Below are 144,179 nucleotides of genomic sequence, written 5' to 3'. Positions count from 1 at the left end.
AGTTCCTCCAGCAGACGTCAGGGTGGTTGAAGCCTCCCATGAGAACCAGGGCCTGTGATCATGAGGCTATCTCCAGCTGTCTATAGAAGGCCTCATCAACCTTCTCTTCCTGGTCAGGTGACCTGTAGTAGACACCCACAACAGCGTCCCCCATGTTAGCCTGCCTTTTGATCTTTACCCATAAGCTCTCAACTGTCTCCTCCTCCTCCTCCTCACCTAGGCAGAGTTCAATGCATTCCAGTTGCTCTCTCACATAAAGAACAACTCCACCACCTCGCCCTCCTGGCCTGTCTCTCCTAAAAAGCACATATTCGTCCATGACAGCATTCCAGTCATGTGAGCTATCCCACCATGTCTCTGTGATTGCAATGAGATCATGGCCCTGCGACCGCATACAGATCTCCAGCTCCTCCTGTTTGTTCCCCATGCTGCATGTGTTGGTGTACAGGCATTTCAAAGAGGTAGTCATGCCTGCAGGTTTCCTCCTACAGGGGTCCCCCATAGCCATGCCCCAAAAGCACGTCCCCAACTGCATGCACCCGTTGGAGCCCCCCCAACCCAACCTGTGTTTCGTTTTCTACCCTGTCTCTATGACACCCCCCTCCTACCTAGTTTAAAGCCCTCTTTACTAGGCTGGCCAACCTGTTTGCAAAGGCAAATGTGCCCCGCTTGGTGAGGTGAATCCTGTCTCTCCCCACCAGTTGTTGATTTTCAAACCATGTTCCATGGCCATAGAATCCAAAACCCTGTTGCCAACACCAGCAGCGTAGCCAGTTGTTGATTTGGAAAATCTTCCTACTCCTCCTCCCATGCCTCCCCCTAATTGGCAGGACCGATGAGAAGACTACCTGGGCTCCCAGACCCTTGACCACCATGCCCAAGGCCTTGAAGTCTTCTTTGATTGTCTCTAGTTTGTTCCCTGTATCGTTAGCACCCACATTTAAAGAGCAGCAGAGGGTAGTAGTCTGATGAGCAGACAAGCCTTGGCAGCCATACAGACACATCTCGTATCCTTGCCCTTGGCAGGCAGCAAACCTCTCTAAAGGAGGGGTCAGGTCGGCAGATAGGCACCTCTGCCCCTCTCAGCATGGAATCACCCACTGCAACCACTCGTCGCCTCTTCCGAGTGGTCATGCAAGGCACAGGGTCAGAGAGCCCAGTTGCTTCCTTTGAGGCCAAGTCCAGGTTCTTCTCATCCTGGAGTGCACTAAACCTGTTCTTCAACTGTAACTCCAGGTCTACAGGAGGATTAGGGGCCTTTCTTCTTTTTGTTCGAGAAGCAACTAGCTTCCAGTCTTAATTATGAATTATGATTATGAAGCCACACAAAGTTTCACAGTGCAATGCAATTGGCTTAAAAACAGGAAGGTCATCCTGAGGTAGAAAGCAACACAATCAAGCCTGAGTACATTTCAAAAGGCAGTTCAGATGCAGACAAACACTTAAAGAATATTTTTGTCCTCACAAAGAACAACGTTAATAAAAGTCATCATATAATAAATCTCAATTAGTGTTGAGGAAGGAGAACTTGAGAGTTTCCAGAAACCACTTTGAACAATCATCTGCTTTCCGTGGCATCTTATAACATCCACCTGGGCAGGTGGAAAAGAGAGTCCAAGCAGGTTCCAAAGACTCCTGGAGCTGTTGTCCAGCAAGTCTGAGCCTGTACCTGAGTGAAGACTAACAAAACCCACAAGTGTCACCTAGGACAACAAATCAGCAACAGGTGTTTCTGTAGCTGATGCCTTCTTATTTCTAAGGTTTTCTTTTGTAGCTATGTTTTCAGTTTTAACACCAAGAAGAGAACCTCCTGCTCTACTACAAATCAAACATATTGTTTGCATTTTGAGTTTATTGAAAACAAAATCATGTGAACTTGACCAGCGAATTTGACCAGTAAAGAGTCTTTCTTCTTTGAGAGGCAACCAAATCCAGTAAAGGAGTGCTGTAGATGTATGCTCCTCCTACTTCATATAAACCTTAGTGTTAACCACATCTTTACTGTAGTGACAGGAAATGGTCAATGTGCATGTGGCAGGAATAGAACTAGGCATGGCAGAAGGCATGTGACACCTTTCCTAAAACCAATGCAGTAAGGCAGACCAAGGAGGGAGAAGAGAGCATGTGGTTACCTTTTTCACGCCCCATGAAAGAGTCAGCATTTACAGTGTTCATAGTGCTGACCTGAAGATGTTCTAAAGCACATGCTTAAAATAGCTTTGCAAACAATGATATTGGTTAGGTATCATTACCCTCAGAGTCAAGAGGCACTTTTACAAATCATCAAGCACCAGTTTTTCATCCAACAATATGCTTCTGAGCAACCAGCTCTTCAGTCATTATTTATATTTTCCCATTCTTCAAAGAGATAGGTTTCAATGGTCTATTCTGACTATTTCCAGAGCTACCTCCATTTTTTTAGGACTTGCTATGAAGTTAATCTTTTCTTTTGATTGAAAGGAGAGCAGGCTTAACTCACAGTTTCCAAAGGAAGATATCATTGGTTGGCCAATCTTGATTTACCAACATCCCAACTGAGAAACTCTGTAAAATCTGGTATGTAATAAATTGGAAGTTTCAGTAGCAACTAGCAACAAGCATGGTCAATATTTTAAAGGCAATACACAATAAAGATCATCCTGCCTTACTTTCAAAATCTCACAGGTTAAAGGACTTTATCCAGCAATTCCAAAAGCAATCATATGGAAGAATCATTTTCTTTCTGATGCCAAGCTATTTTTAAGAAAGATGCCTGGCCTCATTTAAAAATGCAAGTGATTAAATATTTTCCATTGCTACTGGTAATAGTTTCAATGCTTTATTAATAGCACTGATGAAATGTTTTGCTCCATTCTTAATCTGAATTGATGTATCATCCATTTCCAGACACTGGCTCTCAGGCATTTTCTTTTCTTATAAATCAAAGAGCATATGCTGTCAGAATTCTTTTCTTTTGTTGGTATACCTAAAAGGTACCTTCATCAGCTTTGTAATATTCTTACTAATAAATTAAATAGGTTATCACACTTGACATCAAACTACAAATCTCTCATTTTTTTTTTGCAATCATAGGAATTGTTAAATTATAGAATCAAAGAATTGGTAAGGTTGGAAGGGACCTCTGGAGATCATCTAGTCCAACCCCCCCCTGCTCAAACAGGGTCACCTAGAGCATGTTAGACAGGGTTGCATCCAGGCAGGCTTTGAATCTCTCCAGAGAAGGAGACTCCACAACCTCTCTGGGCAACCTGAGGCAAATGCCTGTCTTCAAAGAGAGTAAACCAAAGAATACTTCCCTATACTGTACATAATTATAACAACACCTCCTTATTCTAGTTAAAGGTCCTCTAAAGGTAGATCTAACTATTCTGATTTCATCTACAACACCAAACCTGAGGTTTGCACTTGATTTGCTCTGGGTAATGTCTCAGCTCCTTTCAGAATCACTCTTTTCCAGAATACAGTTCCCAGTTCCTCATCATATATGTACACCCTTTTTTCCATTGGCATTCTATTTGCCTTTAAGACGCAAATTATTTAGACATATGCTCCCTATCAATCTTTAAAGACATATTAGTATAACTGACCTATCCTCCAACTTGCATGTTATTGGAAAATTGCATGTGTGTTCATTTTAAGTTTTCTTTCAGATTATTAATAAGCAGCTCAGAAGTACAGGGCCAGGAACATCAAAAGGAAAAATCAGATGCTTGCTGTTTTCTTTTAGCAAAATAGCAATGGTATTGTTACACTTAGGCTCATATCAACATAGTTTCTCAGTCCTCAAGCAATGAAAATTTATCAATACATTAAATATAACAGGTATCATTGCCTTACTAAAGATAGTCCTAGTAAAAGTTGCACACCAAGAAATTCTGAAGACTAGAAGTATATTAAGTAGTGGCACTTCAAGATTTAGGATGTTTAGATATTACTATTACTTGAAGTTTAAATATTTTTATGAAGTTTTAAAACTCTAGTTGGAGAAGAGGAAATAGCCAAAGAGCAGAAGAAAAACAGTCATCAGTCATTCCAACTGAGATAAACAGAGACTGAATAACCAAGTCTTAGTATCTTTTTTCCTGGCAAGAATTTCTGTTTTTATTTTTCTAGACTAAGCTGTTGAATTAAAAAAAAAAAAAAAAAGTCTGTCTGGAGAGGGATGTGCATGTACCTAAGGGAAAAGAAGATGTGCTTAAAACAGTACCACAGCATAAAATGTTCCAACACTGGAAAGGGATGACCTTATCCTATTTTTCATGAGTTGTCTGGTTCTAAGAAGCAAGCTGGTCACAAACCTGCTCCAGCAATTTTTTTTGGATAATACAAGTTCACTGTTAACAGGGGCAGTGCAGTTCTTCCTCCTCCTACTTAATACTGTGGAAATTCTGGAAGTTTAAAATGAGCTAAATGAGAGGAAAATAGAAGGTTAGCTGTCCCATAGGAACACTAACTACATCACAAATGTGGTTTGTATACTCTGTAAATAGTAAGAGAAATTATCTAGGATATTTTTTGCATGAGGAACAATTTGAACAAATTAGAACAAATTAATTCACTCCTGATGGCTTTACTCTTCTTAATATATCAATTAACAAAGATGCTGCTTTTAATTTTCTTGAAGAAAAATGAAGGAAAAATCCCTTTAATTTAATATGGAATAGAACACCAAAATGAAAAGGAACCAAAACTGAAAGTTATTTTCTAACAAGGATATATCTGCAAGTTCATCTTAGGCTGTTCATACTCTTGTTTTCTGTCCTCCAGCACCCTCACATAAGCATCCCAAACCCACAAAACTCAGTGCAGCATTCAAACTCTTCATCAATTACCTCTCTTTACAGTCTTGTCACCTTGATCCAAGCCCTAACTTATGCCTCATTCAATTTTCCTCAGAGCTTTTATTTCAGATTCAGTAAATGTACTGTTCCCTCTCCTGCTTCCTAATCACAAACTTGTCAGACTAACCAAGACTAATCTATTAGCAAACTGAAAGAAGAACATATGATATACTAGCTAAAATATGATACACTAGCTAAAATAGCCTTCTGAGCTGCAGTTATGCAAATCTAGAAATGCCTTTGTCATGTGCCTTTTATCCATCCAGTGAGTACGTTTATTCCAGCACAAAGCTATTTCTCCCTCTTGCTGGGACATATGATCTCTCTGTCTTCTTTCCCTCTTGGGAAGGAACAAAGACCACACTGGTTTCAGACTGCAATGGGGCTGCAAGTTTCTCTGTTTGTTATGCTGTGGTATAGGTATACACACACATATAGATAATGTAACTCCAATATTTTGTCAGAAGACACTAACAAAACATATTTCCCCCAAATATTTCAATTTTGCAATTCACTTTTTTTTGGAAACTTTTAAAAAGTGAAATATATTTTAGAATTTGAGGAAAAAGATTAATAAACTTGGAGCTAAATTCTTTTGCCATTTCTTCAAGTCAGTTTGAAACAATTTCACTGAACTCAGTCACATATCTCTGCATTATCACAGTGCAAAGAAAATTCTGTTAGACTTCAAATGCTTAAGATATGTTTACAGAATGAATCTGTACACACACACTTGTGCAACCAAATACCATTGGCTCTTGCAAAAAGGGGTTATGTTCACAGCAAGCTAGGAGCTTAGATGAAGCCAAAAGGACTGCATATCCTTATGCATTTTTTGTGCACAAGATTCTCAGGGCCGTTGCATAACTAGCTGACAAAATCTGAGCAGGTGTACCTGAAAATACTTCATTCAGTACATTCTCATTCCTAATAGTGAAAACTGGTTTTCAGCCAATCAATCAGATGCTGCATTTAATGGAAAAGGTTTACATACGCACAAGCTTTCTATGTTATATTAGCTCAATAACATCACTGAATCACCTCCTGGATCATAAAACAGAAAGCATAATGGTTTGTGCCAGGGAAACCAGACAACATTTTATACATAATATGTAGCCTTGTTAAAATGTTTTTCTCAATAGGGCAATAAAATAGTTCTGAGCAGTCACAGAAAGAAGGAAAACATTGCACTGCCTTTGTGCTTTAGCTTCAGAAACAGCAACTGTGCCAAATACATGAAGGGATGAAAAGTGTTCAGAAGAGGAAAAATGAGCAGATTAGGGCTGCTATAATTCAAACTGTGATAGATGAAAATCACAACTACCATATAGAGGCACAAAGATTATGAACATGAATCAATGCAATTTTATATATAATTATTTCCAATTAGAGTCACAATTAGTTAATTGTATAATGGAATGAGGATGTTTGCTTCCTATTCATTCCTGAGCAGCAGGCTGATAGATACCTTGACAAACCACTACCGGAACTTCTGCACTAGAAGCAATGCTACTGCTTCACAGAGATGCTACGCTGCCACCCTAACCTTGCAAAGCTGCAAGAAGAGTGGACCATAATTTCCACTTCTCTCTCTCTCTCACAAGGAGGTATCATACCTTAAATTTACAGCTGGAAGTCATACCTCTTTTTATGACAAAGTGACATTGATTTTTGGTGTGACTATGAAAAAATTGTAATTTTCTGGACGTTAATTGGTCCATTTCATGAAAATAAAACAAACTATTTTTGCCCTTTCTTTTAAAGAAATGTCAGGTCCTTAAACATAAAGAACTCCATCGCTTAGCAGATTATTTGTAATGTGAAAAAAAAATTACCTCCCCCATCACAGTTTGTTTCTTCATTATAACAATAATTGAAGAGATGCTTTCCTTTTTAGCAGAAAATTCTAACTTCAATTTTTCCTGCACCTATATATTAAAAGAACACATCTGGGTCAGTTAATATTTTATATTAGTAAATCGTATTTGTTGTGTATTACTGCTCTAATTCTGTAAATGTTGTAAGGAAACACTGGAAATTGTAACCAGAAGGGTTACAACTAAGGGACTGGCAGACAAGGAAAAATTAATATAAATGTATCTGTGAAAATAGATACAATCATCTATTGGAGCAGAAAATACCCTTTTGATTTGTGTTGATTTACTGTAGAGCACAGTGGACATAGTCTTACTGCCACCTAACAAAGGAAAAAGACTTCTGTCTCTGCAAGCCATATGGTAATCAGTAACACAGAACCAGCTAATTCAACATAACATAAATATTTCTCATTATTTAAGGGAAGATTAAATAGTCTAAAATGACCTTTGAAAAACTGAAGAATATGATAGCAAGCAATTGACCACATTCAAGCCTAAAATGGAGGAGACAATTGTCAGAGTTGCTGATTAATCTTGTTTTGTGTCAAAATCAATCAATTCTCAGTGCACTAAAAAAAATCATAATATGAATAGAAGGAACTTCTTGGATCAGTGAAATCAGACTTTGGAAGAACCACTCAATGAGCCTTCTTTCATAATTCTCTTTTCAATCCTGCTCCTCTTGTTATTATTTCATGATAATCATACTTCATTCTCCAGATAGCTAGATACTTCTGTTATCCAACTGTTATCTATAAATAAGTATATTTATGCTCTCTGAAATCCACTTTAAACTTGTTCTAATACTGTCTGTTAGCTTAAATTGTTCTTTTCTTCTCCTTGTTGTGTCTTCCCAATGCATTTACAAACAGTAATCACTTGTCCACTCAGCCTCTGCTTTGTGAAGCCAAATATACTGTCTTCTAAACGTCTTCATTCAGTATCCATTCCAATCCCTGAATAAACAAGTTGTTTCTGCACTACGGAACAGGGATATTCTGCTAGCTACTTTGCCATCTTGAATGCACAGCAAGACAGTGTTCTGACTCCTTGGTGATACAAGACTTGTATGAGCACTATCACCCACATACTCCATTTTCAGGGTGGATAGATAGCAGTCTAGGTGATCAGGAGACCAGGATTGTAGGCACCCATGAGATATCTTTTCCTTGCACTACAGACACAGCCAATCAAGCCCTTTTCCTGTACATCAAATCATAGGTTTCCAAGGACTTGCACAATGGCACTAATACTGCCTTCTCTCTAGTGGAAATGGTTTCCCCAATATCTCATAGCAATGTATTTGCTGCTTTCAAATTCTTCACTGAGGTCAAGCACTGGAACAGGTTGCCCAGAGAGATTGTGAAGTCTCCTTCTCTGGAGAGATTCAAGGCCCACCTGGATGCAACCCTGTCTAACATTTTCTAGGTGACCCTGCTGAGCAGGGAGGTTGGACTAGATATCTCCAGAGATCTTACCGATTTTGTGATTCTGTCAAGGTAACTGAAATTTATTGCATTTACTTTACTAGGGGGAAGGAATGAAATCTTACCAAAGAAAACTAATGGATTACTGAATATTGTTTGTTCTTGGGAAGTCCACGTTATCTCTACTTCCCATATACCATGATACTGGTAAGGGGTTTTGTTCAAATCATATTGCAATATCTTGCATATAACCAAGGTGCCCAACATGTCCAAAAGTTGTTTTATCCTCTCTAAAAACTATATATGGTATCTCTTCTTCATGTCTCCCCTTCTTTTCCCAACATTTGACAGCAACTCTCAGTAACACTCATATGTAATGCTATTAGAATATCAGAATTCTGGAATGAAATATATCTCATTCTCTACATACATACATTTTTTTCCTGTTGCTGCTAAGCATCTTGAGAGTAGGTGCCACTTCAGTTGTTGTAATTTTCATTTCTTTTCATTATCCAGTTGAATCAAGATATTGATTGAATGGAATCTAACACCTTGAGCTCTGGCTGTTTAGAATATGTTATACTCCTACACAGAATTTCTGAAAAAAAGAAAGCTGAGCATTTCATGCAGCAGGGAGCAGCAAAAGCAGGACTACTGCACAGGGGAGAGTGAGCTGGGAGCCCCAGGTGGCCACAGCATGGGCACTGCCCTCACTGATTGGGGTGTATTCCCATGGTATCCGAGCAGTACAGATAATAGTTTCCATCAGCAGTCCCAGACAAAGGAGATGTTGAATCAGATCCAGCATCCTTCCAAGTGGTCCAGCAAGGGCAGCAGAAGACCAGCCAGAGACAGAGAAAGCTAAAATATAGATCCAAGAAATCCGATATTGGTATGAATAACTCCTCATCTCTGTCCCTCTCATAGCCACCCACTTCTGTAAGCATCCAGCAGACAAAAGAACCCTTTACTATTTCCTTATCTGCCTCTGAGATCTTTTTCACGGTTGGCAAGACCCCGAGTTTCCAAAACTTAAAATGTCATAATGAAATAGATATTTCATTAAAATAATAACGGTCCAGGTCACTCTAATACTCCTGTTAATTCTGCAGTTTCAAAGGAAGCCAGAGTAAGCAAACAAACCATAGTGAACACGGCATCAGCGCTTCAGTCACCGTTTATGAGACTCCTGCTACTTTAACAGCCATTTGATGCTTAGTAGAGTTTAACACGCAGGGTTTAGAATTCCTTAAAATGTTTGAGACCACATTTCTGGATAGAGCTGCCTCTTTGTACTATTCATACTATCTATTTGTACTATCATACCTGAAGTCATCAAATGTTCCCACTTCCTAGTAGTATTGTCTCTGAGAGGCTGCCAGGAAAATGAAACTTTTCTTTTTCTTTATTGGAAATAATCCCCATTTGATGATATTCTAGGATCACAGGGGTTTAATGGACTCTCTGGAGAAAGGTAGGGGTATGTTTCTTAAAGCAGAAGCTACAGAATTGCTGAAACAAATTATATTCTTTTAATCAATAATGTACAGAATTATGATTACAAGCCTGCAGCCTTGGACAAGAGTTTACTGTTTGAATTAAAGTAGACTATGACTCCCCTCCACAAAATAAAACAAAGGTGTGATTCACGACAGCTTTACTTCATTTTTTGCACTAACTTGACTATTCCCTATGCTTACATACAACTGGTAAAGAAATCTACCAGTCCTCCTACACTAACAGTGGCCTCCTGTTAGGTATGTGCTGTATATCAGTGCATGCAGATAAAATGAAATAATTCTAAAACATCAAAATTCATAACCATTTCAACAGTCACCTCAATCTTTGGCCACTTTTTCTTTTTAAAGGTGCAAGCACATCTGACATCATTTCTAAATTCTCATTAAATGTAGAGGCTGGCTTAAGCTCTTACTGTCAAGAGAATCTCACCAAAGGTAGTCCAAGGTGAAAACACTGTGACAATGTTTTCCAGTTCATTGATAACATAGCAGAGGATAGACAGAAATTGTAATGATAGGGGATACATATTTGGGTTTTGAAGGATTCTGGGATTTACAAATGGAAGAACACGGCCAGAGTAAACAGCTAGATGTTCTGTCCCCAGCCAGAGAATGCCATTGGCAACTATTCCATGCATGTTTGAAAGGAGGTGGCGGGGGGGGGGGGGGAGGCAGAGGAGTAGAAAGCGAATGAAATCCTATCAAGTAATTACGTCCCCAAAGAATATCCTTCTTTCCCTTATTAACTTATATTGTATCACTGACATTTTTGATTTGTGCCTCCACATCTCTAAATGCCTTTTTCTCTCTAATTCCTGTTTCCCACTTTCTGCTGACTGCCTTGGCATGAATCATTGACAGGTGTTACTATAACTTTCACCACTAGAATATTTTAAATGAGGAAGTACCAAATCTGGTGATGTGAATTTAAAATATTACTGCAGTCACAGTGCTTAACAATTAAGACAAGTTTGATGAGAAGCAGTTTTCTCTCAGCTGAGTCTAGATTCTGTAACTGGCTATAGCTTCTGTCTAGAAAAAGCAGATGGGGATGTCATGATATTTTCATAGTGAGAGTCCTAAAACACTCTAAGACTAATAAAAACAAAAAGCCTAATGATAAACAGACTGCTACTACTTTCCCTGCTGCAAGACACAGCTTTAATTAAATATATTTACAGTTAACTAACTGCAGATTGGAGGGAGCCCTGGCGACTGAAAGGTCACCAGTGAAAGATCAACAATGACAGCCAATAGTCATACCTAAAAAAAAGAAAAAAAGACAAACAAAACAACAGATCTGCTTCTTGGACAGTGCCAGGAAAAAAAAAAAAAAAAAAAGAAAATTTATTATGGCTAATCTGCAAAGTGCTCCCCATTTCTGCAACTTAAAGCATAAAGTAGCAATCAGAAGCAAATAAAGAAAAAACATCAGCAGCACAGGTGGATGCCAAATTTCAGATGATGGAGGCTTTGACTGCAGGGTAGAAAAGGTTCCCAAGACAGTTTGGTTGCCCTTGAAACTTTAGCTATATTTATCTCTCTTTAGCTTCTTCTCAAAATTCACCAAGTGCAGTAGCTTTTCCTCCAAAAGAATTTTTGATCTGTCAAGGAATTACTCTCGAATGAAACAAGCCTTCATTAGGGACCAAAGAGGGCACCTGGTTCAAATCAAATCCTGGCTCAGACAGCATGAATATTTTTCCTTTACCGATACTGGAGTTCTGCAATTTACAGGGAACAGACCAGGGCACAGGATGCCAATTCAATTAAGTAACACTATTGTTTCCTCTGACACCAGCAGTGAAGTTAGCTGTTGGAAGGCAGAGACTCCTGGAAGCCACCAGTTACTTGCTGTGTAACCTAGGGCAAGTTCTTCATACTCTCATACCTCAGATATCTGGCAAGAGTGTTGAAGTCTTAATTAACATTTGAGAAATGTGGAGATGAGTGCAGAAAAAATGAAGAGTTTTGTCATTGTTACTTTTGCATTCTGACATGCTGTACACAGCTCTGTTCCTACTGTTCACCTCCCAAGCCCATTTCATTTTTTTTAAAGAAAAGACAACTGGCTGTTTGAACGTGCAGATTCGTAAGGTATGGGTTTTGCTACAGCCTGCTGGTTCTGAAAGAGGCAGCCCCGACTCCCATTTCCCCTAAGCACGAGTGCTTCCTTGAGCACAAGCGTTTTGCTGACTGATCTGTGAGCTGGTTGTGCTCACTACAACATGCAAAAAATATCTAACCCCATGAACTGATTAATTCTTTTGGAATAAGAGAGCAGGACTGGCTCACTCGGGCGATCAGGTAAGCTCTGGAGACAGCGGACAGGGAACAGCAGAAGTACATTTCCAGGGAACTGGTGTGGCAATGGAGTAGAAAACAGGACTTTGGGTGGCTGCGAGCACACATTGTAGGTCTCAGCCTTACACACGCAGCCTCACTGTAAGTGTTCAGGTTGACACCTCTGGGATTGACTCAGTTTACAGACAGAAAGGAGCATGGGGTCAGTAAACATGACCCTTTTCCAGGAAAAAAAAAAGGGGGAGGACATTCAAAAGTTATGAGGTCTTACAATTCAAGAATGGTTTTAAAAACCAATCTCAAGTATGTCCTTGACGTGCTATGGTTCCAGAAACTGTATCTCCTGTTTTCCTTCACATACTGTATTCAAGTCTCTTCAGAGAGACAGGACCTGATAAGTGAGGCTGGAGGAGTTGGACAGGAAAATATAAGAAGAAATCTAAAGTCTCTAATAAATATTTAGATCATTCCCTCATGATCATGCTACAGGAAGCATCAAGAAAGTTTGCACATTAACTAAATTTTTCGAGGGAGAAGGAGAAAGGAGGAATTCAGTGGCATGTCTCAGAGAAACAAAGTTCACATTTTGCTCAGTTTTCAACTCTCCATATTATTCTAATGAGAATTCTTATGGAAAAATAAATAAAATGTGGAGCAAAAACTGCTTTCTCTTTCAAATTAAAATTTCAGCTGGTGGTTTTCTCCCCTGATCATTGTCCTATTTTTCCTATGTGACCCCTCCTTTTCCAGCGAAGGGGAGGAGAGAAAGTAAAGAGAAGAATTGCTAGTTTATTATAAAAATTAAAAATGATCTTCCATCTCCTCCTTGTTAAGCCTTCATACCCCTTTCTGCCTAGTGGGAAAAGGAGAATATACGTTCAAAAGTTGGAACTTGTGTATTTAGTTAAAGATATTTCACTAAAAAAATGGATGTTGTTAACATTTCAGACTGTCCCAATAAAAGGGAGTAGAAAGAAAAATTGCTTCAGCAGTTGTTTTGGTTAAAAGCATCCTCATGTTCTGCTATAATATAGACAAAGCAAAGTTTCTCATCAAAGGGGGAAAAAGAAAAAACATCTCATCCAAATTTCCTCTAATCTTACTTGTTCTTTGAAATTCAAACTAGCTCCTACTAATGAATCAGATTAATAAATCTACAACGCACACAAATATCAACATTTGGATTCTTTTCTCGGGCTCTAGATTAAGTGTTATGATTGGCTATTCTGTAATATATATAAATTAAAAATTGTTCCTTCCCATTGTCTCCCTTTTTAAAGAAAACTGGTAAGAACCAAAACATATCTCCTTTAAATTATTTATTTTTCTCTGCTTGTTCCACCTTTTTTTGGAATCCTCTGAAGTTGGAACTTCTCATATTTGTTAAATAATAATTGAGTAATGTTCTATTTTTACCAACCTTCTCCTTATTTTTAAGGTTCAGTCACTAAGTACTATAAAGGAAAAAACAAAGCTCTCACTCTGGAGCAGACACACTGAGCTTGGTAAGTTGAAAGGGCCTGTCAGACAACATTGCAAAGAGAATTCTATGCTTCACCTTAAAATAGGAAACCTAGAAGGTATTACCAAAATGTCAGCTAGTGTGCATTCACACTAATTGAGGGAACAGAAGGCTTATGTCCTTCAGAGATCTGACCTGCCATCTTCAGGTTTTTGTTTGAAATTAAGTTTAATTAACCGCAAAAGATAAATCAAGAAATTTGGCATCCCACTAAATCCATCATGAATTCTTTGAAAGAGAAAAGCTAAGAAACATATTCCAGGATTAAGTGCTTTTTTATTTTAGCAGGGAGAGAGAGAGATGAGACATTTCCTGACCCATGTTAACAGTACTATAACTTCATCTTCGGCAACAAATACCTGTATTTTATTCAATTGTGCATCCAACTGTTGAGGTCCATTGGAAGCTGACCAGTTGTCTTCCAGTGAACAGAAGGATATATCTACTTTGTTTCTTGTGCAGCAAAAGCATATTAGCTGTCCATGCTGTGCATCTACTCCAATCCAGATGGTGCTTCAACACTTGCTGGCTACTATAAAGTCCTGGCTCTGAACAAGGGAAAACCAGAAGCAGAGCTAATCAGTGTAGTCCTTACACAGCTACAACACCGTAAAAGACTACAGTCAGCATAGCTACTAGCAGAGTCCTTTCTCACAGAAAAATGGGGTAGGTTTTTGATCTGTTTGTGAGCTAGATTCTCAGCAGGGATATATCAGTATGGTTTCAACTAGCAAACTCATGATCTGTCCTGCCTTGTCATGCTCTTCTTAAGTGCTAATTGCACAGATTTTGTAAGTCCAGTGGAACCAGAGACCTGTTCTGAAACAGAATTTGTTTCAGATAGAATGGAAGAAAAGGATACTAGCCTTGTTGAACAAACTATGCAGCCATGATGACTGACAGCTTGAATGCCAGTTCATTTATGTGTAAATTATAGATTTTGGGAGGAATATTTGTATTTTTATCTTTTTTTTTCTTTATGTATTATTAAAACTCCCAGTGGTAAATCAAAGATAAAAAATCACTGAGCTATTAGTATTCACTTTGTGGTGAGTCACATTTTTAAAAGTTTGGAGAAATGTCTGAATTTGAATCACAGTTTCAGACTAGTTAGATTAGGCATCAATATCTACAACAGCTACGAGATCAGCAAAGTTACAGTCATAAGCACGAAGCAGGATAAATGCTGAGGCCGTTTGCTTGCAATGATGAGCCCCGTGCTGCTCTGGTTAAATTGTTCTTTGTACTCCCAACTTATTAGATGAAAGCAATAACAGCACTGGAGAGGGCTGACCAAGTTAGTACTTCCAGGTTCTTTGCCCCCTCCAGCGGTAAGGTGGCCAAATGGCTCATTAGCCTCATGTGTTATGGAAGCCAACTGACCTTCAATGTACTCAGTGATGGAGTTAATCCACAACAGCCTCATCCTCTGTGCAGCAGAGGACTAGCAGACACATGGAGGCAGTTACTTGGTCAGTTGTCCAAAGCTTTGTCATACTCACCCACTCCCTTCAGGATCTATGTGATTTTCAGTAGCTCCACCAACAGCCAAGGGAGCCCACATATAAAAATGTTTGAGACACTTGCATTTTATTAATATATTTCCTGTGCGTAAAACAGTTCATTCTCAGGGTTTCACAGCTAAGTTCATCTAGCTAACTTATGGCTTCATATAAAACATGTGAAGCTTTAGAGCTTTTTAATGCAATTTTGAATTGAGATTTTAATTTTGTTTTAAGAGTGATCAGAACATTGTGATTGCAACTAGAGTAGTTTCTTCCTTTTAAACAGAAACATTTTGTAACCACATTCCTTCATTCATTAATTCATATCCTCAGTTGCTACTTTGATCCAGGATGACTCATGTTTACAGGCTCTGTATGATTCTCCAGGCCACTGACTGGCTTTTATACAGCTTTTAAAAGGTGCATTATTTTGCAAATTTTACACCAGTATGAAATATGTAACCTACCCCAAACTACAGATACTAATGCTTTATATTAAGGCAGTGACATTAACATTGCAATAATGGTTTCTTGGATTCACACTATAATCAAGCGTTGGTTAGGGCTTTACTGTCTTTGCTCATCCAGGATGGGTCGACACTTCCTTTTTATTTTTAAAAATATAATAATAATTCATATTAATGTACTTAGCATTCATTTGTAACATCAAATGTCAAACTTAGGGATCTTAGTCAAGTTTAGCAGATGCTTAGATAGACATCTCTAGCCCTTGTTAAAATAATAAAAACAAACTTTTTCTTGTAAGGTCAGTCTAAATGTCATCTTCCGGCTGCCTGATTCTCAGAGGGGGGATTTGTGGAGAGAAATAAATGATGTGAAACAGTTTAGTGTTGTAAACTTCCAGTCCCAAAGCTACCAGGAGTGTCTCCTAGCTAAATATCATACCAGGCACTATTACAGATTTTCTGATTTGTCCCACGCTGTATAAAGAGCTCCATCATTGTATTTTTTTCATATTTAATATTGAAAAAGTATCAATTCTTTTAAATAAAAAAAATTAGATCAGGAGCTACTTTGAAAAAAAGCACGTATATATTAAAAAAATACAATGTGCGAAAAGAACAGCCTATATAAAGCTCTACCTACAAAAGTGATTTTATTACTACAGGATAACATTTTACTGCTTGTTAGTCATAGAACTGAGGCACTCACAGCTGTAGATGGTTAGCAATGATTACCAAGTCAGTTACTACTTTCAGCAGAAAGGTAGTAACCACAACACCAATAATTTTTAATTGTAAACCAGACTTTCAAGAATCTTGGCTTGAATTTGGAGGCCTTTGGTCTCCATATCACAGGCCCAGGATACATCCACATTGCACAATGTCACAGAGTGTACAGAAAACAAATTAACATGGCTACAAGAAGCAGTATAGCCACAGAAAGTCAGAGCTTCACATGTGCTAATTTATCCTGCCATGAATCTGAACACAGCCTTAGAAACAGGACAAACTATGTTACTAGAGATCTCTACCCAAATTACATTGGATGTTTTGTGTGTCCAAGTACCTACAGTAGATATAGACATGTGAATCTTTACATTGGATAGTCACAAATCTAGGGATGCTGGGAGGTCTTTTTGACTTTCATTTTTGTTTTCACTGTTTTAATTTTCCCACCAGACTCTAATATTAATTCTGGTTTAATTCAATGGTCTTCTTTAAGGTTTGAATTTAATACATTAAAATATATTTCAGACTTTACCAACAAAAGAGCAGGACAGACCAGTATTTTTCTACTTTTTATATTTAGGCTGTTAGCTCATCAGGGAAAAAGATAGTACTGGACCAAACCCATAGAGATTGTGATCTAATCAGAGATTTGTAAGCAATACAAAGGTAAAGATGTTTGCAATACAAATAGTAGAGTAACTTCTGAATCCCTTTTAAGTGTTAGAACTATTACTTATTTTGCATAAGAATAAAAGTCTTAGAAGGTCAAACTGACCAGACTCAGGTATTTTAGTTTCATAGATTAAAGAAAGGATACATGGATTCATCACCAATCCTGATGTAGTTCAGTAATGCAGCATTCCTACTGCAGTTCACCACTCCTATTCAAGCACTCCAAGTATACATCACATTTATGACATAGCATATAAAACAAAAGATTTCTACCAACTTCCTATCTCCTTTTGAAGTGAGCTTACCAAAAGGAAATGCAGGTTTAAAGACATCTTTTGTCTCCAGTACATAGTACATAGTTGTGGGAAAACATCAGAAGAATTCATTCTGACCAATTCTTTTAAGTACCTAGTGCCAACAGCTAACACCACAAAGGCAAAGCACTCTGGGATGATGACTTACATGGATACTTCAGTTTCAACACAGAAAAGGCCTTTATAACTATTCAGATTAAATGGTAATGCACAAATGAACATATTCAGTGCAAAAGTCTTATAAGCATTACAAATGCAAAGCATAAAATATCATCTCATACATTTGTCACTGGGACAACACAAAAGAAGCAGAGAAAGCAGAAATAAGGTTATTTACAAATAAAATGTAAGTGACCAAAAGAAAAGTTTTTTATTGACTCCATTACTTAGTTAATTGCAGCCTACTTACCATCCTCTCATGAATTATATATTGAGAACACAGATTAAAGTAATAAGCTGGAGTAAGAACTGGAGCTGGATTTCAAGGCTAGACAGTGGTACGCTGCCTTGGTTTGTGCCTTTTGTGTTTAAAAGGCAGTGTTTTATTTGTCTCTAGCACCAAATAACTTAAAATTAGCCACCTGGACTGGAATGTAAGCGTATTCAGCTTTAATGTTTAGCTTGCAGAAAAATAAATATAAGTCAATGTAAAAAGTAATAGGAAGTACAAATCAGACTTCATAGTGGTGTAGTGCACTTACTGTATGTCCTTCATAATTCTTTTTATGGGAAAGAGCCAACACAAAGCATCCTCAGAGCATAATTCAGCAGTGGCTTGTATGCAGCTGCCTTTTTCTGGCACGGTGGGTTTAGCTAGTATATCCAGTTAGCTAGCCACAATTCAGTTCTCAGTGCTCTGTGTGATAAATTATTGGCCACCATATTAATCCAACTCAAAGGGAGCAGCCTTGGCCAGAACTTTTGCTCCCTTCTGCCCACAAATGCATCCTAAATCATTAACATTATCTATTCTTAATGGGCAATCTGCTGACCTGAGCAGGCAGCTCAGTATAATTTGTCTGCGTAATACCCTGAGCCCATCTGTGCAACTGATAACATAAACTCTTCAGATTTTGCCAGTCTTCTCCTGGGTGGTTCCATGAAAAAGTTTAATGATTTTAGAGAAGCAGAGAGTTAGGATATATAGATCTGTGAGGCACAGTTAATTTAACTAAATTAAAATTTAGATTTACCTGTCAAGTATAATTAAACTTTGTAAATAGAATAAAAATATTTATATTAATAGATGATGATGATATCTGGCTGCCAGGCTGTCATTTATCCTTTTGAAGTTCTTATTCCAAAAGCATCTGTTAATGGCTAGCTTCCCAAGGTTATCAGAAAGAGTAAATACAGCATAAAAATTGTATCAGTAACTTGAGCCTCCTTGGAGGCATGGGACTGGCACCAAGTCTTGAATCAAAGAAAAAGTTAGTCCCTGTTGCAACTTGCAACACCATTGATTTTGACAGATTCACAAGAGAACATTTGATCCATAAGGTTTTCATAAACTTTGTTGAATATGAGCTGGGGAAACAATAATCTTTAAGTGTGGTACAACTAGTCAAATTTGGAAATAAAGACTGATGTTGATACTGTTGTATTTTAAATAATCTGAATCCAAACCAAATATCTGAGATCTAAAACAGAACAGGAACTAAACAATCCAGCTGAACCCATGGAAGTACTTAGACTGCTAAGAACCACGCTCTCCCCTATACTCTGACAAAATTCTAAATCCAATTCCTGTGCATGTTACAGATCTCTTTCCGTGGGGCCAGAATAATTAAAGATAGAGATCAGTTGTAGCACCAAATAGGAAACACTAGTTTTCTAATTCTAGCTGTAATTATTTAATGCTTTTTGCTTAAGATATTCTTGGTTCAGTTTCTACTATGTCGGTGTATATCATGGAGGTCACACATTCATTCTGTGTCATTACTAATGAAATTTAAGCCAAGTAGCATAGCTCTGTGGCAGCTGTTCTAAATAATCCAAAGAGTGTAAGTTTAAAAAGGGTCACAGTGTTAAACAACTCACGTCCCAAGGCATATCTGTTCACCTGTCTTTCTTCTGATGCTGACTTACGGCTATGATTCTTGCACAATGGAGTAAGAGGATTTTGACAAAGCAATATGGCCCCAGGCCATATCCTATGCATCTTAAAAAAACAGAAGTTGTCCATGAGTTGTCTTCCACTAAGCTACACCACAGATGTTACTTCTATGACAAGACCATATACATACATTTAACTATCTCACCTCCTCTCTGCCTTCTACTCTGTTTCTTACGTGTTTCCATTGTGACACTTTTTTTTAACATCTTATAATGTGGAAAATGTTCAGCATTCAAAATAGGCCAGGATCAATTCCAGTATAAATTGAATCTCATTCACCTATGATGGCTTTTCTTTGAAATATAATTTCCCATACACTCGCAACATAAGAAACTAGACTGACATAGCATGAGAAAAAGGAAAACACCCAGCTTGCATTAAATAGAGGAGGCCAACTCCTCAGTCTAGAAGATCCTGGAATTGACACAGAAGTTGAAAATTTAAATTTATTGCAGAAGTGCTAAGGGACATCAATCAGATTAGGCCTCTGACTGTGGTAGGTGTTATATGGATGGTAAATAATAATCTCTGCTTCAGAGAGCCAACAGTATAAAAATCATCATCTGTGTCTGCCTCCCCTCTTCTCTAACCGTAAGAGGGTGGAATCACACGAACAGGAATTTCAGAGGCAGACATAAACATTTTTGTGAACAGTTCTATACTTTTTTCTCTAATATTTGCATTAAAAATGTACAGTTTAAATTGGCTACTGTATGGGATGTGCACGGTACATCCCTTCTCATAGCGTACAAATGCAAATCTCAAAGAGACACCCTTTCAGATTTTACATTTTAAGTCAGTAAAAAATGCGCTTGGCTGATCTCAAACCGTCTCCTACATAACATGAAACACAGAGCCTTAGTCAAACATTCTTGTATGTAGGCAAAAGTGATAGCAGAAATATTTAAAGGCATAAAATTTGTGAACTGACATATTTACTCACCCTATATGTCTACTGTGGATCAGCTTGCAGTTGCCTTTGCCAGCTTTTTGTTTTTTTAGTTAAACGGGGAAGAAAATGCAGTAACATCACAGTCCATCATCATCTTGTTAAAAAATGACTTAATGATTGAAGATAAATACTAGACTATTCAGCAGAAAAACAACATAGGATACATTTCTATTTAAATGGATTTCTGTCATATGATGCAAGTTTTTCTGAAAGCCTTATCTGGTCTCTCTATGTACAATTAATACAGAGGCAAATGATTTTTACAACGTTCATCTATACACATACAGGTCTATAATCACTAGAACAACTGCAAGGGTTGTTTGCTTGCACTCTACATATGGTACAAACATGATAAGCAACGTGGTAGCGTTGGGATGTGTTAGACATCTGCAGAGGACTCCACGAGCTTTTTCCAAAGAACCATTAAAATCCTGGCTACATTATGAAACTCTCACTGCTGCGAATGGATCAAGAACTTATGGAGCTACTGGAGAGAGTCCAGCATAGGACTACAAAGATGATCAGAGGACTAGAACATCTGCTCTATGAGAAATAGCTGCGAAAGCTGGGCCTGTTTAGCTTGAAGACTAAAGAGGGATCTTGTCAATGTCTGTAAGTATCTGAAGGGAGGGTGTCAAGGGGATGGGGAAAAACTCTGTTCAGTAGTGCCATGCAACAGGACAAGAGACAGTGGGCACAAACTGAAGCACAGCAAGTTCCACCTGAATGTGAAGAGGTATTTCTTCACTGTGAGAGTGGCAGAGCACTGGACCAGGTTGCCCAGAGAGGTTGGTGGAGTCTCCTTCTCTGGAGCTCTTCAAGACCCGCCTGGCTGCAACTCTGTCTCACATGCTCTAGGTGACCCTGCTGAGCAGGGAGGTTGGACTAGATGATCTCCAGAGGTCTCTTCCAACCTTACCCATTCTGCGATTCTATAACTTACCCAATGACATTAAACAAGGTATCCTGAGTAGATATCCTAAGTGGGTAATGCTTGGATTGAACATTCAAAAAATTATAAATTTATCCCTTAGTAAGATTTGGTCTCAATTGCACTTTTCTACATTTGCCAGTTATAAAATATAATAATGAATGGAAAGTTATCCACTTCCCTGTCCTTTATAGGAGGATCACTGGGTTACACTACTGTAAATCAAGGGGCACTATAGAAATTTTAGAGTGGCAAGTGGAAAGAGAAAGCAGCAGGTGCAGAAAAGAATAAGAGGTCTAGGACTAAAGAAAGCTGTCCTTGTCCAGAGAAAGGAAGCAATTATGTTCAGCACTCTGCACACAGATAGAGAGGACTGTTATCCAAACTTTGTCAGTGTTAGTAATGCTTGGTTTTGATTCCCTAGTGATCAAGAGTCACTGCTCAGTAGAGAGATGCCTTTTGAAATTGTCTTATTTGTAAAAGTAACACTTTTACTTTTGAAAACTGTAGAATGAGTTCAGTAGCTAGAATACACTCAATACAATAGAAAACAGATATTGTACAAAGTGGGAGTTTTACAAGATCCAGCTGTAACATTAGAGGACATCATCTAGACTCAGAGCATTGCCAAGTTCATATTATTTCATTTATTATCTTTAATGTGAGCAATCATACAGCTATATCTATTGTGCTTAACAATAAAAAAATATTAATGAGTAGCTAATATTAATCACAACAATAATTCCCCTTGGAATCACGGAATCACAAATTATGGAATTTGTGTGTTTATAACACGGGGCTGAAATAGCAGCAACAAAGGAAAACATCAAAAGGCTGTTCAGTGTTCTTAATCTAATTCCTGGACAGATTCCCTATCTGCAATGGAGAAGTCAGTGAATGCATTCCAGGTGTCCAAGAGGAAGAATCTCAGTCATTCATGATACACATTTGTTAGTTTGTTCCTTCTCCAGTACATTGCCCTAAATATGATTATGTGCATGCATTACAGGGAATTTCCCTTTTTCTTAGGTAAAATGGTCAGTTCTGTGTTCAGTTACCATGACATAAATCAGTTAAGTAACTCTATATTGATACAGTGTAAACAAAGATTGTTGCATTTGTGCTGTGCTACTGGACTTAATTAGGATTTAGGTAGTACATGGTTTTCATTCTTGCTTTCACCTCAGAAATAATTTTCACCTCATGAACTTTTTATGTTTACCTTAGCACTTAGTTCCAATAGATCTTCTAAATGTGTCAGTATAAACCCAAATGCATATATGCACTTTTTAACTATTAAAAAAAGGAAAAAAGGTAGGAAATATGTTTATGTTATTCTGAAAAACTAAACATTATTTAATAGAGCCATAAGCCATCCAGTTTCAATGCACTGTTGGTTTTGCAATACAAATATGTATTTCCTTTACATTTAATGGGTTCCAGATAGCTAGGAATTATCCCTGCACTGTGAATCTGTGGACGTGGGTTTACATCAGTTCAGGTAATAATTTCCTCTCAGACTAAGGGGAATACCAATGTTCTGCCTTAAAGGAAGAGAGCGTCAGCTTTGAAAAGCTTGATCAACAACACAGACAGAGATACATTCAGATTGCATGTGTAGAAAGTAAAAACAGGCCCCAAACAGCCTTTTCCCAGTAAAGCAAGTATGTTTTGGAAAGTGGGCAATCCTTCTGATTTACAAGTTTTTCATTTCATCTCACTCTTCTGAACAATAATCCCACTACTTGTTCTGGGTGTGAGAGGTATCCTTTGGAGCAACATACTATATGCAGCCCAAGGTTTTTTCTTAAGCACGTGATCCAAATGATGAGTTCCATTTTAATAGATTCCAGCCTTTCGAAATTTCACTCTGATACATAGGAGTTAAGAACATAAACCCAACTTCTCTTTTATTGTTATGAACTATAACAACATTAAGAGATTGAGAAACAGCAAATTGAAATCAAATTCTACTTAGTACACAAATCGTATTTACAAATGTATATACGTACTCACATTGCAACATTTTATGGCATACGGAACCCATAGTTGTTTTCACAAACGAGAAACTTGGAATAAAGCTTTGAGTCCCATTTCTTTTCATCACCCTTTATCTCAAGCCAGGAATCCCTCAGAGACCACAGTTTAGCTTCCTTGGAGAAAGTTTGCCCTTCCCATTTGTCCCTTTTGATCCATCTTCGTCTTCTACTCGTACTAAGTACAATGTGTTAATCCTCTGAAGAAAGGTCACAACACTAAGACTGCTGAGTAACTTCATATAGAAATTCAACTGCAGAAACACATCTACTAACTGGAAGTGAGGATGCTGGAGAAGAACACTGGAAACTCTGTCATGTCTTTTGTCATATACAGATAGTTTGTTAGATCGCGTCCACAAGCACATGCCTCCACCAAAGAGAATTAGAGTTAATATATCCCAAAGGTTAAAATCCGTCCCCAAAAGAGGAACACTGACTTTCAGGAGAACACATTCTAATCTGAACTTCAGAGCTCAAGCTAGCATTCATTCTATTGTATCCAGAAATTCAGTAGCTACTCAATTTTTCTTGTTAATTCAAACATATTAATAAATAAATATTTTAAATCAAAGAGCCCTTCTCACAATGCATTAAAATGCTGAGATAAATGAGGTTAAGAAAACTAATTCTCTGGCTTTTTACCACATATTGAAATAGTCTAGCTTTGCATCAAGAACTAATTCCACAGTAGTTAACTTATGACCACATCAAAAAGTAGTTTCAAACTCTGCCAAGACACTTGAGAAATGAGAGAAATCCAACTCTCTTTTTATCACATGTAGCAAGAGTTCAATTTTAACCTTGCTTTGCTGTATAAAATGTTCTTTTCCCATTTTACAACTTATAATATTCTTTTGATTTTACCTTTGTGTGACAATTCATTTAGTAAAAGACTGCAGTTCTTGATACGACAACACTTTCTGAGAACTCATAAGGATGAAACTTTATCACTTTGCTTCAAAAATAAAGGCATCCCAAACTAGAGTTTTATTTTAATCATTTACTTTTCAAGAACAAACTGTTAAATCTGTCAATAAGGGAACTCCAAAATCACAGCTTCACATTCTGAAAGCTTTTCACTTCCACTTTAATACTCAAACACAGACAAGGTCCAAAGTAGAGACAGCCCCAAACTGCCACCCACGTTTTAAAGCACACACACATTCGGAACACAAATGCAGGGAATGTCCCCCAACTTCTGCTGAACCACAGAAGTCCATGCATTATCTGTGTGCTCTCATCTCAGACACACATCAAAACAAGACAAAAAGGCAGGGAACTACTGATTCACATCATCCCCTGCTAATACACAGTCTAGCACACACCCACACTATTAATACATCTGTTTTCCTCAACTCAGAGAGACTGCAGCATCATAAACCACCTGCTAGCATTGCTCTTTGAAGACAGTTAGGGCTGAAGAAGCAGCATGCTTGCATTAAGAATTTCAGGCTGGTGTGATGCTTGCTTCAAACTTGGACTCACCTTACTCAAAATCATCAAGTTCACCATTAAGCCAGGAAGAAAAGTAAAACAATAAAGTAGGACTGAATTCCCAACTGTAGCAATATTTTATGGCCAAGAAAACCAAATCTCAGCAGAACATGAGAGATTCAGGAAGCAGGGAGCTGCAGAGAATCCTAAAATATTCTCTTCCACTGTACAACTTACACAGTGTAATTAAAAACATATACAGGAAGAAGCTATGTTTTGGGACAATACAGAGGAAGGTGATTTAGTTGCTGTAAAGAAATACAAAGAAATTATGAATACTTACATAGGAATCAGGAGAAATTAAAAGTAAATTCCTTTCTTTACAAAACAGACAAGCCAGTTACAGGGGAAAACATGTAGATTCTTCTTGATTCATGAGCCAACATAGAAATTAAAGGAAGAATGCAATAGCATTGAGATTCTGAAGTAAAAGGAATGTGGCACTTGCTCACATTCATAAGAGCTAATGAAAAAGCATGGGTTCCAGTATCATGAAATCCTCTGGAAAACAAAGAAGAAAATAATGTAATCCAATGAACCATAAAGTCTAATTTTAGAAAAAAGTAGGGTAATCTCAGCAAATTCACAAAAGCTGTACCTAAAAGAAAGCTAGCTATGATCATTAACAGTGAACTGAGAGGAAAGAGATCAAAACAGTCTCATTAAGAATGTTTTTACATATGCACACACTGCTCTCAGCAAAGCAAAGTTCACAGGCCAATTCTCCTCTTAATATTCTGTCATGAAAGGGGAAACACAGTATTCAGTCAACTATTCCAATTTAGACCTACAATTCAATAAAGAAATTTCTTTTTGGCAATCAAAGTACACAGGAACCATTACTAAAAAGCCCTACAAAAACAAAAACAAAAACAAAAAAAAAGGCGTTCCCATCCACAGTTGATCTCACCCAATGAGAAAGAAAAAACTCCATCAATTATAGCAAAATTTCCGCAGTAGTACAACTCACTCATTCCAAAAATCAATGGCACTCCGAGTCATCTTCTTGCATTTAATTCACTCAAACTTCTACTGCTATACAGGGAAGTGTATGGGGTGGAATGTAGCAAAACTAGAAATATTGTCCAGTTTAACCAAAGCAGTATATCTGGATGAACATTTAACAACATACAACACTAACATATCTTTAGGGCTTCTAGGAAGCTACCTTTTGGGGAGAATGATACAGGCAAAAAATCCCCCACTGCATTCCTGCTTAAGAGTTCAGAAGCTGGTTTTGACTGACTGGCAGCCCTGGTCCAGGTTGTATGACAAAGACTGGCAGACTGCTTCCTCACAGAAATTCAGCCTGGAATCAATGTATAGGAGTCAGTAACACCATCATAGAAAATCCTGTGTACAACCCTAACCATGCCATGACAAATTGGACTAATAGAAAAAAATGTCTATATAGACATACAAATCACATCCAGTGGGGAATATACTACTAACCACAGAAATGGCTCTTGACTCCAAACAAATCCTTTGTCTGAAAGAAACAGCTTAAGGACTTTTCTTTCACAGTATTTCAGTGTGGCTTTTGTCTATTATTTCTAAGAACAGAAGCATACTTTTCTTCTAAGTCAATACTGGCAAATAAGACACATAGCTAGATACCTCAGCTCCCTATAAAGCTGTTAACAGCAGGCATTCAACACCTCAAACACCTTAATTCCTCTCTCTCACTTCTTATAAAAAGTACTTGTGATCTAATTGATACCATTTCTAAGAAACAGAAGAGAAAACCTTATGTTTTCATTGTGGTATCTGGGAATTCATTTACAGAAAGTGCATCATGTTACCCTGAACATGTCTGTAGGGCTTTAAGAGCAAGACAGAGCAGTGCAGTTTAAATTGATTGCCTGGGAGAAATATCTTCAACTCTGCCCTGAGAATGCCTTAAAAAAGGCAGAGAGCTGAATGTCAGGTAAGGTTCCATATCTGAAAAATCAATGTCAAGTACTGTTCTACAGTCTGGAGATTCACTGCAAAGTGAAAGAGTTAATTAAATACTTAATTAAGTAGCCTCTTATATTTGGGTATTTTAGCTGAAGAACACCCATCAGCCAAAGTTGCCCTAACCACACCAGGGCAGACTGGGCTAATAGAAAGAGAGCAACAACAAAACTTATTTAAACAGATACATAACGAGGAACAGGACAAGACAGAGAATTTGTTCTGCTGTTACCAGATGATCAGCAAGGAGACGTCTGAGTGAAAAGCAATTAACTTGCTGGCTAAGTGTAGCCCATATATACACTAGATTTATGACAAACAAACAGGATGACATGGATCATATTTTGAAGCAATATTTACAGACTCCAAAATGGAACTGGTTCAGATCCAGTCTCACAGATGCAGCTCCCATTGCAGTAGATGGATATTGTATCTAGCTAATTATCTCTATGTAACCAATTATAAAATTCCAATCCAAGATTTCATTGAATTATTTTGGCATTGTTTAGTTGACAAAGTGTGGCACCTATTACTAGCAGTTCTATGTATTTGAACAGTCCCATTCAAAGAAATAAAAAGGGTATTGCAGTAAGCCCCGTAAGAAACAGACTACAAAAATCTTATTTCAGCAGCAAGAAGAAACATGTCCCTTCATACTGGTACCCTGTATTCTACTCACCTAGAAAATGAGCTGGCAAATCAAACTAAAGCAAAGAAAGTTTTCAGACAAGTAAGAATGGAATTTCATTGTGTTCTCATCAAATATTGGTCTTTACATCATGATAGACATGAAAAGAGGCATAAGAGAGAGAAGAATTTGGCTCTGCATGACTCACGTGTTTGATGAAACATTTAATCTAGTCTCTTGCATGTAGAAGCAAAATTCATGTTATAAGATCTCTTTCAGGTATACTCAGAGAAAGGACAATTAGGGCCATAAAATTTTTGTAGATGATATACAATAGGGATGTTTTAATTGTGGCCATTTTCAGTAGAAACAGCTGATCGTTGAGGTTATATCTTCTCCAACTGCATTAAGACTGGCTGGGTCAAAACAGTGCACATCCTGTAAGAGACAGAGAACTGCATACATGCAATTCCAGAGTCCTCTGCTCTTCCCACTGATTTGCAGGGCCAAGAAGACGTTGCCCTGCATAGTCCCAAGGTGTCTCTCTGAGGATAATAGAAGAGGTAACACCAGCCCCAGCATTACGGAGCTAAGAAGAAATAAACTGGTTAACAAAACTCATGTTTGAGAAGGTACCATGTTGAGATCATGCGAGTTCACTCAGTCCTCCATTCTGCAGCACTAGGTTTGGAATCTAGGTTGCCTCAAATTGTCAGCCACAGAAACTATTTGTACACACCCCAATGAAGCAGGAATTTAACAAAAATTCTGTTAAATTTTCCATTTTGTAATTTTGTATAGGATAAGACAATATCATATCACTCTACCAAGGTACTGCACTGAAAATAAATTTTGTAACAGTTTTTTTTTTTTTTTTTTTTTTTTTTTTTTTTTTTTAAACATGTGCAGGAGATGTTCAGGAAAAAAAAATTAGTTAGCCAGAAAACAGCCATTGACATTTCTAGTTTAGCTGGAAATTGAGAATTTAAACAGCAGCAATTCAGTTATTTTCTTTCAATAGTTAGTAATGGTCTGATTTACTGACAGAAGCACCTATTATCTCCCATGGCCTGATAGAAAATACATTAGTTTCCTTTATCATACAGTGCACGGAATTTAATATAATGTTACTGTGGCAGAGGGCACCTGCAAATGAACCAGATGTTGTTAGTTCATGATGATGACTGAGCAATACACTTTTGCATGGTCCTCATTTATGCTTTAGCAGTTGGTCAGAACATCTGGTGCTGGGAATTCATCAGCCATTCTTCATCAACATACTAACATACTGATCTTAGGAGTGATTGTGAATGTTGATTGGTTTTCCCTAAAATCCAGGGAAATCACAACAGGTACGTGCAATATAAAGGAGAAAGAGAATCAATGCACAACTATGAACAAAATGAAAAGAAAACAACAAGAATAAAAAACAAATTTTAGGGAGGAAGGGACTAGGTAAAAACATAAATTGATTTAATACTTTTCTATGTCAGAAGCTCAGAATTGATGCAAGAATATGTTAAATCACTGTGTTAGTTGTTTTTGGCAAATTAAAACTTCACATACAGCAGTAGAGAAGCATCTATATTACAGCAGACTTGGGTTACCCTGGTATTTTTACCTCTGTAAAACTTCTATTATTGCAGTCTACTCTGGCAACCTTGCAATCATTGTCTTAGAAAACAGGCCAGCACTACTTGCACCTCTGCAAAATATAGACAATAAGCAAGAGGCAACTCTCATGCTGAGCACCCTCATGTCCTTGAGCAATGAATTACTTTCCTTTCTACTTAAGCATTTAAAGAAAGCCTTAGAGTTACCACACTTGTGTCTATACTCGCTTTTGACTGGAAGAGCAGCTCTACAACCATTTGGCAAGCTGCCCTGCAAAATTCTAAGGATGTGCTACAGAGATCCCTAATCTGCTCCACTCACAAGACTCTTCCCAGACAACTAATGACTGAAGAACTCATTTCTAATTATTAATCATTTTAATAATCAAAATATTAATCATATTAATCATCAAGTCTGGTTCAATGTCCGCTCTCAGGAGAATTTAGACTTTCAATTTTGCAAGTCATTTCTTTGTTTAGTAGTTTATATTCTTGCATCAATATTTCCATGCAAATTGATAGTGTTTGAACTGCCTAGCACAAAAAGGTTTTTGAAGCACAGCTAGGCCAGAACTGAAACAATGAACAAAGATTTCAGCTCCACACACTGAGAATTTAAAATTATATCAGCTTTTTTTCAGAAGTTTTGTATTGACCTGGAATAAATATCATGATGTATGGGCTAACCCACTTTTTCATAAAGTACTATTTAATGTTCTATGCTGTGCTGAGTCAAAGGGCATTCTATTGATTTCTGAAGGGCCTGCAATAACTGCATGTTCAGAGCAGCTGTGCATATGCAGTAGATTTGATACTTCAGGCCTACCACTTTCAGAGCTATCCATGCCAGCAGCTCTAGAACAGGCCAACAGCCCACTATGGAATACTCTTATGCAGCCTCAGATCAGACAGGTGCGTAGCCCCAAATTCATCTCTAAGTTATTTGCTATGAAAACTCCCATCCTCCAACATCTTTAAAGTCTTCTTACACTTCCAAGCACTCAATTTCAACATTGTGTGCCAGGATTCAGAATGATCTGCTACATCCTCAGGGATCCTCCACCTATTTTGCAGACAGGAAGTATTTAAAAATACTTTGTCTAATTCTGTGCAGTCTGGTGCTCCTGTCCTTTTTCTTAATCAGAGCTATGGACTTAAATCTTCCTGAGATTATCACGTTCCTACCAATAAAATTGTAGATTTGTTTAATGTATTGGAATCTTCAAGTACCAGCCTTATGTTGGATCAGAAACACTGACATAGACCCTTGAATCTAAAGTTTAGATTTTTCTATATCTATATTCTATAAACAGATTTTTCTTATCTGCTGCTACTCAAACATTCAGCCAAAAAACTGAGATTGCTCACTCCTTCATCACTTTACCTCTCTATTCCTTTTTTCTTTTACTGCAGAAAGACTACAGAACTCAGAGGTTTTAACTATGTCTTTCCCCTGAAGTAATTCCTGAAAGCCAATCACCTAGAAAACAATTTGATCTATGCCAGATTTTCAAAAGTAACTTCAGCAGATGAAATCTGCAGGTACTTGCCACAGGAAGGACCCCCAAGTTTTCAGCCATGCTAAAACGCAGATCAGTTTTTACATGTCCCAAACTTCTTATTTGGATTCTAGGGTTTTCATACCCCATTTTTGTGTAACTGCATGTTCCAATCATTGTCCTAATCGCTGCCTTTATTTAGAGCAGTTCTGCTCTGACCCCACCACCCCAAAAATTTTGTAGAATGCCTCTTTCAAAAGTGGTTACTTATTATGTCAGAATATCAATTACCCTATAAGTTTTCCACTTCCTTTCAGCATTTCAAGAGCCAAGCACCATTCTTCAGCTGCAGAGCTAATAAATTCTGATTGTGCACCAAATCTGTCCATTAACCTGTGTGGTTTTTCAACACAAGAATATTTTCCCTAGACATATGTGATGCTTTATTAACCAGTCTTGTATTTATAATCATCCCTTTTATGAGCGGACTTTTTTATACTGCCAGCACTTAATAGAAATGTTCCCCTTTATTTCTGCATTATTGCCAATATACTTTGCTTTCTAACAGTTCAATAATGTCACGACCCAGGACAGATTTTTATTTTTCCTAGACAGAGCTACACTTCTACACTTAGAACCAGCTTTCGCCTTCTTATTTTTTACTAGTATCATTTCCTCTTCTTGTGCAAGGAACGTTTAGTACAACAAATTTTTTACTTTCTTAGAGTGCCCTTAGCCTTCTTTAGATTATTGTAATTTAAGTTCAAGTCCAGCTGAACATTTATAAATCAGTTTACTATCTGTTTACCTTTACAGTTCTTTGGTATACCTGTAGCACAGATCTCCACAGGTCGTCCATTTAGGGCATGTCTCTAGAAGTAGAGAATTCATAATGTAATTAATAAATCATCTGGGAATGACAGCCTTATGTGGGGCAGTTCAGTGACAGTCAGTTTGACTGATTAAGCACAGCCTCACCTATGCCTGAATTTCAGCTTTCTATATGTACCTGCAAGCATTCCATTCTGTCAGACAGAAGACTATAGGTCACCACCTGTATCTATTCCAGGACACCTCTTTACAAGTCCTGTATATAAAGTCATTTAACTTTCCACATGGTAAACAAGAAGGATGCAGATCAACTGAAGAAAGTTCAGGGAATAAGGCTAGAAAAAAAGATGACTAACATTTCCTAAAAGGAAAAAAAAAAAAAAAAAAAAAAAAAAAAAAAAAAAAAGAGCCGAGGGGACTGTTTTCTTTGGAGAGGGAAGAATGATGAAGTGTATATTGATCTTCAAACAGGTAAATGACAGCTATAACAAGATAAAGGCTATAAACTCCTATTCATTCCCATTGCAAGTAAAATCAGCAGTAATGCGTTAAATTACAGCAATAGAGATTTTGTTCAACATCAGAAAAGAAAAGCTTCCTAACAATAAGGAAAACAAGGCACAGGATAAGTTGCCAGTCAAAACTGGTGAAACCTCTCTCACAGAAGATTTTTAAAAATTGTTGGATAGGCATGTCAGAAATGGAATACACCTCATAAATACATACATTCTTTTCTGCTTTCTGTGGTCCTTTCCAACCTTATTTTCTATGATCAGATTTTCTATGATCTTTAAGTCAGGTTCAGAGAGACTTTTCAAGGCAGTGCTATCCACTTCAGAGAGCAGTTAGACATCTGTCTGTGACTTCTGATGTACTTCCAACTTTAATATTTTCAGATAATATAAAAAAAATTTCAGTTGAAGATTCTTTGTTTGATGTTTAAGTCATAGATTTTTCTATGGCTCTGAAATGCAATTGCAGTTTCTCCAATATATGTCATTTTTTCTCTTTAGACATCTCCATTGATTGAGTAGAAAAAGATAACTATTAAGTAATATCTGATGTCTCTATTTTGCTACACATCTAAGATCATCAAATCTAAGAAGGGTTGTGTGACAAGTGGATTTTAGCATTCTGTAGTAGTGCCAGTCTATAGAATTTTGATTATGCCCATTTTACCTTATATACTTATCTTGCTTGCCAGAATTTGTGATGTACAATATTGAAGTATATCTCAACAGAAAGTTGTGTAAGGGAGAAAATTAAATAACTGTCTATGGACCTCTCTGATATCAAAATCCCAAGCTTCCAAGAATTCCACCTGAATCAGTTCTGGGAAAAGAGCTCCAATAACTTATATATTCTCAGCTAATTTGATTACTTGTTTCATTAACATAACAATTTGTTCTAGACCCTTGAATGATGACTGTAAAGTATAGTCAGTTGTTAACTCCATCAATGTAAGTCAAATCAACCATTGGTAAAGGGTAGAAGAAGGCTTTATTATACAAGAAAAAGTATTCTGCAGTTACCTTACGGAGCTTATTACAGTGCTTCACTCCTTGTACAGTTAAAAAGTTGTCCTAATACTCATCCTAGTTTCTCACCACTGAAAAACATCTGCAATATCCTGCTCTTCACAATATTGTGAAAGTATAACGAAATTCTATTTTCTTTCCAGTTCTGAGGCAGCTGAAGATCTAAGAATCTTAGAAAAACATGAGGCCATTAAAGATCTAAGAAAAGGGCATTAGTATGATTTTTTGATACTAAACTGTGAACTAAGAACATATTTTTAATCAGTCAAGTAATAAACACTAGATGATATGCAAACAAAAGTACTGAAAGAGAAATGGAAGTCATTTATGAATTACTGTAGGTTCTGCTTCTACAAAATGCACCAGTTAGCTGAGTATTGATTTTCTAGAGCAAGGAGCTCTACAGGAGCTGTTTGCTAAATGATCAGTGTACTATTGCTTGTTCAGTGAGTGATGAAGCTTGCCTGCCTGACAGATCATTATCAGCCCTACTGATCACATATCTTCCACATTCTCTGACTAATACAGAGAAGGGTCATGAGGAGTGGACAGATATGACAGAAATGCAATCCACAATGGCACTGCCATTATCACACAGAGATCTATAGTTGCAGGATTCTTCATGCCTGCTGCTGATACAAGTGACTGAAAAAAAAAAATACTCCAAATTAACCTATATGTTCTTTTTAATACCATACTCATTTTTTTCCTGGCACATTTCCCTGACTTTTGACATTGTAATCATGAAGTGCAATTGAAGGATAGAGCCCATCTCCCTGCTCAATCGCTCCTCCCCTCTCCCCCAAACCACATTGGTTTATCTCACCTGCTTTTAAATGTCTCCAACAAAGGAGATCATGCTCTCACCATACGCTAGCATAGACAGTCCGCTTCTGTTTTTCATTTACTAGTTAATTAACTAATATCTAAGAGCAGCCATACTAGCTCAGCTCAAGGGGCTGTGAGCCCAGAATTTTATCTCCAAAGCTATAAACAGAAGAGTGCAATAACACGGCAAACACATAGTAATACTTCTACAGACTGTGCTCATTGCCTTTAATGAATTCTGGCTTGGTAAATCATTGAGCCAGAGCTGTTTAATTTTAACCTTAATACACTGCTTAAAATAAACCTATAAAGTGTAAATTATAGGCAGAATGAGTGAAGTCTATATACTGAAGAATTTTTCATACTCAGAGTTAATTCAACATTCAGTGTGTTGGGGTGAATATCAACTGAAATTCTTCAAAGGAGTTCCATTAACTTTCAGATCTTATATCCTACTTCACCTATCTTCACTACTATCACTTATGCCAATGGCTCTTGCTAGACTTCAGTATGTTCTGAATTTGGCTCAGGAAAACATTCAAGTCTAAACTTTTCAAAATTCATATTTAGAAAAAAAAAAACAAGAGCCAATTAAAAGATTTTCACAGAATCACAGAATGGTTGAGGTTGAAAAGGACCTCTGCAGATCATCTAGTTCAACCTCTGCTGGACTAGATCCAATAGGATTTCCTTCCCTCCTCCACTTGAAAGAGCTTCTATTCCTCTCCTCCTCTCCAACCCTCTCTCCCAACCTTGAGAGTTATCACTAGTGACTTTATCCCAGGAACTTTTTCATTTTCAAAGGAACAAAAAGAATTTTGTTAAAAAAGGTTTGGAAAAATGACGATTTCAACAGAGGAAGTCTTACAAAAATCGTAATTGTATTTGTTTCTAATTTTTTGAAATATAAACATTTTAAAACAGTATTTTTTTTACATAATTTTATTTTTCCTGTCCAGCTTGCTTTCATATATTCATTTCTGCTTCAAACAACACAGAAAGAAAAGAAGCCAAGAGAGTCTGCCAAATGAAAAATGACAAATTGTTAGTGAAAGAAATATATCCAAATATAACAGGTGTTAAAAGCAAGAAAAAACACTTCGCATTTATAAGAAGTATTGCTTGCATGCCCTTGAAAAATTATGATTGAATTAACATTGATCTAACATCCTCATTTTGTAGATGCACCTCATTGTAGTTGTGATTTTCTCCTTTATTTTGATTTGCCTCATTAATTTCTGCCTCTTATAAAGATAACCCACTTTAGGTGGCTATATTCTGCAGCAAACAAGAAGCTGGGAATCTTTCAGATAGGTAATGACACAGCATTTTAATATTTTCTCTAAGTTCAGTATAAAGATATCTGCATGCTAAGAATAATTTTTTGATTTTGGAACATCTCTGTAGTATACTCATGAAGGATTAAAACGGTATTACACAGTTTTGCTTGTTATATAGTAGATACATGGCTGAGGCAATTGAAAAGATTGCAATCCGAATACTTAGAAAAATTAGCCTGTTACTAATTTACTAGGCAGACTACCTTGACATGATAATAGATATATAGAATGGAGACAATACAGAAATTCTTTTCATTTTTAGATATGGGCTTATGATGAGCAGTGGCATACTTAAGATACCCACCTAGTAAAATTACTAGATTACTTCGACTGCCAAGGAACAAATTTAAAAATATGCAAAATACTCTTTGCAAAATACTCGAATGAATGAAGTATCTATACATATTTTTTGGAATACTCTGAGCCAAGAGCTGGTATCCAAGTCAAGTTATGAGGGGATTCAGTAAAGTTATTTTAACCTTCTTTGGATGTTTTCTCTTTCTTCCTCTTTCAGCCTGGCTCCCCTTGGATGGCTTCAAACTAAGATTTTAGACTTTGAGCAGAAAAAGGAGAAAAGGAGGGGAAAAAAAGGACATTTTATTTCTGTTGTGTAGGAAAGTCCTGGTAAATATTTGAAGAATACTGATAGGTTACTCAAATCATAAAAGCTCTTAGTTTAGATGACTAATATAGCCGCAAGCGTGTAGCTCTGAACAACCAACTTGAGGAAATTTTCTTTTTATTGATCTTTCATTGATTAAAAATGGGGAAAAATAACAGGTGATCATTTGACACTGGATGCAGAAGACTAGCACATGCATACAATCTGCAATTCCTATATTGCTTTATTATTTCTAAAAAAATAAACTGAAACCGTGAAAAGGCCTGAGTTACACACTAACATATGCCCATTTACAAACTGACCAAAATTCTTCACAGAAATTAGTGCCCTTAAAGTGTAAGGGCATAAATACTATATTGATATAGAGCTGTATTTGGGATATGAACCTGTTTACCTTTTCCTTCCTGAAATTCCCAAGGGCTTTATTAGCTATAAGGCAGTATATTAGCTGTAAGGCAGGAAAAAACTTACTTTTTTAGGGCTCTAGAGAGGAAAAAAAGGGCACATGCCTTTGCAAAGCTCCAGTAATGTTATTTTGATTACAGGGAAAATTCTTTCTTAGGGAAGCTATTAACTAGAAGAATTTAAAAATGCTATTTTAAGATATAGGAGTAAAGCAGTTGCACTTCAGCAAACATTAGCAGAATGATTTCTGGCTGCTTTTAAAGAGATACAGAGGGGTTAATTGGCTTGCCTCAGAAACACAGAAGGATATGCTGACAGGCACAAGTAGTATTCTGCACACCAGACAAAGAAATACAGATATATGCTGTTTATGGAAGTACTGTCAGCAAAACAGACAAGCACTGCAAGTTGTCCATTCACACAGTGGTGAAAATCATGTAAAGTCACAATATAAACCTCAGAGGAGAGAAAGACAGCCTAGTGGCAATGGCTTGCTCATTTTATGGGTACGCTGAAGGAAGATTTCGAATACTCCTCCAAAGAAAACTTGGATGACTGTGAAAGGCCCCTTCCGACCTGGTCTAAGAACACTGTAAAAAGGAAAAACAACTGTTCCAAGCTTTTTTACAGGTATGAGAGTCTGTAGCAGATACTTAGCACTGGGATTGCTGGGTGGGGACTACTGAGGTACAGTGACTATCAAGCTCTTTCAGTCAGTCTGGATGCTTTTGGATAGGAGAGTTATCAAGTTGTTGGTGCTGTTTTCAGTCACGGATCATGTCAGTCCCATCTTGCTCATGTGAAAGGGGCCCAGCACAAAGCAGCCTTGGAAACAGACATGCAAGACTAAGGAGGCAGAGAGTGACTCCACAGTGAAAACACAGCAAGCCTGGTGACTTCCTGTGCATGTAAGATTTATACAGCAAACCCCCAAAGCCTTGTAAGCCTCATTGGCAGTGTTCCCACACCACCAGTTTGTTCCTGCAGAATGAGATTAACCCAGCGTTGCTCATACATGCACTAAGGCTAGGATGCATCTCCCTTTTGCCACATTGGGGCGGGGGGAATGGCAATTCCAGTGATGGATTATGTCTCTCACAAGAACAGGCAGACCAAGATAGCATCCTTGGCATCCCAGTAGCAGAAAGAACACACATCATGCCACTCACTAATACTCAAGTTAGACAACCATCTCTTTCCTGAGTTTACCAAAGTTCTTCATCAGTTCTGCTCCCTGCATTTCTGTAATATGAGCAGCTTTCATACTGGCACTATTTTTCTACCCACTTCATCTGATATTGTCAGTCACAAATAGAGTAAAGGGCCTTCTGGTTTTGGAGTCCTTCTCTTACACACATTTTAAGTCCAAGAAGGGTGGTTAGGCCTCAGGATTCTTGCTTGGTATTATATAGGTTACTTTAAATAAACTGGTAGTAAAGCCCTGGATATGCCTTTCAGCAACTGTGCCTATTTCAAACCGTGAGTGAAAACAGATCTTTGATCCTCAGTCTCTTCTGAACAAAATCAAGGTCATTTATTGTATCCCGGCACTCTTGAGACAAGGTGCACAACTGAACTCTAGAGATGAAGGACAGACCATAGCACTTGATTAGGGCTACAAAAATGTAATAGCTAGATAGATCTATATTCAGAAATTCAACCATCTGATAGCAAGGCAGACTTGAAAAATCCATAGACATAAGTAAAAAACAATATAGTAAGACTACTGAGAGAAAAATTATACAGAATGAAGAAGCTTCTTGAAATGCTCTTTCAAGCCATGACTCAACTCTTAATTTCTATTTGATTTTTGCAGAAATTGTGCTGAATAGTGAACAGAACCTGCTTGAAAGGGGACATAAAAAGCCAGCTGTTTAGTGTGACTCCTAGGAGCTGGAGTCTGGCCCTCTCAGGAGAGATGATTCATATATTTTAGACCCTATCTGGGGATCGAAAAAGTATTTTCTTTATACATGGAAACACTTGCTGTCCCTAAATTCTTTATGGTCACTAAATTCTTACTAGCCAGTACCACCCTACCTCCAAAAGAAGAAAAAAATACTAATTAAAAATGTAAAAAAATCTAGTTGGAACTTTTTTCTGCTCCTGTTACCCCTCCTCCTAAAAAGAGGAGGACAGATATCAGTGCCTGTTATTCATTTCAGATGGCTACTATAATGACAAATATAAATGTACTGCAAGAAAAGGATGTTGGAAGCATGATATATTACATCCAAAAATCTTTTTGAGGTTGACCTGGCTTTCAGATAGTGACAGCTTTAGTCATAACGCAGATTTGTGACAGAGTCTTTGAACTTAAACTACTCTTGAGACATAGACATTAATCCTGGAGAGTAAAGGCCATTAGCTGTATTCTTTAAAAGAGTTATCAAATCTGATCCAACTCTCACCTAATTTAGAAAATACATCTAGTCCAACCCTAAAAAATGGTAAGCATAATCCCATCCAGACTATGCCTTGAAGACAAACATAACAATTTCCTAACACAGACTTCTAATCCCACAAAAAAATCAACTTCTTAATTTGTCAAGAGTTAATTGATTTCACTCCAATTATGCTATTCTGTGTTTGATCCAGTATTGCTGTTATGAATGAATTGCTCACTTGTTCCTTTTGCATTTTACTTTTTGTCTCTCTCATCCTAATGCACAACTGCAATTCTCAGGCTACAAACACTGCACAGGAAAGCTGCGTTCTAAATGAAATATATTGTTTCACCATTATTGTTTTAAAAGCATTCAAGAAAATGTATGTATGTGATATGTATAATAAAATTAAAATTTATACTGCGCATCAGACCACACAGTTTTCAGATTTATTCACACAGTCTGTGGGGTAGAGTAGGTATTGTAAAATATATCAAAGAAAGAGATGTAATTTTATCTTCATTATACTTAGAGTTTTGTCACTGACTTTAACAAATACAGGACTCAAGTCTATCAGCATTATTCAAACAGTATGCAAGAGGGCAGACATCTAAACATATACCTGACTCATTTCAAATAAATGGTACATGATTCAGAAACTAAGCAGCATCCATTTTCACACCCTTACTTGTAATTCAAAGAGGTTTATCTAAACATCACTGCTCTAGAAATCATCACAATAAAGTACTCTGAAAGCATAACATCAGAATACTTGCACAAAGGTCCATGAAAATTCACTGTGGAACCTATAGTAAGAAGCAGTTTGAGAACGGATGCCTATTAAATTTAAAGGGCCAGATCCAGGCAAGCGTGTAAGAAAAAAAAATGTAAAAAAGGTTTTAATTTGGCAATGCTACAATACTACTAGAAATGACCAAAGCAGTCATGAATAAAACACATTTGTTAGCTCAGATTAAATTTAAGATCGTATTGGAGTATTGGGAGGATGGCCCAATGGAGACGATATGCAACTGTAAATTCCCCTAAGGAGAGAAAAAGGGAGGCTCGTGTATCAAGCTTTAGTTGTATTTTTTACTAAAAGGAGTTCAGACACTGTAGGGACAAGGACAGAACAAGACTATATATAGAATTAAAAGTCAAATATTGTTTTTTTCCCGAATAATTTGAAAAATGAATAAAACTGCTAAAAGCTCTCTTAAATACTAAGGCACAAATTTTGCCAAGAAGGGAGCAAGTCCTTATCTTCCTCATATAAAGTTTTGTAACAGAATTCTACAGGAGCATAGAGCAACTAGAAAGCAATTGCTTCAGCATAAGCAAATCTGCTGACATAAAATAGGATAGAGTCTTATTTATAAAATAGCCTGATGTCTGAGTACCTGACAACATGCAGAGACATCTAAGTCACACTGACACCTATTGCTGAATGATGCAGAGAGGGAGAAGTTAGGAGAATTTTGGTTGTCTGAGTGAGGTAGTGGCAGAGATGGGATAGGGTAGACTGCATAGCACAAGAAAAAGGATGCAATTTCACAATCTAAATGGGCAATATGGCAGTCTAAAATTCCTTCACTTTCTACTGGCTTCTATTTCATACCCAGAAGAATCCACAGGTCATGATCTAGGGCATATCACAGATTAGTAAGAAAACAGGCATAAGCAACAGCACTACAGTCCTTGACTTAATTTGTCTGATTACAGTGAACATCTCTAACATCACAATCATTTATATCCTCCAGACCATCAGCTTGGAACTCCACGATGGTTTCTTTATTACCATCATATTCACAAGACATCACAGTCCTTTAACAAAAAAAAAAAACAAAACAAAACAAAAACTTCCAAATGACTTGGGGTGAAATTAACAGCCAGGAATCCTACTAGCAAATCTCTTGTTGGTCTAGGCTATTCAGCAGCTGCTTTTATCTATCTCCGTCTCATTTTCTCCCTCCTTCCTCTGTTTCAATGAATAATTCAGTCATTCTGTAAGAATTTTGTGGGTACAATGCTATTCTATTGGTGTGATGGCAGTGGCAGGCTTTCTTTTCTAGTTTGATTATTTTCTTCTCCCTTTGCTCTACTGCACTCAACATAGTTCTAATAACACAAATGGAGTAAAAATAAAGACCGACTTTACTGTAACATTTTTCATTCAAGGATGGCTTTATAAGTTTAAGTGATGGCTTTATAAGTTTAAATGAACCTCAAACCCCAAGTGATTTTTTTTTTTTTAATTCTAGAATCGTGAGTCCGAAGAATAACACAAGGGATGTGTTATCCACATCCAGTTCACACAGCAAGTCAGAGCCAGGGTTAAGACAAGATCCTAGATGCAAAACTTCATACAATTCAGAAAGACTGATTTTCCAGAAAGTGAATTCTCATGCTTGTCTGTAAAATTAAATGAAAAACAACAGCAAAAAGATAAGGTCTTTTGCTTTCTCTCATATAGAACATTTACAACAACTATTTCTGAAAGTCTTAAAACAAGTTTCTATTGCGATTTTTAGATAACACTCTCTCCCCTCTAACAAGCACTCCACTGTGGCATATAAGAAGCAGGCATAAGAAGTAAGAGTATACTGTATAGTGTATAGTTGATGGGGATGTAAAGGCTGAGACATTCTCTTGTGCTATCTCAGCTGTAGCACCAACATTGCTCATTGGAATATAAACAGTTATCTTCTACAATAATAATAAAAGATCAAGATGTTTCTATTAAAAAAAATATGCAAGATGGAATTCCTCATGTATAACATCTGGAAAAAATCTCTTCCATTGCCATGTAGCACACATCAAAAAGTCCCAAGCTTACAATTCTTACTTACACAAACAGTACCTTAAGCAGCAGGACCAGGCCCTGAAATGGGCAAGGACCAAGTGTCAAACTGAGCTTCAGAAACATTTATCCTGTTAAAATAAACTGGCTAGCTAAGCACTGTAGCATCATCCTTACTAGTGACTCCACTCACAAAAAGATAAAGTATCCCAACAGCCCAGCAAAATACCAGATAAAGGGAGTTTGCAAGAGTACTTTAACTAACACACAAAATTCCCATCTGCAATGAAAGCACTTAGCAACCTCAAGGATATTTCACAATATAAATATGACATAGACAGTACCATTACAAGACATTTTTTTAAGAATAATATAATTCTGGTGTTGCAGCAGAGGGCTCTAGCAAGTGATTTACAGTTCCTATAGCACTCTGTACACTGTGTCCCTCTTCAGTAACAGAAATATAACGTGCTCTGTTCTTTCCTGCACATCTGACTACCGAATGTGAAGAGGTCTGTAACAAAAAAGCCATTAGAGATCTATAAATCGTATAATATATATTCTAGGTGGTGTTTACCACTTCTCTAATCACTAACTTGAATAAAATCTTTTTTTTTTTTTTTTTTTTTTTTTTTTTTTTTTTCTTTAATCATGAATCATGTTATTGTTTCACAGCAGTTAGGGTCAGTTTTATATTCTCAGCTGTCTGAAATTGGATTTTGTTTTTAAAAAAATTAGGAAGTGCCACAAGCTCTAACAGAAATGGACATTAGCTTAGCTATTCAAGACTGCAGACCAGATCTCCAAGAGTAGGAAGGAAACAAAAAGGCACCAACAGCTCTGGGGACTCATTTTAGAGTAAGAACACCCTGAAGATAATAGGATGTCTTTTATCTTAGCATAGGAATGGGAGCTAATTATCAATGCAAAAGCTCTAATAGGCATGTCCTCTCCCATTAGTTAAACGAAAGGAAAATGATGACCTTATCTTAGGACGTAACATTCTTTTTTTCTAAGATGAAAATAAAAATACTATTGCCAGCTTTTTCTTCTGGAACGAATGAACAGTAACTGATTAAATCCTTCTTGGTCTACACATGTGAAATAAAGTAGGTCAGGAAGCAATCAATGGTAAAGCCTTTTAGAAAAGCTACCAGCATATGAAATGTGTGGGAGGGAAACAAGTGGGTCTGTGATTCCTCTTCCTTGCAGCATTTCAAACACGTAGGCTGCTGTTTAAGGTAGAACTGAGAGAAAGGGCTACTTAGCAATTAACTTCACAGCTATGTCCTTTTTGAAGCACAGCCCCCAAATGAAAAACAAGGATAAGATAACTGAAAAGTTGCTCATAATTCCAAGATAACCACTCTGCTTCAGCCAGTGCGCAAGAGAAAGGCCACAGTCTTGTTAAATCCTCTCCTTGTCCTACATTTTGTCCATATTGTCAAGTGTTTTCAATCTCACACTGAGTACGAGCCACTCATGCAAGTGGCTTTCATTCTGTTCTCCCTCCTAGCAAGATACATAAAGGAATCATCACAACTTCCTTCTCACTAAATAATTTAATCTGTCACTTGCAACTAGCTGGCCTGAGCTGTGTCCCACCGACAGGCTGCACCTTCCCATCAGGCAAACAGAGCAAGAGAAGTACCTGCAGTGTACAGGTTCCTGTTACAGGGCACACTCCCCTACTAAAATACATGGTGATCCCAGTACTCTAATGCAATTTTCCTTTTAAGTTGGTATGCCTTGTTTTCCAAAAGGCAAGAGTAGAGTCACATGGCAGTAGAGCCTGCAGAGGCAGGAGAGCATTGATGGCCAGGATGTCCTGTTGGAGAGTGATCAGACTTATCCTTAAAAAAGTTGTTCTGCATCAAAGGGGAGAGAACCTCCCTCTGTTCATCAGCATCGGATGATTACTAAAGAAAAAAAAGTGATGATACTTAGCTTGTCACTTCCTTAGCCTACACACGTGCAGGATTCACCAGTCATTACCAAGCCTTGCAAAAAGCTTCAAAATGTTTTCCATAAAGGACACACACACACCGCATCCTAAACCACTGTACTGTACAAACCAGTTCTGAGGAAACTCTAGCATCCTTTCTTGTAATCCACTCATCTATGACATTTTTTCTTTTGGACTTAAAATTTAATACCTTAAAAAAGGTATTTAAAGAACCAAATAAAAAAAATAACACAACCTTTTTAGATCAATACTCTCAAGGCTGGACAAAGTCCAATTAGATTTAGAGAACCATTTGCTCCCATTCTTTGCATCCAGTAAATCCAGAGAAACTCCATTAAAATCTCTCCGGAAAGAAACAATTCATTTAGTCGCTAGGCCTTGTTTCATTTGGTGCATGTCTCTGTTATGCACAGTCTCTCCCAGTCTGCCTATTCAATTATCCTCTGGCGCAGGATAGGTATTAAAATATTGTCCTTCTACATGTTCCCCAAATCCAGCCAGCTCAGAAAAACTTCCATAAGATAGGGAAAGCAAAAGGCAAACACAAAGCACACATCTGCCAGCTCATGGGAAAATTCAGTTTCTTGCATTGCTATTCTTTGGTCCTCCTTAGACAGGAATATGTAGCCTGCTACACTGAAGTTAAACTCAATTCTAAGAGCTCAGGAGAACAAAAAGCTTAAATAATAATGTTTATTCAATGAATGCTAGAGACTCAGAGACCACCAGTCACTCTGGAATACCTGGGATTTCTTCTTGGTTCTGTCTTGATAAGCTCTGTGATCTTGGATATGTCCTACTCCTCCCCCACGCTAACAGCCTAATAGTCCTCTATATTATTTAGATTGTAAGCTCTTTTTTAAGCAGGCCCCAACCCATGACAAATTTGCACAGGGTCGAGCCCAGCATAAATTCATCTCTGCAAAATACTAGCAGTCATCTCTAGAAAAATGAAGAATTTAGGAATCTATTATCAATGTATCTAAGTCAAACCTCAACTTTCTTGTTATTGATGACTTCAGAGTGAAAGTGTTTTTGACATTAGTATACAAGAGTGAAAGGCGAAGCTGTAACAAGGTATCCTAGCAGGCTCCCAATGGAGTCATACTCCTAGTAACCTACAATACTGCAGTATTTCCTGCTCAATAGGAGTGATGGGGGATGCAAGAAGGAATAAGAAGAGAAGAAATTAGGAATGGAGGGGGGAGAAATTGTACAGTCTCTCATATTGAATACACAATATTTAACAAGTTTCTATATAGTTTGTAGGCTACATTATACCACATGCTGTAAAACTAGGACTACTCTTTTTACAGGCTTACGTCAATATAACTCAGTTGAATGTACAGCATTTTCTCTTCTCACAAGCTGAGGACTTCACCTGACCTTGTCCAACCAGACCACAAGAAGAGTTGTGAGAATAATGTAACTACAGCTTAAACTGAATAAATTTACTGTGCTGGATTAAAATGCATTACATAGACGCATCTTTGCAAACATACACATTCAGCAGGCCTGATTCCTTACTTTTCGCAAGTTATAAATGCTGTAGCTGCGCTGATATCAGTACAACAAGTATAAGTGGAAATCAGAGGGACTAACTCATCACGTTAATTTTACTGTTGTATTTTCCTTCGCTTACTTCCTTGAAAGCAAAGCAGCTCTGTCATGCTATTGTCTCAGGTCATAGAAGTTAAAAAATAGGTGGCAAATATGGTCAGATGGGTGGACAGTCTGTGGATGCCATCTGGTGGCTAAGCATGAATTTTACAGGAAAATAAGAGAAATACTTCTCTTTCTTGATCACATCTTCCTTAACAGCTTTTTTTTTTTTAAAAAAAAAAAAAAAAAAAAGAGCATGTATTATCACTATTTTCTTTTCTTTCAGGGTTAGTAACATCAGATATCCCAACATTCATAACTGACGAACCACAAGGCAAAATGGCTATTCTATCACATGTTTACCTCTGGGTATGGTTTACCATTAGTTGTCCCAAGGTAAAATACTTATGTATTTTCTGAGATATGTAAGATCTCAGAAATGTAACTTCTCTTTCATACTAATTTGCTTCCAGAAATTTTCAAATATTTCATTTTCCCCTTCCTCACTGTCCTCCTCCAGGGACATGTAACTTACTCCTTGAATATCAGCTCTAAAAAGACTTTAAAATACTTGTGCATAGCAGAACAATAAATGTTCAGATGTTCCTTATTCTTTGTCTGTTAGGACACCAATCATACAGATATTGACACTCACATTTCCACTGTACCACCACATCACTGGATTCTGTACTAGCTTTGTAATGATAACAGATGGTGTTTACTGACGGTGATGTCCAGTAAATTTGTATTTGAGTGGCCAAGAGTAGCAGAAGAAAGACTGATGATGTAGACATTGTGATGGAGGCTAGTGACCAAGGTGTGATGCTGGTCAAGACGTAATTGTACAAAATTTTCTGTATGAAGGTTTGTTCACTTTCATTTTCCTATAGAGTACTGTGCAATTTAGGGCTGTTTCTTTAAATTTTCAAAACACATAAGACAAGAAGGGGACCTGATGTCTTCTGCCTGCCATTCACATATAAAGAAAAAATAAAAGCAGATGTGGCTAGCCTCCTCAGAGTCCCTAATTTCATTAGCCTCACATTTGGAGGTTGAGAGGCAGACAGTAGTTTTAACTGAACCACAGAAAAGTTGGAATTATTAAGATATCTATTAACAAGAGAAGGAGCAAAGTCATTTACCATTTACAACTGAAGTAATTAATCTTGTAGTGACTGAGGGAAGAAGTGGACTCAACATATCCAATTTCCAGTTGTTCTGCAATCTGCCAGACCCTCATTTCAATCAATTTAGTTTAGTGCTTGTTTCAAGCTCTGCTGGAGTGATGCATTTTCAGCAGAAAAAGGTTCAGCAGAAGAGGGCTTTTCTTTTACTGTTGAGTGCAACAGCCAACGTGACTGAATTCTTGAAGAGAATTTACTTTCTTCAACTAATATCAAATTCATGGATTGGAACACGGAGAAACAGATGTTAGCACTTCCTTTTCCCATAGTCTCAAAGAACAAATGACTTCTGTACAGAAGCCAGGGCAGGAGAAACCATTTTTTTCCCTTACACTGCAGGACTTTTACAACAGTTATTTTAAAAGAGTTGTTTACTTCTTGCCTTGCCTTTCTTCAGCTTCTCTCTTTAATCTGAACTCTGTCCTTGCCTCATATTTTTTCTACAGCTGCATTTCCTTTTATTGCTCTCTCAATTGCTTTTTTTATCAGTCAGTTGCGTGTACTTCAATTTGTCCCTCGCATAGTGATCATACAAAGTTCAGGAGCCCAATTTACTTGTGTATCGTTCCAATTTCACATCACTGCAGTTCCTTTTTAAAGAGACTAGAGAGTAAAACTGTTGCGATTCAGGTCTAAACTATGAATTTGTATGCAGTAGTGAACATCAGTGAAGTATTTAAACTCTTGAAGGACAGCTAATTTGAACCACTGGGATATTTTTCAAAGAAAAACAAAGTTTGAAATATCCACAGCAACAGGAAAAAAAATCTTTTACCTACTACATAAATTATGACACTTTAAATGGAACTTTCACATGTATTATTTTTCTCAACGTGCAAAGAAGGCATAATTATCTTGGTCAGAATAACTTTTCTTCACAGTAATAGCAGTTGCAAAGACCAAGAACTAGTTAAAAGTCAAGGAATACCAACAGACTTTGGTTCAGGGAAGTTACTGTAGTCTTGTGGTCAGGATACAAGGCTGGGAAATTGGAGACCTTCCTGTTTCTAACAGTGACCCCAGACAAGTCAAAAAAACCTCTATACTTCAGACTCACTGAGGACAAAAATAAACACTCTGGAAAAAGTGCTTCAAGCTCCCCAGGAGAAATGGCACTGTCTAAAGCTAGGTATTCAGAATTCCTTGAACATAATGGTCTTAAAAAGAAACAAAGTAAAATCTCCAACTACAGGATCATCCTGAATAGGAACAAAAGTTTAAACAGACATTGCAAACTTGTAGAGCAAATATTTATTTCCAATGTCTGACCACAAAAAATACCACTGAGCATCTAATTTCTGAGAAGAAATTCAGAATAGGAAACATTGAAAAAAAAATAAACCTCATACTTTGCATTACAATGCAATCACGCAACAAATAAATGTCCATTACAGTGGTACCTATTTTTAACTTGTTTTCAAAATTCAAAGCTGGTATATCTTGTTCACCAACAGAATTGAAATGGATCCCTGTATATACCAAACCTCTTCCAGATACAATGGAAAATTAGAAAGAATAAGCAGCTGGGAGTAGACAAAATTGTCAAAATACATATAAGGATGATAATCACAGCAACACTACTATTGCATAAAATTGAAAGAATACCTGTTGGCTAACATGACTCACCATCTGTAAAGAGGTGTATTTTAAGAGTAGCACAGTTTAAGTCTGTATAGGCAGCACAGAAAATACAATTTTAGCTTTTACTCCTGTAGCATGCAAAACCTAGGATATCAACGGGTTTTAGAGCACTCCCATGCTGCTATGAGGAAAGCTAATGCTGTCAGGATGCCCTTCTCAAGGCAGTTGTGACATAACTAAATTGCAGTTTATTGATTTCTTAGAACAGAAAGGCACGTTTTGACATCAACCATGCTCTAAAGCCAGAAAGGATTTCCAAGTGTATATCTTTAGCAGAGGTCTATTCTCCCTTTGTTTTTCACATTACTTTGTCATTCCAGTCTTTGTCACCCATGCCAGAAGAACTGCCAGAACAATCTTTTCTTTCTATATGTGAAAAATCAGCACCTTGGGAAGACAAAAACTGAAGATAGCCACAGAAGAAATTGCCTTTCCACAAGAATTCATTCTGAAACCGTGGCAACGTTCCACATAGTTCAGTCAAAGGAGAGTTTAATTCTATGTTAGTTAACAGGCCCTTCACAATTTCCCAGTGACATCAACTCTGAGTAGCTTGAGCTGATTTAACATTTTGCTGCCACTAAAGGGGCAGGTATCCCCCAGATCACCTTGTGGCCAGGTCTGCAGCTTGTCTGACCCCTCCACAAGCAGTCTAATGGATTAATCCAGCAGTAAAGTAAAGTTGCAAAGCCAATACTTTTCAGTGTCACACTCAAAGGCTAATAAATCGTCTTACAAGCAGTACAATGAACACCACAACTGGGAGAGAAATGAACTGTTAACAGGATCAAGCAGCAAAAGTTCTCTCACTCAGTATGGCAAGTTATTAAGTCAATATAGCATTCTTACATAACTCTACCCTTCTCCCGCATCTTCCAGCACTGGTGCTGAATCAGTCTCTGTTACAATTTAGAATTACGTCAGGACTTTCTATATGTAGCAGAGATCCTCCAAAGGCCATTCCACAGGTTCACAGTACCTTCCTCCTTCTTCTTTTGCAATATACTATCCAGAAACATGCTCTCTACTATATGAATAACCAGACATCCTCCTGCAAATAGGTGGATATTCACCTCAATGACTTCTGTAGAAGCTAAAGTATTCCAGCATTTCATTAGCAAGCCCCAAAAGCAGAGAGTATAATTATTTCTGACAGAGTAAATAATGTAACAATTTAAGACAGAAAGGAGTTAATAGAAAAGGGTACCTGAACAATAGGTAGGCCAATTCATTCCCCTTTTCACTGAGACATAAGAGTTGTTCATTTAGCAAGTTTTAAAAACTGGAGAATAAAGGAGAGGAAATAACTAGAAAGGAGAGTAGAGACAAAAGGACCTCTAAAGAAAGAGGAAGTACAAAACGAGTGAGCTTTTAGAGCACGAAAGCAAACTCCCAGCGCTATTGCTGTTTCTTTTTTCTGATAGTCACTAAAGCTTCACCAAAGGGAATATTATAATAGCAATTCAAATATTCCACAGACCTCTAAGCACGCCACATAAAGGCATGGCACAAACCTGAATAAGGAAAGCTAATAAATTTGACTACCAAAATTAAAACTAACAGGATACCATTTACATTGACTTCTATCTTTGCTCAATGTTTCATGCAGGCATAGTAGCAGTATACTGGCTTCTGATATTTATACAGAGCTCTATAGGGCAAAAGATACTAAGATAGCTCCAGCTTTATTTCTAATGCATAGATATATGTGGCACCTCGCAGAATAGGTGTAGTTTCAAAAATACTGTAGTGACTTGTGAAAATTGAGAGTAATACGGTTTCTAGCCACTTAATAGAATTTTTTCTATATAATTTCAGTTATGGATATCTCCAAAAGACTATATAGGAGGGAAAAGGAAAATAAGTGTTATAAACCTACTCATTTTATTTCTGTGCTGTATATATGTAAAAAGGGGATAGGTGGCATGTTGAATTGAAGATACGAAGCTAGACAAAAGTATAAGAAAAGTCTTCTAGGTGAAAAATTTAGGTTTCGTTTCCTGCACTCCTATTGACACATTATAACAATACATTTCATTTAATTTATATAATAATATCCTGTATCAGAAACACTTCAAATTTAATTAATGAATGGTTCTATAGCATAATAGAGACTTGGAACACATTTTGCTCCCTCCTCCTCCCCCAAAAAATGATTTAATCCTACAAAACCCTTGGAAGATAGGCAAGTCTCATTTCACTATCTGCATGGCAAACGTAACACAGAAACAGAGTGCAATATTTACAAAGCAGACAGCATATTAATCCACAAGCAGCTCTCCATTAAAATCACAGAATCATAGAAAAAAATAGGTTAGAAGGGATCCCAGGAGATCAATCTGGACTAACTTTCTGCTCAGAGCAGGGCTAACTTCAAAGTTACATTAGTTTGCACACAGCTCTGCACAGCTGAGTTTTGAAATGCCCCAAGCATTTATATCCCACATCTTTGCGCAGTCTATTCCAGCACTTAACAACTCTTACATTAGCGGGCCTGCAATCATGAGACTTCCTCTGGTTGTTTAAACAGGACTTCATCTACTTTCTCTTCTTGATAGAGTAATCTGTAGCAGATGGCCAGCACGACATCCCCCTTCCTGGCCTCCCCTCTGATCCTGACACATAAGCCCTCAGCCAGCCTGACACCAATTCCATAGCAGAACTCGAAGTATTCAAGCCTTTCATCTGCATCTTCTCCCTTACTGTTTCAATTGTAACAGAGTGGCAGTCACAAGCAAATTCACCTTCATTTGATAAGCTACGAAAGCTGACCTTAGACGCTCTAGAATAACTTGCTCCTCCACTCTCAGTTGACTATTCCTTAACTGGGCTGTAAATGGAATAACTAGTTTTACCTTTCCAACTTTGTGCTCTTAGGCAATAGTTTGGTAGTTTCTGTACTAATCATCTACCTAACTAGCTTTATGACTCAGAGGAATGAAAGGCTATTGTAAAATTGCCATTCAGAGACCTTTCTCCCATTCTCCCCACAATCCCAGTCCTGAGTAAATTCACAGCATGTCCACCCCATTTGATAGGCACATCAAGAACCCTGTCCAGAAATATTTGTAGGTTTTATTTGTAGCAAATCCATGTGACATTTCCATATCTAGAAGGCTAGCAAAGTATAATATAAGATGTATCAGAAGAAAGTAGCATAAAACTCAAATATATTGTACACATTTGTGCAACACCTTGCAAACATAGATCCAATACAAAACAATCACATGAAAGTGGAAAAAAATTATACCACGGAAAATTATATCAAGTCAAATGATATGTAAATGAATAATCTTAACCAAAGTGTTGTCCAAGATCTGCATCTCAAAACCCAGTGATTTTGTTGTCCAGAAATGGATGAATTGAAAAAAAATATTTTTTCTATAGATTCTTCACAGCTCAGAGATAAGAAAAATATCTGATAGCATCCTCCTTTGAAACAGATTTTCTACTAGAGCACAGAGAGAAGAGAAGCATTTACATTTTCCATTTTTAGTTTAGTGAAACTTTTTGTCAGCAAGTGACCTACACGGTACTATATAGGAAAAAGCCTAACATCTTATGCATTTATCGCAACTGTAATTTGCTCTTGAATAAAGCCTTTTTTATGTCCACTGGCTGCTGCTATTGTGCACGTAAGGGTCATAATGTCCTGACCACGCTCCAGGTACACTAAAAAACCACATCTAATGGCTCAAATCAGTAATCCAGAGCTTTTAAGTGTGGCAGGCCTGCAGATTAGTTTAAGAGTACAGAACAGCATCACAACTGTTGACAATATTCCCATCTCAGTTTCCTCATTGTTCCTTTTTATCTTATTTTATATGAATTAGTATGGTAATAACCTATTGGAAATAGATTTAATCCCTCTTGAATATTAATCTAGAGATACTTTTCCTCAGTGCTTTGTCTCACAGTGCTTCATTAGCTTAATTTCCAAACGTTTCAGACAAAAATTAGCTGAGCTAGGAGCACTTTGAAGTTTGTAGGCCCAGAGGTGCTCTAGCTGTATCCATCTACCTTTAAAGGCGAAATTCAAGAGCATTGGTTAGAAAATAGCTGAAGAATAAGAGTCGTGCAGGACTCTTAAGTGCCCTGTAATGGAAAAATACAAGATCGGCTCAGTATAGCCACAACCATAGTGCATCTCAACTGATGCCCTCAGGCTATGGACCATGGTACCATTCGGAATATAGCATGTATTCTGACGGCTTAACCTATGAAGTCTTAAATAAGCCATGTACTAATTACCTCAGACTCCTGATCTCCAGTAGAGAGCTGGTGACTGAGCAGATTACCACTTCTACCTATCCGGTGTATCTTCTCTCAGAGTTACTTAGGAATACTGGAACAGAAGATATGTCCATTCGTCTGCCCACTTAACCTAAAACCACTACTTGTAGCTTACATCAGCACATACAGGTGCAGTAGTGAACATGGGCACATTGTATCAGTCCTGATGTAGAATAGTGGAAGAAAGTAGACTGCTGAGTGGAGGTACAACCTTCATCTGCCACAACTAAATTCAGCAGGGATTTATTCTCAGCTGTCAGGGAGCTACATGGAAAAGAACTCTGAAATTTGTCCTTCTTGAAACTAACAGTCATTGCCTGGAAATTCCCCCTTAACAGAGATACCTGAATCCCAAAAGTACTTAAGACTTTACACACTGGATTTTAGTGCACCTAACATTTAGGGCTTTGAGAAGATCCACTATGTTCATTTCCTAACCTATGTTCCATATATATCATACAAGAGAGCTAGGCATTATAAAATGGTATTTACAAAAGCCAGCACAATGAAAGTAACTGGGCAGGCATCTGGGTTTAACTTGGCAATGCAGCAGAGTACCCCACTCAGAGTAAAAGCTAGATCATTAAAAGCAGGACAGGGTATCACACAATAGTGCCAGACTTCATAAAACAGTATAAAGAAGGAGACAGGACTAATAAAATAGATATTGGATTTTTTTTTAGTAGCTGCACATGGTCATTTGGAGTTTTATTGTTTCTTATAAATTTGGAATCTTACTTCTATGTTATTATTGTATTGCTCTTTGCTAATAAAAGGGCACCATCAACACTTCTGTTTTGCACAAGGCTTACCTCATCATCTTGTGCTAAGAGCTCCTAATGAAGTGGACTCTGCAGATGAGATCAGTTAAGTCCAGTGTATGGAATACATCCCAGACTTAGGTTATGTTTACATCAGCAAGTAGTGTAGTACAATAGGCACACACTTGCACAATGATTCACTTTGTGTTGAGAACAGGCTATGCAAACAATACATGGATATGAGTTGTCTCCCTAGTTGGCATCTGAGCAATGATTCTGAGCAGGAATATTTGCAAAGAGCCACAGAGGCTAGCCTTAGATTCCAAATTACTGCCTGTTCATGGACCTAATGGTACAGCCTCACCCCAAATATGATGACCAAACTGAATGGAGAGACCTTTCCCAAACTATACAGTTGAGATTTAAAGAGAAGGAAAAAGATTCCAGCAATGTCAATTGGGTTCAAAGTTTGAAGCTTGTCCTCAAACAAATAGCTGACAGAGGTTCCATATTACACAGTCTTAGGGGTTGTACAGCTATAAAGAAATGATATTTCTAAAAATGGATGGAGGTGGAGTGTTAATTTTGGTGGGATCACAGCCCTCAAGCCTTCCCACCCTGACTCTTCCTCCTGCACCGATGGGAACCTGCAAGGTGGGAGAAAAAGTAAAGGCATTTCTAGTGCTCAAGTCCCTGTTTGTCCACCAGGAATTACACCACATTACCAATTCTACACAGAAGAGCTTTTCCAAACTCATATATTCCACTTACCTCCAGGAGCTCTGCAGATGCTTTCCAAACTGCTGAAACATTCCAAACTGTTTCTTGTGGACATGCTGCAGTCCTCCCTCTTCTTTCTGTGGTCACAGGTCTCACTACTGCCTACAGCACTATACTGCAGAGAAAATTAGGGCGTCCTCATTACAGACAGCTCAGCGACATTTAGCAATCAGTCTACCTCTGGTAAATGAATCCAGAGAACAACATTATCTCTCTGGAAAGTCTTTATAAAGTGTTGGGTAGTGCAGCACAATATATATTTTAAAATATGTCTTAAAATAGTAACTTTCACCTTAATTTTTAATTATTTGCCTTCTAGGTGTTACAGCTAACTCTGCTTGTTGGCAGCACAGCCCTGCGTGAAATGACCAAGGCGAACCAGGTCTTGAAATCAGCCCTTTAGCCCCTAACTACCTTCTGTTGCAAGTTAGAATAACCGGAGTGCGAGATACAAGGGTGATCCTCCATGGGGAAGCAGGACATGGTGGGCAAGCACAGATAGCGGGAGAAGGAAACCGCCCATGTCTGGCCCGACAGATGGGAGAGCGGGAAGTGCCTGGACAGCAGCTTCTGCACCCGGCTGGGCTCCGCCATCTCCTTCCTCGCCACCGGCGTGATGCGGGCAGGGCCCGATGCCGGCGATGGGGAGAGCGGAGCCCTCACAGCACCGCCGCGAGGCGGCCGCCCTGAGGCGGGAACCGCCCGCCCGCGGCGCGCGCTGGGCGCGGGCCAACGGCCGGCGCGCGGCCAACGGCCGGCGCGCGTCTGCCCCCTGCCGCGGCGGGGCGGGAGCAGGACTTGGGCCCGCGGGGCCGGCGCGGAGGGAAGCGCTCTGGCATAGCTCGGCTCGGCTCGGTTCGCGATGTGGACTTCGCTCCGCACCGTCGCGGAGCCCGCCGGTCCCAGAGCAGCCGGCGGCCGCTTCTGGGCTCTGATCGTGGCAGCAGCAGCCGGGCTCTTCCTCCTCGGGTTCCTCATCGGTACAGTGCGGACCAAACCCCTCTCCCCTCACATCTGGGAGCTCCTTGCCCTTCCTGGCCGGGAGAGGCGTCTCGGAGCCAGACGCGGGCCGGGGCGCATGCGGGCCGGCTTCGCCAGCGGGGCTTCCCCGCCGCCGGCTCTGCGGTGACGCCTGGGCCGGCCGGGCCGTCGCCGGCCGCCCCTCCGCTCCTTTACGGTCCGGTGCGTGGCACTCACTGCCCGGTCGGGTGCTCCCGGGCGCTTTCCCCCTCCCCTCGTCTTTGGGAGCAGCTCCTGGCACTTCCAGCTCCTCCGCAGCAAGGAGGGGGAGGTGCAGGCCTTCTGCTGAGAGCTTATTTTCGGTTTGTTTGTGGTTTTTTACGTGTAGTAGTTTCACTGTGGGCAAGAGAAGACTCAGTTTCCGAGGGAGGGGCAGAAAACAGGCCCGTCGATCGCGGTGCATTTAAACCGCACAGAGGCCATGTGCAGTAAGGAGGAGGATTTTCACACGCTGAGAAGACGGGGAGATTTGGGAGGAGAGCAGACAGGAGAGGGAAAGTAGTCTTTAATTTACCGTTGCATCTGTCACCTGGCCCAAGCGGGCCAGCCCGAAGGTGGTTCCTGCATTGCAGCTTCCCTTCCCTCACTCCTCACTTCTCTTCCTTACCTGCATAGGGATCAACATGGAGGGGGGAAGGAGAGGAAGAAAACAAAGTATGTCTTTTGAAATGTCTTTTAGTATTTTGGGGGGAATTCATGCCATTTGAAAGTGCTGACTGAATTACTCCCTCCTCATGTGGAAAAAAACCTGCCCCCATGACAGTGACGAGTCCCTCATCAGTGCCAGTGTGTTGCCTGCTCTTGGCTCCCTATCGTTTCTTCTATTTTCACTAGCCATGTAACTTCTGCTGCATTTGCACAGAACATGTCCAGTCGCTGAGTTGAAAATAAAAACAGATGTCAGAAACTTTCTTTCTAGCCAGGTGTGCCTCTCATCGCTTATTCTGATAATCCCTATAAAGTAAGGGAATGATTCCAGAGTAAGAGCCAGATGGACCAGAGAGTGAGAAAATAGTTTTAAGACATCTCTTCTTACAAAGGCTGTCTGTATGTCTGTGCATTTTTGTAAAGCTGTTGCCTTACTGAGGTGACTGAAATGACTGGCAGCGTTCTGTAAGGAAAATAGATAAGACTCCTCAGCATCCACAGTACAGTAACTGTGATGAAAAGATATTTTATTCTTCAATATCTACCTAATCAGTAAGTTCTCTTACAGTATGTGGGACTGCCACAGATAATACTAGGCTCTGCCTTAGTTGTGCTGCTTGACTATACCTTAATAAAAGCAATTGTAACACACACTGTGAAAATCTTGCAGTCATCCCAAAGAGAATTGATTTGTATCATAGAAATATTGTTCTGATGTTTTCATGATTATATTTTGGTGTGTTGTGTAGGCTGGTTTGCAAAACCTGTGGAAGAGAAGACACCTGTGAGTCCTCATGAAGAGATGAAGAAGGCATTTATGGCTGAAATGAAAGCTGAAAACATCAAGCAGTTTCTTTAGTAAGCAGTGTGTAGGCTTATTAATCACAAATAATTAAAAAAAAGATTCAAACCAGAACTAGCCCACTGACTGAGGATGATGCACAGATTCTGGTTTACAGGTTTTATGCAGTGTCTCCCTTCAGATTGGACCTTATGACCACTTAAGTCAGGAGAGATACAGTGGAAAATAATGGAGTACATCAACATGAAAAAGAAGAAAATCATACCAGTGGTCCTAACTTTCAGTTTTCCCTACAGCTTAGACCATCATACTTTACTACTCTTCTCACTTCACACTTCATTATGCAGTGACCAAATTGCATACATTATCTGCCACCATTCTGACTCACTTTCATGCAGAAAGATATGTTCCCAGGCTCTCTCCCTTTGCCCAGTGAATAGCTAGAACAGACATGGTAGATATCAGCTAGTCAGCTGATGGTACATTAAACTGCTCACAAATGTAATAATGTTGCAGGGTCTTTTCTAAGATCTTGATATTTTTTTCCAAATAATTTATTCATCTTAGTTACTGTTTAATACTTAAATTAGATAGATGTTTTTAAAAATCCTGTGGTTCTTTTATTAAAGCCTAAAAGCAAAGCTGCTAACATTTGTTCCTGAAGATTCCATTGGTGGAAGAGAACCATATAGATTTTTTTAAAATATAGCCCGTAATTTCTGTAACTTAATTAAAAACTTTAATTTCAAGGAAGCTCTTGTACTACTAGTAATTTATTTTAGGGACCTTGTAGACAGTTTATTTGTCTATTAGGGGAAAGTAGCGTTTGTTAAAAGCCTTTATTAATTCTAGCCAGGAGTGAATCAAAGGTCATAGTTTATTGGAAGCAGTTGAATGTAAAAACGTGTTAGAGGGTCAATGATTTCAGGAGTAATCAGTGTATTCTGGCTTGCCTTTAATTCCTAGCCTGATTAGGTAGCTTGAAGTTGTATCTTGTTATAAAGCCTTACCAAAAAAAAAAAAAGTTTAAAAATAATCTTACTAAAAAACATGTTCAGTTGCTGAGATTGTGGCTATCCCACTCATTCCACTTTAAGTGCACTTACCATGAACTATTGCAGATAAATTAACTGGAAAGCACATTCTTTTTACTACAAAGAGTGATGTTGAAAACTGAAGCCTTAGGATTTTTTACAGGCTTAACTTACGTTTCGGTTCCTACCAAGTCAATTGTTGCTAAACAACTTTGTAAAAGGTTTGTTTTCTGCCATTCAAACTCCCTGGTTATCTGTAGTGCAGCCAATTCTGTGGTGAAATCCAGCAAATACGTAATCATGACTCAGAACAACCGGTACAGGCAGTCAACAGCTTAGAACAGGAAGAAAAACACAATATTCAATTAATGGAAACAAATGCAGGAGAATATTACTGCTTAAGTCAAATTTTTATCGAAACATGAAAGTTATACTTTCCCAAATCTTACAGAAAACAAGCATTGGCTCGTTAACACATAACCATGCACTTGGCTCAGTATATCATCCAGAAAATGATACCTTTACTCTAACAAGGACTTGAAATACAGTGTTGATAAAGATGTTGACTTTATCAGAGGACCATTGTTTTACCTAGCAGCATTCTGTACAAAAGCAGGACTGTATAGTGCTTACAAAGAATATATAGTGCTTACAAAGTATTTTGTTTGCTGACTTTGTTCTTCTTGGAAGTCCAGAATTAAAACTTTTACCACACTTACACTCCTTCCGCATCCAAGATCCAGTTTTCCTCATTAACACTAGCTTGTGTGGCACATGTTTCTATGACATGTTGATGATACAGTCTTGTGGCAGAATGAGGACATGATGATGACAAGCTATTTGGAGCTTCTTCGGCTCATTTTATCACGACACCTACTCAGTGGTCTGGCAAGTTTTTTTCAGGCAATAGGTGGCTCACTGTTCGAGATACCTTGCACTGTTACTTGCTATGTATGACAGAATGATTTTTAATTTACAAGCAATTGAGGTTTTTCTGTTCCTTGTTTGCATGCCACTGTGAACTCACTCTCTCTTATTTGCATATAAGATGCAGAGATACATACACAAGACACATGTCTAGATTAATAAATATTTGTGCTAAATTAATTAAAATATTAAACTGAGAAGAATATACAGTTCACTGCATGTAGGAATCAGGTGGATTATGCACATTTTTAAACAGACTACATAGAGATAATCATATTCAATTATTTCATCATTTAACGAGGGAGACTGGTCTCATTAGATGTAGTAGTGATTGGCCATCCAGGTCATCCAGCAGATGAAGAGGAAAACAAGGACAAGACCGCTCAGCTAATGTTGTCATGTCATTTCTGCTAAACCACACCACTACAAAGATCACACTTGTGGTAGCTCAGGACAGACTGAAACCTTTTACCTCAACTTACGTGTAAGGCAGACAAAACCAGATGCAGAGAGGACTGGATCCCTGATTTAATTTGGGTACATCTGCTCACCTATAGGGGGTTTTCCAATGGGTTTGTTTCTAAGTAGGCAAGAGGAGTTCTGATTATAACCTGCAATGCCTGACCTGACTGATTTTTTTGTCTCTAGCAATTTTACACGCCTTCCACACCTAGCAGGAACAGAGGAGAATTTGCACCTGGCAAAGCAAATCCAAGCAGAGTGGAAGGAGTTTGGACTGGATTCTGTTCAGCTGGCTCATTATGATGTCTTGCTTTCCTACCCAGATGAAACTAAGCCCAACTACATCTCAATAGTTGATGAGAATGGAAATGAGGTAAAGAAAAATTTTCAACCTGGGGAAAAAAAAATCTCTATATAATTCCTTGGAAGACTGCAAGGGAAAGTTATCATCTGCTCTCTTGATGGTGTTGGACCTGATTCAAAACTCAAGGAATTGATAGTTCTGGTTTGATTTTTTTGTTGTTGTTTCTTCTTTTCCTCTACCTATATGCTAGGTATACTAATAATTACCTAGACTCATATACCATATCAAGATGTATGAATTGAAAGAGAATTTTGTGAGAGAATTATTTTATGTAATTCAACCATTTATAAATTGTTACCTTATTTAGAAAGGGGAAGGCAGTTGTAGTCAGTGTCATTATTTGCACTGAATCATTTTTACAGTACTGGTGATTGTGCTAAGTTTAGTTTCTTGAAGCATAGGCCTCTGAAAGTACTGACATAAGCAAAATCAGTTCATTACAGTGCAGCTCTATTGCTTGTGGAAGCTCCAGAGATGAGCAGAACAAAGCTATTTTTTACTGTTATGGTCTAACCCTGCTTTTATCTGCTGTATAGGGACCACCAAAATGGAGCCTTTGTTATTTAGGTGGGATTTTGTGTGAAGAGTGGAGATGCAGTTTGCAGGTTAACACCTAGAATATGCATAATGAAAGTGATGCCCAGTGCTTGTAAAAGTTTTGGCCACTCCTCATTTAGAGTTACAGAACTAGAATCCTTTAAGAAACAAATGCCTTTGAAATACACCTTAGTACACAGTACTTCTTTCTCATATTGTCTGTTTTACTTTTTTGCTTCTTTAATAGCAGATTTTCAACACATCGTTATTTGAGCCTCCTCCTCCAGGATATGAGACTGTTAGAAATGTGGTGCCACCTTACAGTGCATTTTCAGCCCAAGGAATGCCTGAGGTAAAATAATAGAACTTGGATATTCTTAGCTTTTAAGTTTTATTTGTTCAAAACCTGACATTGTAAGTAGAAAAGATGTGCTAGCGCTGTGCTAGTCCTGGTATTCTAGGGATTTCTGCAGTGGAGCAACTTTGTAATTGAGCACTCATCTCTGTTTATATTTTTTCTCTGTTTTGAGTCAGAATGGGTTTTTTTGCCTTTTCTTTAAAAAATGCATAAATAAATGTTTAATATTATCAGTTGCAATAAGCTTTCCCATATAATACTGTGAATATACCCTACTGTTTCCCAACTTGATTAAGAAATAAGTTTTTTATATTGAAGTAGCTAAATGAATAACCTAATTTCAGCATACTGCTTGCTCATGAGTTGCACTGACAGCTATCAACACAGAGCGTACAATATGCCTGAAAATGGGTTTTGCTAGCATTTCCATCTGAGGGGCAAAGTCTTACTGAGATCTGAGCTTAATCCTTTCAATCTTGTTGTACAGATGGTGTCAGCTGGCAGGTTTTCTTTTATGAAGCTGGTGCATGTAACAGGAGTTTTATGGTCTCTGGTCATTAGTGATTGCAGCTAATAATTTTGAAAATCAGAAAATATTTCTTTACAATATCTCTTCTGTCTCTGTATAAAATCATAGAATCACGTAGGTTAACAGGGACCTCTGCAGGTCATCTGGTCCAATCTCTGCTTCGAAGCTGTATCCAATGTTGAATCTCAGCCTGCTGACTGTCTTGACTCTTACTTAGCCCAGTATTTAATTCCTGTATTTTCCAACGTTTGTTAGTAAGCTGTGCAAGTTCAGAAAACAAAAGATACCCTGTATTCATATGCCTCAGATATTCAAAGGAACCTGGAGAACCAGACAGGTAGAACCAGACAGAGAGACTATATATGAGAGCTTTGAGTGTTTCAAAAATTGCAGTGAGGGTTTTGGAACATAGTGTAAGGTAAAATTTGTGGATTCTGACTTCCTATCATTATATAATATTCCAAAAAAGGACAGAATAACTTCATCATTTTATTTGATATCTGGAGAGCTACATTACATGGTGGGATATGGGAAATAATAAAAATTTTAAGAACATGAAGCTTCCTTCTTTATAAAATGATTTTATTTTAATCAAATATGATAATATTATTTCTGAAAGAAAGAAAACCTAAAAGACATTGTCTTTTCAAAATATGATACTTATGTTTTCGTTATTGCATAATACTATGACAAGAAGCTGTAGGTGCTTAGCCACGGCTGTTAAGAATAGCATTCTCCAGTGAGCAACTGTCTGCATCTGTCCTGCAAATAGCACAGCAGGGAGCATGTATGTAGCTCAGCAGGGAGAAGACTGAATGGTCTCTGTACTCCTGTGAATTCTCCCAGAACTGTTTGTACTTTTTATTAAAAGCTATTCCATGAAAAAAACAGAACTAACCTATGGAAAGAGAGTTGGAACTTGGCAAGTGCCTTCATCAGTCTTATGTTCTGTCTCTGCTCATGAATTTTGCAAATCATTCCTACTTATGGCTCTAGGTTCAATGAAGGAAGAAAGCTGCAAAGTACCTGCATGCCAGCTAACTATAGCCTCATGAGAGTAGGCCATGCTCTTGGAAAGTGGGAAAAAGGGGTTCAAAGTTCTTTATATTAAGAGGCCCAAAACTCAGCTCTCACCTTTTCTGGAGGAGTACCCTAATCAGGTAGTTACGTAAGCTTGGGAACTGCTAGCATCATCACTTTTTCAAGCAGCTGCTTTTTTAAAAAAAGATTTGGAAATGACTGCATTTTGAAGGATAAATCCTGTCAGAGTGGGATGCTCACCTATCTGTTGGAATCCCTGCAGAGATTCGGAAACAGTTCCGCCTTATGTCTGTTTTCAGTGCATGGGAGATTTCAGTGCATTTCTGCTTTCAGTGCATGGGAGATTTCAGTGCACAGGATTGCAACCCTGGACTTCAGGAGAGCAGACTTTGGGCTCTTCAGAGACCTAATTGGTGGACTCTCATGGGTTAAGGCCCTAGAAGGAAGGGGGGACCAGGAGAGCTGGCTAGTATTCAAACACCACTTCCTCCAAACTCAAGAGCGGTGCATCCCTGTGAGTACAAGTGCAGCAAAAGGGGCAGGAGACCTGCATGGGTGAGCAAGGAGCTCTTGGCCAAATTCAGACAGAAGAATAAAGTACACAGAACGTGGAAGAGGGGACAGGCTACTTGGGAGAATTATAGGAATGCAGTCAGAGTAGGTAGAGAAGCGGTGAGGAAGGCTAAGGCCCAGATGGAATTAAGTCTTGCAAGGGATGTCAAGGACAACAGGAAGGGCTTCTTCAAATACATCAGCAGCAAGAGGAGGACTAGGGAAAATGTGGTCCCGCTCCTGAATGGGGTGGGGGCCCTGGTGACAAGGGATGCAGAGAAGGTGGAATTACTGAATGCCGCCTTTGCTTCGGTCTTCACTGCTAAGGGCAGCCCCCAGGAATCCCAAAGCCTGGATGTTAGGGAGAAAGTCCAGAGAAGGGAAGACTTTCCTTTGGTTGAGGAGGATAGAATTAGAGACCTTCTGGGCAGGCTAGACAGCCACAAATCCATGGGCCGGATGGGATGCACCCACGGGTTCTGAGGGAGCTGGTGGCTGTTGTTGCCAGGCCGCTCTCCATCATCTTTGAAAGGTCCTGGAGAACTGGAGAGGTGCCTGAGGACAGGAAGAAAACCAGTGTCACTCCAGTCTTCAAGAAGGGCAAGAAGAAGGACCCAGGCAACTCTAGGCCTGTCAGCCTCACCTCCATCCCTGGCAAGGTGATGGAACAGCTCATTCTGGATGTCATCTGCAAACAAATGGAGGAAAAGAAGTTGATCAGGAGTAGCCAGCAGGGATTCACCAAAGGGAAATCCTGCTTGACCAACCTGATAGCCTTCTCTGATGGCATGACTGGCTGGGTAGATGAGGGGAGAGCGTGGATGCTGTGTACCTTGACTTCAGCAAGGCTTTTGATGATGTCTTCCATAACATCCTCCTGGATAAGCTCAGGAAGTGTGGGTTAGACGAGTGGACAGTGAAGTGGATTGAGAACTGTCTGAAAGGCAGAGCTCAGAGGGTTGTCATCAGTAGTGTGGAGTCTAGTTGGAGGCCTGTGGCTAGTGGTGTCCCTCACGGCTCAGTCCTGGATCCCATCCTGTTCAACGTCATCATCAATGACATGGATGAGGGGACAGAGTGCCTCCTCAGCAAGTTTGCCGATGATCCCAAGCTGGGAGGAGTGGCTGACACACCTGAGGGCTGTGCTGCCATTCAGAGAGACCTGGACAGAACCCAGGAGAGCTGGGCGGAGAGGAACCTCGTGAGGTTCAACAAGGGCAAGTGCAGAGTGCTGCACCTAGAGAAAAATAACCCTAGGCACCAGTATTAGCTGGGGGCTGACCTTGTGGAGAGCAGCTCTGCAGAGAAGGACCTGGGAGTGCTGGTGGATGACAAGTTGACCATGAGCCAGCAATGTACCTCTGTGGCCAAGAAGGCCTATGGTCTCCTTGGGTGCATTGGGAAGAGTGTTGCCAGCGGGTGGAGGGAGGTGATCTTGCCCCTCTCCTCAGCCCTGGGGAGGCCTCATCTCGAGTCCTGTGTCCAGTTCTGGGCTGCCCAGGACAAGAGAGACATGGAGCTACTGGAGAGAGTCCAGCATAGGGCTACGAAGATGATCATAGGGCTGGAGCACCTGCCTTCTGAGGAACAGCTGCGAGAGCTGGGCCTTTTCAGCCTGGGCTAGAGAAGACTGAGGGGGGATCTTATCAATGTGTACAAGAACCTGAAGGGAGTGTGTCAGGGGGACGGGGACAAACTCTTTTCATTTTTCCCATGTGACAGGACAAGAGGCAATGGGCAGAAATTGAAGCACGGGAAGTTCGGCCTGAGCGTGAGGGGGAATTTCTTCCCTGTGAGAGTGACAGAGCACTGGACCAGGTTGCCCAGAGAGGTTGTGGAGTCTCCCTCTCTGGAGATCTTCAAGGCCCACCTGGATGCAACCCTGTGTAACATGCTCTAGGTGACCCTGCTGAGCAGGGAGGTTGGACTAGATGATCTCCAGAGGTCCCTTCCAACCTTACTGATTCTGTGATTCTATGATCTATATTCCTATACTGTTACAGAAACAGAACTGGAGATATCTAGGAAAACTGGTCACTGAGGTAGGTGACACCAGCTGAGTATAGATTCTAGCAACCTCCAAGTTAATCAGCCACTTTGGATAGGCTTCAGCTTCAGACTAAGCAGAAATTTAGATATCTTTATGTAGATACCCATACGTGCTTTGGTATCTGAACTTCCGTGGTAGTCAGTGGAGGTTTACTCAATACAATCAGTGGACGCTAGATAACAGTTCAACTCATCCTAGTGTAGAACTTGACATTTAGTTTAGTTACTTAAGCATTGATATCTAGTGCCATTTGAGATGCCCTAGGATATACTGACTGGCTGTCACTCTAGAAGAAAACAGATTTCTTGTGGATCCTGTAATATAACTGTTACCCCTGTTCTTGGATACTTTAGGCTGTCTCAAATGACACTAGACCATTATGCCTTAGAGGTTGAACCTTGAGCACTGTCTAGGTTCCACTGTTAAAAATATCTCTGTTGAAAATAATCTATATGTAGGCACCCAAATATAAATATCATAATATTTAACTAAATACTACCTTTAGTAACTTAGTTTTATCACAGTGTCCAACATGCTAGATTTTTTTTTCTAATTTCTTATCATTTAAAGCAGTAAGAACATCACCAGTGTTGCTTTACTATGGCTGTAATGATTTGATTATCCCATACTTATGGTCAGGAAGCAGTATACTTTCATTAGGTCAGATGAGACTGCTTTTTATCAGAAGGAATTATTTCATTGCTAAATGCTCCAAAGTGAGTAAACTTTCTTTCCTTTAAAAGACTTCACAACCATTCTGTGATAGGGAGGGAAGTGTCAGCTGCAGCATATGCCAGCATCCATTTGAAAGAAGCCACTGAAAAACTGAAATTATAAGGCAGTTCAGCCTGAAAAGCCCTGAAAAAGGTGGTGGGAAGGAAGGGACCAGATCATCTGATCCAATCCCCAGTTCAGATGAAAAGAAGTTAAGCTTCGTCCAATAGAAATAGTGGAAAGCATACGAAGTAACAAAATGAAATCACATTCTGTTCTTAAACAAAATAAAATCAGTTTGGAATATCAGTATCATCAATAACAGTAAAATCCTACTCCTTTCCTTTTTAAGTGACTTGACTATACAAGTACTCACATACAGTTAACGATGGTCACAACCAAGATAAATGCTTGAGCCCTCTAACAAAGCTAAAAGAGCCCACAAGACATTTTGTAAGAAGAGTCCACATTACATTCTCATAACTTTTATTATGTAATATTTTTTAAGTGGCAGTTCTATAAACAGGAAGGATTTTATTATGTTATGGTATAAATTGTCACAATGCTCTGATGATAAATTCATAGCATTGATGTAATCCTTAGTCATGTTATGAAAATTAAATATGAAACATTTTCAGAGCTGCTAAAGGAGTTGCATTAAGCAAGTGTGATTTTCTATGTAATATATCCAAGATTGCTTGAATTTTCAGATAAGTACCTTTTAATGTAGTTCCATAAATCCAAAGATTAATTACTCTGCAACACTATGAAAAATGTTGTTTTCTTTCCCATTATAAATTGGGATTATATACTTTCCATCAGATACAGTTATGAGAGCTTTTCCTAAGGAACAGAGCTGTGCTTTTCTTTCTGTGGTGGCACTAAGTTAATCAAAGACCTTATAAAAAGGCAAACTGTAAAAAATAGGAATAAGTTTTTACTAGAAAATTTTACTCTCATAACTTGTTTTATATTTCATCATAGAACAACTGCTCTGATTGTGGCAACTGGAAAATTGCCCTTAATTAAAGCTCTGCAATTATGTAAGCCAGACCATTCAAACCAGCATGTTTGTACTTACCTGAAAATATACAATAGCCTACAAATTTAAGCATTTTCTGCAAGATAATCTAAAGAATTTATGCTAAAATGAAGGCGCAAATTCTGTATCTAATGTTGATTCTCAGCCTGCTGACAGTCCTCTTATTAGCCTAATATTTAATTGCTGTACTTTCTGAAGTTCGTTAGTAAGCTGTTCAAGATCAGAAAGCAAAAGATTTTATTATGTTAAACGTTTATTACATTTAAATAATCTAATTACAGTAGAAAATCTTTCTCAACTTCAGTAGAGTTATTTTCAATTTTACTAGGAGAAAATGCTAAGTGGATAAATTCAGGAAAGTGTCTTCAGGAATGATCGTTGTGTTTGTGACAGAGTGTCACAAACTGAGTGTGTGACACATACTGTGTGTGTGTTAGCAGGTGTGAAATTGCTCCCTTTGTTTATATACAGTTCCCCTTATTTCATTAATTTACACTTATTGAGATTCTGGTTCATTTTGCTTAATTTAAGAACAAATTGCAATTTGAGCAGCATAGTGATTAAACCGGTACAGTTGAAATGACCGTACCACAGTCTTATCAGGTTATGCTGTATGCTGTAATATCAGCTGAGCTGAATGTCTTGTCTGGGGATTTCATCAGAGTAAGACCTTTGAGCTTGTACTTTTTCAAAAATAAAGTAGAAGAGCTCTTTGGATATGTCTGGTAATACAGAAAAGTCCACTAAGGAAGAGTTTCTTGTCATCTTATTTTAGTTGTTTGAAATTATAGTCATGTACCCTAAACTGCTCTTTGAGGATCTGTTTATAGTCAATGAGAGGTGTCTCCAAAGTGCAATCTATTCCTTCTTTAAAAAAGGTGTTTAAAACAAGTTTGGAGTGAAAACTCCTTATAACTTCCAAACTCTTATCACTGACTGTAGAGCACTGCCTAACCTCAGACTATGCGTACATCTTTTAGATAGCTGACGTTAAGGAAGATGAATCATGCACTAGTGTTGAATAACATAATTGAAACACAAACATGAAGGATACTTCTTTCATGTGCAAAGTGTACTTATTATGATAATCTGTAGCTTCTGCAATATCAAATAGGAATCAAGGTTCCTGAGAATTTTGTAGGGTATAAGCACCAGTCTACTGTGATGCTTAAGATACAATTACTATTTACTATGATGTCTGGGTCCAAAATACCTCCAGCTCTCTTGAGACTGACTCCAGCTTCTTACAAGGCCAACAGAAAGAAACAAGGGCTATACTCAAAGCACTTATTCTGTGTTTCAAATTTAGAGGTGGTATCTTATATTCTCCATGGAGACCAAAGTTAGGCAGCTTTTCGTGGTAGGAGCCTAATTCATTAGAGGTCACTTGCCTGTCTATTTGGGTCATGATCAAAGAAGAATTCATGCTAGAGCCAATACCGGAGCCCGTTGCTCTTAACTTATTTTCTTACTAGACCACATCCTCCTTCTCACATGCTCATTGACATTCTTGTTTCCAATTCTGCCTCCTTCTATTAGGGTGAGTTAGTGTATGTGAATTATGGCCGCACTGAGGACTTCTTTAAGCTAGAACGTGAAATGCAAATCAACTGTACAGGAAAGATTGTTATCGCTAGATACGGCAAGATCTTCAGAGGAAATAAGGTAATACATCTATATAAAAAAGTTACTTGTGCTGTCTTCTATTTGATTTCAAAAGACTGAAAATCTTACTTAGAGTCTTCTGGAGATTTTAGTGTAGTTGAACTTTTCACAGAGCTGTGTTCAAAGACAATTCTTGAGCAGGAAATTAAAATATATATTCAGTATATATATATATACATGTGTGTGTGTGTGTATATATATATGAATATAAATAACACATAATTATTCAAAGTATTTACTTTGATCTTTTAGATGTATTTTTTATATTTGTGTGTGTGTGTGTGTATATATACATATATATATATGTACATATATAATTATGTGTTATTTATATTCATCTACATACTATAAATTGTTCCAAATATTACTGATGTTTTTAGGCAACACGTTCTAACCAGCTTATTCTTCTCCAGTGGTTCAGCTGTGCTTTAAAACACCTATCCTGCATTTCTTTATAATGGTTTCTCTAAACTAGGGAGAGATTAATCTGCAGGGAGGTTATTTAAAACTCGGTATATATTTATTCATGTCTCCATCACATAAATATTTTCAAACTAAACATTTCTGCAAGCATCCATGGCCTGACAAGAAAGTACATAGTCACAAGCTTACTTCAAGCACATACTCAAGTGCTTTTCTCAATAGGGATGTCAAATGACAGACTATTATAAGTGTATTTAACTTTTGCACAAAAATCGTTCTGGCTGTGATTTGGGTAGGGCTATATTTTGTATTTCTCTGTTACTTCAGAGGGCCAAACACTGAATCTACTCTTTGGAGTACCTAATCTTATTGTATGTTTTTGACTAATATGTTCCCTTTGAATGGGTAACTCTACTTTACATATTTGCCGTTTTCTCCTGTGAAAAATGTGTGACTCATACTCTGGGCCAGCTAATATTTTCACTAAGTTGTTCATAAGTTACCATTTTTAAAGGTACTATCTGAATGGAAATGACTTAAAAAATTAAAGAAGGCAGTGTTGTCTGAGTCGTATATTAAAATAAAATACAAGCACATCAGACTACTAAAATTTAAAGGGGCAGTTGTGCTGTGGTTTGGAAGTGATCTCCTTATTGACACAAAGGGACAACATGTTCATTTTTAAGGAAGTATTTCTAACAGCTGTTTATATAGCTCAAACTAAAGAATTAGGCAGCCTACATGCAATCAGGAGAACTGTACTTTCATTTAGATTTCCTAGTAGTGTGCAAGAATAGGATAGAGCATGAAGACAAGTACTGTATTTCCTAGAAAAGCTATGTAACTCTGGATTAAAATACCCAAATTTGAAACTGTTTTGAGGATTAATTACCACTCACATACTATACAGCAGTCTTACCTAGTAGCAAAATAAATTGGGATGTCAGAATGAACTATATTCTGTCTCTCTTCATCTCCATCAACCAGGATTACACTAATATATTTTGCCATTGATATTGGTATGAGAACACTTTCCTTAATCAAAACAGCATGCAGATCACTCCTTCTGCCTTTATAAGGATATGCATTGTTTGGCATTAGGCTTATTTACAAACAAAGGGCAATTTCAAGCTCTCTAGTAATACATATTTCTGTATAGTCTGAGCCTTGAGATGCATTCAGAAGGTCATCTGGGCAAATACATGACTAGCTGAAAGATAAGGTTGCATCAATGGTTGTGATACAGTTTTTTCATCCATGATATATACATTTTAATGGTCTGGTAATAGCTTTGATCTAAGTGACAGAATACTAATTCAGTTTATGTAGTAATATCTTGGAGGATGATTTCCATGTTATTGCAGTTACCCTTCTTACTTTCAAAGCAACAGCAGATCTCTTACATTCATATTGAACTTGGTATCTGTATATGTATTTCCAGGAAATTACATGGTATGAGATAGGTATAGGCCACATTTTTAATTCCTATAAAAATTTCTTTACTTAGACCAAGCAGTATAAAAGGATTTGAGGTATAATCACTGTAGTTTGTAATACTTTTGCCCCTTGAGCACTATGTCAAGCTATAAGGGACCGAATAGGACCAGAGATTTGCTTTGCAGGTAAAGAATGCTGAATTGGCGGGTGCCAAAGGAGTCATTCTGTACTCTGACCCTGCTGACTACTGTGCCCCAGGAGTAAATCCCTACCCAACTGGCTGGAACCTGCCAGGTGAAGGAGCTCAGCGTGGAAACGTATTAAACCTGAATGGGGCAGGAGATCCTCTGACACCAGGTTATCCTGCGAAGGGTGAGTGACACTGAAGAAGACATTCTCTGAGGGCCTGGTTTCAGAAGGGGTTGGGAAGGGTGATGGGGATGTTCTCTCCCTTGGAACAAACTACAGCTTTTCTTTTCCTTTTGGGTTTTGTTTGTTTTTGCTGTTGTTGTTGCTCTGAGGGGGCAGCTTTGGCCTTCACTTCAGCACAGCACTTCTGCAGATGATACGTAAGAGAAAGAGACTATAAGTGCAGCACTAGATTGTATAGCTTCACCTACCTACAAAAGTTTACTCTCTTAAATAACCCAGAGATCATGACACAAGTGTTCGACAGTTGAAACGCTATTTTTTATTTCTCCTTCACATCAGCAAACCAGGAAAGAGTCTGCCTGCACAGCTCACAGGTTGCTTTGTTTTTGCGGTTCCCCTTTCCGCAGGTGTGGGCTGCTTGCCCTCCACAGGGGCCCCACCCCTTATGGGGGGGTCTTCCACACTGAGACTCATGCTATTACCATTCCCTACTGGTTCATCACCTTCACCTCACACTGCTCATTTGAGCTCTGCCTAAGACATTTCATTGAACAACGAATCCAGCTCATTTTGACTGAAATGTGTTAAGGACTGCTCATGCCAGTACCTGAGCCAGCATATCTGAAGGAGACAGTCACTTCAAGAAGAGTAGTGCCTAAGTGGTGGGAAAGTTGTCTCTTTGGCCAGTACAGCTTGAGCTGGATGAGACTATGTGTCCATAGTTGCAGCATAGCAGCAATAGACTGTGGGGATGATTTCTGGTTCCTCATACTAGATCCAGTGAATTCTTTTTCATCTCAAGTTAATGAATTTCTGTCTGCCTCCCACAGTAAGTGTCCTATAGTAAGGAGGAAAATCCACTCTTTTCCACGTCTGCTAGAGAAAGAGCTTTCAAGTGTTAAATTTTACTCACACTGTGAGAATTAAAAGTGTTTTGTAAAAAAAGAAAAAATCAAAATTTTATTTGAGTTCTGACAAGACAAAACAGATTTTTTTCATGAAAACAGCAAAAAAACAGAATATTCAGTAACTGAGTGTAGAAGATTTTATTTACATTCTTATTAACTGGCAAAATTTTTCAGTTCTCAGCTGAATGTTCCATGCATCAGACTCCTGTCTCTCTCTTTGCTCTTGTTTTTGCTCTTTGGCTTTGTCCAAAGTCTCTTTATGTGATAAGAGATATTTCTACCCAAAAATATTTCAACTCAAAAATTAGGAATTAATTAAAAATTTCTAGACAACTCTAGGTGTATGACCGCAGACACTAATGGGAAATTTTTTTTAGTGTATCTCTGAAAACATATTGATGAAGCATAAAGAATGACACTGTGGAAATGTCAACCTAGTTTTTAGGAAAATGAAAAACTTTTGACTCCTGATTTTGAACTATGACATGAATTATACAGATTCCCTCTGAGAGTTGTAAATATGAATACCATTCCTTTGTTTTCAGAATACACCTACCGACTGGACAAAGCCAGTGGTGTAGGTCTCCCAAAAATTCCAGTTCATCCCATTGGTTCTCATGATGCTGAGTCACTACTACGGTAAGTACATAGGCCACACTGAGAATTTTAAATAGATTGCTTTGTGAAAGTAATAAAAATTTTTGAAAAGAAAAGGAAACAGCTTTTGTGCTTTTCTTCTAATGTAGTTGTTGAAATAGTACATTTCTTTATAATTAGGATCTATATAAGGGAGAAACATTCTAGTATCTGTTACTATATATTTGATATGTGCTGAGTGATCTGGAAAGGATCATTATCATGATCAGTCAAATATTTTATGGAAGTTATACACTGTATTTTAGTTTAAAAAAAAGTATGATTTATATGGTCACCATGATACCAATCTTACAAAAAAGACTACCAATGAAATCATTTACTTGTCAAGGAAATATTTATCATTCATGTTTAATGGGACAGGACCAGTACTTTGCTCTTCTGTTAAATGAAGGCATGTGCTCTCTCAAACTAAGAACCCTGAGGAAACTCTGAAATGTTACTGGGGATTTAATAGGCATGTGCAAAGTGTGCTTATTAAATAGGCTAGGTACATGAAGACAGGGTGCCAGCTTGCCAGATGAAGGCATTAAAATTCATAGTGATCTTAACAAACCAGATACATTTCCTGAAAAAACTAAGGTGCAACTGAGTGGCAAGTGCAGCATTCCTCTAACATGTAGGAATAATAATTTGTATCAAGTGTACAGGCACAGAATAACAGATACCAGGGCTGGTAAAAGTACCACAGAAAAGAGCTCAGGATAACAGGTGAACATAATAGCGTGTGAATATTTGTAGAGCAGTTTGTATCTAAGTCACATGAGTAGTCATTTTGCTCTTTCTGATGCCTCTGTGGGAATATTGAGTCCAATTTTGTTCATTGCATCAAAAAATATATGAACCAGTTTACCAGAATTCATAATATGCTAGAGAGACTGAGTTAAAGGTTAGAAAGCACAGCGAAAGAGAAGGCTGAGCCATTGATGGTTGTTTAGAAGAAAGAGATTCAAGGGAAATGTAATGAGAGTCCTTAGAACAGCTAACTGCAGAGAGGAGGGGAATAAACACCTACTTACTACTGCTAGGAGTAAGATACAAAGTGAAAAACACCATATTCAGGTGTTAGTCAGGTAATTCAAGTATAGGCTTTTCAGTTTTCAATAAGGAAAAAAATAAAATGCACAAATAGATTATCTGGGGAAACTGTAAAGTCTCTGTTGGTTGGGGTTTAAGAATAAGGCAGGCAAGCTTCTTTCATAAATGAATGGACAAAGCTGTTCTGTCTTGGGACACAAGTGAAATAGACTTCTCACTGCTCCACAGCCTGCTCCCTGTTTCTTTCATTCTATCAAATTCTTATGTTCTCGTAGGATTCAAGACTTCTTTTACAATCTGTTACACAGAGACAGTGATAGCTGCCTTAGCTAGGAAAAGAGACTATAAAATAGTGCATTGGTATGTTTATTCAAGAGTCCTAATACTGGTTTAGCTTTAGCAATGTGATTTTACTTTCAGATTTTTGAATGATACGAAACAGTACTATTTTTATACTATAATACAAACTCCTGAACCATACTGCCAAGCATTATATTAACACAAATTTTAATCCTAAAAACAACCAGTTCCACAGCAGTAATAATATGCATTGAGTTATTTTGAAATTTAAGCACAGTCCCTCATCTAAAGAGAACAGATACACACCGGACATATGCAAATTAAATGCAGAAATCCTATGAAAATGAAAACACAGTAATCTTAAAGACATCTGGCATGGTTGTATATCAGGGATTGCTCTAATGAGTGATGGTGAAGGGAACACTATATGCTAGTCCATATTCTCCAGTCTTTTGGTTCCCTGCTTCACAAAAGGTACTTTTTCCTCTCTTTTTTTCAGCTTTGCAGGAATCTTAATTTGAGCCAGAAGACAAACAAGTGTTCGGTGTTGGTGACAGAAAGCTTGTTCACAAATATCTTAAATAAGCATTTGGGAAATAGAAACATTACTGTCTTTATTCACAAGGCTGACATGAGTTTTCTGAAGCACTGGGGTATTATTAAATGTCAAACTTACCTTTGCTCACATGTGGCTCTTGTCTCCTAAGTGGTATGAATTACAATAAAAATATTAAGGTGTTGTTTTCTACTGGGGTTAGGGAGGGCAAAGGTAAATAAAGAACAATTATCTGTTATAAATTGACAGATTAACATATATTTTTTATATCCTCTGCTTAAGCAGAATTTTAGCCTCAAGACCTAGTAATTCCAGGTGGAATTTAGGTAGCTAATTCTAATTTACTGACTCACAAAAACTTCTGCTAACCCACTTAGTTGTAACAGCATTCAGAAGTTTGTAAATTTTTGCTGCAAACATTATTTCGGGCACTGAAGTTTGTGTTACTTTGTGTGCTATGTGAAGAAATGTATTTGGTACAAAGTTTTAGAGGCTGCTGAATCCAGTAGTCTGATAGATGTGAGCCTGCTGTGGCTTTAGGTCACCAGGTTTGAGTAGCAAGGCTGAGTGTCTATTCCCAATAGGCACGTGCACACGTGCCTCCCACACAGGCTGTCATATAGATCAACACAAACAGAAAACTGCCTTACTAGGACTCAAATAAACGTACAGCACTCACACAAACATTAACAGCATGGACAGCCTAATCCTGCTTGTCCTCTCTGGCTAATCAGAATTGAAGTCAGCTAGTTGAATATAAATATGTATGCACACATATATGTCTACGCACATAGTATGCTTCACTCCAGTAGTTGGCCTTAGACACTTAGTCTATGCAGTAGCTAGTCCCAAAGCCTCTGGTCTCCTCAGTTGCTGGTTCCGGATGTATGAGTTCCCAAGGTTTGCAGCCCCACTCTAGTTGATAGTATTCAAACCACTTCTTATTACACACACAGAAACACAAACAGATCTATTTGGTAGTTGGTCCAGGCATATGGTCTGTGGTCTCCTCAGTTATAGATACTTGGATCCTCTGGTCTCTCTGGTAGCTGCCCCCAAGACCTATAATCTCTCCAGTAGTTTGCTCCTAGACCTTCCTAGACCTGTTACTCTGCTCACGAGCTTCTCTGTCTTGAAGTTTGCTAGCGAATTACACGTACCTACTTGCACATACACAGGATTGAAGTTCCCAAGGAAACACACAGCCCTCCAGTTGCTGGCCCCTAGACTTATAGGACCCTTTGACTTGTGGCCCTTTCTCCAGTTTTTAGACCTCTCGCCACACACACGTATACGCAGAGAAGAGAGCACCCCCTAGGAAACTAGTTAGGAATATAATTTAATGAAAAGAGGACAGACTCTGATGATTAGGCATAGGGCATGGCCAAACAAGTGTATTCAACAGATGTTTACACTTGGATGGACCGTTTCTCCTCTGTTTTCCTATGTTTGTTCCTGCCCAGTCCACTCTGATCCTTCCTTTTCCCTGTCTGTGCTCCTTCCTCTAAACAGCCGTGATAAATCTTGCACATCCCCACAGTTCCCTTAAAACATGGATTTTACATAATCCCAAAATGTTCTCTGCATATCATAATGAGTTTCGTACCCCTTTAGGCAATAATCCCCTTCATCTGCAAGGTATTCTGGGGAGAGTTTCTCTAGCTGACTCATCTTAACGGCTTGCACACCATGGACAATGGGCTGATCCTTCTCTTATGATGGCTTTAGGAGCAGCCCATTTGGGTACTCTGTTTTCACTGGTTACCTTGTCTGTCATTGTTCTTCTGATCTTCCCGATCCTTTCTGGGCCTTTGTGTCCCTGGTAACTAGCCTTTAATTACATAACCTAGCACAGTGAACAGCTACTTCCTCACATCATCTTTCTTGTCCTGTCTTACTTTGGAAGTGGGAGATCCCTTGGCCCTGGAAGTAAGAAATCCACAGAGAACTTAGACTTTACAGGAAAGTTCTCTGACTGCCAGGCTGAGATGGACCAGTGAGCAGTTAGGGTGCAAGATTCATAAAAGTGGAAAGAGAATAAGCAAGAGAGAGTCTAGTCTTTCTTCTGATGAGAAAGGGAGGGAGTGGCAAAGGAGCTCTGGTCTCTCATCCATATGTTATTTTGGATTGTTTCCAGTAGATTTAATACAAAATACATGGTTAGCCACAGAAAAGATGTCAGAAGTAAAGATAGACGCCAATGAGTAATTAAACCAGTAAACAGCTTCTCCTCTTGCCTCCCTATATTTTAAAGAAAAGAATGAGTCAGTTTTCTGTATTGCCCAGGAAGATTTAGGTATTTAAGTTGTATCTCCTCCTTTTAAATCCATATACAGCATGTTGTCAATCTGTTTTGGAGATGTCCAGCTTTGCCTCATTAATTCTGTAGCAAAATGCAAGTATCACATTGATTTCTGCGGATAGTACTGGGAGTGGTGCCTAAAAGTCTTTCTGCAAATTTGGGCTAAAATGTCAAAGGTGTCTCAATCCTACTGACTTTCAGGACTTTCAGCTCCTTTACTGTGGAACATTCCTTGATTCTTCAGTTGATAGAAGAGGTTTTTCCCCTGCTGGAGGATACATGCAATTCCTGTTTGCTGAGGAATCTTAGCATTTGAATTTTTTAGCATCTAGATCAACTGGTACACTCAATAAACAAACTTGCCTGTTATTAAAGTTTTTGTATCAACAGAAATATCAAAGGTATGATAATTCCTGGGAATGTGGGTAAAATTGCCTGTTTCAAGGTTTCCATATAACAATTCTTTGTATTGTTTTAGGCTTGCATTCTTGGAAAAGAAATTCTACTCTGGTTCTATATGCAAGTTTTCCTGAGAAGTAAACTGAAGCTACTTATTTGCATATAAGGCAGAATTTTAATGTCTTTGATGTCATGAATTTTCATGTCTTGTGTTCATTAACACTGTAACACATTTCCTCCCAGACTTTTATTGACTAATATGTCTCCAAACTGTCCTTTCTTCCAAATTTTACACTCATCACTGTTATGAAGATAATTGCTCAATAGTAATAAAAGTATAAGTTTAAATTATTTTTTTCCACCGCCAACTAGTAGTTGTATAGAAGATTAATATGTATAACTATGGGGTAGCTAGATAGTTCTCTTTAATACTCTTAAGTTGTAAATAATTATACCTCTTGTATAATAATGAATGAAATGAATTATGGATTAAGAATTATGAATGAAATATAAAACCTTTAAAGGTGCAGGGTTCTTACTTTCACTTTTGTCATGAGAAGTCATAAATTCTAGTTTTTCATGCAGTCATATTCTTACATAAAAATATATTGAGAGCTTGAAGACATGCTGAAATCTTACATGAAACAAAGCTTGACTGAAATATGTATTTGCAGTAAAGGAAATATACTTTATCAGATCATTTTGGTCTGTTCTATATGAGACCTGAAAAATTGGGTTCTGGTTCCTCTCCGATGCTTTTTGCTATTGCAAGACACTGTAACTGATACTCGTATATGTATTTTTTCCTCATAGTAACATGGGAGGACCTGCACCACCACACAGTAGCTGGAAAGGAAGTTTGAATGTATCTTACAACATTGGTCCTGGTTTCACAACAAATTATTCTACAAGGTCAGTTTTTCTTCAAAAGGAAAATGTGTTCAGAGTCAGGGAAATAGAGCTACAGCAATAGAATTTGACCAAAGATAGAAGGTTGGTGTTACTCAAATCATCTTTTTGATTCTGACCGTTTCCTGTGCTGAAGTGAACTCAGCGCAAAGCTTCAGCAGATTTACATCTAATTGGATGGATATATATGAATTGCTTTAGATTCAAGCAGATCTTGAAACAAGCTTCATTTGGAAAGCTTCTAGACTTTGACAAACTCTTCGGTGAGCCTGGATATTTTGTGAGACTTGATTTTGGTATGTAGTCTTCTTTTAATTTATGCGAGTCTCTAGCTTTTGGTCTTAACTATTGCCTTAAATAAAACAATGTAAATCTACAAGTTAGATTATTCTGGAAAACAAGTGCTCTAACTGAAACGTAATATTTTTTTCAGATTGTATTTAAACTGATTTAGTGATTACAGATTAGGACTGAAGTTTAGCTATTTCAGTATTGGCTGAACTATTGTTTTGACTTCATATGAACCATTTCATTGTTCTTTTACTCTCCTAAATTTAAAAACAGTCTACTAGCAAAATAATCTCTTTCAGTTTGGAGTTCTGAGCTTCTTATCCAGTATAAATCTCACTGACATCAATAACAGTGTTTTCAGTGACCAAATGCTGATCTCAGTTGCACAAGTATAAATCCAGAAGAGTTGCAGAGGAATCTTTTCAGATTTACTTTGGTTTGATGGAGGATAAATTTGACTAAAATTCTTCCATTACAAACAATTTATATTATATACTTCTAAAAAGTACCAGATGTTTTGTTAGCTAATCTGGTCGATTTTCACTTTGATTTTTTACTAGGAAGGTGAAAATGCACATTCATAGTAACAACAAAGTAACAAGGATTTACAATGTGATCGGAACCATCAGAGGAATGGTGGAACCAGGTAAAGTAACTTGTCTTCTGTGTTTCATGGGTGTGCAGTGATCTCTAGATACATCTAGTAATAGTTACAGAGGGGGCAATGACAAAGGGCCTTTTCTCTGAGATAACTGTGCTACATGAGCATTTCTGTTGAAATATTTACTACCCCAGTTTTCATAGGGTACATCAGCACTTATTATAAATGCTGAGTTTCAAGAGGGAGTCATAACCTAGACAGAAAAGTTTGTCTTCAGGCAAGTAACAGCAACTGAAAGAATATTCTTAAGTGGATATTTTTCCCTGGTAATCTGGAATAGTATTATGAGCTGCAGAAGTTCAAAAAACAAATGGAAATGGAGAACAGCACAAGTCTGTAAAGATTTTGTATTCTATCTGAAGATATAATTTCCAGCACTATTGATTTGTTAATTGTCTTATAGTCTCTTGTAATCATAGTGATCTTAGTGATCTTTATAACCTAAAAAACAGACCTGAAGACATCTTTAGGATGATAACATCATTTAATCTGACTGCAATACTTGCCTATTACCTGAAACACAACTGTTACCATATTACAGTATCACAGAGATCTAGTCTGTCTTTTGTCATATTAATCACATTTCCATCATATTTTTGACAACTTTTTTATAATTGACTGTGTACTATATTCAGAGAAACACTGCCTTCGGCATACTTCAGTGTTGCAAGTTGGCATGGTGAACAAATATAATTAGCTGGTCACCTTTACATTCTATTGTGTAATGTGACAAGATGCTCCTGTCTTCAGAGGAACTGGCATTTAGACTATTTTAAGTCTCATGAGATCAAGTTACTGCATTTGACAGGTTCTTTAACATTGACTTAAAATGCAGAAAAATGTCTTTGGAGATTTAAAGTGTCTTCTGCCATTCGTTATGTATGTTATAAACTGTTAAGTTTGTTATCTGACACCTACATAGATGATTAGAAATTACTTCCCATTAGCATTACTATAGTATAATTTGTTTAAAATAAATCTTTTTTAAAAATAAATTATTTCTTTAAATAAACATCTATAATTAATTTCTCTAGACAGATATGTCATCCTGGGAGGCCACCGTGATTCTTGGGTGTTTGGTGGCATTGATCCTCAGAGTGGGGCAGCTGTGGTTCATGAGATTGTGAGGAGCTTTGGAAAACTAAAAAAGGAAGGTAATGTAATTAAAGAATAAAGCACACCAAAACCACTGTTTTCAGCTTTATCCATTGATTTTTCTAATATTCGAGCATATACTTAAAGACATGCTTGTATGTTCTGCAAAGTCAAGGCCTTGAAATGAAAATTACTAACTTAACATATTTACTTTAGATATCACTAACAAGTTTATAACTATTGTATGCATCATATCCAATAGTGTATCTCTGGAATAGCATGGTGTTCCACACCTATTAATTGTGGTTCCAGTTACAACCTTTGTATCTGTGCAGTAGTTCTACTCAAGAGAAAGTACACTTTAAAAAAAAAAATAAAACACCACACAGAATATGTGGGGAAGACAGTGAAATAAATATGCCATTCAGGTATAATTAGTTACTGTGTATCTGAGGCTGGTCAAACTGCACGCTTCAGTGGTCCCTTAAAGTTGATACCTTGGCAGACTGCGGCTTTGGAAGAGCAACATTCAGATCATCTGAATGTACTTTGGAGATAGACCCCAGAACAAGTGAAGCATGTTGATGTAATGCAGAAAATGAGCTGTATAAACATAGTAGAAAATAATAGTTTTGAAATACCTAGTGCCTAGTTATATTAGAATAGGTTCAAATGTCAAGTGTACCAGGTTTCTACTGTCAGAGTAAATGCTGTCTTCCCACTTTACACGCCATGGAAAGAAGCTCTGACATGACTCAGACACCAAGCTGTAGGAGTTTTGTTTGCTTACTCGTTGCACTTAAAAATTATTGGCATTTCATTTCATTTCCATTCCCACCTTGTTATTGGATATCATGAGAAACAGTGTCTTTGGAAACCAAGTTGAAAAGGAAAAAGAAGGAAAAAAGGGGACCAAAAGATCAAAAAGACACCGATAGCCTCAAAGAAATCTGAGTAAAGATGAAGATGCTGGGTAATATAGCCAGTTCCATTTTGCCTGAGTTTAATCAAATGCAGAATTTGAAGTGAAAGATCTCCACTCGGAGTGTGATATGTCAGAGTTACAGGGAATTCCTTTAGGTTTTTAAATCCAGCGTTTCAGAAACAGATCAAAGAAATACAGTAATAGAAATGAAACGTATTAAAAATGTTTCTGTTATATTAGACATCAGTTTAAAATGTTTACTGAGTTTAACTGAATGGAAGGAACAGAAAAGTGTTCTTTCAAGAATTCATACACAAGCACATACTTTTTTTTTGTCCATGGTTTTGAATTCTAGAAAATCTCATTGCTGCTATCTGTCTATCTGTCTATTGGCTCTATCTCGACAGGTCAGGGTAAAAGATGAGCCCTCCAAACTGACATTTGTTTTCATGTTAGTTATCAGTATATACCAGGCAGTCTCTATTTCTGTAATGCATTTTTTGTAGTCTTTTATTGCAGGATGGAGGCCAAGGAGAACAGTGATATTTGCAAGTTGGGATGCAGAGGAATTTGGCTTGTTAGGATCGACAGAGTGGGCTGAGGTAAAACAATAAGCATTCATAGAGAAATTTTCACAGAGCAGATCTTTAAGAAATCTGTATCAGAGAGGTAAGTTTAGTTTGCTCAGTCTCTCTCTGTCTTTCTCTTCTTTTTTTCCTCTCTTTCTTTTTCTATTATACCTCCCCTCCCCCACTCCACACACACACGAGTTTCCTTACTAAATAGCCAGAATATATTACTGCCTACAGGATGTCTTTTTCTGAAACAGCTGTTACTTACTCCTGCAAATGTGAAAAAAGTTCTGAGGCAAAAAAGTTCATCAACATTTTCCTCTTTTCTTCTAATAGGAAAATGCCAAAGTATTACAGGCACGAGGAGTGGCTTATATCAATGCAGATTCCTCCATTGAAGGTATATAGTCTTGACTTGCATTTTACAGCAATAGAGATGGTATATACAGATGACTGTGAGTCTGTTTGGCTTGGAGATCTGTGAAAGGTTCAACATGAAAGGTTCAACATGATAATATTATTGCATTAGTCCAGGAGTACATACACAGGGAAACAATAACCTGAATTGTAAGTACCCTTCAGATATTTCATGTTGCGTAGGGGAAGTACATCGCAATAACTACACCATTCAAGAAGCTGTGAGGGAGAGAACAAAGGCTGTGCCCCTGTCAGCACCTCTGTAAATTCTGTAGAGTCAGCTTCTCTTCTCATAATGTGGGTAGTCAGCATAACGGTTGCTTCAGAAGCTGGACTATAATTCATCCTAAACCAGTACAAATGCACTGACTACAGTGAATCAGGAGAACCCTTCTACATAGGGAAGAGGGAGAATCAGCTTCTTTCTGGTAGTGATTGTATACCTCCAGTCCCCTTGTTATTTACAAATAATGGTGCAAGGTCTAAAATGAGTTGAACTTGCTTCCTAGTATAAATAGTTTTTCTTCTTTTTCAGGAAACTACACACTAAGAGTAGATTGCACACCGCTGATGTACAAACTGGTGTACAGCCTGACTAAAGAGGTAATGCTTGAAATTATCAACCAGCCATATCAAATTCTATTTATCTGTTTCACTGGCACCTGCTTATATGTGGCATGAATGAGTCAAGTCTGTGAAGTAAGTGCAGAACTAGGCCTTTGAGGACTCGGTTCCAGCAGGGATGTTTGGTACTCACTTATTGGATGGGCATCTGTGTATAAAATGCGATGTCAGATATTGTTTTCTTTTATAACTGCAACCGTTCTTTTTAAGTTAATGGCCAAGTAATTCTTAGCAAATAACCTGACTCTCTTGCATGCAAGATGCTCCTTGTACTAAGAGTGGATCTTAGAGGCTGGCACTAATAAGCCTTTTAATTTGGCATTTTCTTCAGTCTTTCAATCTGCATTGGAGACATCTATTCAGGAATGTTTAATTGGTCTTTTATGTGTGTGTGTCATATATATATCTATGTGTATAAATATATATGCATTTATCTTCAACTACTCTGTGTGTTCTGTGTGTTTACTGTATCTGTGTTCATCTGCTGTATATATTCACCCATCTTCTTTTCCAAGGTCAATAATTTGTTATTTCTTGGAAGCTGCTGTTAGCCTGGTTCAAAAGTAAAGGAACTGTAAAAATTTGGAATAATCGTTTTTTGCAATTGGAAAACAATAAATAAAATTTGTATCTGTTAAAATTAGGTGCCCTGCTGAAGATATTTCTGTCTTGAACTACAGAAGTGCTGGTCACCCACAGTTCCCATGGTAATAGGGGAACTGAGTTCAGGTGTTCAAAACTGTCAGAAAATCAGATCTGCAGAGTCTCAAATTGGACGCCAAGAATCATTAAAATGTTGACCTAAATGCCAATAAACGTGGTTTGATAAACCTTTGTAAAGCTAAGGAGCAATAGCATAGGCTGACAAATGCATGTTACCACAGTCTGTTGGTAGCTAATGTCTGCAAAGAATGCTGATCAGGAAGTAGGTCTTTCGTGATCCCATCTTAAACTAATCTGTGGCAAAATGCATTAACACTATTCTGTGAACAATTAGCTTCATGGCCAAAACAGATAAATATATTATTTTTATTTTGATTGCTATTCTTGAGTAATAATTAGAAAACTGCCTGTCATTAAAGAAGACAGAAGAAAAAAATACCTACACTGCTTATTCTGCTCAGTAATCTAAAGAATTATCTGAAAATAGTGGTAGGAATTAACTTGATGATGATGATGATTTTTGTATCTCTGTAGCAGCCGTACTGACAACTGTACAACTATTCTATGTTTTGCTCTTCTAAGGTAACTACTGAATCCATGAAAATCATTTGCCTGAACTAAAAAACTGAAGAATCAATTTTGAATTAAACAAAGACAAAATAGTTTGAATTTTTCTGCCAAAGTGAAACAAGAAGTTTTCCTTTTGTGGATTTTTACATATTGAATACTTAAATATAATGGTTGAAAATCTCATAAAGAATAATATGAATATTTCACGTAGGAAATAATTGACTTGACATGTTTTGCTTTCCCTGTGCTTTTTGCCATCTAAAACTGCATATTTTTAGCAAATAAATGACTCCTCTGAAAAATGCTGTGCACTTGAAATGTTTAAGGGGAAATGCAGAAAGGGTGAGGGACTTAAGTTTATGACTTAGTCATTATTCTAAGCTATAGTCTTGAAGTGATGGTAGGATGTAGATTTGTTGCTTGGTAATATTTAAAATTGTACTTTTTGTCTTTTGTTGCAATACATTTTTTCTAGATATCGAGTCCCGATGAGGGATTTGAAGGCAGATCTCTATATGAGAGCTGGTATGAAAAAAATCCATCGAGCGAATATAAAGAGGTCCCCAGGTCAGTGACAGAAGAAAAGGGGTACGGCAGAAGTTGTTACAGCTTAGAGAGTGTGGGTTTTTAAAAAATATCCACCTGAAAAACTGAGTACTTAAAAGAAACATTCTCAGCTGGTATAAATTTCAAAGTTTTCTTTATTGCAGTTGAGCTATGGTATTGTACAATAATTTTGTGAAATTGCCTTTGTAATATGATCAGGAGGCTTTATGTATGAAAAATAAAGTGTTGATGCAGTTTATAAGGTTTAGATGCATCAGGCTAGTATGCACAAACCAGTGGCAGGCTAAATAGATGCTAACATAGCAGCTTTCTGTTGCACTTACTTCAGATTTCCTGGAAGGCCTCTGATTTTGGGTAGTTTGAGAGCATACAGGGCAGGTATTTACAACATTATCCTTCAGAATTACTAGGAGTACTCTACACAGTCTCGGAGACTGATTCTCTTATATGGAGTTAATATGGGTACTGTTTTGTTTTTTTCTGAGTTGAGAGCCTGGGGATGATGGTAGTGCAGCAGAAGAAAGGACATTGGGTCTTTTCAGTGATTAAAGATAGCGAGTCAAATTGTCCTCTTGAATGTTTGATTTCTCTGCAATGAGGTTGGCCTCTGAGAATATGACAGTTAGTAAGAGATGCATGTAATGTAGGGGTCACAGGCAATTTATGGAATGCTAACAGAAAGAGCATACCAGAGAATGGCTTTATAGTGACTGAGACTAGAGAATAAATAACTTACTACACTGCTTGGAAACATACTAAAAATTAAACTTTAAGTAGTGTCATTCAAGGCATTTTCCTCTTTCTTGTTAAAGAATAAACAAACTAGGTTCTGGCAATGACTTTGAGGTCTTTTTTCAACGGCTTGGCATCGCTTCTGGCAGAGCCCGTTACAGTAAAAACTGGGTAAGTCTGTGCCTTTATGTTTCCCCTGTAACAGTCTGAATAACATCAACTGTAATTCAGCTGTTTGGATTGCCAGCTTTTTGGAACAAGAGTATCATTATTGGTTCTGTTCAGTGTGCCAGAGTGGAGTCCCAGCTGTTAAGTACTACTACAGCACAATTTTTTAATAAATAGGAATAATGGTCAACTTAGAACAGAATGTTGTCAAATGGAAGATAAAGGACTTTTGCTTAGAATAAATGGATGTGCTCAGAACTGCCTGTGGCTGTTGAAGGCTTATCAGTGGCTTATGATAGCTTATGAATGACTTAAGAAGAATTATGAATCTTTGAATTCGGCAGTGGTTCTTTTATTATGATGAAGATAGGTTTGACTTTGCAGCGCGCAATGAGATGAGACCAACTCAGAAATGTACGAGGGGCAATCTAGCCACTACAGAAAGTCAAATGAGAAGAACTACTTTGCTTTCTGTAGTGGCTAGAGAGTACTAGTGTGACTTGAACACTTAACTTTACAGTGCCTTGAATCTCACAGCAAAGGTTTTCAAGCAAAGCTGAAATGTTCACAGCTGACCTTAATAATAGTTTTGTTTGGTTTTGTTTGTTCTGTTTCAGAATGTAGAAAAATATAGCAGCTATCCAGTTTACCACAGTATCTATGAAACCTATGAAATTGTGGAGAAGTTTTATGATCCCACTTTCAAGAATCATCTGACAGTAGCTCAGGTACGGGGAGGGCTGGTGTTTGAATTGGCCAACTCCGTTGTCCTTCCTTTTGACTGCAGAGATTATGCAGCAGCTGTGAGCAATTATGCTTACATCATCTATAATTTGTCAAAGAGTCATGAAGAGGAGCTGTCAACATACAGTGTATCCTTTGGTACGTACAATCTTTCATCACAATCCTCTTTTGTTAATGCTAGCAGTGCCTTATCTGAATACGTAAGTTTTAGTCATGAACTGGTACTTACTTGTGCCTTGTGCAGTGTGAACAGTGAATAAAACAAGAGCCATATTCTCAAATAATTTGAAATTTGAATATGTTTAGATCACTAGTATACTAGTGTGGAAACTATGCCACTGCCTTGTAGAGCTAACAGTGAGATGCAGCCACATGTTAAATGACTTGTGCATCATACATCCATGTTGCTAGCAAGATACATTTTTTTGGTCCCTGCAAAAGTCACACTTCTTTCCAGCTCTTGATGCTGGATATTTCTCTCGATTCTGGTCATAGGATCATAGGATAATTCAGACTGTAAGAAATCTTAGAAGGTCGTCTAGGTCAGCCTGCTCGAAACTCAAAAACACAGTTGCTCAGACCTTTATTAGTCCAGTCTTGAAAACCTCCGAAGATAGAGACTGCAAAACCTCTTTGGGCAACTGTGCTTGACTATACTCAGAGTGAAAAAAAATTTACTTATATCCAGTTAGAGCTTCTCATGATTTCAGTTTATGGTTTCAGTTAAGTGATGGCAATTGCAAGCCTCACGAGATGTTTGACTGAAGGCTTGGACAAGCAGGCATGGTCCATCCCTGCGCTGCAGTAAAGATCTTTTGCTGGCATGTGAAATTTTATTCAGATAATAAGGATTCACAACCTGTCTCATAAGAGACCTCTTCTTTATTGTAGTATATTGTACTGTCAAAATTATGTACTGCTCAGTCTTATTTGACTACTAATAAGTATTACAGATACGAACACACACACATACATCCCCATTCACTCTGCTTGATCGCTCCTGTTGGGCTTTGTAAAAACCTACACCTACTTGAATAATTCAGTTCTGGCAATCTGTGCTTTACTTTCTTTAAGTATTCAGAATTTAGTAGTAAATAACAGTATTCACAGAAAAACTAATTTCTGTTCTCTCCAAGGCAAGGTTTTACACAAGATCACATAGATTTACTCTTTAATGTGGAATGTGGGGTTCATTTGATTTTGTTTTTCATTAATTAAGAACCATCAGATCATGACCACAGTGAAAGATAAGTAGTTTTAATTTGAAGAGTTTGATTTATTAAATGATTTCTTCAGAATATGAAGTTAAATACGTCTGTCCTGCTCTCTCCAGATGCTCTCTTTTCAGCTGTGAGGAATTTTTCAGAAGTTGCTGCTCACTTTCATCAGCGTCTGCAGCAAATAGATGTCAATAAGTAAGTTGAACATTTATTTTTTCCAGCCAAGTAATTTTTATAGTCCTCTGGGCTCACAGATCATAGTCTCCTTGCATTTAGTTCCACAAATAATCTTGGTGACAAACAGCTGTCAGTCATTTGTTCCATTTGAAGTCCTTATGGAGTATTGTCTTTAAGGGTCTAGTTACTCCATGAAACAAAATGCAGAAGTATAGAACATCTGAGTGTGGACATTTGAGACACTGTAGAGCCTGGGAATCTAGCTGTGTTAGCTTTGAAGAGTGCCCGAGCTAATTAGTGTCAATTCTCGACAGGTCTTAGCTCTATGAGGATACATGATGTGACGAGACTGTTGGTCAGCACAAGCAGAGCCAGCTCGGGTGTGTCAGTTCCTACAACTGCAGAAAATGTCCTAGGGTTTTATGACAAGATTATCATTAAAGAAAACACATAGACTTTCAGTTGTCAGTACTCTGTAATTCTGAAGATATTGGTACTACTTAATGCAGAGAATAACCCCACCATAACTGTAGTATTGTCAGGTTTTTTTTTACAAGCTTTACAGAAATTCTATGCATCACCTGTGCCAAAAGTCCTTATTAGCTTTTGACTCAATTCTTAATTTAGTTTCTGTAGGCCATGCCCAGAATGAGAAACCAAACTTCCTTCTATATATGTGTACTTATAGTTACATTTCTTGGGAATAATCAGATTTAGCTGTGTGCTTTCCCATGTGGAAGGTGAGAATAAGAACCATCTTTCTGATGGTGACAACTTTAAAGGTAAATGAATTTACAGTAGTTTCCTCATGGATAGATGTTTATATGGGCTTCATATTTATAGTACATTTATAGCGCATTGTATTACTTCAGAAAGGCTCATTTTGATGAGCAGAGAATTTGTCTTTATAACTAGAACGCTACAGTTATTTAGCCAGTTTCTGCTTTATGTTCCATTTACAAATTTCCATGTCCTCTCTGATCTCTTCTATCTTGCTTATTTTGAATCTGTACCTCCTGTCAGTTATCAAAGTTTATATATTTGATTTACCATGTAAACCTCAATCTGTTTATTTTTCTGAACCACTAAAATATATCAGTAGATATATATATCAGATTCTACTTCCATTTACACTAATGTAAATTTGGAGCAATTTCATTGATAATAGTAGAGTACTCTAGGCTTACAGTGATATAAATTTTACCTCAGTCTTAAGTTGCTTGGGGTGTAGACTAAGAAATCCATGTACATTCAGCACATTCTTCTTAACAGTTCTTTTATTTGTTGAACATCATTACTATGCTTAGAGCTATTCAAAGCACACAGACACAGATGGTCTGTGCTCTAGGGAATTTATGATCTGTGCAGTCAGAAAAAAGCAATTCTTGGATGACTCAAAGGATGATTCTAACATCACAAGATTTCTCAAATGATGTGGTTCTGCATAAAAGTAAATGTGACTTTATAGAGGAAATTTTGAAGTGATTTTGAGGTGATATGGTGTTACCTGGATTTGTGGAAAATAAGGTCTTTAAAAACCTGTCATAGAAAAGAATGGCCTACCTAAGTACACTAATGAAAAGGAGATCCAGGAGTAAGATATGGCGTGAGAGAAAATATCTGATAAATCTGTTTTCTTTGACACTATTGCTTGTCCTTTAAAAACAGTTATAGGAAACTTCCAGGTTATAAATCAGTCTCACAGTCTAGATCAGTGTAATACTGTTGTGCAGGTTGGCTGACATGGTCTGTCTTCTGTGGGCTACACTTGAAGTTCAGTGTCTTAGACTTTCATAAATCCAGAGCTGTCAGTGCTCTGGCACAGGATGAAAATGGACTGAACACTTTGCAGCTAACAAGTTCCTCTGTTTTCTTTTTAGTATACTTGCTGTCAGATCTTTAAATGATCAGCTAATGTTTCTAGAAAGGGCTTTCATTGATCCTCTTGGACTACCTGGCAGGCCATTCTACAGGTAAGGAATGCTTGTTTTTCACTTTCTGTCTAAGTACCTTATGAGAATCCCTTTATGATTTACAGGTCCCTCGATGGAATTGTAATGGTTCTATTCAACATAGTAAAAGTAGGTAAATAGGAGAAATAAGATTTAAAAGGGAAAACAATGTTAGAGAAAATTCCAGTAAGATATACTGTACAGAATGCAAAAGAGTCTTGTCAGAAGCCTATAAGGATCAGTACATCCATTTCCAGTGATTTCAGTGAGCTTCTGATAGATCTAGAAGTTTGGCACTGAACTCAGTTCAAATCATTTCAGGGGTAAAGGATATTTAGGAAGTTATTGTGACTTGAAAGAAAAATAGAGTATAGTTAGAATATCTAAAATTTGACTGATTATAGCAGAATAGCCATACTAGCAAATACACTATAAAGTGAAATACTTCAATAACACTGAAGTGAATTCAGTAGTTTTCTCATCCAGTTCAAGAAATAAATCTTTCTTGAAAGGCAGAATAGTCAAGTCTAGCTTTTTGGTCCTTCTCGCACTGTGCATAATTCAAAACAGCAGTCTTTCCACTAAAAAGTACCTCCAGCAAGTGAGCTTCAGATTTACAATCCTTATACTTCTCATAACTTCTGATAAAAATATCTGTTGAGAAGTTTCTTGTTAAAGTATCAGCTTTCTTACCTCAAAACATGCCTTTAACTGTCAGAGAATGTGTGTATGTCTGTGAGAAAGGCAGCTGGCCTTTTTACCTTTCCCTTCCATCCAAGGCAAGGCAAAGGAAAAATACTTTAGTCAGTTTTATCTCAAGTATTCTTAGCTACAGAATTTTTGAATTCATACGGAATGGCGTAGCTTATATTTTATTTTCTTGCTTCATAGATTATGGGTACTATCAGTACAAGAATCTTACTGCACCTTCAGTGTCAAGAATTTGACAGCTGATACAGATTAAATTTATTCAAAAAAATAATACATTTGATTTTCCTAATGCAGAATGTTGTTTTTTTCTCTACTTCCCTACAGACATGTCATCTTTGCTCCAAGCAGCCATAATAAGTATGCAGGAGAATCATTCCCAGGAATCTATGATGCCGTATTTGACATTAAAAGCAAAGTTGATCAACGTAAAGCCTGGGAAGAAGTAAAGAGGCAGATTTCCATTGCAGCCTTCACTGTGCAGGCAGCAGCAGAGACACTGAAAGAAGCAGCATAAGCATCAGCAGCATCAGCAATATCAGCATCGATGAAAGACTATATATGACAGTTTGAGGAAACAAAGCATTTAAAAACAGTAGGAGGATTATTACAAGAACACAAAAACCAAACAGTCGTGTTCTTTGCAAATAGTATACCCAAGTGGAATGCATTTAACAATGATAACAAGGTAATATTCTCCATTAAATGAGCCCAAGCTTTACATAACTTCTGAAGTGAGAATCTACATTAAAAAAAAATCATGTTTTCTCTCCGCTTAATATGTTAAGAATTGTTAACCATTGGGTGTATTTTCAGAGCTTTTTATTTAGCTAGCTTGATTAATTTTTATAACATTGCTTATAGGAAAACAGAAGTTTCATGCAAAAAGATGGGAAGACTGTCACGTACAGTGTGAAGGATGTGTAACAATAATAACAAGTTTTGGGCCATCAGCCCAGAATTCAGTTAATGGTGTTCTTCTCCTCACATGCTGGGTCTTACAGTTGTTTGCAAATAAAATTAAGCAAGAAGCCTTCTATTCACCAGGGTAAAGATATGGGAATACATCTTGTCAGCCACAAAGTGATCTCACAAAACATATCTTTCAAGATGAAGACCTGCTTTTATTCTATCATCGAAAATCTACTCTTAATCATGCCTTGTCCATATCAAGACATTTTTAATATGAAGACAATTAGAAGCAAAGAAAATCCATTATACTCTTACTATGAAAGGACACCAAATTATTACCATCTTTCTACACTCTATTTCTGCTTTGGCTTGCAGCTTATTCTTATTACTGCTTGAAAGCAGTGCACCAGACAGCTGAGATCAGACAGAGAACACTTTCAGAGAAGTCAGTTCATACAACGTTTTGTCACTGGAGGATTATTCAGCTTTTGCTCTGCAAATATTTTTGTGTAACTTGACCTGCCATTTCAGCTGAGGCTTCCACCATTTCTTAGAAGACTGTCCCCTGATCTGGTGGATTTCAGTGTCCCGGCAGATGCTTACGTCTCTGTAGCACCTCACTTATTCATAAATTTTTCTCATCTCTTTACATTAAACCCCTTTAGGCAAGTGAATATAATTAAAGTCGTTATTTTACTTGACTGTTAGTCTTTCTCATGCTATAATCTGGCTAACCAGATAATGGGAAATGCTCTCACACCCACCGTTACTCTCAGTTGATTTTTATTTTTTTATGAAAGAAGGTTAGAGTAAGACTATGGAGACATAATCTTCCACTAAATTTAGTTGTGCAGATGGGAGACATTGCTCTCTTCACCTGTTTATCACTCCTTGCTACTGGAGGTGCTCTTTATGCCAGTGGAGCAATTCATTCCAATGGTCTATAATCCCTCTCTGGCAAAACTAGGCAGGTTAGTTCGGATCATCAGTTAAGCTAACCTAGATGATTTTGTCTGCTGCAGTCCAGGGAATGATAACACAAATCCACTATCCATGTTGCAGAGGGAGAAGTGATGAACAACTTTTATTGACTAGCTGGATTCAAAAAGAGTATTTTTTCATTGCTTAGGAGGATGTATCCAGAATTGAAGCACCAGAGTCCAAAATTGTAGAGCTCTCTCCCTAATTAACGTATAAATTCCCTCAGCAACTTTTTCTCTCAGCTCAGAAGACATAGCTTTTTAATCTCTTGCTTAATCTTAGCATTATTTTATTTAAGTTTTCCTAGGGACATTTCTGGCAATAGCTGGCAGATAATACACAATGGCAGGGCCAAGTACCTAACAAAATATAGAGCATGTTACTCTAAGCTCACGCTGTGGTGATACTAGGTATGGCAACATCCATTTAAAGAAAAATCTCTTTTAAACACACAGTTCAGAGCTGTGCCCTAACCACTGTAGTGGATAGAATATGGGGGCAGAAGCTCTCTCCTGTTGACTCTTTACCCCTAAGCAGAAAAACCTTTGGGCTGATAGGTTCAGAGAGAGAAAGCACACAAAAGGCTGATCGTATTGTAATGGTTTACAATGATGTTTTGGAAAGGTAGGATTCAAACTGTCCAGTCCCTTCTTCCAGATATGGGTGTAGGTTGTGATGCATGTCTGTTCATTGCAAATCACAACCCTTCACAGCTGAATTTTAAAAGCAAATAGAACTTCACTTATTTTTTAAAGAAAAGAACATCCTCAGATGGAGTCAGTCCCATTCTTGCCCCCAGCCCTGACCCTGTCACCTAAATAACAGAGACATGAGGTTAAAGACTGTATGCTCCGTGCAGTCTCTAAGTGTGTTGCCCATCTCCCTTTTCAGCATGAAAATCTCAGTCCTGAGGAGTCTTAACAGTTGGTGCTGGCATCTCTTGAGACAATCACTATGATTCTTAATCTTCCTTATCCAGCATCATCTCGGATGTTCTTGGCCCCGCTACAGGAAACCACCCCAGCTTACAATATAGGTTACGACAAACCAGTGCTTATTTGATTCTTCTCAGTATGCTGGGCTGCAACTTGCAGCTGAACAATAGCTTCTTCAAGAACTGCTGAGACATCTTTGTAGCAGGTTTGGGACTTGTTGAGAGAGGGGAAGACAGACAGATGGTGGGAAACATGATAGGTATTCTGTTGTAAACTACACTCGTAAGTGTGTACCTCAAACTCCTTCCTCTCTGTGAGGAAGGGAGCACAGGCATCTAATTCCACAAGCTACAAGTTAGGCATGGCAGCATCTGCCATTTAGACACATTGTGGCTCATTCACCCAAGAGATCTTGATCAGTTTTTAACTTTCAAATAAAAGGCCCGATGCTCTTTAGTCTTCAAAGATTCGTAGGGAAATTCTGGAAAGAACATGCTTCTTCCTCTATCCCTTTTTATTTTAAGTCTTTCTATAGAGTAAATAAAGCCTTGAGTTCCATAAAGACTATTGCAGGCAAAAATGGCTAGTGTCATACTCAACAACAAATGGCAAAACATATGTAGCTAATTACTGAAGCTGTCCAAACCATATGACAAAATATTTGCATGGGTATGTATGCAACTGGCTGCTTCCTATTTGCCTCTGGAGGATTTTTAAACAACCAGCAAAAATGAAAGATGTATATGCACAAAGGAATATTCTTTCATATGACTAATTTTCTGGGATGGTACAAAGAAGCAAGGATCTCATTTGACATTTATGAATGAAGTCAACACAACTGACATGCCAGTGAATAAAGCCATCTACCTCCTATCGCACAAATGAGGGACAAGAAATTGGCAAAATAAATAATTGCTCAGTATTGCAAGCTCTGTCTCTTAATAAGTTCTTGGGAACTTTGTAACTGCACTGAGAAACATTTCCAGTCCATTGATTCTTAGAGCTCAAAAAATTGAAACAGGCAAATGAGCAACAAGATGTGTGTTATAAGGCAGTTGACTAAGGAAGAGCTGACAACTAGAACCATGTACAGCAAGAGCTACCTTTTAAGCATCTGTACTCTGTTAGATCTATCAAGGTAGCACAGAAGTATCTATTAGTAACTCAGGCCTCAAGTGTGAAATTCTTTCTTACACAAGTCAGTACAAGGTTTGTGTGCTAATTCTCTTTCAGTGAGCTAGAACTTCAAGCAACACAGAAAGTATTTGCTTGACTTCTGCAGTGAATTGAAATTCACTCTTTAACATTGTCAAGTGCTGTTGACCACTTATTCGAGCAGTAACATTAAAGTATCTGGAAATGAAATGAAAAGCAACATTTTTCTTTGAAGAAAGTACTTCCTATCCTATGGCCACCAGTTAATACTGTCAAAGAACTTCATACAATGACTCTCCTGTGCACTTGACATGTACATCAAATGAAGTGGAAGCATACCATGGTTATGATGGACAGGATCTACACCTATATTAAAATAAATTCTAGCTATCACGATACAAGCCATGTAGATGTTGCATATTTGACTGAAGTTTAAACTTTGGACTTTGGTTCATAGGTCTGTTGCATCATTTCTGAAACAGAATGCTCTCACTACAGGACTTAACTCAAGTGTTGGCTTAGTTGAGACAGACTAATCACTGGTAGTCAAAATTTCTGAAGTTAGACCTGTGCTCATCTCTGCTTCTGTAAGCAGTTTGAAATCAGCTGCTGGACTAAAGATAGTAGTGTGGTGAAGCAGAGCAGCCAGCTCTAGTTACAGCTGGAGAGAGGGAGTCTGGATAAATTTTGTTCTTTTCCTTGACTAACAGCGGGTTCCAAGATCAGGGAGTTGTAATGAATGGAAGGATATCGCAGAATGATACGATCATAGAATAATTCAGGTTGGAGTTATTCAGGAAGTTTCTAGTCCAACCTCCTGCTCAAAGCAGGGTCAACTATGAGGTCAGACCAAATTGCATAGAGCTTTATCCAGTCTTGTCTTCAAAACCTTCAAGGATGGAGACTGAACAAACTCACTGGGCAACCTGCACCAGTCCTTCACTGCCCTCAGGGTGAAAAGGCTTTTCCTTATATCGAAATGGAACCTTGCATTTTTTCAATTTGTGCCTGCTGTTTATCATTAGGTAGTAACCATTGGGGCTCAGCTGCTGACCAGTTACAATTTACAATTTACAAACTATGGCTTGTAAAAATAATACACATTTCTGCTTATTACACAGAAAGAAATTATCTTATGTACTTGGCTGATAATACCTTGGTTCCAGCAGGAAAAGACCCAAGCAAAATAGGGAGGCCAATGGATCTGTTGGTTTGGTCACAGTGACTCAAAGAGACATGAGCCTTTTGGCGTACTGATCGTCTGAAAGCTCTGAGCTCTGGCCTTTGCCAGAAATGCTGAGTGACAGCTAGTAGTGAAAGGAGATTTGGTTTGGAGCAGCTTCTTCTACCTCCTCACAGATGGGACTTTCCATTCCAAGCATGCTGTACTTCAGACCTTACTGTGTCAGGCTCATTTTTCTTTGGCTCAGGTCATTCTGAGGTGTTTCAGGATACCTGAAGATACTACAATTCTGAAGATACTACAAGATACTACAACTTTGGCTTTGTGGTTTAGTAACATGTATGGTGGGTTTTAGGGCATGTGCCAGGTCGCAGGAAGTATTTTAGCATGCAGGGTAGCTATTACATTCCTTATGCTGTGTGTCTCAGAGCTTGCAGTATGTGCAAAGAGAAGAAAGTAAGGGAGCTGAAGAAACTGGAAAAAAAGGGAGGAAACAGAAAAAAGAGAGAAGCTGATACAGGAGGACGTAGCTTTATTCCCTCTCCTTATTTTGAAAAACTTAGTTCTAGCTTCTCTGTCCACACACTCTTTAAGAAGCATCTGAGCTGCTGTGCCTCGTTCCCCTTTCCAGAGGTGAAGCAGCAGCATCTGCACATTCCATTATCAAGGCAAAACTTCTGTGGATGAATGGAATTTATTTAGACTTTATATGCTGTTTTTCTCATCTTCCTAGGAAATGAGTGAGATGGCTCAGGGATACTCTTACAGAATATCAGCAGGTAATTTCAAATATATATAAAATATAGATATGATCCAGGAGGGACACAAAACTTGATGCTTAGTAAAGTCATTCCTTACACTGGTCTCCACCACATACCAAACTGATTCAAAGCATAGATTTGTATTGTATGTTATACTCACTTTTACTGAAACAAAATAGCTCACCATACACTGCAAGTGCATAAACTTGGCTAATCCATGCAGTGTAAGAATATACCACAACTTATAACTAATGGAAATTAGAACTGTGTCACAAATGGTAGAAGTCTTTTGGTCATTGCTGTTTTAAATATGAGATTCCAGGTTCAGCCTCAGTACTGGGTTTGGTCTCAGTATTGCTGATGCCGTTGCCACTTTAAAAGATGCAGGCATATGAATAAATACCCTTCATATTTTCTTATTGTTGCTATTTTTATCCTCTACCTCCACTGATACTATCATCATATGAGGTCTAATTTAGATAGCAATCTCCAGAAGTTCTTGTCACTTTTCTGTCTATTATGTGCCAGGCCTACACCTGTGGTGCTATATAAATGCTAATAATACACCAATATGCTCATTCTTTATAATTTCTGTAGGTGGAATTCCATCTGGTTTGTATATGTCAAGTGAGATGGTGTGAAAAGTCCGTGCTGTTCAGAATTTGTGATGGCTTATGAGCAGTTGGTAAATGATAGAAAAACAAGATCACAAAACTGGACATGCTTATCGTTTGGACATAGCTATCCAGCCATATGCTTAAGACAGTGGCTGTATGTGGACCAGAATACCTAAGTGATGTGATTCTTTTCTAAACTCTGTCTTTTTTGAAAAATCCCAGTGAAATGATTGAAGCATGAACCAGTCTTTTCAGCTGTTTCTGAATATTTTTGATTCAATCTAGTATATTTGAGGAAGGTTTGATACTCGGAGCACTGTCATTTCTTTCACAGGATCTCTCTCCTTTGGACTCCTTGGGGAGTGTGTGGTGAGAATCAGAGCATGTCCAGGCTCCCAGAAAAGCTTTCCTCTCTTCAACCAATTATTAGTTTCAGATGGGCAGGTCCTTGTTTCCAGAAGGATCAGACTTGGCTTCAGTGTGACAGTGCAGGAACCCACTAGCAGTGATGTGCAGGGCCAGGTAAGTTTGTACAGAATTTCTGGTTGGGATTGTGTCTTTACTCATGAGATCATCATGAAATAGCGATTTGGCTGAATTCAACGACTAAAACTAGGTCCTGAGAAGCTTGTAATCCACACTGTACAAAGCAGAAGAATATAGGAAATAATTTTGCAACTTTTAAAAGTTTCGAATTGAATGACGCCTGGAAGAATCCCAGTTGGCTGATCTAGGTTGTGTTCTGAGCTACCCTAGTATTCATTACTTGCCAAGAATTAGTTCAACCACAGATTGCAAAGAGGAGTAATACTATGCTTCTTCAGTAAAGAAATAAACAAGTTTTCCCTTCCTCCATTTCATCTTTTGGCTACTTCTACTGGGACAAATACTAATTGCAATTAAGCTTAAAACAGGAACGTTCAAAAGCAAAAAGTCCTGATAATTAGTACAAATTAGTCTTTAAAATAGTATTTATGTATCACATAATTTAAAGGCATATTTATTGCGGAGATATAGCCACACACGAGCCGTCTTGTGGTGTGAGACTAAGAAATGGAAGTATTTTATTGCATCATTATTATAATCATCCACCAATTAAAGCTGGTTTGGCAGGACCAGAGCTGAGAATCACATAAGGCAAGGTCAGCCCTGGGGTTGAGGGTGGGAAGAGGAAGAGGAGGAGGAGGAAGGCGGCTGCTTGCCTGCACTCCTTACTGACTGCAGAGCTGCTGGCTACCACAGTGCCGTATGGCTGGGAGCAGGACCACTCTCTGCACATGGCTGGGCTGCCCTGGGCTGCTGGGCTGTTTCTTGCTGGGCTTCCTTGCAGGTGAGTGCAGAGGCACCAGGACTCAGCCTGCAGTCTTCGCCCTCTGCAGATTTTTATGTCCAAACCCTGTTGTGAGTAACTGACAATGTGAACCCATCAGGGAACTTTTACAGCTCTTCTGGGATTTTGTAAAATACTTGCTTGCCCACTGTTTTTCTGAGAGATTGTTCTTCTCTCTGTAGCAATGTGGGCATTTGGGGGGAGTGAGGGGAATGGAGTAGTTGCACACTTCAGCCTAAGATGAGCCCTGATGAATGGTCAGCTTCCCATAACAGGCATTAAAAGAGGAGATATTAATGGAAGAATTGGACACTTTCGTGACTGTGAAAACTCCAGGATTTTTTTTTTTTTCATTTGTATTTCCTGATTTTTTACTGCAGCTCTATTTAAATACTCCTATTCAGTTGCTGTCTTAGAAATTAAGGTCAGAATGAAGAGGAGGAGGAGTTTTGACTGACAGCCCAGTGGGGTTGCTAAAGTTTCCATTATGCATAGTGTATTTCAATGGAACATCAGATCGTCTTCTGCAGTCCCTTGTAGAAGTTCCTTGTAGCAACTTTAAAATTGTATTTCTGCATCTGCCTGTTTTATTTTTAACTTGCACTGTAGCACATGATTAAGACTAAAGCATGAAATAAAGATCCATGAGGGCTATTAAATATAAAAAGCAAATATAAAAAAAAATAAAAATCAGATATAAATATTTGATTTAGGAGATCCCTGAACTGCAAATTTCTGGAGACTGACTTGGACAAAGAAATATCCTTATGTGCTTGTGCTGTTCTTACACATTTCTCTGAATATCAGCTTTTGGCCACTACCCAAAACAGGCTACTTGCAAGATGAACTTTTGTTGTGATCCAGTATCACTTTATTATGTTCAAAGTGTTGCTACAATTACATTTAAACCTAACAGGTCATATATATTGTGTATGCGACAACACATATGGTTGTTTTTTTGGACAAATTCTCCATTTGGAGATTTTATAGCTAAAATAGAGAAAGGATTTTTTTTAAGGGTGAAATAATATATTTAACATCGTCCTCCTTTCAGATTTATGGCATCTGAAATATCTTTAACTTTTCAAAATTACCTAAGATCGCAGTTCATTGATTCCTTTAATTTTTAAATATACTAAGCTCCCTTCCCCAAATACATAAGTATTACAATGCTGACAAAATGGCTGTTGAGTCTTACGCCTTCACTTTGAATATGCTCATGCACATATTTTTAAATAGATGTATAAATTAAGTGAGATTTTCATTACCAGTATGAGGAGTCTAATCCTCCCCCTGTGAATAAGTAAGTCTCCAGTTAAGATGTAGTTTAGAGATTAATGAAAGATGAATTTGCTTTAAAAAAAGGAGTAATTACCAGAGATTTAGGGTACACTTTTTTAATTGAATTCATCACTTTTATGCAATTCAGACAAAGAAGTATATTTTACTTTTCTGTTTCGCCTGTGTATTTGACAGAGGGTGTCCTAAGCCCTGTTCATCTTCTTGGGTTTGATGAGACTGTTCAGTACATAAGGTTGCATATGGGCTTAAATGTGTGGGAACTGGGGCTCTTGGTAAGTAGAATGCTTTTCAAATGTATTTCAGGATGGTTTACAAAACCGACTGAGAAACCAACCAGTCCAGCAGATATCTATCAAAATGCGAAACAGAAACTTATGGCTGAAATGAAAGCAGAAAATATCAAGCAATTCCTCCGGTAAGCCCTGTATGCCTTGTTTTTCAAATAATGTTATCAGTCACAAAAGTCAGAAGGTAGTAACATCAGTTCCAAGAAACAGTCTTTGAATGCAGTGCTGGTAGGGTACTTTGGAAATACTTGTTTTGTACAAGATGTTTGAGAAGAGGAAAGGGGAGGGACTCACAACCCTTCCTTCCCCTGCACTTTTGAAGTTAACCTTTCAGAATAGTTGTACTGTTAAGTATACTTCCTTTGAGCTGTATGGAGGAAATGTGAGACCTAGAGAATGCAAAAAACCCATAAATTAAATTTCTATTACTATTTTCATTTTTCCAAATTTAGGTCCTATTTTGTGATGTATACATGGGGATTAAAGTATAATAAAGAGTTAAAAGACTTCCATTGGTAAAACTCTTATCTGTTTGCAAGTTAATTCAATAATATTTATTTATAATAATAAAATATTTTAGAATGCTATACATGGATTGCTGCCACTGCTTATCATGCCTTTTTTATTATGAAGATTTTCCATAGTCTTGATTTAAAGTAATATAACTGTCTGTTTTTTTCTCACAAATCTTTGAGTGCAAAAAGTTTTTATAAGGACAAAGTTTGCATGGCTCTGAGTTGCGTGTGTTACAAGTGATAATTCCTTTAGTGCATCCAGACAGAATAATGTCTTGTTACATGGGTGTTTGAGACTCCATGATATTCTGTCTTCTCTTTCAGAAGCCACAGGTCCCTGTCCAAATGCAGTGTGTGTATATGCTTGGTTAAGCCTTGTATGTTGTAAATTGTTACGCAATATGCTTGGTTCTTTCAAAATACATAAAATGCTAAGGACATAGAAATACTCTTTTGCTTTTGTTGTGTGTTTCACTGAAAATTAAAACAATCCCTCTTGTGTGTATTTATGTTTTCTACAGATAAACAAATACATCCACACAAAAAATCAAAAAAAAAAAAAACTCTAATTAATAACATGTTAGTATTCAGCATGTGAGGCTGCAGCTCCATCATAAACATCAAAGGATTACTGACAAATTTGGTTTCTGTACATTTATTCTAAAACCCAAAGTTGTCATTTCCAGCATCACTTAAAGAGCTAAATGTATAGGCATTAATCTTATATTTGTTTCTTTCAGTAGGAAAGTTCCTGAAGATTATCTTTGAGTCAGAGTCTAAGTAACATGCACATAGAAAACAGCATAAAATAGCTCTGCAGTTATGCTAAAGTTTCTTGGCTCTGAGGTATTAATTTTATCTGTTTTCTTTGCTTGCTTTGATGATGGGCCAAATACACCCTACTAGTTTTTTTCTAAGTTCAAATAAAAAGCAGGAACTGCATAAAAATATTACCCACTACCAAAACCTTTTTTTAAAGCATAAAATTATGAACAGCATAATTTTGTTCCATATTCTTCATTTTAAAAACTGCTGGATCTGCTTCTGTTAAGTAGAGAAAACAAACTAAATGTCAGAAAACACAGACAGCTCGACTTTAGCATTTAACCATAGCTCTGCAAAAGATGAAACTATTTGAAGATGAAAAGTTGAAATAAAATGTGAAGAGTGGACAGGCTACTTGGGAGAATTACAGGAATGCAGTCAGAGTATGTAGAGATGCTGCGAGGAACGCTAAGGCCCAGTTGGAATTGAGTCTTGCAAGGGATGTCAAGGACAGCAGGAAGGGCTTCTTCAAATACATCAGCAGCAAGAGAAGGACTAGGGAAAATGTGGTCCCGCTCCTGAATGGGGCGGGGGCCCTGGTGACAAGGGATACAGAGAAGGCAGAATTACTGAATGCCTTCTTGGCTTCAGTCTTCACTGCCAAGGGCAGCCCCCAGGAATCCCAGAGCCTGGATGTGAGGGAGAAGGTCCAGAGAACGGAAGACTTTCCTTTGGTTGAGGAGGATAGGATTAGAGACCTTCTGGGCAGGCTAGACATCCACAAATCCATGGGCCAGATGGGATGCACCCACACATCCTGAGGGAGCTGGCAGATATTGTTCCCAGGCCGCTCTCCATCATCTTTGAAAAGTCCTGGAGAACTGGAGAGGTGCCTGAGGGCGGGAAGAAAGCCAGTGTCACTCCAGTCTTCAAAAAGGGCAAGAAGGAGGACCCAGGCAACTACAGGCCAGATCACCTCCATCCCTGGAAAGGTGATGGAACAGCTTATTCTGGACGTCATCTGCAGACATATGGAGGAAAAGAAGGTGATCAGGAGTAGCCAGCAGGGATTCACCAAGGGGAAATCCTGCTTAACCAATCTGACAGCCTTCCCAGGTGGAATGACTGGCTGGGTAGATGAGGGGAGAGCAGTGGACATTGTGTACCATGACTTCAGCAAGGCTTTTGATGCTGTCTCCCATCACATCCTCCTGGATAAGCTCAGGAAGTGTGGGTTAGACGAGTGGACAGTGAAGTGGATTGAGAACTGTCTGAAAGGCAGAGCTCAGAGGGTTGTCATCAGTGGTGTAGAATCTAGTTGGAGGCCTGTGGCTAGTGGCGTCCCCCGGGGCTCAGTCCTGGGTCCCATCCTGTTCAACTTTTTCATCAGTGACATGGATGAGGGGACAGAGTGCCTCCTCTGCAAGTTTGCGGATGATCCCAAGCTGGGAGGAGTAGCTGACACACCAGAGGGCTGTGCTGCCATTCAGAGAGACCTGGACAGAACCCAGGAGAGCTGGGCGGAGAGGAACCTCGTGAGGTTCAGCAAGGGCAAGTGCAGAGTGCTGCACCTAGAGAAAAATAACCCTAGGCACCAGTACAAGCTGGGGGCTGACCTTGTGGAGGGCAGCTCTGCAGAGAAGGACCTGAGAGTGCTGGGGGATGACAAGATGACCATAAGCCAGCAATGTGCCCCTGTGCCCAAGAAGGCCAATGGTCTCCTTGGGTGCATTGGGAAGAGTGTTGCCAGCAGGTGGAGGGAGGTGATCCTGCCCCTCTCCTCAGCCCTGGGGAGGCCTCATCTCGAGTCCTGTGTCCAGTTCTGGGCTGCCCAGGACAAGAGAGACATGGAGCTACTGGAGAGAGTCCAGCGTAGGGCTATGAAGATGATCAGAGGGCTGGAGCATCTGCCCTATGAGGAACGGCTGCGCGAGCTGGGCCTCTTCAGCCTGGCTAGAGAAGCCTGAGTGGGGGATCTTATCAATGTGTACAAGTACCTGAAAGGAGGGTGTCAAGGGGACAGGGACAAACTCTTTTCAGTTATCCCGTGTGACAGGACAAGAGGCAATGGGCAGAAATTGAAGCACGGGAAGTTCCGCTTGAGCGTGAGGAGGAATTTCTTCCCTGTGAGAGTGACGGAGCACTGGACCAGGTTGCCCAGAGAGATTGTGGAGTCTCCTTCTCTGGAGCTCTTCAAGGCCCGCCTGGATGCAGCCCTGTCTAACATGCTTTAGGTGACCCTGCTGAGCAGGGAGGTTGGACTAGATGATCTCCAGAGGTCCCTTCCAACCTTACTGATTCTATGATTCTATGATACTGTTTTTACCCAGGCAAAGGTTACTTCCAGACTTTTATGTGTACCGGCACAGTTTAAGAAGGGGAAGGACAGTCGACAGCAGGGAGCAGGAGGTTAGAGTCAATTTACAGAGTCTAGATGTGTTCAGACCCAGGAGCTAGATGGTATTTGCCTGAAAGGCCTGGGTTTTATAATTGCAAGGCTGCTGTCAATCATCTATGGGAACCTGTGGTGATTGAGGAAGGTCTCTCATGCCTGAAAAAGGCTGATGTGCTCATCTTTAAGAAGGAGACTGTGGGCTGATCGGTTTCACCTCAATCCCTGAAAATTTCCAAAGACATGAAGGATAAGAAGATAGTCAGGAATAGTCAGCATTCATCTATCACTTATTTGCATGATCACGCTGAACAGAGTGATTGCCTTACACAAGGAAATGACTAGCTGTGTGGATAAGTAGACACGTTACAGTGGCTGTAACATCCTTGACTTTAACAAAGACTTGAACATTGTCTCCCACAGCATTCCTGTTTGGAAGCTGATAAACTGTGTACTGGAAGAACAAGCTGCTGGATGAGTTGAAAATGTGAACTGCTAGGTTCAACTGGTACTAATCAATGGTGTTAGATACTGTTTACTAATGGTAACTAATGGTACTTGACATCCAGTTGGCAGCCAGTAGCAAGTGGCCTGTTGGGAATCCGAAAGGTGGTGCATTATACCCCGCTGACTTATCAGCATTCACCATTAGTCAGTTTTTCACTGGGCCAAACAAACTGGACAGATTAGTGTAAGGTAGCTCAGAGGTACTGGAAGTTGTTTCTAACTGTTTAACACTATTATGTAATGCATCTGTTCTGGATGTAAATTGGTAATAAGATTTATATTATTCAGGCTTTTGATTAAGAAAAAATAGGAACAAATCTATTCAGATAATTTGACATAATGATTTTCAAGTTAAACTTAATATATATATTTTATGCCAACAGTATTCAAATCCATCATCATGATATCCGAATTATTTGGAGAATTCCTTTCTCAATGTGTAGCTTTTCTATATCTTTTCTGCTCCTTGTATACTGTTCACATTCTTTTGTTGAATGTTTGACACTGATTGTTTTTGCTTGTATGTAGGTGTGGCTACTTCTGTTATGCAAAGAGAAAGCTGATCTGACTTACCTTAGGGCCTCAGGAAAACTCCTCCGCTCTGACTACCCTTTATGCTTATCCTGACTCACCTGGATAAACAGTCTTGTTATACAGCTCAGACATTAGCCATGACAACTTACTTTCTCTGCACGTGGCTTAAAGATAAGCTTTAGATACACTGATCCAACTTGGCCATTCTGTTTCTCTGAGCTTATTGCTTACTACTGACTTTCTGTTTTGTTCTAGTTCTTTCACAAAGTTTCCTCACCTCGCAGGAACAGAACAGAATCTTTTTCTTGCCAAACAAATTCAAGGCCAGTGGAAGGAATTTGGATTGGATTCAGCAGAACTAGTTCATTATGATGTCCTTCTTTCCTACCCAAATGAAACCCAGCCAAACTACATCTCAATAATTGATGATCAAGGGAATGAGGTGATATTTTTAATGATTAAACTATATTTATGTAAGATTTCTTTAAAGAAACAGTGACTTCTTCTGCCTTCCCACCCCCTCATCCCAGCATAGTATAATATGATGAAAAATCCAGTGCAAAGGGGACTCATATTAAGAAATAGTTTTCCAGGCTGTTTAACAGAACAGAACAGAGTGACTGAAATCTCAGTGCCTCAGACAACAGAAGGAAACTGAGATTTAGGTAGGATATTGTGGACAGATAGGGACCTAAAACCAGTAACATGTAAGAATGGCCATGCTGGTTCAGACTGAGGATATATCTACATCAGTATCCTATTTCCATCAACAACCATAAGTGAATGCGCAGTGAAGTTTAAGAACAAAGAAACATATCTGATGCATGTATTCTTCCAGTGTCAAGCTGTTTTCAGCTTAGGGGTTCTCTGAGCCTGATGCAATTAGTCTTTTCAAGAACTCTCATTGGATCTCTCTTCCAAGTACTTGTCCAGTCTCTGCGTGGACACCTGTACAATTTTTGCTGAGATGAGTGCCACACAGGTACTACCCACTGCATGAGGTACTGCCTCTTTTCATTTGTTTTGAACTTGATCCTGCTAAGTTTCTCTGGCGTCTCCTAAGTCTAGCCTTAGAAGTAATACTGAACAGTCAGTCTATAATCCCCTTCTCCATTTTGTATACCCAGGAAAATAAAGACCTAGAAGTAAAATCTGACAAGGAGCCTGAGTGAGGAAGGAAGTTAGAACTGCCAGAGGAACAGGGTAGCAAATAAGGAGGAACTGGGTAGCAACTGGGGAATATGGGCACAGGGATAACATAAGTTTAGAGGTAACAGATTGAGGCAATTCTTACAGAATCTTCCTGTTGTAGCACAGTCTCTCAGCTGGATCTCACAGGGTGACAAAGAGAAAGGTAAACCTTGAAATTACCTGAATGTTGTGGATAGTGATGAAAGGCAGCACATTTACCTGGAGAATATCTACTAAAGAGTGTTTACCAAAGAGGTAAAGAGATGATACAGGTGGGAGTAACCACAAAAAGAGCCCGTGATGATACGAATGAACTAGATGTCTCTTTACTGTCACCAGCCCTTGGCATTTGTCAGTTACTTCTTTGCTTAGGTTCAGTGATTGATTCATGAGCCTCTGATGATCAGTGATCTCTCTCTCTGTATTCCTTTATGCATTTTGTTATAAAAATTAAGATATGTGTCTGTAGCTACTTTTTGTTTAAATTTATGCATGCTTTAATTTTGTGTGTGTGTGCGCTAACAATTTATGTAAACCGGGATGTCATTTGCAGTAAACTTACTGTATAAACTTGTGCCAGGAGGTGGAGTGTTTGACTAAAGACTTCTGTTTTTGATTGATAGATTTTCAATACATCATTTTTTGAACCACCTCCTCAAGGATATGAAAATGTTACTGGTATTCTGCCACCATATAATGCTTTTTCAGCACAAGGAATGCCAGAGGTAAGAAAAAAATTATAGAAAAGTAAAATTATAGAATAGTATTATTAGCTGAAGTCATATTTCGAGAAACACTTACTGGGACAGATTGCTCCAATATATCTCAGGCTATTCCCCATTACTCAGTAACAGGGAAAGAAGAGATATCAATCTATATACATCAATTAGGAAGACATTTTGAATTATACATATGACTTGAAAGACTACAAAATTTATTCTAGAGGACTCAATTAGGGGCAACATTACATTGCATAGATGGATAAAATTATATCACAGGGAGTGTTTGTGTATACTGTATATGTAAAGAATAGGACTATTCTTTATGTTTATTCTTTCTGTGGCATGGCCAAAGAACTTTTTAAGTCTGACAAAGGTCAGTAATTTGAATCAAGACTTCCTGTAGAATATTATGGAAATATTTTGCTGTTGTTCTTCAGGAACTGGGTCTGGTCTGTAGAAATGCAAAAACTAATTGTATCATACAGAGTAAATAAAATTGTGTATTTGTGAAAACAGGCATTTTGTTAATTGAATGACCAGTTGCCATGAAACTGCTTTTCTTTTTTACTGTGCAGGCAGATCTGGTATATGTGAACTATGGCCGCACTGAAGATTTTTTTAAGCTGGAGCGTGAAATGGGAATTAATTGTACAGGAAAGATTGTCATTGCCAGATATGGGAAGATCTTCAGAGGAAACAAAGTAAGGCTTGAGTTTTATTTTTCCCTCCGCAGGTTGCTGTTTCTGATGCTGCTCACAGTAGAGCCAGCAGGAGTTAATGAGGACTCTAAGTTGGAACACATGAGCAGAAGGAAGCCTGCAATCTCTCCAGAGTGACTGTGTTCTAAGAATAACTTCCAAACAATAAAATCAGATGAATGTATTAAACTCCTGAGAATCAGATGATTGCAAACTCCTTAGGCAGTCCTTGTGGGACATTAGTTGAGGGAAGTGAATAGATTTTATAGCCAGGTTTGTTACTACTTCTCCACAGAGCTGCAGTATTTTGAAGATATAAGTAGTTGACAAGGAATCTGAGGCATAGAGTTCAAATAACTACTTATCTGACTTCAGACAAGACTTCATACAGACTCCAGCAAAACTGGAAATAGTATGATAATGGGGATAGTGGTCAGTTCTTGTGCCTCAGTTTACAGTACCTTGTACTTTTTCCTATAGCCTTGAGCTATGACAAAAGGTGTGACACAAGTAATGAGCATACTGTGTTTCACTGTGGTGTGTTCTTCTGCTGAGTCTGTGATCATTTTCACTCTTTAACAAAGATGACTTCTAAACTGTGTAGAAGTAACTGTGTAAACTGGAGGTATGCTGCAACATTCAGATTTATGACTGTATTAAAAAAAGATTTCTTAAAAGTAAATCATTTCACAGGTTAAAAACGCCATATTAGCGGGAGCTCAAGGGATCATACTTTATTCAGACCCTGCTGACTACTGTGCCCCAGGAGTAGATGCTTATCCAGATGGCTGGAACCTTCCAGGTGAAGGAGCCCAGCGTGGGAATGTACTAAACTTGAATGGAGCTGGAGACCCTCTAACACCAGGTTATCCTGCAAAAGGTGAGAGATCTGGGCCCTGGATCATCATGCACTTTCTAAACTGGTCCTGAAAGTTATTGTATCAGTAGAAATTCTTTTTTTTTTTTTTTTTTTTTTTTTTTAAATGCATGGATAAAAGGTGCTTAAGATGATTTTTAGCAGTAGTTCATTTTCCTGCTGCAAATCAGGTTCTGTCTGTATGTTTTTTCAACTGGTTTCTTTGAGTTACTCAGAGAAAGCAAGTTTTAGTAAAATCTCCCTTGTATGAGCGCAGCCTTATAACTTGTAGGAAAACAGGACATTGATTGGTTTACAGACTGCAACACAGTAAAAGATGGCTGAGAATTTATAGTTCTTTTTGAATTTCTGTGTTTCTCAAGAGGACCAGTTTAAAATAGATTATAGTCTAACATCGAAGAGGAGTAATACCTTTGCTTAGAAGTATGTTTCCTTGATGATCCTAAATTCCAAACAGAAAAGCAGTTTAAAATTCTCCTCATAGGGATAAAATTTCTGTATTAAAACTAACAGAAACCTGTCATCTTTTGAGATTTGGCATGATATGTTTGTATTGCCCTTTTAAAGAGCCCTACTTCAGCCTGGACTAAGATGCCTGCCAGTCCTGTCTACTGAAGCTACCCCTACACAGGGTTGCTTCTGCAAAGCTCAATGGCTTGTGTGAGCACTGTTGAGGGCATAAAAGACAACACCATAAGGATAAACAGGACAGCCTGGCCCACCAGATTCAGAGAGCCAATACCTGTCTAGGGTATAGGTAAATGCATCTGTGGGTATCTTCTGCAGCCTGCACAACGGCTGTCTTCCCCTTACACATCAGCTGGGTTATCTCACAGTCAGCTGTGAGAATGTTCAAGTAATGTGGATGGGCAGCAAATCCGACTTGAGCCAGAAGTGGAGGCTTCTAGTTCTGCAGACGCACTACTATGTTTGGGCTCTGTCTTATTAAAACATTTTGATTTCATTGAAGCAGTGTCAAAGTGATTTAAGAAGTAAAGAGGTGGTACGTGTTTGTGGCTCCTGTGTGGCTGCACTATTCAGAAGTAAATCAGTTTGGTGGAAGTTGATAGGAGCACTAAAACTTGACATTTTGTTCTGTTTTCTCAGAGTACACTTTCCGGTATAAAGTTGAAGAAGGAATAGGGATTCCCAAGATCCCAGTTCATCCCATTGGATATCATGATGCAGAAGTGTTATTACGGTTAGTATACATAAATCCTCTTTAACAGAATTTAGTATTCACAAATGTGTAGCAAAATCCTTTTATACTAAGCTGATAAAATCCATGCTGTTACTAGTATTTATTGCTCTTTTGTAGTAGTGTGTGCTTCAGAAAACATGAATAAATAGCTACTGCCTGCAAGCCTTCTATAGAAAAACAAGTATGCCTGTGTTCTGTTTATAAAGAACAATATAGTATGCAGTGAATTGTGGTGAGAAGATAGAAAATTTAAAATCTATTTCATTACTTTCTCTACTTTAACGCACTATCATTATGTATTTAAAAATGTTGAGCACTTATGTTAGTTTACAGGCCTTTCCTTTTTAATTAACTGTGCATAATTATCTCATTTAAGCTTATGTGGAGATTTCAAATCAATCAGTTACTGGCATGATGTCTGTCTTAAATTTTTGTATGCCCACCTTGTCTTAGGTACAGTGAATCTTAAGGGAATTTCTGGTTTTAGCCTGTTGGTGAATTACATTTGTTTTGGTTTTCACTTAACAGTACAATGGGAGGACCTGCGGCTCCAGACAGCAGCTGGAAGGGAAGTCTCAATGTGTCTTATAATATAGGGCCTGGGTTTGCACACAACTTTTCTACAAGGTCTGTGTGAATACTCATCTATTTATCTAATATTGAAAATAAAAATCTCAGCAAGAACAAAGCTGTGAAACAGTACATCTAGAGAAATATTCTGGAGAAATTAACGTTATTCTAAGTGGGAAATAATGATAATGATTAGGAATAGAAAATAAGTGGAATGGTCAAAACTGTGGGTTTTCTCAGCACCCTCCAAAGTTGTTGGAGAGACTCAGGGCATTCAGATCAAGCTCTATTATTTTCAACTCAGTCCTTACTTTGAGATTCATACTGTGTTTTGCTGATGCTTTTAAAAATACCTAGACAGCAGGAAGTGGACATTTTCTATTACTGTTGAATGAACCTAAAACTTCTTTCTCACTTGTTCTGTCCTTCCTGTTTCTGATGATTGAGGCAACAATAGAACAACGAGCTTGTTGTAGTGGAAGGGGGAAGCATTAACTATTCAGTAGTTCTTCTGTATGTGTTTTTCCCTTGTCCACTGGAAGCCTCCCAGGACTTGTGTGAACTTAGAGCTGTGAAGAATGTGAAATGATTTGGGAGTCCCCAAACCTCATAAGCCCCATGGGGGAAAGCTCCAAACACTAACACAGCCAAAGAACACAAAGCATCTTGTTGATTTGTTTGGGAGAAACAGGACTTCAACCAAATGGATTAGCAAGAATGTGTTTGATGTTTACATTTTCTCAGTTCTAATGGAGAAATAAAACTGGCCAGCTCCCCAGCACTAACAGGCTGGCTCTCTAGCAGACTGAACCATGTAGCAATTGTTGTAGCTGTCAGGAATTTGGCTGGTTGTCAGGGAGTGTCACAGTAGTTCCTCCTCATTTATAAATGGCAAGTTGTGTTAGATAAAGATTGCTATCTTATAGGAATGTGTAACATAAAAATAGTTTCAGTCGAGATGAGATATAATTCTATGAGCAATACAACAACAGGCAGTGTGTAATAATGATATATCATCACTGCTTCACCTCATGAACATCAGTCTGAATATATAATTATATCAAGACCTAATTTATCATTGTTCTTTCTTGCTGTGTTTTAACAGCAACTGAAAATAAATAAAGTATGAAAACAAATAGAAGAGCACATTTGGCATAATTAAGGCAGGGTTTTGAAAGTCTTGAAGAGCTATAAAACTAAGTAAGAAAAGAAATGATATAATCCATCAACAGAACATGCATATGGGAAATGTTTTGGAATGCACTTTCTGACATCTTCTTACTTGATAGTGAACCAGTTTTGTAAATATTATAGGCTGATCCTACATACATTTCTCTGTTGGAGCAACTCCACATCAAAATCAGCCTTACAAGTCTAGGTAAAGAGTCATTTGCACATGAAAAGTGTGCAGGTATTTGCAAGCTCAAGGCACTGATGTCAGTTATTTTCTGGGCAAAGATCCAACAGCTGTCCTGAAGTAGGTTTTGATTTTGACAGCTATGTAAATTTGCTGCTGAAAAGATAACTTCAAATATAAAACTCTTGAGATTGTGCCAGACACAGCTAAAAGCATCATTTTTGATGTTTTGTTTTTTTTCTACAAACTAAAGAAAGTTTGAATACTCCATTATTTTCACATGAATTTCCTTTCTTTTTATAACTTTTTTTTTTCCAGTTTGACAAAGCATGGTCACTTTGATCTGCTGTCCTAAACAGATACTTGAATTTATTCATGGATGAATAATTATAGTGACCATCTCTCCAACTACCTCCAACGACTATCTTGTTACACTTAACTGTGCTGTAAAACCACAATGTATTCTTTATAAAAATACGTATCTTCCTAATTATCAATTTTGGTTAAATTTAAAAGTATTTTTAATTACTGTCTATTTCTATCAGTTTCCTCCTCTAATTTGCAAGTATTGACTCCCATAAATATGAATTCAGTAAATTATTTAAATGTTTAAAAGTTTACAGATTAGTTCTTAAAGTACCTTTATGTGAATAGTTTAATCTGAAATGAAAAAGGAATACTGATGGATCAGGGGTTAGGTGAGTGCAGAACACACAAAGCAGAGCAAGCACACAAACTTACTGTCTTACAGGCTCTTACATTGAGTTTTTATTGTCCCCTCAAGTCAGAGATAGTTACTTCACACTGTTTTTCATTTCAGAAAAGTCAGAATGCATGTTCAAATAAACAATCAAATAACACGAATTTACAATGTCATTGGCATCCTCAGAGGAGCTATGGAACCAGGTGAGCATCAGATGCTTAAGGATTTTAATTTCTTCTTTATTTTATATTTGGCGAAATTGTTCTCGTGTTGCAAGAAACTGCAAGTTTTTGAGATAACCAGATAGCACTGGAATCTGAGAAATCCTTAATACCTTGTCCTTCCCTCCCATCACAGTGTTGACATTCCTAAAAATATATTTGAATGGGAATGTTAGAATGACAGCTGTCAGAGCTTTTTATAACCCCTGTCATTCTACTATAGGATTCCCCTTAAGTGATTCATACATTTTGCCCTTGCAAAACTTAACACGATGCAAAGTACAGAAATCTAGAGATAATTTGAGACTTCAACATCCTATTGTTGATTCTGAGTGGCAAGCTGTGTAGAAGAAAGATTTTTAACTGGAAAAATATGTATGAAATGTCTTATCTTCATTTATACACTTCAGTAAAGTAATTGAATGATTGCAATTTACCTTAAAAATAAATCCTTAATGCTGATATTAAACCCTATTTTTCTTTTAACAAAAGTAGGGATGGAATCAAAGGAAATATAGGTAACCTGATTGCATTTTGAATTAAGGATTTATATTCTGTGGTTTTTTTTCAGACAGGTATATTATTTTAGGAGGTCACAGAGATTCCTGGGTATTTGGTGGTATTGACCCATCTACTGGGGCTGCTGTTTTTCAAGAGATTGTTCGGAGTTTTGGAAAAATGAAGATGGAAGGTAACTTACTTTAAGAGTTTAAAGGATGGCTATGGAAAACAGCAGCTTGGAGGGACTGTGTTGAATATTCCCATAAACAGTTGTGTTATTTTAACTTTTCACCTCTACAGAAAGTTGTATTTCTCATTATGAAATATGCAAATTTGATGAAGAGATTCCTAACTAACATTGAATCTTAGTTGGTTGAATTTATTCTGTCATGTCTCACATCAGTGTAATATTATCCTTTTAATTGTAATATTATCCTTTTAATTGTATGGATGAAAATGTTGCTGTTAACAGGAAATACTGCTACAGTAATACTTTCAATTAAGGAATTTACAGGGAATTCTTTTTATTGCTGTATCACTTAAGTGTCATTTTTTAAAGTGATTTAATTAACTGTTGTGATCTTTCATTAGATTTCCTAAGTTTAGTTTAGTCTAATTTTCAAATTTAGCTATGTGTTTGCAGGTTGGAGACCTAGGCGAACTATTATTTTTGCTAGCTGGGATGCAGAAGAATTTGGATTGTTGGGTTCCACAGAATGGGCTGAGGTAAGAATAGTATAAGGAAAGTATAACTTGGAAGTCTGTTGCTGGCAGGCACAGTCCCCCAGTGATGTCTGTCCCTAGACTGCAATCAGTTGGCTCGAGGTAAAATCGGAGCACAACAGACTCCTCTTCAGGGACTGTGAGTCCCCGTTACGTATTTATACAAATTGCTGATCTAACTGCTCACAACAACATGAGTGCACAAGCTTTTTTAAGATTTAAAACTCTCCTTTAGTTTAACACTGGTGTCCCTTAGTGGTCTCAGTCCTCTGTGGAAGCCTATCTCTTCATTCAACAAAATGATAGCACTGTATATAATCTGAATTGATTTATTCTCTCACTTGCTACTTGAGAAGATCACGCATCTGTGATCCATGAGCACATCAAATCCTTTGCATGGAAATGAATCCTCTTTCTTTGGCAAATGAAAGGGTCTGTGATCTTTCATTTATGGGATGTTAGATCAGAAAAGCAAAATTTAACATTTCTTACTAACTGATTTTAAGGTAAAGTGTTGGATTTAAAATGTCTTCCTAATTTCCATTAAGCAAGTCATAAATAAATTAGGATTTTTTTTTATGTTTGGTTTGTTCTCATATCATTACCTCTATTCTGTAATGTTTTTGGTTTAATAATTTAATATCTAGTAATCCATTTTTTCATGCAATGACAGTTGTACTAGATTAGAAAGCCATAAGCACAATTCATATTTGAACCTCAATGTACTTATATTATTGTTTTCTTGCTTTATTTTGGCAGTATACATATACATTTGTCCTCTTTGACATCTAAATTAGGTTTAGTTTCTCTAGAGATATTCCTCACAGCTTATATCCGTGTTTTCTGCAGCTGCCAGATCTGTCATCTTCTAAATCTTGAGAAAAATTAACCGATAAGATTCACATTCTTCCGTGTAACAAGCAGACTCTGTGGCTGTGGCAACATCCTTTTGTTACATAAACAATCTTCATTGCTTGTAAATGAAGGAATTTCTTTGTTTTGCTAATATGATTTTGCACATATGTTAGGCCACATGTATGTATACACAAGTTTTCTCCCTGGCATTATATTCTTCTGCAGTTTCTTCTACTGTTTGTTTTAAAGACAGCAATTGGGTTATAGAGTTATCAACTACAATGCAATTTGTAGAAATGTAGAAATGATTAGTTGGCTAATAAATTGAACAAATCAAATATCAATTACTAAACTAATTAGAATATCTATCACAAAGCCAGGACTTACTGATTAGAGTGTCAATTTCAAAAAAAAAAAAAGGCATATGTGTGTATATATTTAGAATGAAAGCAATGCTTTCGTTGTCTTAAAGCAATTGGTCACATTCAGTTTAACAGGAAATGTCAGTGCTTTGGTTCATCCCTTTTTGAAATGGAAGTGTGTAGAAATGAAAGCAATATCCAGTTTACCGGTGTTAAAACTGAATTCGATCCTGGGAGCTCACACAAATAATTAATAATTAAAAACACAGAGGAATTCTGGATCACCTCACAGTCATGTGTCACAAGTTGAAAAAGCAGTTGACATTCAACTTGATAATGTGCTATAGTTTCTAAGCACAGGAAGTGCACAGTTAAAACGCTTATGTAACTTTAAGTTTGCCTTATGGCAATACTGTTCAGTAATTCTCCTCTTCCATCTTGCTACTGTGGAAAGCACCTGCATTTTATAGATGGTTTCCAGAACAAAATAAGAAGTCCCAGAAAGCAAGAATGCAGTTCGTGTGTCCAGATCTTTGCATTGGCCCATCCTCAAACTATAATATAATTAGTAAAATACATAGCACTACTTATTCTGGATTCTTAAATGTAATGCTCTAAAAAAAGGAATGTACTTAACATGTTTTTGACTAAATATGAACAATTAAAAGTAACAATTGTACCTCTGTAACCCCAGGAAAATGCCAAAGTCCTCCAGGAGCGAGCAGTTGCATACATCAACACAGATTCTTCTATAGAAGGTGTGTCTTTTATTTTTAAATTCACTTTACTTCCTAGATGTCAGTTTTAATATTTCACTCTGTATCATTTCTTGCTACCAAAGCTGGCAAACATAAGATAGAGAATATGAAATTGTGAGTAAATGTAATAAACACAGAATTAAGTGGTGAGAGAGATCCATTTAATTTTTTGTGTTGTTTTGTTGTTGCAAGTAGTACCCTCTGTGAACTCCAGCCCAAGTGCACTGAGTCCTGAAGGTCTCCTGAAGGAGTCCAGATTAATGAATGGAGCAGTCTGGATTTAAAACTCTCTCTTGAGAAACTCTATTAGCTTAAATATACAATTACAGCTTTAATATATGCAAAGCAGTATTCCTTGTGTTGTACGTGCAGCTCCAGCTCCTTTTACTGTGGAGTAATAATATTTGGGGGCACTGTCATTTATTACAGTCTCAAGACAATTTGTGCCAAGGCCTTGGGCTTAGATTTTGTGGAGGTGAGAATTCACTTTGGTGCTTTGGGCCACTGCAGTCACCTATGTTTTGCTATGGCTGTGCAGAGAAATAGTTATGTATTACGGCAGGGCTCTCCTAGAAAAATAAGCACTCGGGAGCGTTTCCCAAAAAGATTTCCCACCATTATGGTGCTCACTTCAAATTCCATGAAGAGTCTGACATGCAGGCATGCTGCTTAGAAACTGAATTTTGGATGCTGGGGCCAGCACTTTGACCTAAATTGAAATAATGAGGACAATATCCCTCTTAAATTATACTGAGTTTTGTTATAAAAGGGCTTAATTTGCCATTATATGTGCTGAAATAATAGTCAGTGAAGTCCCATGAAGCTGTCCTGCATCATGACATCAGCTTCTTAAGGCATTGCTCTTCCCGTGTTAAACTCAAATTATTTGGGCTTGCTGTGTGTGAGTACAATGTATATTTATAGGCATATTTAAAAAATCTTTTTCTTTCTGTCAACTTATAATTCTGTCTGTCACAAAGGGATTGGAAGGAGTTAAAAAGCCAAACTGAGTTTCTAAATGCTGAGTTAGTATTGAGGTACAGGGAGAGGAGAGCTGTTCTTTCAATTATGCAGCCTACATGCTGTGTAAAAAGTAGAGCAGAATTTCATGCCTAGAAGATCTCTTGGATGAAATAATAGCTTTACAACTGTCTATTATTCTCAGCATGGATTGTAACACACATTTTTTAGCTGATTCGGAGCCAATGAACTGAAGCATTAAAATTTTGCTCCCAAATCTTGATTATTCAAACGTGTCTCTTACTTTATGCATTAAAGAAAACATGAAAGCAAAACACTGCAAAAGAAATACATAATAAGGAAAAAGAGCACCATGCTTCAATGTACTGTTTTAAGTATCTTAGCCATTTTTCATGTGACTCTAAGGATTAAAATCTCAATAGCTTATGCTTTATTATGGCAAAGCCTTCTCACCCCTCTTTGTTTTAGTCTGTGTGTGAGGGGAGACGTGTTTTCCCAGCTGCTGTTAAGTAGCTCTAGTCTGTAGAAAAGACTGCTTAATACTCCTGCCTGCCTCCAAAATAGTAATAATTTCTTTTGGATGGGGCCCTTTCTGCTAAATTCAGCATGAGAGACTCCAGATAGCTTTACACAGCCCTCAAGCAAGGTGGAAACTAGCTTGGTGTAAAATGTAGAAGCCAGAGCCTGGTGGTATAGCGGATATTTATAAGGGAATGAATGAAAACATTGCTCTTCATCTATATTGCCTCCTGTCTGGGTGAAGTTTAGTTCTGAAATACAGAAAGTCAGCTGTCTTGCAAACATCTTACTGAGAAGATGGCCTTGGCCTGACTTCCAGTTACAGATGGTGAAAGCATTCAGAAAGACCTCTTTATTGTGAAAGAAGTAGCTGCTTTGAAAGATTTCTTAAAAAGTATTATAAGGAGTATGTCTTTCCTCCTGCACAGTTCATGAATGCACTCACTTTATTTTTAACAACTTCTTTTTATAGGAGGTTACTGCTGCCTTCTGTTTAATACAAGTTTTGGGTAGCACGTGAATGAAAAGGGCTTGTAGCAAGTAAAGGAGACTTGGGTATGTTTTAGAACTATGGGATGGTTTGATTACATAACTGTGTTGGTACTATATATCCAATGCATCATTGTCATTTAGAGGCACTAGGTTACACAACATGACCAAATATGTGGTCTATTTCTGTATATATTCTGATAATTTTTATCGTAGAGTCAAGGAAAGGTTTGTGTAAGAAAGGACTTTAAGGCTTAATCCATTAAACCTTAGAAAATGCTGCTCATCCCAGCTGGTATGTAAGGGCAAGATTTCTGTGTCTGTGTTTCATTTTCAGGCAACTACACATTAAGAGTTGACTGCACCCCCCTTCTCTACAAACTCGTGTATAAACTGACAAAAGAGGTACAAAATCAGAGTATCTATTGTTTGTGACTTTCTGATCATGTAAAACTGCAAGTTTGTTGGATATAATATCTTATGGCTGGGCTAGAAGAGTCTTGATCCCACCAAAATCAATGGCAAAACTTCCTCTCAGTGGTGTACAATCCAGGCTCACAGGTCTTCAATATTCTTTGAAAGACTGGAAGGGGTATCTGACCTAACTGAAATATTATTTTCAATATAGCATACAAATGGAATAAAGACAAGATAATAAAATACTCAAGCTAGATCAATTGTCAAAGGGGGTAAGGAAACTCAAGGAAATAAATTGTGTTTTACATTTTTATTTCAAGTGCAGAATAGTATCTATTTCTTTCCACATTGGCTTGCTACCTTTTTTTTCTTGTCTGTTTGTTCCTTCTAAATCTTCTCCCTATCTTGCTGAGACCTGGAGATACTGTGGTATCAAAAGATTGAGTGGGTCTTACTACAAGGCCAGATGTGTGGATTGTAGGCCTTCACTGAGGCACGAAATGTTATTGGCTGCATAAGGAGTTAACCAGATGAGGCACCTAGCATGAGCCATTGCACTGCCCTCGTTGAGTGAGTAGGAGCCAGTACTATCCTCAGATCTGGATTCATCTCAATTAACTGAAGGCATCTGTTTCTCAGTTAAGAAACTCAGGCTTCTTTTAAAGGCAGTGGCTACAAATAGATGCCTTTAGAATGAGATTTATCTGACCAAATGTGATTGTCCACTCTTGTACGTACAGACTTTTTTTCTTGATAACTGTTAGGGCAGCAGAATCTGCTGCTGTAACAGCACTTGGTCAGATGGTTCCAGGTGTTTGTCTCCCTTCTTACAAGAATTGCATTCATTCTGAGTTATTTTCAAATGCAGTACATTTTCTTTTAACACTGGAAAAGCCTTGGTGTGGATCTGGGATAGTTTATCTAAGCTATTTCTGTCTTTTTCTTTTCTTATATACATTTTATTTTCTTATCAACTCATTTTATCTTACTTTTTATCCCTTTCAGAGGAAGAAGCTGTATTTGTTCTAGATTTGCTAGATTTTAGCCATGACACTTCACGCACTGAGGGGCCATTCACTTCACCTGCAAAAATTTCTATGTCCTTAGTGCTGCAGGATCCTGATTAGAATAATTTATTTTTTATCTATGGCAAGCCGCTTATCCAGGGATCTGTATATCTGCAAAAGATAAGAAGACGAAAAATGCTCTGGGCTAAAACTACTACTTTACTCTTTGATCTCAAGTCCACATTCAGCTGATACTGACTTTGGGTAGAAAACTTCCATTACAGTATCATATGAAATCTGTGAGAGACTGGCATTTTTGAAAATGCTCCAGTCCAATTTCAAGCTTTTAACAGCAGAAATGTATTATAAACAATAGAAAGCCTGCAAGCTACTCCATAATCCCATACTGTTACCTTGCTAAAGAGTTCCTAGCAAGTACATTATATTCATGCACACACTTCACTGATTCATTATTAAGAAGCTGGATTTGTGGTAGGGAGTTGTCAGTGAAAAATCTGACTGTTCCCTCAGTTCCTTAAAGCCACTGTTGAAAGGTCCTGGTTCTCTGCTTCTGTCTGCTTTTTGTATTCAAGGAGACTTTTCTCCTTTTTCTTCTGTCATTTTGTTTCTCCAAGGAATCTCATCTGCAGTATATATATATATATATATATATTTTTATAAAATATATATATTTTATAAAAAATAATTTTATTATTATTATTATTATTATTATTATTATTATTTCACTTTCTAAATAATTTTGAGATAATCCATTTCACATTTTTCTAGCTAGCACTTTTTTTTTTTTTTTTTTTTTTACTGTTAAATCTAGGCCCCCTTCTCACTTTCATTAAAAATAAATTCACAGTCCAATTGAACTGCAGTAGTTCAACTGGACTGTAGTTTTCATTTCCTAACATCTTTAATTTACCAGTGTCAACGTGTTACCAGAGACCTCCAGCAATCAGGTTATGAAACCTTTCTCCAGAACAGTTATACTCAGAATGCTTATGTTTTGATAGACTATGGGAGAGGATTTAGAGATACCTAACTAGGGGTGCATTTGTTTTTTAGAAAGCATTAAGTAACTAGATGTACACAGCAAGGCCTCAACCTTTTAAGTCTTTGCGTATCTTGGTAGTCAGTTTCTTGAACTACCAGAAATCCTGGGCACCTCAGGAAGTCTCAGTTTAATATAAATGGAACTGAAATGTTCCATACACTGTGCATTGGGCTTTTTGACGGGACGGATATTCATTCAGAAAGGCCAGTATACAAAAAAATGTTAGTGTAGATGTGGGTGGAAATTATGCATGTCTGAAGGAAGGTGATTTCTGATCATATTAAAAAGTCCAGCTTAGCACATTCATCCCATGATCTCTCTTCTCTTCTTGGTTTTGAGTGAGCCGCTTCTCACCAAAACATGCAGGGTACACATGAAGTGCTGTGCTTAGGGAGTTCTGCACTTAAAACGTGGTAGTCAGCATGCAGGTGGGATATTGAGCTTTTGCCAGTCTTTTCTGGCACTGCTCTACTACTAGGCTTTAGAAAATTTGTTGACACCAGCCAGCATTACAGTAGTCTGACTCCAATTTCCATGTTCTATTTATCACTCCTCTTCAGGTAGTAGTGAGCTTACATGATTCTAGATTTGGATGTAAGTCAGTACAAATAGTATGTTTTATTAGGCTCTCAGTGTTGTGTGAAAGAGCTGACCAATGGTTTTTACATAACCAGAGCTGTCAGAATAACATCTGTACCAGAGCATGGAGTACTTCTATTCCCATATGTCAGAGTTCAGCTTGTTTTTATGAATATACCATTTTCAATTTAGCCCTAGAGCTTGACCAAAATGCCCTGGAAATGACAGCAGACAAGCAGTTACTTCACAAAGTTGTTATTATTCTGCTTGCTGCTGCCATAGTCTCAGAAGTCAGAACTCCTGGGATTTTCAACTGGAAGTCTGTATATTTTTCAGTGTAGAATTTAAGTCCTTACAGTACTGTGCAACCATTTACTTTAGCCATACGCATTTATGTTTTGTATTTGTAAAAAAGATTTTCCCTTGTTCGAAAAAAAAAAATCCCAATCCTCCTCCATCACAACCAATTTTATATTTAAATGACCATGCCTGGCTTCAGCCATAACTATTAAAGGCTGCTAAGTGTAGCTGCTAAGAGACTAGGGACCAGAGTGTTTGATTTGTAGCTCTGCCACAGATTTCCTAGCAGCTGTGGTTAACTAATTCTGTACTGTTTTGTAGTTTTCCCATCAGTATGATGGATGTACTTAATAATACTTACCTTTTCTAAAATGTTTACACAGTTTTCCATGTTTTTAAGGTAGGGATGGGAACTGAATTTGTGCATATAGTGTCTTGCACGATGGGACTCCAGTCTGGTACAGCTGTAATACAGTTAATGACTGTTTTTGACCCTTTCTTTTAGCACAGTTCCTTTGTAGCCTTCCTACAGCAGAAAGCAGTCACGTTTCAGGCTCAGCCTGTTGGGAGAATATTAGTACAGCACGGGGCAAACCTCCAGTGGCTTAGGCTTATCTTCTTCCTTTGCCTATGGAAAAGAACACAGTTGGGCAGCCTGGTTGCTGAAGCAGCTCCGTAGCACTGTATGCATGTGTACATATATAGTGCTATAATTAGGTGTGAAGAAGTTGCAGAAATCCCCAGGATTCTTCTAATATCCCCCTAAAAATGAAGGAGTCCAGCTAGTGTCCTGTCTGTGGATGGTTCCTAGTGCCTGTGAGAGAGTGTTCACAACTGGGATCTGTAAGGGTGGGTAACGAAGGTAAATAGTGTATGACTAATGGCTTGCACGCAGCAATCGTTTAGATTAAGAATGATTCAGATAGCTGTAAGAATCTCCTTTGAAACCGAATGGAATTAGAGGTATTAGAGATTACAATCTTTTCCTCTCCAGATTTTAAGCCCTGATGAGGGTTATGAAAGTAAGTCTCTTTATGAAAGCTGGCTTGAGAAAGACCCTACAACTGAAAATAATAGTTATCCCAGGTAAGCTGTTAATCTGTTTTTTCCTTCCTAGTATTTGCAGCATATCATAGCATGGCTACTCTCCAGAATTTCTCAAGAGGTGCTGTTGATGACAGTGGTACAAAATTTTTTAGTTCACGGTGACTCTCTTAACAATATCTTTTAAAATAAAATAAAACCTTACGGCATTATTTTTTTAAACTCCATTAGTAACATCTATGCCCACTGCAAAATGAAACCTCACACTCTTTAAGGGCCTTTTATTAATAGAAAAATAAAAGGTTTGGAAAGCAAATGTAGAAGTGAAGGGCAGAGAAAGAATTTGGAATACAGTTTAGTCACCCTAGTAGGTGAGATAATATCAAGATTATTAGGATAAGCAAATGTTTTTTTTTTTTTTAAAAAAAAAAGAAACTGCCTAGAACAGTAATTAAAAAGCTATCATGATACTTAAGTTTTGTTTATACAATGGAGATAGATGTAATACATTACAAATCCATATTTGAATGTATTAAAACTTCAAGACATTTTTGAGTTTGTAATTGGTAGAGCTAAATGTTACTCACAATATAGCATTACTCATGTAAGGTAAATAGAATGGACCCTCTTGTGATTTAACTAAAATATTCTATATATATTACCCTATCTTTCAGGCCTTGGTAACATGAATTTCTAGATTCATTAGACTGAATAAGATTTCTCCCTGTGTAAAAGCTACCAGATTTGGCCCTTCTCAACTGATACAAATAGTTTCATGCAGTAAGTTATACTAACAAATTTCGCTAGATTATTTTTTCTTTTTTAAATGGGAAGCATCAATTATTTTCCTGACTAGACATTAAAACTTAACAAAAATCTTAAATAAATATTAAAAAAAACCCTTAGAATGCTATATTTGTCTCTACTATTGTTTATTTTCTTTTCCTCTGTCTTGCCACATCTACCCAGTAGATGGCAATATTTACTTTTAAGTATTGAATGCTAGATGTATCTTGTGTGGTGGAAATTATTTACCAGACTTTGACTGTAATGTAGAATACATTAAGGATATAAAAACATCTGTCTTTACATACATTGCTTCCCAACTCATATTAGTGTAGGAATAGATTATTAATAGATTATTAATATTTTAAGATTGCAGAGGCTTATCTGATGCAATTCTGCAGCTCTCGTGACTGACAGTGCCCACACTGTGTGCTTTTTTCTAATGTGGTCAGTGTCATAATCAGGGTTAACACCTGTTAGAGTTAAAGATCTGCCTAGTAATACTGGATGCTGGTTTAGTGTGTAGGACTCAAATCAGCTGGACCGATTAGGATTGACACTTGTCTGGATTCTGATCTTACTACTGTCCCTGTAGTGCCCTTCAGAAGCCTTGACCTCCATTTGTTTGAAAATCTGCATTTTGCTTAAATTACTACCCTATTATAAAATAAGTATTCTTACATAGACACATTTTCTTTCCTACGTGTAGAATAAACAAACTAGGATCAGGCAGTGATTTTGAAGCCTACTTTCAGCGACTGGGAATTGCATCAGGCAGAGTTCGTTATACCAAGAATAGGGTAAGTGGTCTAAACTGCTTGAAGAAGTTTGATAATGCTGAGCAGTTACCTTTTAAAATCAATTATTCATAATTAATATAATGCTGAAATTGAAAAAAACTTTAAAGAATCTTTGACTGTTTTGTGTATCAGTGCCATCTTTTAATGTAACAAAAAACTAAAAGCTTGGAGAATAAACATTTTGGAATGATGTGTACATTCTGTGGGATGTCTAGTTCTTAGGAGGATATTTATAGAATGTGAATGGAGATGCAGACTTCATGCCGTCGTACTATCAGTAGCACCCATAGTTCAGATATTTTCCTTGATTCTGTTCAGAAAAAAAATGCACAATATCCAAGGGGACTATGATTAAAGATCTCTGCTATCCAAACCCCCAGACACTTTTCATTTTTGGTGAAAGCAAATACAGTGCAGCTGAAGGCAGGTCAGTGCAGATGAAGAGAAGGAATTTGCTCACTTTGTCTTGTGTGATAGTCCATTGATTAAGGTTGTTTTAGTTTCATAAAATGAACATAAAAAATAAGAAGGATAGAAATTTGTGCTCTATCGCTTTTTTGATCTGGAAGTTGTGCAAAAACATCATAGTCTTTATGTGGTCAATACATCCCTTAAACTGCAGTTAGAATACAGGACAGTAACAAATTTACTTGCTGTTTTTCAGAAAGCTGACAAATTCAGCAATTATCCTGTTTATCACACTGTGTATGAGACTTTTGAATTAGTGGAAAAATTTTATGATCCCACCTTCAGGAAACAGCTAACAATTGCCCAGTTACGAGGCCAACTGGTTTATGAACTTGCAGATTCCTACGTCATTCCTTTCGACTGTCGAGATTATGGAGAAGCCTTAAAAGGATATAGTAATAGAATTTATAAATTGGCCAAAAAATATGAAGAAGAACTGAAAACTTACAAAATATCATTTGGTAAGTAATACCTACAGCAGTACTTTTTGAGTGTATCAATTAGAAATAGCAGAGACACAACATACCTGTTATACTCCTGAATCTGAATTCCTACCTTTTATGTTTCAGCTATGCCATGACAATAAGGAAAGAGCCCTCCAAGAAATTTCATTAGTGTAAAACATATTATTGTCCAGATGAGACAGTTCTAGTAACTGCCAGGCATCTTATTAATTATTTACATTATTATATGGCTTATGAGCAGTCATGGACTACAGCCAAAGGCAAAATGTGGTCTTGCCCAGGACCAGGTACTTTTTTCAAACTTAAAAAAGAAAACAGGTTCAACATTTAGGGCTACTGGAACTTGGGAGACACAAGAGCTCATCCCTCCTCAGCCAAGGATTTAATCTAACTTCAGACAGCTTCATTATTGTCTCTGTCCCCAGCTACCTATTTTAGGTGATAGAAGCACTTCTCTAACATGTCTGCATAAGTACATTCATTTGTTGAACACTTAAAAACATTAAAATGAGGCATATAACATAAGGAGGCTGCATAGCACTCTGGGTCAGAGGCTAGTGTAGCTTCCACGGTCATTTTCTTTCTCTCTCTCTCTTTTTCTTGCTTCATTCACACCTTGTGCTTTTACCTAGGATGATTTTCAGTCAGTCCTATCCCACTTGACATTTAGTAAGCCCATGGTTTGGAGACTTAAGCTAGCTTTTTAGAGGTGCAGTAATCTCTAGAGATATATGAAAAATTAAAAGTATCTCAAATTGAATCCTCATTTGGGAAAAACAAAAACATAATTAAAACCTTCTTACAATGGGCCTAGGTGAAAAATTCTCAACAAATTTTAAAAGAAAGATGCTTGTTTTGTAAAAAGGCCACTCAAGACGGAGGAAACCTTATGACATTATCTGGTCTGAGATTTTGCATAGCACAAGGATTTTTCTTTCAGTAAATTCTTGTGTGAACTGTACCATATATCTTAGAACAACATCGTGTCCATATTTTCCACTTCCATTAATAGAAAATCTCTCAATTTTTTTCTTAAAATCATTCTGCTGATAAATATTTTAATTGTTTGGGTTTTATTCTCATTTAAAATGCACATTTTTCCAACTCTGCCTTCCAGCAAATGCATCTGTCTTTGTTCCTTTGTCAACTAAATTTTAGAAGCTATCTTTTTTTGGAATTTTTGTTCCCCAAGTACCACTTAGCACTCTTGTCCATAACTTCATAGACATGGCACTTTGAATCATTTATTACAAGGCATGTTTTCCAGTATTTTATTATTTTCATGGCTCTTCTCTGATATCTGATCATCTTTAAATTAGTTCTTAATTAAAATTTTACCTTTTTATTTTTCATTTTATTCTGTTGCACCAGAATGCATTATAATGTGTGGATGTTTTTGCAATACTGTGAAAATTAAAATTCATTTCAGTGAGCATTTTCATGGAATTGCCTTTTGCCGACACTGAATGACAGAAAACTGTAGATTAGGCCTGAATAAGTCACACAAGTGTCTTTGAAAATAATAGATATAATAGATAGATAAAGCTTTTTTATTTGCCTTTGGATTCACATTTCAGCTGCTTCTCTGCAGCAGTGAAGGTTGGAAACCTTTTTTCAATAAATATTTTCATTTATTCATATGCTCTCAGGAACTAATGTTTACAGGAAAAAAAGAAATGTTGTGTTAATAATATTTGCTAAAATAACCAAAACTGGCAGCACTGAATAGCTAGTGAACATGAGCACAAATTTTCGTATATCCTTTCAGATGACTCTCATTTTTTCTTTTAAATCTCCTACTACTACTTCTGAAATATAATCTGTTACCACCAGATAGCCATGATATTAACAAGGGCAGAACTCCATCCTCTAGCAAACTTACATCTGTTGCCCTGTGGAAATGCACAGTTGTGGACAAACGCGAAATCCTCACTCTCACAAGGCAACCTTGGTCTCTAAATACTGCAATCTATAAACAGGTTGCAGGGGTAAAATCTGTGCCTAAAATCGTGTAAACTAAACAGAAATGTTAATACAAGAACAAATAAGTTTAAAGTGATGATGAATGAGTAATTTTGCTGGAAATCAGAAGAGCAAATGAAACTGTAGAGCAGCTTTCAGCAGGGGTCTTGGGAACAGAGAGCCTAAGTGATTTTTTAAAACCGTTTGTTGAATTTGTAAACATTTGTAGGTCATGGTTGCTCATAAGCAATTAGATGTAGGAGATGACCTGATCATATGTGACATGTTCTTGTAGGATCAAAGAGATGGAACATTGGTTTATCTGAAGTTTTCTGAAACTTGTGGGGAAAATGTACAAGTTGTAAAACTTCCCTCTGTGTAATGGACTTGTGTTCTTGGTAAGGTCAGAAATTCTTCTCCCCGTACTGTCCACCTTTTTCTTGTTCTACAAAAATTAATTGTAGAAATTGACATTTTTTCCTAGGTCTGTTTCAAACAGAACCTTCCACAGAAAAATTGTCACAGCTGCTATCAGCAGAAAGTTCTGCTTCTTTGGCTAGGTTGGTACACAGGACTTGGATATACTACTAAGGACAGAGGAGGAAAAAGCAACTGAATTTACCTGCTAACCATGTTAGCATGTAATGAGGATTAATGAACAAAATCCCGAGGCTTGAATAGCAGAACTGTGGGATGGTACACAAGGTTGTGGCAAGGCAACCTTGTAGTCTCTATAGGGCAAGCATGGAGCAAGCATGGGACTTTTTGATACATGTGGCAGCTGGTGCCTTCACTACTTTAAAGCTACCTTGGCTGTTGTTATGCACTATGACAATCACTTCTTTTATGTCTCTGTTAATTTAATATGCATATCATACTCATCTAGTGTGATATGAATAGATGTTTGATGTTCCAAAAGGAAAATCCTGCTGTCCTTGAACAACCTGGGGGAAGAGCTAGAATTTTTAGTCTAAGTCAGATTTCTTTAACTAAACACTGCAGTGCATCACTTTATTAAAAATGAAACAGCAGCATTTTCCGCTTGCAATTCCAACCTGTCAATTCCTTGTCAGGGAGAGGCCAGATGTATACCTGAGAAAGCTTTACCGAGTATTCTACTTTGTTGTTGGCATAGTTGCTCAAGGTCTTTGTATATTACTGCTAATAGTGCAGCTCTTTATAAGTCTGCAATAGAGAAACTAATGAATTCTAGGAGACAACAAAATTAATAGAATTATAGCAACACTAAGAAAAGTATTAATCCCCTCCTGCCCAACACTGGGCAACCAAAAGATATATGGGGTTCAGCAAATACTCTGAAATTTTGTCAAATATCTTTCCTTTTCTAGATTCACTTTTTTCCGCTGTGGCAAATTTCTCAAAGGCTGCTGCTGAGTTTCATAGGAGACTTGAACAAGTTGACATGAATGAGTAAGTGAATCTGAAGAAAATATATATATCCATTTTAATACTGTTCCATCTATCATTTTTCTTTTCCTTGTCCAGGGGCATTCCTGAAGCCCTTAGACCTTGGCTAGAGAAAAGAAGACAAAAAGACATACTGAAATCAGTGCTAGGTCCATCTGGGAGAGGACTACAGGATTTGCTTTTAGTATAGTCTGCATTTCTGGTTTCTCCTTGCTCAACTTTTACTGATATGATTAGTTGCTCTGATTCCAGTTCATCACATCTGCCTTAGCTACCCAGAGCAGTACCTCTCGTTCCAGTGACTACCCAAGGAGTTTAGTTGACTAGCATAGACTAGAGTCCTCAAACTCTAAGGCAGATAATAATCTGCTAAAATGAATTCTGCCTTTGATGATGGAAAGTATCAGCTGAAGAGCTTATTACTATTATAAGCTTGTCATTTAAATTATTATACTAAATGGAACAGCAGGTACTGGAACAAGTTAAAGTGGGATTGAGCTCTCTATTTAGATACCTATACTTGCTGTAGGTGACACCACTATTCATATCTCAGTACACTGAGATCTAGACAGCCCAGTCAGTGGAGCCTAGTGGGTGACTTAGTTCATCCTTAAAGAAACAGGATAATGCTCCAGAATGTCCAAGACGTCCACATGGGGCTTCTAAACCTATGGGCTCTATGGGACTCCCATACCTTTCAGGTGCAGTGCCTGGAGAACATGTGCTCCTAGGCACCCACTATGGTACCGCATAGTTATGTTTAGGCAGCTGAATCCCATCCTTACTGGTTGGTCAACTGCATTGCTCTATGGGGTGGGAGCTTACTTATCTGGCTTCCAGGGATACACCTGAATCCAGATTATCTTTATCTTTACCTAAATCCTACCCTTCCTGTCCACTCCTGTTAAGCAGGATTTTCCAAGTGCCATTTAGTACTAAGTAACTTTCTGTTGCTATCCTAAGGTCTCCCATTTCATTTCACATCATGCCCATGAAGTCCTGCAGTTGAGTTTTGCAAATCATAGAATTGGTAAGGTTGGAAGGGTCCTCTGGAGGTCATCTAGTCCAATCCTCAAATGAGTGGCCCATACAGGGATCAAACCTGTGACCTTGGCAAGTTATTAGCACCACGCTCTAACCAACTGAGCTAAACCTAACCCCTGAATCTTAACACAGAAATCCTAATGCACTAGTATAGCATATGTTGAATATTTCAGTTTGCAAAACCTCATCTTGTTGCAAAATGCATTTTAATCATTTTTCTGTTCAAAGAAAAGTGTTTGAATTAAACTGAACAGTCATATTTCTTCACTATGTGAATTTCTCTGTTTTCTGCAGTCCAGTTGCAGTGCGAATCATGAACGATCAGTTGATGTTTGTAGAAAGAGCTTTTATTGATCCTCTTGGCTTACCGGGCAGGAAATTTTACAGGTGAGGCAACAAGTTACATAACCAACAGTCTGAGGCACTATGTTTTGCTAAGTCAATCCCACCCTGACTGGCTGGTCAGCTGAACTGCTTTATAGGCCTTTTAGCTTGACAGATTCTATTTTAGGCATAACCCAGTGAGTAGAGAACTTCGTTTATGAACTCTAAGGAGACCTCTTTGCTTACATCAGCCTTGAAATGCCTAGTTCCCATTCTTGGGTCTGCCAGTCTATATTTATTAGCCAACCTATTCAGTGAATTTTATTTGCAAGTATGTACTACCAGTTCTGTTATATCTAGTTCTTTTAAACCTGTACCAAGTAAGGATTCAGTAGCAAATCAACTATTTGGAAAGAAAGAAGAAAAGAGTTCAGTAAAAAGGAAAAGAGAATAAGAACAGTTTTGTAGTGAGGGTAAGGTGAAGAGAGAAGTCAAGAAATTAGATTGAGGAGAGTGACCTTTGAGTCACCTTAGAGCCTTGATAAAGGCCCATTAAAGCAGTGCTGCAGAGTCTCATCTTTCCCAGCTATGGTTGCTTCTGCAGCTGTTCCTACTAGCTGAAGTCCTTGGCTATTTTTTCCTTTACATTTTCTCTCTCCAAGCGTGTCACCCTGGAGAATGATAATGTTGTTTGGTGCATCACACTGGTGCACTTTCTATAAGCGCATTTATCAGTAGCACTTGACAGAAGCTAACTCTCAGTGTCAGATATGTGACTACCTCATTTTACTCAGTATCCCCCTTTTCCTAATGACCAGATATATCTGACTTACTGACTGATGGCTTTCACAACAAGTCAGGAGTCCATCAGGCATATAGAATTCAGTCATCCCCTTCCTAAGATAAATTGTCTTTCATGCTTTTGGAAGAATGTAATATTTCTTTCTTCTAGAAGTTCTTCTCCCTTTGGTGTTAGGGTATCATTTAGAGCTGGTCAAAGGTTGTTTTTTTTTGGGGGGGGGGCTAGCTTGTATTTATTAATTTAGTTTTAGTATTTGTTTTGATTTGGGGGTATCTTTTACATGATGTAAATGTGCTTTATTACTTCATATGAGCCAAAACAATATAAGAATAGGGCTGCAAATATTCTTTCATTAAAAAAAAGAATTCAAAATTAAACCATGTTTTTGCCCACTTTAGTTCCAGTATAATCACTTCTTACCTAAGAGATCTGTAGAATTCATGCTCTTCTCAAATAGCTTCCTCTATTTTTTTTAATCTCTTTTCACATTCCTTTTGCAGATCTGCCTAGCATCATTCCAATTGTTTAGTTATTTTCTGAGGCTTCTGTTCCACTTTACTTAGCCCATCACTGGGTTTGTTCCCTGTTCTACTTAACTGCCACGTTCATTCAACTGATGCACTGAGCTCACCTCTGCAAAGGCTTAATATGGCTCCATTCCTAAACAGACAAATGCAGTGCTTCTTCCAGGGAGAAGGCTATCTGTTTTAAATCTGTCCCCTTTCCTATAGATTTTATCCTAAGGGTTGGTTCATGCTGTCTTTTTAAAGATTGGTCCCCCTGGATTTCATGTAGTGAGTGCTGATCTTCATATGATTCCTAGCTGCTCTATGTAGCACACAGATTTACACCATTCCCTGCAATGAATATGCACTCTGTTAATGGTTATTTTTATTTACTGTACCTTTATTTTTTTCTTTCCTCACAGGCATGTCATCTTTGCTCCGAGCAGTCACAACAAGTACGCCGGAGAGTCCTTCCCAGGAATCTATGATGCCATGTTTGATATTGAAAACAAAGCAGATCAGCATGGAGCCTGGGAAGAAGTGAAGAGGCAGATTTCCATTGCAGCTTTCACAGTGCAGGCAGCAGCAGGGACACTGAAAGAAGTAGCATAGGATGATGCTTTTGAAAAGCTCAGGCAAACAGCAAAGTCTAAAGTTCACTGCAGTGGTCCTACTGTAGCAACATAGTCTCTTCTAACTACCTATCACTTCTTTCCAGCCTTCTGAATACATGCAAATGTTCTGGTAGGATGAGCAAGAGCTTTGTGTGTCAGAGATTTGTGAGCTAGAAATTACTGCTTCTCTAGTACTGGCAAAACTGTAGCTTTAAGAGAAACACTAGATGAAAGCAAAGTTTTAGGGAGGAGAAAAACAATTAGTTCACAATTAGATTTTTTGTGAAGGATCTGCTGATTCTGAGGTCTTGATTTTTTGGACGTACAATTACAAAACCAGTTATTTGCATAGGTGTCTGTAAATCTTATCATCTGTAGCAGTGATCAACAGCAAACATTTCAAAGAAAAATATCAGTGCTCAGCAAATATATTTTTCTTCTTCTAATAATGACTTCTATAATGTAAGACACTGAAGCCATTCCTTCATTTTAGAACCCCTTCAGTAGGGCTAGTGAGGGCTCATTTGCTTTCTTATCTTGAAGAATAAACACATATACACATATATAGATATATGTAGAGACCCTTTTTTTGAAGGGAGTAAAAGGGCTACTAGACATGCCTGGTCATCAGAGAACACAGCTGTTTTTTTGCAGAAACCTGATTTCTCTGTATTTTACAAAGAGACTCTTGAACACTAAGTGTCTACCCCTGTGAAAATCACTGTGCACCTCCCTGCTTTATTCAGAAAATCTTACTTCAGAAATCACAGACTTAGGGGGATAACAGAACTGATCTTTCTGTTCCTTCTGAAACTTTCACTAATCCCACAGCAGTGGCAGCTGTTGTTCCTTTTTCCCTGGGAGTGCTATTGCTATTTCACGCAGAGGTGTCACCTTCCAACTGAGGGAGATGGAGGACATTGTCACTGCACAGGGTGATACTAGTGTTGGCTGTGCAAAAAGGGGAATGGAATTTGCAGCATGTCTTTTTTGATTGCTTCAGGCTTGATTTCATGCAGTAGTTCTGCCTTCTGATAAGAGCAGAAGTAAGTTTTCATTAGGAGCTGCATATACATTCAAGGAGAAATTCAAATGCATTAAAATGATAGTAGTACAAAACTCTTTAATTTACAAAAAAATTATTCTTGTTCAGTTGACTTTTGTGTACTACCTATCCATCTGTTTTGCAACTAATAAAATGGCATAAAATTTTATTAAATGCATTCTAATTTGTGGGAACTGGTAATAACCAATTTCATGTCTTAAGTAAAATACATTGCATTTTTTTCGCAACCATAAATTGCAGCAGGCCATAGTGAGAATAATTTTTTTGTTTAGGGGGAGTACAAAAGGTGTGGTAAAAAAAAGGACAGAATTAGAGAAACAGAACAGTGGACATATAACTGCTTCTAGGCTGCAGAAAGAATTGTTCCCATCTCAAACAATGTCTTGAATTCAGCCAAGGAAACCAGAAATTACTATAGTTCAGCCCTTTAGGAAGTTGGTTTGTGGAAAAATGCTACCAAGAAAACAGCCTTTCATTGGCATCGTTTCTAATGAGCCTTTTTGAAACACAAACAGCTGTGTATCTATGGAAATTAGGCTCCTAATTTACTGTTAGAATTCCCTTCTGCAAATCAGGCATTAGGCACATGAGAGAGAAATAAGTAACACTTCTGCAGCCAGTGTTTTATCTCTCCCATTTAAGTGAGCTAAGTGTTTCACCAGTAAAGCATACTTCCTCAGTGCAAGTTAGTTTCTACAGTTCTGTGCCATCACCTTGAAGCTGCAAAAGGCAAAACAATATATTATTTCCTGGCATCTCTGTGCATTGTTTGAAGTATTAGAAAGAGATTACAACTCACATCAGGGTGAACACGGAGCTGGAATCTATTGCTTTCTTCCTCTCCTCTGTGTAACTGAGAACCATAATCTATGAATCATCACAATATCTGCTACATCTGAAAAGTATAGGAAAGAGCTTAAATACATTTCCTTTCCTGTACTACAATCTACAATGGGAGGGTGATACCCGTAGCCTTACAAAAAAGCAAATCTTGCACTTATAAATGGCTTTTACTAATTGATTTCCATAAAGTCCCAAATATTTAGTGTCAAAAGGATCAGTTGTTCAGAGCTGAAATTGCCTTCAATGCTGTAGTCGGTAGTATCTCATTTTCTGTGGATGGGCAACAAAGCAACTTACAGCGGTCTTGCAGGCCAAGAGCTGCAGTATTTGTGTATCATCTCTAGCTGCCTGTAATTTCAGTACGTGTTTAGGAATTTTTCAGGCTCTCCTTACAAACAGGTAACACTGCATCACATACTTTCTCCTTTGCAAACTCTGTTTATGCAGTGTCTACACTTGGGTTCATTCACTCAACCTGACTGAAGCAATTGGTGAATCCTGCAACTGGAAGGAAAAGACACTTTCAGCAATTGAAGCTGGACCAGGACTACAAAGCAATTTGGCAAAATTAAACTAGGATGAAACTTGGTATTTGTTTTGCTAATGGTCTCTCAGAGAACTAGTTTCAAGAGAACAGTGCCAAGAAATTTATTTATCTCAGATTCCCTGAAGCTTGAAATATCTTTGTCTTGCTTTTGGAAAGGATGTTGTAGCAACTGTCCAGTTCAGTGATGGTCAAAACATGGGGATAATGTACATGCTCCTTTCTGTATGTTATTATCTGTATTACCTGTGATTGAATTCTTATCACTTTCAGAGTAAATGATAAGACAATTCAATCACACACTCACTCCTTTGCACCAGAAATTGTAGTAATTTAAAACAGTTCTTCTACATGTTATCATTAAATAAATAAAAATCAAACAATCCCCAAAAATCCCTGCAGATCTTAGGCTTAATAAAAACTTAAGTTAATCCAATACCTGTGAAAATTAAATTGAAAAGTTTTGAGGATCAAGTGATTCCAGTGCTTCTCTCAACACTCTTTAACACTCTGTAATTTATTTAGCACCCCTTCTCAAGGCTGAGTCAGGCATCAAATAATTGCTTGAGCGGAGCAATAGAATTAGAATCTGCCTGTCCCAGGGTTCTGATGACTAAAGTGCAAGTACACCATAAACTTACAACTTCTGATGACCATGGCTGAAGAAGTTTCATAATTCCTCTCAAAAACTGTATGGTTCAGGTGTTAGAGCATTTTGACTTGCCCAATTTTTTAATTCAGCCAAAGCAATTTGTCAAGTCAAGGTCAAACTTTTAAATTGCTTCAGCTGATCTATCTAAAATTACATTTTTTTAAAAAACAGCAATGACAAATAAAATGCATTGTGTAACTCAACGTCACTATTAGCCCCTTCTCTCTGTGGAGGAAGTAACACTGCTCCTGTCCCTGTCCCTGCTGTGCTTGTACCTAAGCGAGCAGCAGGCAGCAGGGGACTCCTCGCACAACACGTGATCCCATCATGGAGCCCATTGCTGCAGGAGCTTGTGGCGAGTCAAGAAGTGAGCTAAGAGGGACCAGCTACACGCAAGCAGAACTGACTATTCATAAAGGGATCAGGCCCAATTATCCAGACACAACTTTTGTTTCAGAGGGCCCTGAAGGTCTGGGAAACAAAACATATGTACACGAAGGGACCTGCTTTGGTCTTTTACCTTGCTTTAAGCGTTTCTGACAGGTTATTGAGGAAGTACTTTGTGGTCTCTTGGTATAGCTCTTCTCTCAACCTTTTTTTTTTTTAAAAATAATAATAAAAAGAAAAAAACAACACTTTAACCTACCAAAATTGCTTGAGAGCAGAAACAGCAGAGTGGTGCCATTAAGGCGGTAGAAGGTTTCCTAAGGAAAACGACAGCAGACTGAAATTCTGGAAGATGTTGACATGGTCTGAAAGTCACCGAGGACATTTCCTGCCTCCCAGAAAATGCCACGACTATTGGAACCCGCAAGGAGGCAGAGCTGGAACCTCCAGGCAACACGGTATTAAAGGCAGCTGGGGACGTGCTCTCTGCAGCTGGTAGGAATAGTGTTTTAATGTTATACAATTACGAGCACCATTTAAAGAGTTGAATGGAGGTGAACATTATGGACTGCGTTACAGCAAAGCAGGAAAGACAACACTAATTAAATACGGAAATTTCATTTCACTTTCTGTTGCTTCTGCTAGCTATGAAATTCTCTTTTCAGCCAAACTGAAGCAATGTGTTGCTCACTGAGCAACACCTGCTATAGAGACATTACCCCTCGAGGAACCAATAGGAGCTGAATTTAGTTAACAGCCTCTTTTAAGATAAAAGCCTATTTCCATTGTACACCACTGAGACTAAATGTAGGGCCAATTAAGAACGGCTACCATTTAATCCTGTAATTTAACTGTAAGTGTATGGAGTATGAGAGTTAAGCTCTGAGTAGAGCTGAGCAGGGACATCAGTGTCACCAGGTGGAACTTTGACAACTCCTAAGCCATTTAGGCCACCAGTGACACGGGCTGTTTCCTGCTTCTGCCCGTTACAATCCGCAGCATCCAGGCAGCTCGCATCAGGCTTGTCAGTGCCAAAAGAGTGTTCCTCCTGACGAATCCTTCCCCTTTACAACACTTTCTTCCAAATCTAAGAACAAAAAATCTATGAGTTGTTCTTCAGGACACTCCGCAATGTGCAGCCATTTTCTTACGAGGTGAGGAGTTCCAGCAACGGAGAGGCAGAACCAGTTTGCTTGTTACCGGGCAGGAGTGGTAGGGCCTGGTCCAAGCCGAAGTGCAAACACGTGCTATACCCGTCTATAAAGGGAAAGAACGAGAGGCAATATTGGAAAAACCATTTCATAAGAGAGTGTCGGATAGACTTGCTCTTTATCTGGCACCTCCCCAGATGCGCTTTGCTAGCTTGCTGACAGCAACCTGCTGACGTATTGCTGATGCTGCTGTGAACGTTACCTCCAAACATGGCTTTATTTTTAGAATGAAACTCAAGCCACAGCTGCTGGACACAGTGACTGTTGTAACAACACGTCCTTATATAACCAATAAACAGCTGGCACCAGGCTGCTGATACACCGCCAGCTGAGGACACTGAAGAAAAAAGGCTTTGAAAGAATTAGCTCTCGATGAGATCACTCTTCGCTTCTGATATTCTTGGAACTAACACCTCCCCCTGAAAAAAGCAACACTTTTTCCTTCTTGAGCTCTTTCCTCCTCCCAAACTGTATTTCCACAATTTTCAATCCAAGCCTGGGGGCACTAGTGCCTCACGCCTGGTCTGTAACACTGTCTTCCGCCAACAGTTCAGCGGGAGGAAACAGCTTCATTCCGAGCTTTGCAGAACTACGGCAGCAAAAGCTGTAGCTACTTGTGGCTGTCGCCCATCACCACGGCAGAGCAGAACGCGAGCACCCTGCCTGTCCTGTTACAGGCAGAAGGAAACACTCCTCGTAAGTCAAATCTGAGGTTAGTATAACTGAAATCTTAATTGTCCAATCAAACAATTAGTTGCAACAAAATGAAAATAACATTATTACAGAAAAAGCTCTCAGTAACAGATAAGGTAGTTATACACACACTTCCTTAATACGCTTTCATCAGTCCATTGCTTCCTAAGGTTGTTGGGTTCACGCTGGGGTAAGGCAGCTTCGGTGAGTGACTAGTAAGCTCTGCACAAAGACAAAAAAGCGTGATATTAATGGCAGCTTCTTCCTCATCACAGCTACCATTTCTTTGAATAGTTTCTTCAAATACTTTACACCTTGCACTTCATTGCTCTGAAACCCCACACTATATATAGAGTGCCCTACACATGCTGAGTATTGCTTTTATTGTTATTTATTTAGCTGATCAGTGGTGAGCTGCTCATATTCCTGCGGTCTCCAGTCCCATCCCTCACCCCTTCTCTAATCATCCCACACATGTAACGCTGCATCCTGTCCCCCAGCTTTCAGTTCCTCTGCTATATCAGCCTCGTATTCCTCTGCAACACAACGCCAGATTCATAAATATTTCATGCTACATAGTAGTTGCTTGTTACTATGATCTATATAAAAATGATGGTTATACCATATGACTATACAAAAGTAAAACAAACGAGGCAATAGCCATCTGGCCATTAGAAAATTGCTGTTACAGACAGACAAGACAAAACCAGGCTTGCTGCCTGCTACTGTATTTACCAAGCTACAAAAGTTACCCCCTGACAATCACCTGTCAGGAGGAATCTTCACTTAAAGACTACTTGGGTGAGGGACCAACATTTTCACTTTTTTAAAGAACTGTCAAAGATAACAACAGCTATTCTGTATTTTGTACAAACTCTTGACAAATCAGATGGATGAAACAGATCTAGCTTTTCTCTTCTAGCATTTTCAAACCACCCTAGTTAGCAAAATTCAGCACCACTGGTCTTTTTTTCCCCCACATTTTATCAATAAGTTAATCATTTCACTGTCATCTGCAGTGCTACCATTCCGATGATTACTTGACTGAGGACAGTGTTTGTATGTGGGATTCAGAGCGCAATTGCAAAACTCAGCACTTGCTTCTCAGACGGTATTACACTCAGTTCTGCACTAAAGCACTCTAACTGTTACCAGAGCATGGAGAAGCTCTGACATACAAGCAAGCACCCATTCTTTGACAAAATCTATCAACCCCTTCATGGTTGGTGCTTGTTCTACAGATTTTTTTTTTTTTTTTTTTTTTTACAATTTCAGTGAAGAATAGCTAAAAATGTGCTAAGGGGAAATCAGAGAGTACAACACTGCCAACTGCACTACACCCTTGGAAAGGGGAAGTTTACCTAAGCGCTCCTATGAAACAGTTTCAGCTAAAACATTAACATTACATCTGAAATAATGTGACTGTAAAACTGTTAATGCAAAACGTGATGAAAACAACACGTGCTTTAGTTTAGGAGGTGGGCACTGCATTTAGTACTGCTCGTCAACCACGCTGACGTCTTTGCCAGTTTTGGTTTTGCAAGTCGCAGCCACGCTGGGCTTTTCAGGCAGTACTGACCAATACAACGCTTGAACAACAAATGCAATAAACTTGCAGTATGAACAACCATTAAAAGATTTCTGCCCAGAGAATCTGTGTTCTGAAGTACAATATTATTAAGGAAAAGTAACAGAAAAGGAGAAGTAATGAAATGCTCAAACAGAGCAATGATGTGAATCTTTTTATAAAGACAAGGGAAAAATAATTCTGTAACACTGCAATCTGAAAATATTCTGTGCTTTTGATCATTCACAACTGGAGCTGTTGCTCTGTATTAATCTCAATCTTAGACATGTTCTAAGAACATACTGTATCTTCCTATAAACATCTGAAAAACCTCTCTCTCGATGGTTATGAAGTTGTTTTCTACTCTGCTCTAATACCTTCTATTTTTTTCCTCCGTCTTCTTTACAATTATTAACAAACTGTTCTTGGCAAGCTTAAGTATCTGATTTAATTTATAAATCCATCAAAGTATAATTTTTGTAACAAAATTGCTGACAGACATCTCAGATACAGAGCTACAATTAAAGAATAACTCTGAGCCTAATGTTTTTGTTGTAGGCTTATTCAGGTGCAGACAGTCCTGATGTTAGCTACTTGTAAAGCAAGACAGAACTTTCAGAGTTTAATATTTTTGTATACAGCAATGTAACTTGATTATAACATATTCCCTTAAAAATATTTTTCTCAGTCTAAAACTGCAGTGTCAACTCTGCCTCTAATACACAAATATGAATTTCAATAAAAAGGAATATATTACATTAAGTATACTGGGCTAGAAGCACATTAGTCTGGTTTAATGTTAGCATTAAATTCAGTAATAGTCTGCAGTATCAATATTTATGATAAATTCAAAATACACACTTCAGGAAAAAAGGTATTTGGATTAGTGGCTATAAAATAATGCTATGCTCTCAGCCATATTTGAATGACTGGCTGCAATGCAGCTTTTATTAATAATTAACAAGGAAGTAATTTTTGAAATGTTTTTTAAGTAGGTAATAAAGAAAATCTACGTATTTAATTCAAGAAAATACTCCCTTTCACACAAAAGCAGTAAAAAAGGCCCTGAATACACTCTAAAAAGCCAGAAGCAATCATCATATAGATTGATCTAATAAGCTAAAGACAGAACTGTTCGTTCAGACTACAAATCATAGAATCATAGAATCAGTAAGGCTGGAAGGGACCTCTGGAGATCATCTAGTCCAACCCCCTGCTCAGCAGGGTCACCTACAGCATGGTAGACAGGGCTGCATCCAGGAGGGCCTTGAAGAGCTCCAGAGAAGGAGACTCCACAATCTCTCTGGGCAACCTGGTCCAGTGCTCCGTCACTCTCACAGGGAAGAAATTCCCCCTCACGGTTAGGCAGAACTTGCTGTGCTTCAATTTCTGCCCATTGCTTCTTGTCCTGTCACACGGGACAACTGAAGAGTTTGTCCCCGTCCCCTTGACACCCTCCCTTCAGGTATTTATACACATTGATAAGATCCCCCACTCAGGCTTCTCTTCCCCAGGCTGAACAGGCCCAGCTCGCGCAGCCATTCCTCAGAGGGCAGGTGCTCCAGCCCTCTGATCATCTTCGTAGCCCTACGCTGGACTCTCTCCAGTAGCTCCATGTCTCTCTTGTCCTGGGCAGCCCAGAACTGGACACAGGACTCGAGATGAGGCCTCCCCAGGGCTGAGGAGAGGGGCAGGATCACCTCCCTCCACCTGCTGGCAACACTCTTCCCAATGCAGCCAAGGAGACCATTGGCCTTCTTGGCCACAAGGGCATGTTGCTGCCTCATGGTCAACTTGTCATCTCCCAGCACTCCGAGGTCCTTCTCTGCAGAGCTGCTCTCCACAAGGTCAGCCCCCAGCTTGTATTGGTGCCCAGGGTTATTTCTCCCTAGGTGCAGGACTCCGCACTTGCCCTTTTTGAACCTCCTGAGGTTCCTCTCCGCCCAGCTCTCCTGGGTTCTGTCCAGGTCTCTCTGAATGGCAGCACAGCCCTCTGGTGTGTCAGCCACTCCTCCCAGCTTGGGATCATCATCAAACTTTCTGAGGAGGCAGGTATATAGCTGACAGCAGTTATGGAGCTGTGCCATGTTTCAGTCCCGTCTATGCCACCACTGTTAGGAAAACAGAACATTGAATAATCCAACAGATAAATGCTGATTTTATGAACAGGGATTGAATTTTACCCTGCCTACCTGAAAGGTACATAAGCACCATACTCTGTCTGCCTGTCCCCCTTGCTTTCATCGTCCCATCTCCCCAGTCCCTTCCCCTCGTTTTGTTGACAAACTCAGTGAAACCAAAGTTGCTTGATTAACAATCATTTGGTGGAGTAACTGTTTATTTGATTATACTATCTATAGATTTGGTAAAAACACCTACAAACTAATTAATTCCATCCGTTGTCTCTTGCTGAAATGCTAGGAGTTTGCAAAAGCTCTATTTTTCTCCTTTCTCTAAAAACAGAAAAAAAGCAGCAGAGTCCTAATAGCTTCACAACCACCTTAGACACAGCCCACCTACTGTACCACCTACTTCCTCTGATCCCAAGGAGTTTGTGACAGCTCAAAATCCCTGGATAGAACAGTTCCCATGAGCAAGACAAGTCCCCATCTAAGCAGACATGCCAATTCAAACTGATAGCAAAACTTTATGTTTCTTTTGATTGGGCTGTGTTAGAACAAGTAAGAAGAAACAAAGGGGCTGGGGGGGGGGGGACCCTTTGCCACACATTTTCCCTTAAATACAGACTGACCTGTGCAAGCTGCCCAGTGAACTTTGGGAGTTTGGGGGTTTTTTGGGGGGGAACAATTGCACTGTAAATTCAAAAAGTTCTCCCCAAAACAAAGCAAGCCAAAAATAAACACCAGCAATCAGTATATAGTAAGAATTTTATTGAATACATTCAGAAAAAAACGCCTAATGTGTGAAGACAAGCGATCAGAGAAAATTTCTGTAAATTTTTTGCAAGTTTTACGAATGTGCAAAATCAGACAACCATGCAAAAGACATCTCCCCCGCCCTGTAATTCAAGACTCTTGTAATGGGAAAATTATTACCACTTTAAAACAGTGTTCTAGACACAGAACCCATTACCTTAAAAAATGTCTTTCTGGAATGGAAGGAAACAAAAAAAGTAGCAATAGGGAAGGACCAAAGATGGTACAATATTTCACCACCATTCAAGCCATGTTTCAAGAATGCAAACAAAAAACTGCATCATTACATAGAATAAGTAGACATATTTTCAAGGCAAAATTCCTAGCAAAACTAGTTCCTAAACTACTGAAATGGTGACTTGATAATGCAAGTTTTTCAGTAGTTTCAGTAGACAGCAGTTTTTTTTTTTAATTTTATTTTGGAAAATTACATCAGTGATATGTAAAATATAAGAGCAATCCACGGAGCAGCCCATGTGTCCAACCCCTCTAAGAAACGTTCTGCTAAAGGCTACAGCACGTAATGCTAGGTAGGAAAATGTGCTTATACATGAGGGGGAAAAACATCCACAAAATCTGTAAATCCGTACAGTATTTTTAAGAAGGGGCATGAAGGAAAAGTTTTAAATGCACCTAGATGGTCAGTTCCGAGACATATAAAAAGCTGTCTACATGTGTAACATGTAAACTCATTCTTAAACACAGTATAGCTTTTAGAGTCTCATGAAGTAGAAAAATGTAACTAGACTGTAGCAAGTTAACTGATCTGTTAAACACAGTACAACTTCTGAAGATATGAAATAAAAGAGTAATTTAACTGCAAATATTCTAGTACATACTGGTTCACACTTCATGAAGTTATTTATTTTAACTTCTATTAGGCAAGTGAAAACCTGTATGTATAATCAAAACTTATCTACATTTTCAACTATTGCTTTCAAGAAATATTGATTGGTTTCGTGTACCAAAATTGGTTTCATCTTCTCTCCACGTTTACTAATAAAAGTTAGCAAAAAGAGAACTCTATTGAAGTGCTACCTACTACTAGCCATTTACAGACCTCATTTCTCCATAGCACAGGATCAAAGATCAAAGACAGCTTCTGAAAAACAGTAAGAATCTCCTCAAAGCATTCAAATTCACTAAAGTGGCACAACTTTTGCAGCTTTGTGATGGATGCATACATATGGTTATATAAAGCTGCTGAAAATTATTACAGTTAAACGGAAGTCTTATGGCAATTTACATCATCTGAAAGTTCATCCTTTTTTTCCTAAAAATGCCACAGGCCATGCAAAACTATGTTGTTATTTGCAAAAGATGCACGTCCTTGCCTGGTTAAAGATTTTTTTTGTTTTGTTTTGTTCTGTTTTCTTAAACAGATGCATTTTCTAAATCTTTGTTGTCACTGATTAAGAAAGACATTAGAAAATTTCTAAAAAGTAGCAAAACTGAAGACAAGGTTTACAGGAGCTTTCTTTTACCATTTTACCATTTCACCATTTCTTCTACCACTTGGCATTGCCAAGTTGTCCGAGCTACTAGCAGAATGTAATTTAGAACAGTGTAATGATTAGATACTGGATTCCAAAGCCTGTAGCCTGAATAATGGTAGCTGTATTCTTCCACGCTTTGCTAAATTTAGTGTTTAGTATGCTCAGTGATCAAATGACTAATGGCTTTCATTAAGTATTATGACTTGCTTAAAAACAAATTCTGTAATTCCATTTCCCTTTAGTTCCTCAAAATGGATTTTACATGATATAGATATACTGCATATGCTGTTGCAATTAAACTGAAAAAGACGGAAGAAATAAAACATGGAAAACATTAGCATAAGACACTTGAACTGTTTCCATATGCATATGGATAAATAAACATTTTTAATTTGCTTGTTAAATAAGAATTTTATCCTGGTATTTATTGATACAGTACTCATTTTCCTGTTCAAGTTCAGAGGTCTGCTTACAAAAATACACACGCCATGCTACTAGTTACAGCATCTGGAATTCTTCATCCACTTCAGTAACCACTGTACTTGTTTGCTCAGGACTGTACTTGTTTGCTCAGGACATACCTGACATCTGTACAAATCTTTAGAGGACCATTTTCTGGCATAAATTTTTGCAAGCTTGTACCTCACCACTGGACAGCAGCTGACATATTCAAGTTTATTTTAAGAAAGGCATTATTAAAAGTTAACAGAATGCTTTTAGGCAGAACTTTGAGTAACTTAGAGCTGGATTTTTTTTTTTTTTTTTTTTTTTTTTTTTTTAAAAAAAACAGTGGCCCAGGGGAGCAACCAATCATACTCCCTCCTCAATCATACTCCCTCCTCAAAGTCAATGAGGAAACAGAGTCCTGAAACAAAGGTGAAGAAGCACCAAACCAGATTTCATGTATGTAAGTGGTGTTACTTCCCCCCCACCTTTTTCTTTTTTTTTCTTTTTTTTTTTTTTTTTGGGGGGGGGGGGGGGGGGAAGAGGATTAGTTCTTTGGTAACCTATTTCTTACTACTTTAAGCACAAAGTAGCATATCAGAGTCCTGCTACAGACAGAACTCTGATCTCAAATCAAATTACACCTATTTGAGAAGATTCTTAGAATTTAGGAAAAGCATTCTGAAGTTGAGAATGGGTTTCTAAGTTCCTACTGGCCTTGCTCCTGGTCTGCCATGGTAGGCAAGATAAGCATCAGCCCCACACGACTGCATGCTTACCTTTGTAAGCTTTGGCACAATAAATAATTGTGTTTATTTTTGCATGACTTACATATGAAAGCAAATTTTTCTATCAGCTATAACCCAAAATTAAGAAGTAATTTTAAGCAGTTAGAAATCAGTACTACTGCATGAGTTACTGCTTAGATAAAAGTCACACCTTTAACTTTCCTGTTTTCATCCATGTATCTTTACCATTGGAGAAGTGAAAACAAAAATATGGTCTTTTTTTTTTTTTTTTAATTCACTGTCTTTTACTTATGAGGTTGAAGGGAAAAAGGTATTTTTAAAAACATTTTAATTGAAAGGTATAATTATGACGAGATATGTATTTTAAAACTTGTTTGTTTCTGTTAAGACTCATCCCATAGGTAAACTTAGTTCTTTGCTTACTTTCTTCAGCAACAAGAGCTCTGTATACCGATACAGAATTCTCCTGATACCTGCAGCGTGTACCATCTTCTACTACTACAGACATCCACTTATTTTGAAGAAGATTTGTAAATTCAAAAGTTGTGGAACAGGATAGAATATACATTCTAATAACTCTGCCAAAATAAATACAGACAGCAGCTTGGTGATTTTGCAATATTCTGTATTTTGGTAGATTATGCAGCCCTTTTATTGTCCATTCAGTTTCACATTTAACAGTTCAAGCACCAACGCTAGGGAAAAAAAAAAAAAAAAAAAAAAATCTCCTCTTGCCTACCTGTTTTTTTTTTTTTTTTTTTTGGTCTCATCTCCTGCTTTCACAAATATAAGACAGCAAATAAGTCAGCAAGTATTTAAATCCTTAACAAAATATGCTTTATTCCATCATTCCACAGCCATCAGGTAACAGAACATTAGTTTCAGAACATACAAGTAGAAGAGTCTGCAAGTGCTCTTTCATATTTAAGCATCATTTTTATTCTAGATGTGGAATTGCATGTTAATCACTTTATAAACTCAGATTTTATATCCTTATTATGAAAAGTTTCATAACAAATAGAGCTGAATTTAGCATGTACTACCCAGTAGATCCAGTCTAAACAGAACACTTGAAAAATTAACATACAGTATGGACTGAGAGCATATCTATTTAGAAAGTTAATGCACAGTAGGTAAGGTTGTAAGCAAACTGCAATAGCTCTTCTACTAGAACTTTCCATGGAAATGTTTCAATAGAATAAATATACTCCTGGGAGCAAGAGCAAAAAGAGCTATTGCTCTTCAAGTTTATACTCTCATTTACTGTGCATCCACTTTCTTTGTAGATTGCAGCACAGTATCTAGCAAAAGAAGTATATAAAAGTTAAATACTTGATTACAGTAGCAAGTCACCACTTCATGACGGGAAATCACTTGTCTCTGGGATTCATTATTGATCTGAATTCTCTTTTTTCTGTTGTGCACTGGATATTGGTAATTCAAGACTTGCCCATAATAGGGGCTCTGCTTTTCTCATAGTAAGCTCGATCTTCGTAGCAGTCATGTTTACATAACTCCTCTTTACATCAATTACCTAAAACAAAGCAAACAGATTTCACACTTAACACAACTGACAGATGTTTAAGACTTAAAATTAAGAAGGGTACCAGATGAACTAGACTTTAGCCAATGTTTAGGTCTGAAACTTTAGAGCAGGACTCATCATAGAGGTTATCACCACAGAATCATAAGGGACCTCTGGAGGTCATCCAGTCCAGCCCTCAGCATACCCTGTACAGGGACTGAACCTGAGACCTTGGCATTAGCAGCACCATGCTCCAACCAACTGAGCTAAACCTGACTCACTATGGACTATTCCATTCTACACTTGAATATTTTATATTGTCTAAAATTTGAGAGAGATTTAACTTTTAGATGAAATTCCCTCTGTTATCTGGAAAAATCTTTAACACTCAGCCCTCTTCCACTCCCAAGCTGTGAAGATATGCCCACATACATACAAGCCTAACACATACATAAGCATGCACCTATATGGTGATAGGAGTTTTCTGCACCACTATCATATTTAGGATATGATCTTAGGATAATTCAGGTCACAGGGGATTTCAGGAGGTCATCCAACCTCCTACAAAACAGAGTAAACTACCATGTCAAACCTGGTTGCTCAGGGCTTTAGATTCAGATTTAAGTTTAGACTCAATGATGTGCAATTGAATTTCTTTCAATAAGCAGAGTAATGAAAAAAAGTAATCAGAAGAGAAAACTGGAAACGGAAAAATGATTCTTATACTTACTCCCCATAATTTCACACTGTGATGAAATTCTTTTTCTCCTTCAAATACAATGTGGATATTTAACTTAAAAGGGAAAACAGATTTTTTTCAGACATTAGATAAGTCAACTATGTTTAAGCAAAATACATCACAAGAAGACTCAGATCCTACATTCTAACGCTATAACATTAGTACCTCTGAAATGTGTACCATAAAGAATGACATTAAGCTACTTTAGTCAAATACTAATAAATTATGAATCTATAATTATTTATACATATAGTCATGTCAATATTTTGTAATCACACTAACGATTCAAGTGCAAAAATTTAATT

At 38.0% G+C, this 144,179-nt stretch overlaps 3 protein-coding genes across 5 annotated transcripts in view; 2 read left to right on the top strand and 1 right to left on the bottom strand.

Moving 5' to 3' along the window:
- The first annotated feature begins 54,172 nt into the window (after nucleotides 1-54,172).
- On the top strand, nucleotides 54,173-92,894 carry LOC134135666 (putative N-acetylated-alpha-linked acidic dipeptidase). 2 transcript variants are annotated; one of them, XM_062567351.1, is made up of 19 exons: nucleotides 54,173-54,361; nucleotides 55,799-55,907; nucleotides 58,461-58,647; nucleotides 59,426-59,527; nucleotides 67,001-67,126; nucleotides 69,172-69,358; nucleotides 70,812-70,905; nucleotides 76,329-76,427; nucleotides 77,276-77,361; nucleotides 78,411-78,530; nucleotides 79,916-79,998; nucleotides 80,305-80,368; nucleotides 80,921-80,988; nucleotides 82,718-82,809; nucleotides 83,622-83,712; nucleotides 84,327-84,591; nucleotides 85,787-85,868; nucleotides 87,731-87,823; nucleotides 88,838-92,894. In XM_062567351.1, the coding sequence occupies exons 1-19, from the start codon at nucleotides 54,244-54,246 to the stop codon at nucleotides 89,025-89,027; spliced, it is 2,256 nt and encodes a 751-aa protein (XP_062423335.1). In that variant the 5' UTR covers nucleotides 54,173-54,243; the 3' UTR covers nucleotides 89,028-92,894. The 2 variants fall into 2 exon arrangements, with proteins under 2 accessions (XP_062423335.1, XP_062423334.1); XM_062567350.1 differs by having other exon boundaries at nucleotides 59,423-59,527.
- Nucleotides 92,895-96,270: 3,376 nt separating this feature from the next.
- NAALAD2 (N-acetylated alpha-linked acidic dipeptidase 2) lies at nucleotides 96,271-130,220 on the top strand. Of its 2 annotated transcripts, XM_062577965.1 has the most exons (19): nucleotides 96,271-96,384; nucleotides 97,990-98,101; nucleotides 102,942-103,128; nucleotides 104,501-104,602; nucleotides 105,175-105,300; nucleotides 105,991-106,177; nucleotides 107,282-107,375; nucleotides 107,904-108,002; nucleotides 110,123-110,208; nucleotides 110,798-110,917; nucleotides 111,371-111,453; nucleotides 113,362-113,425; nucleotides 115,752-115,819; nucleotides 119,775-119,866; nucleotides 121,320-121,410; nucleotides 122,075-122,339; nucleotides 125,654-125,735; nucleotides 127,071-127,163; nucleotides 128,831-130,220. In XM_062577965.1, exons 1-19 carry the CDS (start codon nucleotides 96,303-96,305, stop codon nucleotides 129,018-129,020), a joined length of 2,223 nt encoding a protein of 740 aa, XP_062433949.1. In that variant the 5' UTR covers nucleotides 96,271-96,302; the 3' UTR covers nucleotides 129,021-130,220. The 2 variants fall into 2 exon arrangements, with proteins under 2 accessions (XP_062433949.1, XP_062433957.1); XM_062577973.1 differs by lacking the exons at nucleotides 96,271-96,384; nucleotides 97,990-98,101; nucleotides 102,942-103,128 and adding an exon at nucleotides 103,589-103,687.
- A 12,204-nt stretch (nucleotides 130,221-142,424) lies between these two features.
- Nucleotides 142,425-144,179, bottom strand: part of CHORDC1 (cysteine and histidine rich domain containing 1) — a 15,212-nt gene continuing 13,457 nt past the window's right edge. Inside the window, exons 10-11 of the mRNA XM_062567349.1 lie at nucleotides 143,866-143,928; nucleotides 142,425-143,144 (exon numbers count right to left, since the gene is read on the bottom strand). Coding sequence (XP_062423333.1) covers nucleotides 143,001-143,144; nucleotides 143,866-143,928 — 207 coding nt within the window. The 3' untranslated portion in view covers nucleotides 142,425-143,000. The remainder of the gene's footprint in view (nucleotides 143,145-143,865; nucleotides 143,929-144,179) is intronic.

This window comes from Rhea pennata, chromosome 1 (genome assembly GCF_028389875.1).
Source record: "Rhea pennata isolate bPtePen1 chromosome 1, bPtePen1.pri, whole genome shotgun sequence".
Taxonomy (NCBI): domain Eukaryota; kingdom Metazoa; phylum Chordata; class Aves; order Rheiformes; family Rheidae; genus Rhea; species Rhea pennata.
This window is presented reverse-complemented; position numbering and strand designations above follow the sequence as displayed.

Excerpts from the sequence above, each read along its gene's own strand:
- LOC134135666 (XM_062567350.1), top strand. The coding sequence starts at position 54,244 with ATGTGGACTTCGCTCCGCACCGTCGCGGAGCCCGCCGGTCCCAGAGCA. Across the intron at positions 58,648-59,422 it reads TTGATGAGAATGGAAATGAG|CAGATTTTCAACACATCGTT; the intron begins GTAAAGAAAAAT and ends CTTCTTTAATAG. Across the intron at positions 80,989-82,717 it reads TGTACAGCCTGACTAAAGAG|ATATCGAGTCCCGATGAGGG; the intron begins GTAATGCTTGAA and ends CATTTTTTCTAG.
- NAALAD2 (XM_062577965.1), top strand. The coding sequence starts at position 96,303 with ATGGCTGGGAGCAGGACCACTCTCTGCACATGGCTGGGCTGCCCTGGG. Across the intron at positions 121,411-122,074 it reads TTCGTTATACCAAGAATAGG|AAAGCTGACAAATTCAGCAA; the intron begins GTAAGTGGTCTA and ends GCTGTTTTTCAG. Across the intron at positions 127,164-128,830 it reads CCGGGCAGGAAATTTTACAG|GCATGTCATCTTTGCTCCGA; the intron begins GTGAGGCAACAA and ends CTTTCCTCACAG.